Raw genomic sequence first — 121,896 nt, 5'->3', positions numbered from 1 at the left:
CACTTTTATGTAACAGTTTCTATGTTTTATTTCAAGCATAGCCTCCGACAAATGAATCTGGCAAGATGTAACTAAATACTGGGCCATCTGAATAGGGAGCCCCAAAGATCGACAACAATGATCTTTTACTGAAGTGCTTTCTGAGCTCCTCTGATAGGATTCATTGCACAGTTCATGTCCCAGAATGGTGCTGAGGCAAAGACTCAAAATTCCTGGTTTGTGTTGAGTTGGCTGATTTTCACCATAGACACTTGCTCCTTCCAGTTTCTAACACATGCCCCAGTCCCTCTGAACCATATCCCCAGCACCTTCAGGCCGTCAGTTCTGATGGTGGAGGGTACAAAAGATCGGTCAGCCCAGTTCCCAAAGAACATGGCCTCGCTCTTCCCAAGATTTACCATGGCTCCCGAGGCCAGTTCGAACTGGTCGCAGATGTGGATCAGTCTGTGCACCGACAGCGGATCCGAGCAGAAGACGGCAACATCGTCCATGTACAGGGAGGCTTTGACCTGAGTGCCTCCACTACCTGGGATCATCACTCTTCTTATGCCCGGATCCTTCCTGATGGACTCAGCACCTTTTTCTATGCAACACACAAAAAGGACAGGGGAGAGAGGGCAGCCCTGCCTGACTCCAGACTTAATAGGAAAGCTATCTGATTCCCACCCATTGATTGAGACTGCGCTACTGATGTTAGTGTAGAGCAGTTGGATCCAATTGCGAATTCCCTCCCCAAACCCCATTTTGGAGAGCACATCCACCATGTAGGTGTGCGATATTCTGTCAAAGGCCTGCTCCTGATCCAGGCTGATGAGGGAGGTGTCCACACCCCCGTCCTGCATATAGGCAATCGTATCCCTGAGCAGCGCAAGGCTGTCAGAGATCTTCCTGCCTGGAACAGTGCAGGTCTGGTCAGGGTGGATCACCAATTCCAGAGCGGACTTGACCCGATTGGCGATGACCTTGGACAGAATCTTATAGTCCACATTCAACAGTGAAATGGGTCGCCAATTTCTAATTTCCTCCCTTTCCCCCTTGTGCTTGTAGATGAGGGTGATGATGCCTTTCCTCATGGACTCTGACATGCTGCCGGCCAGGAGCATACTCTCATACACTTCTAGCAGGTCCAGGCCCATCCAGTCCCACAGAGCCGAATACAACTCCACCGGCAAGCCGTCGCTTCCAGGAGTTTTACTCTTCTCGAAGGACTCAAGGGCCTTAGTCAGTTCGTCAAGAATTAGCGGTTTGTCCAGGCTCTCCCGTGTACTGTCGACTAAGACCTCCGTGATAGAGGACAGGGAGGATTGGGAGGCCGTGCTGTCCGTGCGCTTCACGTCATACAATCCAGCATAAAAGGATTTGCTGACCCTCAAAATGTCGGACTGCGATGACTTTACTGAGCCGTCTTCTTCCTTCAGGCTGCTGATTACAGAGCTCTCTCTGTGTACCTTTTGGAAGAAGAAACGTGAGCACGTCTCCTCCTGCTCCAACACATCGCGTAGTAGATTTAATGCTACGCACATTTATGGATACAATCTATACACCCATTTTAAAGCATTTAGTCTCTTACCAAACCTGTTGTCTCTGAGAGTCCCAGACCTTTGGTCTGCTCCTGCATACCCATAGTGTTCACAAATTGCCTCACTTTGGATGGGCTGAGGAAACTGTCCTGAACCTCCCCATTGGAGATGTTCTGCTCAGGTGGCATCTGGGGATTCGTGTAGAGAACGGGATTTGAAATGTCCTCTGCTGGAGAAGCTTCTCCAATCCTCTCCCCCTTTGGGGCGTTGCTGCTCCCGGCTTCCCGGAGCTGGGGTGCACCAGACCTGCAAGGGATACTCTTCTGAAAGTGGATTTTAAAGAAAAAGCAGCTGATTGATGAGTAACCCTGGGAGCAGACTCGGAGGGAGGAGCACCGGAGCGGTGAGTATAAATCTAGCTTACCTTGGGGATTCGCGGCCTTGTCTCCAGGGAGGAGCACCGGAGCGGTGAGTATAAATCTAGCTTACCTCGGGGATTCGCGGCCTTGTCTCTAGGGAGCGGACTCGGAGGGAGGAGCACCAGAGCGGTGACCTCGGGGCATAGAGTAACTGAAGCCAAAACTGAAAAAGTGACGTCACAGGAAAGCTGTGACCTGATTGATTGGTAGGAAATCTGCACCAAATTTGAAAAAAAAACACTGCAAAGCTAATTAACAAATTAATTATCTAAGTCGAGATGGCTGGGCAGGTGATGTGTTGTAGCTGTATGATGTCGGAGCTGGCAGATCCCATTGTGAGCCGCAGTGACCACATCTGCAGCAAGTGTTGGTTGCTGGAGGAACTCCAGCTCAGAATTGAATAGCTGGAGTCCGAGCTCTGGACGCTGCGGCACATCCGGGAGGGGGAGAGTTACCTGGATGCTTTGTATCAGGAGGCAGTCACACCCGGTAGATTATGTACCTCAAGTCCGGTGAGTGGTCATGGTCAGCAGGGTATGACTGCAAGTGAGGCAGGTAGAGGGATCCTGTGTTCAGGAACAGAGGAGCCTCAGCTCTTGACCTTGTCCAACAGATACGAGGTACTTGCTCCCTGTGTGGATGAGGAAGAGGGCTGTAGGCAGGATGAGCCAGCTGACCACGGCACCGTGGCACAGGAGGCCATTCAAGAGGGGGGAGCAAAAAGACAAGTGGCAGTTGTAGGGGATTCTACAATTAGGGGAATTGATAGCTTCCTTTGTAAGCAGGATCGAGAGTCCCGCATGGTATGTTGCCTGCCTGGTGTCAGGGTGAGGGACATCTCTGACCGGCTTGAAAGGATATTGGAGAGGGAGGGGGAGGATCCAGTTGTTGTGGTCCACGTCGGGACAAATAACATAGGTAAGACTAGGAAAGAGGACCTGTTTGGGGATTATCAGGAACTAGGAACTAAATAAAAGAACAGGTCCTCAAGGGTTATAACCTCCGGATTACTACCCGAGCCACGTGCAAATTGGCATAGGGACGCAAGAATAAGGGAAGTAAACACGTGGCTAAAGGAGTGGTGCGGGAAAGAGGGGTTCCATTTCGTGGGGCACTGGCATCAGTATTGGAACAGGAGGGATCTGTACCGTTGGGATGGTCTCCACCTGAACCAATCTGGGACCAATGTTCTAGCGAAAAGGGTAAATAGGGTGGTCAACAGGACTTTAAACTAGAAAGTTGGTGGGGGTGGGGGAAGGGTAAAACCCCAAGAAGCATGACTAATGGGAAACAAAGCAGCAGGTGTGTGGGGGGTGGATTCAACTTCATGGAAAATTATGAAAAAACTGAAAAGAAAGGAGAGCCCAGGAGACGCTATTAAAGTCTCCAGAACACAAAATAGGACAGAGTGTTTGGAAAGGGCCAGGAATCTAACTTCAAGCACATCAGATAAAGGGATGACAATGAGAAAGGGGATGGGAAATACAGGACTGAAGGTGTTGTATCTGAATGCACGCAGTATACGAAATAAGGTAAATGAGCTTGTGGCGCAGATTGAAATTGGCAGGTATGATGTGGTGGGCATTACAGAGACATGGCTGCAAGGGGATCAGGACTGGGAGCTAAATATCCAAGGATATACATCCTATCGAAAAGATAGGCATGTTGGCAGAGGGGGTGGGGTTGCTTTGTTAGTAAGAAATGAAATTAAATCGATAGCAAGAAATGATGTAGGGTCAGATGATGTAGAATCTGTGTGGGTAGAGTTGAGGAACCGCAAAGGTAAAAAAACCATAATGGGAGTTATGTACAGGCCTCCGAACAGTAGTCAGGATGTGGGGCACAAGATACACCAGGAGATAGAAAAGGTGTGTAAGAAAGGCAAGGTTACAGTGTTCATGGAGGATTTCAATATGCAGGTAGACTGGGAAAATCAGGTTGGTAGTGGATCCCAAGAAAAGGAATTTGTGGAATGTCTACAAGATGGCTTTTTGGAGCAGCTTGTGGTGGAGCCCATTAGGGAACAGGCAATTCTAGATTTAATGATGTGTAATGAGGCAGATTTGATAAGGGAGCTTAAGGTGAAGGAACCATTAGGAGGAAGTGACCATAATATGATAGAATTTACCCTGCAATTTGAGAGGAAAAAGCTGGAATCAGATGTAACGGTATTACAGTTGAATAAAGGCAACTACAGAGGCATGAGGGAGGAGCTGGCCAGAATTGACAGGGAAGATGAGCCTAGCAGGAAAGACAGTAGAACAGCAATGGCAGGAGTTTCTGGGAGTAATTTGGGAGACACAGCAAAAATTCATCCCTAGGAAGAAGAAGCATACTAAAGGGAGGACGAGGCAACCATGGCTGACAAGGGAAGTCAGGGACAGCATAAAAGCTAAAGAGAAAGCATACAATGCGGCGAAGAGCAGTGATTGGGGATTGGGAAGCCTACAAAGACCAACAGAGGACAACTAAAAAAGAAATAAGGAAATAAGAAATGACGTCGGTCGTTGGTAAGATTTTAGAGTCCATTATTAAGGATGAGATTTCAGAATACTTGGAAGTGCATGGTAAAATCGGGCAAAGTCAGCATGGTTTCATCAAGGGGAGGTCATGCCTGACAAATCTGTTAGAATTCTTTGAGGAGGTAACGAGTAGGTTTGACAAAGGAGAGCCAATGGATGTTATCTACTTGGACTTCCAGAAGGCCTTTGACAAGGTGCCGCACAGGAGGCTGCTCAGTAAGATAAGAGCCCATGGTATTAGAGGCAAGGTATTAGCATGGATAGAAGATTGGCTGTCTGGCAGGAGGCAGAGAGTGGGGATAAGGGGGTCCTTCTCAGGATGGCGGCCGGTGACTAGTGGAGTTCCGCAGGGGTCAGAATTGGGACCACAACTTTTCATTTTATACATTAATGATCTAGATGAAGGAACTGAGGGCATCCTGGCTAAGTTTGCAGATGTTACAAAGATAGGTGGAGGGACAGGTACTATTGAGGAGGCGGGGAGGCTGCAGAAGGATTTGGACAGGTTAGGAGAATGGGCAAAGAAGTGGCAGATGGAATATAACGTGGGGAAGTGTGAGGTCATGCACTTTGGTAGGAAGAATAGAGGCATGGACTATTTTCTAAATGGGGAGAGAATTCAGAAATCTGGAGTGCAAAGGGACTTGGGAGTCCTAGTCCAGGATTCTCTTAGGGTTAACTTGTTGAGTCGGTAGTTAGGAAGGCAAATGCAATGTTGGCATTTATTTCGAGAGGACTAGAATATAAAAGCAGGGATGTGCTGCTGAGGCTTTATAAGGCTCTGGTCAGACCACATTTAGAATATTGTGAGCAATTTTGGGCCCCGTATCTCAGGAAGGATGTGCTGACCCTGGAGAGGGTCCAGAGGAGGTTCACGAGAATGATCCCAGGAATGAAAGGCTTAACATATGAGGAACGTTTGAGGACTCTGGGTCTATACTCGATGGAGTTTAGAAGGATGAGGGGGGATCTGATTGAAACTTACAGAATACTGAAAGGCCTGGATAGAGTGGACGTGGGGAAGATGTTTCCATTAGTAGGAGAGACTAGGACCCGAGGGCACAGCCTCAGAGTAAAGGAAAGACCTTTTAGAACAGAGATGAGGTGAAACTTCTTTAGCCAGAGAGTGGTGAATCTATGGAATTCATTGCCACAGAAGGCATTGGAGGCCCCAGGTCATTCAATGTATTTAAGACCGAGATAGATAGGTTCTTGATTGGTAAGGGGATCAAAGGTTATGGGGAGAAGGCGGGAGAATGGGGTTGAGAAACTTATCAGCCATGATTGAATGGCGGAGCAGACTCGATGGGCCGATTGGCCTAATTTCTGCTCCTATGTCTTATTTAGATACACATTAGGCCAAATAGGTGAAGGCCATTGGTGCCTGTGGAAACATAGCCTTGCAAGAGAAAGATAAAGGTCAAAAAAACAGATAATGTTCTTGTGAATAAATATATCAGGATGAGACATTTTATTGAAGCAAATGGCCAGAAGTGTGTCACTTAAAGCTTTGTTATGGAATACCTACTGCCTAATTGCTCCGAAATGTCGTAATTTGTATATTTTGAAACTTTTTAAAAATTCAAGTTTTTTCATTTCTTCTGCCTACAGGTGTGACATTCCTTCAGTCATCACCCTCATGGTGCTCTAGGACTGGACTCTCAACCACTGACCCCTGCTCCTGTCACTACTTCACTGGCTATCTGCAAAATATGTGCCATCTACAAAATGTACTCCGACTCCTTTGACAGCATCTTCCAAACCCATGGGACAGAATTTTTCATATGGCGGGCGGGCTGAGCGGGAGTGATTGCGGAGCCGATCGCTACTTGCGATCGGCTCCATGCCGCCATTTTACACAGGCGGGCCAATAATACGCGTCAGGTAGCGCTTAGCACTACCTGTGCGGGCGGGGGAAGGGAGAGTCGGGGCCAGCGGTCTTTCGTGCATGCGCGCAAAAGAGCACAGCATGCCTCAGGGAAATTGAATGGATATTAAAATAATTAAATAAATGATTTAAAAATTTATTTAAACATGTCCCCTCATGTGACTGTGTCACATGAGCTGGGACATGTTTTTATATTTAATGAAGCTTTATTTATTTATTGAATAAAAGCTTCAGGAAACCTCATCCTGCTCGTGGATGAGGTTTCCCAAAAAACACGAAGGCCACTTGGGCTTTTCACCGGCCCGCCAACCTTAAGGTTGGACGGGCAGCATTCACAAGTGCTTCAATTAATTTCTTAATGGCCTTAATAGGCCATTTACATTTTGGCGGGCGCACAGCCAACTCTGGCGCGCGCCCCGGCTGAACAAAATATCGCAATGGCACGTGGTGACTTCGGGTCTCACGCCCGATGTCATCGCGCGTCATTTTACGCATCGGCGTGTCGGGCCCCGCCCCCGCACGCCGACTGAAAAATTCTGTCCATGACCTCTACCACCTAGAAGAATAAGAACCACAGATACATGGGAACACCACCACCTGCAAGTTCCCCTCCAAGCCGCTCACCATCCTGACTTGGAACTATATTGCTGCTCCTTCACTGCTGCTGGGTCAAAATCCTGGAACTCCTTCCCTAACAGCACTGTGGGTGTACCTACACCACACGGACTGCAGCAGCTCAAGAAGGTGGCTCACCACCACCTACTCAAAGGGCAATTAGGGTTGCGCAACAAATGTTGGCATTGCCAGCAACACTCACACCTCAGGAACGAAAAATAAAACCTGTGTAACACAGAGCAAGTCTTCTTAATTGGATACAGCTGCCTTTTCCTGCTGTAAGCCCTTCATTACAGCCTTATTTATCAAAATATTATTACAAGAGATTCCAACCGGCCTTCACTTCTATAATCATGTCTTCTTTTTTTCTCTTATAGGAAAAGATGGCTCAGAACTCAAGCCACAGGTGGTGACTCTCCCAACACAAGACCTTTCGGGAGGAGAAAGCACTGTAGCTCTTAAGGGAGCTTTGCTGCAGAATCTTTTGGGGAATGGAGTAGGAGGGGATGTGAGTGCTGTCAGTTTATCAGGGCCATCTGCAACTTATCTGAAAAATGACACGTCAGTCATGTCTCAGTCTTGCCTCTGAGTGAGGTCCTGGGTTCAACCCCCCACTCCAGAGAGTTGAGCACAAATCCTATGCTGACACTCTGGTGCTGAGGGAGTGCTGAGGGAGTCCTGGAGTATCTGAGGTTTGTTTTTTGCATGAAAAATTAAGCTAAGGCACAGTCTGTCCTTTCAGGTGAATGTAAAGTATCCCATGGCACTATTTCAGAGACGGGTAAGGGAGTTCTCCCTGGTGCCCTGACCAATATTTATTCCTCAATCAACATCTGGTCACATTCTGGGCTGACATCCAGCAGGATAGTTGCATCTGGTGAGTTGCGGGAGCCTGTTAAATAAGCCTACTGTATCTGATAACCACCCCGTCAGCTGATATCAAAAAAATGCCTGCGGGTTTGGAAGAAATGTTCACATTGCAGCCTGTCAGTCTATGAATCCTTCTACTGTTTCGCAACCTTCCAAAAAAAATCACGGGACCAAGCAAATTGCGGATTTCACTTTTCCAGCTTTTCAATAACTACAGGCGTCCATTATTTTCCCATTTTCCATTGTGAGGACATTCACCCATTTTGTTCACCAATTCAAAACAGTGTTCGTGATTCTTGTAATTGTAAACACAGATTCTATAAATTACTAGTCAAGGATCAGTTATTTCTATCTAGCAGAAGGTTTGTAGAAATCTGTTTGCTTCAACATCTTGTTGAAATTTCCAGCTTATGCCTGTGCTTTTTTTTTACTCACTTAAAACCACATTGCCCCTTAATTTGCTGCCAAAATAATGGTGAAGCTCATAGCACTCACCAATACTTAAGTGAAAATACAAGGCAAATGCACAGTAAAATGCAGAAATCCAAAAGTTGCTGTCTGAAGCCAAATGTTCCAGCCCTCATGCCAGCATGATCTTCTGATCCCATCAATGCGAATGGAGATTCCAATGGCTCACTGGCCCCGCTGTTACTCAGAATCAGATGTTGTAGTAGAAGAATTAGTTCAGGCTGGTCTTTTGGTTCAAGCTGGTTTATTTTTCAAGACGCCTCAGTGCTACTGACTTCCAAGTAGCTTCCCCACAAAGTGCTCCAGCTGTGTATGTTTAGATGGGATAATCAGTGCCCATCACCTGTTTAACTAGCAATTGTCTTTAACAAGGTGATTGCCATGCATTGTGATTATTTATACATTGTGGCTCAGTTCATAGCACCCTCGCCTTTGAATCCGAAGGTTGTGGGTTCATGTCCCACTCCCGGAAAAAAAAACCAAGAACCGTGAATGTACTTGAAAGAATTTTTTAGAGGTGTCAGCTGTGGCTCAGTTCATAGCACCCTCGCCTTTGAATCAGAGGGTTGTGGGTTCATGTCCAACTCCCGGAAAAACCAAGAACTGTGATTGTACTCGAAAGAGTTGCAATCTGTGACTGTTGATAACTCAAAAGAGTTCGACAGATTTCCCTCTTTTCTTTTTTAATTAAAAGCTTTGAAAAAAAGTTAATGAACATTCTTTTGGAAACAAACAGAAGGAAATAATGTCACGTATTTCCAAATCTATAGATCCCATATTTTATTTATCAAGTATATATGTATAAGCAATAAAACAAAAAAATAGTTTTTTCTTTTCATTTCACCATAACATAAGACACCCCTCTTCCAATACATTTAATAATTTCTTAGAGCAGGCACTTCCTTTTGTAAAACAGTCTGATAGTTGGTGACTTGTGTCAACCCATTTTATCTTAGAGATCTCTCTTCTCTCTAACATTTCTTTTATTCTGGCTATGTCTATTCTTAGCCTTTTTTCAGTGACATTTTTCATCGAATGAACATTATCCCAAAGAGACCGGTTATCAACACAACATTCTATGGGCAAACTTCTCACATTGTCCCTTATACAATATTTCTGTCAGTATAGTGGTTAAGCAAACCCCCAGATCTAATGCTTCTACTAAGGACAGCGTTTCAGCAGCTAAGGTGCTTTTCACTACCCTTTTTATTTTTGTGGCCTCCCAAGCCAGCGGTCAACATTTATCATTCTTTCCCACCAAGGATATGATAAACCCTGCTGTGCCCAGAGTACCCATCTGGAAGATTGGCATGTGAAGCATCACCAAAAATGACCAAACTATATTCTCAGGATCACCCAAGGCTGGAAACTTGAGCACGTATCTCTCCGAATTTAATTATTTTAGTGCTTTATTTGCTCTTAGAACTTCCTGAACTGTAGCAGGTTTCATCATGGTACTCAGCTTCAACACACCATAACTAGCATTAGGCCTAGTCTGAGTGCACAACCAGTTCAACTGCCCAATCAAACTTCTCAGCAGTTAACAAAACGTCATGAACTTTTTGATGAGAAATCTCTGGCTTCCTAATTGGCAAGCAGTAATGGCCTGACCGACTAAAATGTAGATCCACATTTTTTCCAAACACAACTGCTCTATCATTCTTCATATCTAGTGTCAGCTGAGCCTTCTTCATCGCAGATTGACTTAACAATAGCGGTATCTCACTAGAAACCACATCAGAACTGATAAACAGATTGATCCCTGCTATCTTTCAAGGGAGGACCACCTATTTGGAGGATGTTAATGTATTGTCATCTCCGAATCTGAAGCAGATAGAGCTTTCATAGTCATTGACCTTCTGCTGGTCTGCCTCATCGAGAGGCTCCAGATAGCAGTCACCATCATCATTTTCAGTTTCAGATGAATCCGTCTCGTGGGTCACTTCAAAAAAGCGATTCCTTCCCTGTGGGCAGATCATCATGTAATGATACTTGGAATTACACCAAAAACACCGATTAACCATTCCCTGTGCATTTTTTGTGTTTAAACACCTATGGTCACCATCCAAGACACGCTTTTTGTCCCGACTCTCAAATTGGCTCATAGGGTTACGACCATTTCAGACCTCTTGTCATTAACCCCATCTTTGTATTGGAATCTTGGCCTAATATTTGGTTGACCTCGAAATTTGGCCACCATTGAATCCTCTATCCTTGGTTTCATAGCATAGCTGTTCACATTTGCTAAGAAAGTGGCATGGAACGACCGTTTCCCCAGAAATCTTTTCAGGGCCGCAGCCATTTGATCTAGGAGAGGTTCTTTCCCCCAGAACTGAGCCCCTGTTAGCAGTAAAAGACTATCAAACTGGGAAATACGAGAACAGTCCAGTAATTTACATGCCAATACCGATTCCGGAATTTCAAGTTCAAATCTCTGTAGTCTCCTGCACCATTTATCAAAATCCATGATATATTCTTCCATGGGCTGATCTTCTGACTTCCTAAACCTATCGAAGATCATCCAAGCTTCAGACACTTCCAATAACATCTTTTTTGTAAAACTTAACCAAAAATTGTAACAGAAGGTTCAATCCCTCTTCATGATCCAAATCATCCACTTTCCACTCTGAAAATACTTTACTCCTTATCTTACTTTTGGCTGGTAATGATGATGCCAAAGCCATACCTTGCTTTTTCCTGGGTACAGCAGTAACCCGGGTCCACATTTCAACTTCAGCCTTCCATTGCTGATAAGGTTCAGAGGCAGAAAAAATTGTTGGGTAGCCACAGCTTGCAATTTTGCACCGTCCTTCTACCATCTTGTAACTTAAATTGTCAGCAACAGCACACTTCTTTTCCCTCAGAGGACTGAGACAAAAATTTATCATATACAGCAATCAATCACCAAAGCTTAAAGTTCATCCTCTGCTACCAAGTTATTCACAATAAGAGGTTGTAGTAGAAGAATCGATCCAGGCTGGCCTTTTGGTTCAAGCTAGTTTATTTTTCAAGACAACTCCTCAGTGCTACTGACTTCCAAGTAGCTTCCCCACAAAATGCTCCAGCTGTATCCTTTTATTCTGTTTAGATTATCCGTTGGATAATAACCTGTTCACCTGTAATAACCCATCACCTGTTTAACTAGCAATTGTGTTTAACAAGGTGATTGCCATGCAGTGTGATTATTTATACATTGACACCGCCGCAGGGGAACACACTGCTGGGGGGAGGGGGGGGCTGGAAAATTCCAGCCTAAGTTGTGCCACGTCTCCATTAGATTTTCGAAAATGGCGTCTCGCTGTCTGCCTCACCTTTGAAATGCATTCGATGGTGTGAAGTTGTTGCATTTGGGTGGTCGATATTAACTAACCTCTCCACAGAAAATTAACTCTTATCATTATAAACTGAAGGATCCTTTTAACAAAGTGTTTGCTACTGTCAATCAACCTCTCTGGCACTGAAATTTGACTATTACAATTGTCCTTTGGGTTTTAATTGTTGTTGGGGATTTTAAAAGTGTCAAATTTTAATTATTTTTTTCAATTTTCCTGACTCTTTTTTCCTTCTCTTTTAATCCAGTGTATCTTATCTTCTCATTTTTATTTCTGCACCTGAATTAACATTGAATTCCCCCACTCTCGTTCACACGTCCTTGTTCAAACCTTGCACTCTGAATTTCATGATCCTTCAATCTGATTGATTAAGGAGTTGCACAATTGTGTGCCCTCCCTATTCAGTGAACTTCAGGATGCCCTGTCTCCCTCACAGAGACATTATTAGCTTGTAGTCAGCAACATTCCACGCAAAAAAATAAAAATATAAACATGCAAGTGCAAGTCTAACTAACAGCAGGCGTTGTTAGATGTCCTACTACAGCAAATTATGGGCCCATTATATGATGTTGTTGCTTGTGCAACTTCTGATGTGCTTAGGGAAGCAAAATACATTGTCAACAAATACCGGAAGATTTTGATAAATATAGACTGCATACCATATGCAAGTATTAAAGGGACCTCATCCATGTTCCCTCTAAGCTGCATGGATGCGCGGCTGCCCAGGAATCTGGATCTTACTGTTCAGTGAGTAAATAAGCCTCACATAATCAATGTTCCCTTTAAGTTGCACATATGCCCAACCACACAACAATCTTAAAGGGACTGCACAGGGCTGCAGGCAGGCCGTGTTCTGCAAAGAGAAACTAGAGGGAACATCAGTCTCCATGTTTCTTCTCTAACCTTCCAACTTTTCTCTCTCCCCCTTAAGACTCTTGCTACAGTAAGGTTTCATAGCACTGGGCACTCATCTAACACCTCACCTCAGTGGCCATGAATATGTTAAGCAGTGAGCTCAGTGAAATGCAGCCATTGCAGGCCTGACCCAGTTCTCAAAGGGGCAGTATAGGGCATGGGTTCTCACCCCACACTATAAAAATTCCACCGACCCCCTGTAACCCAATTTTAATCTCTAAAACTAAGTCATACAGTTCAACATATATATTCATTATTATTTTTGTTTGATCCTTTAATGTGAAACTTGTTGCTGCTGCTGAGCAACAGTTTGATCAAGGTGGGGATCTCTGTACTCCTAGATATGCAATCAAAGGACTCTCTGTCAGGACCTGTTGGCTGATTTTATCCAATTCATATGTGTGGAATCAATGTTTCATTGTGTGTGCTCCTCTCTGAATGGCAGAAGTCAATATTGCATTACTAAAAGCTACACGGCTCAAGGGAGAGATTCACAAGAAAATGACTCTGTTCAACAAGTGTTTTTTTTATATAAGACATTGAAGAGGTACTGACTTGGATCTACCATCAACCATCTAAGTTATGAGGTAGATTTCAGGCAAAAAAGGAAGTTGTTTCATGAAGGGAAGACTCCAGGTGAAAGAAAACTGTGATTATGTAACCAGGGAGGGGAATCAATCACAAAGTGAATATACCCTCAGCCAAACACCCTGCCATTGGCCCATATATTTCCCATGTTGTAGTTGAAGGGTGAGTGACTCTAATAAATGGTACTAAATTTAAACATCAGAACATCAAGATGGCTGACACCCTGCCATTGGCTCAGTGTAACCCTGCCACTGCGCTGAAGGCAATTGCCCTACCTTACGGCTGATGAACAAACTCTGAGACTTGAGAGAACAGCACTGGAGACATTATCTGTAGACTGAACCAGTGAGAACCATCCCTGTGCTGGGAAATGTTTCCGATATGCTAGGTAAGCTTCAGTGGGACTCTTGGACACATTTGAAGGTCTATAACCCTTGCTTCTGTCAACTATCATTTCCTTTTCTCTAGCAAGTTCCACAACAACCACATCAGCTTTTCCAATGTCACGATTGGGCTATGAAGATTGAGCCAGATTTGAAAACCTTAGAAGGATGATGCTAATGAAAGAATTTAAAAATAATGTTCCTTTAGGAATAAGGTCCCACATAAAGTACCATAAAGTTTTTAAGATAACGGCTGCTGCAATTATGATTGATGACTATGACTTGTTTCAGAAACATGAGTAGCAGCAGTAGTAGCAGTCACGCAAGGACCATCTCCAACAAAAGAGAATCTAACCATCCCTCCTTGATATTCAATGGGATTACCATCACGGAATACCCCACTATCAACATCCTGGAGATTACCATCGACAAGAAACTGAATGGGCCAGCTACATAAGTACTGTGGCTACAAGAGCAGGTCAGAGACTGGGAATTCTGAGGCACGTAACTCATCTCCTGACTCCCCAGAGCCTGTCCACAAGTCATAAGTCAAGTGTGTGATGGAATACTCTGTCTGTTATTATGGTTTTTTTCTCAGGATTCATTGGCTTCTTACTCTAGAAGGGATCTTGCTGTAGGCAATGGTCTTTTCTTCAAAAACATTTATATACATGCTAACTATTTGCAAATGTTAAATAAGACCAAGACATAACTGGAGCTACTCTGAGGTACTTCATACTCATCTCCTCTCAGTGAGTGACATCACTGTGACATAGCTCCTTATGCACATGGTCAATAGCTATCATTAGAGATTACCCTTTACTTTACATCTCCCAAGTCTTTATCCCCATTCTATTATATGCATATTATCCCATACTTCGCCCTCACAGTCTCTTACGCTGGTGGTGTCAATCTCCCACTGTGTTCTCAGCTTTCTTTGAGGACATATAGGATGTGTGCTCTCCAGAATCTTCTCCTTGGAAGGCACCAACATCCTCGGACAGTGATCTCTGCTTCTGTATTCCCTAGATTTGGGGTAGGTTCCATTCGACTGCAAAATAGCAAATGTAACTCCTTTATTCAAAAAAGGAGGGAGACAGAAAGCAGGAAACTACAGGCCAGTTAGCTTAACATCTGTCATAAGGAAAATGTTAGAAGCTATTATTAAAGACATTATAGGAGGGCACTTAGAAATATCCAAGGCAATCAGGCAGAGCGAACATGGTTTTGTGAAAGAGAAATCATGTTTAACCAATTTATTGGAGTTCTTTGAAGGAGTCACATGTGTTGTGGATAAAGGGGAACTGGTGGAGGTACTGTACTTAGATTTCCAGAAGGCATTTGATAAAGTGCCACATCAAAGGTTATTGCGGAAAATAAAAACTCATGGTGTAGAGGGTAACATATTGGCATGGAAAGAAGATTGGCTAGCTAATAGGCAACAGAAAGCAGATAAGTGGATAATTTTCTGGTTGGCAAGGTGTGATGAGTCATGTGCCACAGGGATCAGTGCTGGGACCCCAACTTTTTACAATTTATATAAATGGCTTGGATGAAGGGACTGAAGGTATGATTGCTAAATTTTCTGATGGCACAAAGATAGGTAGGAAAGTAAGTTGTGAAGAGGACATAAGAAGGCTACAAAGGGATATGGATAGGTTAAGTGAATGGGCAAAGATCTGGAAAATGGAGTATAATGTGAGCAAATGTGAATTGTCCATTTTGGCAGGAAGAATAAAAAAGCTGCATATTATCTAAATGGTGAAAGATTGCAGAGCTCTGAGGTGCAGAGGGATCTGGGTGTCCCCGTGCATGAATCACAAAAGGTTAGTATGCGGGTACAGCAGGTAATTAGGAAAGCAAATGGAATGTTATTATTATTTATGAGGGGAATTGAATGCAGAAGTAGGGAGGTTATGCTTCAGTTATATAGGGCATTGGTGAGTCCATGTGATGGAGTACCATGTATAGTACTGGTTTCCTTATTTAAGGAAGGATGTAAATACACTGGAAGCAGTTCAGAGAAAGTTTACTAGATTGATACCTGGAATGGGCGGGCTGTCTTATGAGGAAAGCTTGAACAGGCTAGGCCTGTATCCACTGGAGTTTAGAAGAGTAAGAGGTGACTTGATTGAACATATGAGATCCTGAAGGGTCTTGTCAAGGTGGATGTGGAGAGGATGTGGGAGAATCTAGAACTAGGGGGTCACTGTTTAAAAATAAAGGATTTGCTCATTTAAGACAGTGCTGGGGAGAAAATTTTTCTCTCAGAAGGTCTCCTGAAAAGGCAGTGGAAGCAGGGACTTTGAATATTTTTAAGGCAGAAGTAGATAGATTCTTGATAAACAAAGGGGTGAAAGGTTATCGGAGTAGGCGTATGTTCACATGGTGCACAGTATAGAGGCAATGACCTGAGATTTGCCTATGCTTCTCTTTTTTCCTTCCCTTATTCTTGGTACTTTGGGGAAAAGTTGGACCGCTGACTGTTCTTGTTTGAAAGAATGCAGCTTGTTCAACTCCTGTGAAGATTTGTACAGCTGCAGAGAGTCTACAGACTTTTACTGCTGCAACGAAAAAAGTGTAATATAAGTCCACGTCCATGAATGCATCAATAGGTGAAGAGAAGGACAAAGAATATTCCCAAGAAAAATTATGATTGTCCTGCTAATACTGGGAGGAATTTATTTTTCTGTCGGCAGTGGTTCAGTTTGCACACTTTCTTCGGTGTGAGTTTGCTCCTCAGCAAGCCTGAACATCTCTGGAACTTCATCAGAAGCATTGTGGCTATCATCCTCTTCCACTCTTTCCCGAAAGAGCAAATTAACGTTTAGAATGTCACCTTGTGGCCGGTCACCTTCATCGTTGGTGCACATGTTTCCCATTGCATCTAGCCTCGCAAAGAGAAATGAAAGATCTACGATGTCCTCTTGTGGTTGTAAGGATGGAGATTTGACTGTGAAGACTAATTCACAGCATTCTAAGTCGACTAGAATTTCTTGAATGGAGGCTCCTATAACAGTCTTCTCCTTCTGTCTGGTAAATACAGGTTTCTTGGAATGCAGACTACTTTAAAATGGGCTCCTTGCCACAGCCATGGCACTGAGCAACTCTGGTGGGGCATTCTTCGCATCTGTGAACCTTAATCTGCCACAGCAGGGACATTGGAAAATGGTGGTCAGGGCCTTTTCAGGGCATTTTCCTGGTTGCTGCCTTGCTGTACTTTCAATTTTACAACCCACAAATTGAATGACTTCATCAGGCTGTTCTTGAGAAATTTACCTCCCATCTCTGATGAAAGCCTTATTCTGCTTCTGCTCTTTGGTCTGTGTGGCCAGTTGTACAGTTTTGCTTACCGAGATGGTAAGAAGTCAGAGAGATTCTCATCTAAAACGCCATCGGCTATTCTATCCCCGATTAGGTGATTGTTTAGTGTTCCATACTCATTTTTTGGCTAGGCGGTCCAATTCATTGATGTATGAGTGAATCCATTTTCTTTTTTAGCTGAGCCGATTAAATTTTGTCCTATGAAAATATTTTTACAAAGACTGAAGTATGAATCAAAGGCTCCAAGAACATCCTTGTAGGAGGCTGTCTCATCGTTCACCGTCTGTCTGGCCAGCACGTCATCTGCTATGCTCTCAATAGCTTATAACAAAGTGTTAATTTTATCTTTGTCCTCTTTACTTGCAATAACTGAAGCGTTATCGTACTGGGTAAAATATCTTCACCAATTTTGCCATTGCTCAGCCTGTCTGAGGCCCTCTATATTTTGAAAGGATTCTGGTAGGGGCAAAGTAGTTTCTCACCCTGGTTCAAGGTTGTCTTTTCCCACACTGCTTGTCTATCAGTTGCTGGGCTGCCCTTGTTATTTGGTCACCTCTAGTGTGGTTGCTGGGTTGGCCTCGAAGTCCTTCACCCGCTGCTCTGTACTATTACTGGGTTTCACTTGAGGCTTTTCCCACCGTTTTCTACTGTTCTCTGTGAGTGCAGTCTCTGTGGTCACCATCTGTTATTGTGGGTTTATCTCAGGATTTATTCACTTCTTACTCCAGAAGAGATCTTGCCAGAGGCAATGGTCTTTTGTTCAAACACATTTATTTGGTTGGTCTTATTTAACCCTCGTAAATAGTTAGCAAGACATAGCTGGAGCTACTCTCTGAGATGCTTCACACTCATCTCCTCTCAGTGAGTGACATCACTGTGACCTAGTTCCTTATGCACATGCTCAGTCGATATCATTGGAGTTAACCCTTTACCCTGCACTCTCCACTTGCTGGATGAGTGCAGCTCAATGATGCTCAAGAAGCTCAACACCATTCAGGACAGAGAAGCCCATTGGATTAGCACTCCAACCATCTCCTTAAACATTCACTCTCTCCACCACCGACGCAGTGTGTACCAGCTACAAGATTTACTGCAGCAACTCACCATCACCGAGTAGTGTGTAAATAAAACTCACACTCACCATCACCAAAGAGTCAAAAGCTCAGACTTCTGAGGTTAAAGAGACACTGGAATATCAGATTTACAACAAAGAGTTAATAGTGGCTGGAAATGAATTAAAGCTGGCTAAATTAAAACTCATGCAGACTCTAAGCAAAGAGTGTAAATGTAAAAAAAAAGTGTCAAAGCAGATAACAGCTGCACTTAAAGTAGATGATGGAACAAAGTAAAGCAGTGCTTCAAAACCAGATAGCTCTGTTGTAACTAATACTGATACCGTGGAGCAAGGAGGAAGGGTTTGTATTCGTGAACATAAAGTAAAACTTCAGAATGATGAAGCTATTACACTTGCAAGGGAAGTATTGGAGGAAGTTTGTGCTGAGCTGGAAAACAAAAGACAAAATTAATTTTAAAGAATTCACGAACTGACAGAAAAAGAGTATCAGGATTCTTTGACTGACCATTGACGTAACTTTAATGAGGTTCTTAAGCAGCTAAGGAGGAAGTGTTAAACCTACATCTCCTGAAGAAAAACATTGAAAGTTTAAATCATTGGAAGAAACATAAAGATAAAGGTAATCCTGCATTTAAACAAGAGGAGGACAATTTAGCTGTATGGCTGGTTGAGACTTTCTTCATAGACTTGGACATTAAAACACCTGCAGCCATGAAAGAATGGAGATCCGGAGTTAAACCCTGACCGGCATTGTTCAAAGACTGTTTTAAATGGTTAACACCCTGATGACAACATTGTTCTTGACAAACTTAACCAGACCAAACCAGGTATAGTATATGAGTTTCTAACATGGGAAATGGGAATGCTGTAAAGCCCAGTTGAAATGAGAAAGGACATACGGACATATGAACATATGAAATAGTAGCAGAAGTTGTCCATTCAGCCCCTCGAGCCTGCTCCGCCATTCAATAAGATCATGGCTGATCTGTTTGTGTTTCAAATTCCACATTCACATCTATCTTCAACAACCTTTGATTCCCTTGCCTAACAAGAATCTATCTACCTATGCCTAAAAAATATTCAATGACCCCACCCTCACTGTCTTCTGAGGCAGAAAGTTCCAAAGCCGCATAGCTCTCTGAGTGAAAAAGAATTTCCTCATCTCTGTCCAAAAAGGGCAACCCCTAATTTTAAAACAGTGCCCCCTAGTTCTGAACTCATACTTCAAACAAGTCATCCCTCGCTTTCCTAAACTCCAATGGAAACAAGCCCAGTCTGTCTAACCTTTCCTCACAAGACAACCCACTCATTTCAGGTATCAATCTAGTAAAACTCCTCTGAACCTCCTCTAACGCATTTACATCCTTCCTTAAATAAGGAGACCAAAATTGCACACAGTTGGGGGGAGCTGGTGGCATTATGATATTGTCACTGGGCTAGTAGTCCCAAGACCCAGGGTAATCCTCTGGGGACCTAGGTTCAAATCCCACCATGGCAGATGGTGAAATTTGAATTCAATAAAAATCTGGGATTAAAAGTTCGATGATGACCACAAAACCATTGCCAATTGTTGTAAAAACCCATCTGGTTCACTAATGTCCTTTAGGGAAGGAAATATGCTGTACTTACCTGGTCTGGTCTACGTGTGACTCCAGACCCACAGTAATGTGGTTGACTCTTAAAAATGCCCTGTGTGCAATTAGGGATGGGCAATAAATGCTGGCTTAGCCAGTGATGCCCACATCCCATGAACAAATGTAAAAAAAATTATGATATGGTCTCACCAATGCCCTGTATAACTGAAACTTACATTCAGTTCCTCTTGTAATAAAGGATATCATTCCACTAGCCTCCTTAATTACCTGCATACTAGCCTTTTGTGTCACATGCACTACAACACCTGGATCCTTCTGCACTTCAGAATTCTGCAGTTGTTTTCCGCTTAAGTAATACTCTGCTTTTTTATTCTTTCTGCCAAAGTAAACAACTTCATATTTTCCCACATTATACACCATCTGCCAGATTTTTTTCCACTCACTCAACCTATCTGTATCCGTCTGCAACCCCCTTATGTACTCTTCACAACATACTTTCCTACCTATCTTTGTATTATCTTCAAATTTAGCTACCATGCCTTCGCTCCCCTCATTTAAATCATTTGGATGCCTTTGCTCCCTCACCTAAGTCATCTCAAAGGAGATTTGCTATGATGGATGATGGAAAGTGAAGCCACCAGTAGTAAAATGAACTCTCGTTCAGAATCAAATTGGATTTTTATGGACTCATCTGAACTGAACTTTAAATCCTAACTGTCACGTTAGATTGGATGTGATGGTTAAGCCTCGTCAGGCTGCCAAGATGGACTTTTTAGTGTGAAATATGGTAACAAGGGAGAGGATTGTTATGACCAGTACCCGGGTGAGGTTCCCCAATTTGTTAACTTCCTGTCACACATACAACACCCCAGCACAGTAGCATGAGCTGCACTGCTCTGCAGATAGCTTTTTAATCCATTTTTCCCTGTGTATTCCTGTGAGGGAAATTTTTCTGTAAGGGAAAAAAAAACATGTCTTGCGCCCAGAGTCTGTTTTCTTTGATCTCATTTTACACATTGAGATATAAATCAACAGGAGATGGATTTTAGATGACTGCTGAGACGTGGTAATCAGCCTTTTTTTTGTCTCTACAACCGCAGGAGATTAAAGTTCAGTCTTTTGCCTCTTCCTATCTCCCGTTTAAGTGTCTCTGCTTGAAGAAGGCCATGATAACTTTTCAGCTGCAACATTCCATGTTCTCTCAAGACGGGTCTGTCAGTATAATCCACAGAGGAATTTTTCCAGAAAGTGGTCACTTTACATTATCAGCCAAGTGTCCTTGCTTGTATTTCTTCAAAAATGCTCACACCTTCCTTAAAATGTTCAATATGCCCGTAAGTAATTCGTGGCTGTAATTGGCTTTTATGACAGGATATTGCTTGTACTGTATGTAGTAAGTTATATTTTGGTAGTGTTGTAGAAAATTATCACAATAATTTTCATCTTTTATGGGGAAGGTGTTATGAATGCAAACTTTTTAAAGATGATTATGTTTCAGGACTGTCTCTTTCATTCAAGATAAAATGGGTTGGTGAAGAGAGACATGTGATCTGTTCTGAATTCTCCCAACAACAAACCTTGGTAACTTGTAACATGGGCCCAGGGTACTCTACACTACAGAAAAGGTAACCCTTATTACTGTCTTTAAAGAACACAGTCCACATTCACTTTCAGACTGAGACTCACCGAAAGTAAGGTCCAAAATGATCATACCTGAAACTAAGACAAGAACAGGTGAGCTAACCGTGGACAGATTTTCTGTCTCAGAGATTTTTTTAGACAGGGAGTGAGAAAGGTCTCTTAGAAAGACAGAAGGCTGCAGCTAGTGTGGTCAGTAGAGAGGAGTGTGCTGACTGTCTGTGAACTACCAGGCAGAATGGGGGACGGAAAACAACCTGTGGTCAAAGAGGCAAAGGGATTTACCCTTACGAGGCTGGGAGGAGAAATTGCTGGGTGGACTTTAATGTTGGTAGTCAGTTTGGAAATTCACTGGAAACTGAGGAAAGCACCTTTCAATTGTCTTTTGATGTTACTACTTGGTGAAACGGGAAGATGTGAACCCATTGGAAGCTGGGAATGATTTTGTACCATGTCCATTAAAGAGTGTAGTCCTGTAGAGAGTGTGCTGGAAAGTATATATGTGTGGTGGGTGGGGGGTGGTTATTGGTAGTTAAGGCAGTAAGGGTTATCATTTCTGTAGTTTACATTACGAGGCGTTGACTAAGTAGTGTTTAGTAGATGTTGCCTTTAATTTGTTTTTCCCAGTAAAAGTCTTAAAACTAGAAATCTTGCGTGATTTCTTTAAGCTGGTCACTTATAGTTGGCATTGGCCCAGTGGTAGCACCATGCTTTTGAGACAGAAATTTATATGTTCACATTCCTATTCCAGTGAGGTGAGAATATGAACAAGCTAACATTTCAATACAGCATTGAGGGACTGCTGTACTGTTGGAGGTGCCATCTTTCGGATGAGGTTTTAAACAAAGGCCTTGACAGTTCTTTCAGGCGTGGTAATCGATCCCATGGTGCCTACAAAAGAGCAGGGAGATTCTCCCCAGCGTCCTGACCAATTTCTGTGAAAAAAGATCAACGAAATGGATTATCTGGTCAATCCTCTCATTAGTTTGTTCCACATTGCAGTGTGCTAATTGGCTGCCGCATTTGCTGTTGCAACAATGGCTGTACTTCCAAAGTACTTCAGGGGCTGCAGGATAGTTTGGGATGTCTTGAGGTTGTCCAAGCTCTCATTTGTGGTCTTCAGTTTTGGTGAAATATTTGAAGACCATGAGTCTCCTGATGCAAACTGCGCAAGTGTTCAAAGGGTTAATAACAGGGAATGTGTTGCATGGTTTCCCTGTTCCATTTAAAACCCCATGTTCACAGCTTGGCTAGAGGGAGTTTAGGAGTGAGATTGAGATTAAAATGAGTGTGAAAGTTACCAGCGCCTCTCTCAAGAGTAGGAACAAAGGATAAATCTGACTCTAAGTAGACGAGACTTGCAGCAGAAAGGAAGCGGACTCAGGAGTGTGTGTGTGTGTGTGTGCGCGCGCGCGGGGGTGAGGGGCGGGGAGTTCCGGGCACTGCGGGCGCACACTGCACACCAGCCCCGGAACCAGAGTGAGGGGGGGGGAGCGCCTTCACTCCGCCGGCCGCTGATTGGTGTGACACCGGCGGAGTCAAGTCGGGGCTGCACCGCTGATGGAGGCGGTGGGAGAGAGCGGGGAGTCGGCCGACTCGGAGGAGCGGGAGGTCGGCGGCTTAGGCCCGGGGGAGGAGCGGTCGCTGCATCATCCCAAGGTAAAGGGAGGGGGGGAGGCTCAGAGACCCCGGGGGGTGGGGGGGGGGGGCCATGGTAGGGCAAATTGTCGCAGCCATTGTTCCCCCATGAATCACCCTTATCCTTTCAAACTCCCCTGGCACCAAATAATTTCCAGAATTAACATTTAATGTTTTCATCTTCAGATGTCTTCATGTCTCATCCATCCCCAGGTCTCTGTGTTCACCCTGAACTTCCCTATTGAATGTCTCCTGCTCCTGGTTGGACTCATACCTAGCACCAAGGAAGATGGTTGTGGTTGTTGGAGGCCAATCATCTCAGGTCCAGGACATCACTGTGCAGGAGTTCCTCAGGGCAGTGGCCTCGGTCCAACCACCTTCAGCTGCTTCATTCATGACCTTCCTTCCATCATAAAGTCAGAAGTGGGGATGTTCGCTGATGATTGCACCATGTTCAGCACCATTCGCAACTCCTCAGATACTGAAGCAGTCCATGTCCAAATGCAGCAATCCTAGACAATATCCAGGCTTGGGCTGACAAATGGCAAATATCATTGCGCCACACAAATCTCAGGCAATGATTGTCTCCAACAAGAGAGTATCTAACCATCACCCCATGACATTCAATGGCATTACCTTTGCAGAATCCTCCACTATCAATATCCTGGGGGTTACCATTGACCAGAAATTGAACTAGACTAGTCACATAAATTCTGTGGCTACAAGAGCAGATCAGAGGCTAGGAATCCTGCAGCGAGTAATTCACCTGCTGACTTCACGAACCTTGTCTACCATCTACAAGGCACAAGTCAGGAGTGTGATGGAGTACTCACCACTTGCCTGGATGAGTGCAGCTCCCGCAACACTCAAGAAGCTTGACACCATCCAGGACAAAGCAGCCCGCTTGATTGGCACCCCATCCATAAACATTCACTCCCTCCACCACCAACGCATAATAGCAGCAGTGTGTACCATCTACAAGATGCACTGCAGGAACTCACCAAGGCTCCTTTGGCAGTACCTTCCAAACCCGTGACCACTACCACTTAAAAGTACAAGGGCAGCAGATGCATGGGAGCACTGGCACCTGGAAGTTCCCCTCCAAGTCACTCACCATCCTAACTTGGAAAAATATACTGCATCAAAATCCTGGAATTCCTTCCCTAACAGCACTGTGGGTGTACGTACACCACATGGACTGCAGCGGTTCAAGAAGGCAGCTCACCACCACCTAATTGTTAGGGATGGGTAGTAAATGCTACCAGCGATGCCCACATTCGATGAATGAATCTAAAAAATCAGCCACTGAACTCCAGTTTACCAGAATGCAGCATGTGTTGCCCCATAAATCTCATCTTGTGCAGCTGAGTTGACATATGCTTTATAAATTAATGGGTAGTTTATTTATCGTGGAAGAGAAGTCATCATGGAACAGTGTATGCATTCCTCATGATACTTAGCATCATACAACACCGAACGAGGAAATTTGCCTCCTCATATATTTCCTTGCTGTTTCGAAGCGCCATTCAATTTTAAAAATTCTTTCATGTGATGAGTGTCACTGGCTGGGTCAGCATTTATTGCCCATCCCTAATTGACCTTGAGAAGGTGGTGGTGAGCTGCCTTCTTGAATAACTGCAGCCCATGTGGTGTAGGTACACTCACAGTGCTGTTAGGGAGGGAGTTCCATTATTTTGACCCAGATTCAGTGAAGGAATGGCGATATAGTTCCAAGCCAGGATGGTGAGTGGCTTGGAATGGAACTTCCAGATGGTGATGTTCCCACGTGTCTTTTGCCCTTGTCCTTCTAGATGGTAGTGGTCGTGGGTTGGAAGGTGCTGTCGAAGGAGCCTTGGTGAATTCCTGCAGTGCATCTTGTAGATGGTGCACCCTATTGCCATTGTGTGTTGGTGGTGGACGGAGTGGATGTTGAAGGTGGTGGATAGGGTGCCAATCAAGCGGGCTGCCTTGTCCTGGGTGGCGTCATGCTTCTTGGGTGTTATTGAAGCTGCACTATTCCAAGCAAATGGAGAGTATTCCATCACACTCCTGACTTGTGCCTTGTAGATGGTGGACAGGGTTTGGGGAGTCAGGAGGTGAGTTACTCGCCGCAGGACTCCAAGCCTCTGATCTTCTCTTGTAGCCACAGTATTTATATGGCTGGTCCAGTTCAGTTTCTGGTCAAAGGTAACTCACAGGATGTTGATAGTGGGGAATTCAGTGATGGTAATGCCATTGGATGTCCAGAAGTTCATTGCCTGGCACTTGTGAGCCACACATGTTACTTGTCACTTATCAGCCCAAGCCCGAATGTTGCCCAGGTCTTGCTGCATATGGACATGGACTGCTTCAATGGTTGCAAATGGTGCTGAAGCATTGTGCAATCATCAGCGAACATTCCCACTTCTGACCTTATGATGGAAGGGAGGTCATTGATGAAGCAGCTTAAGATGGTTGGGCTGAGGACACTACCCTGAGGAACTCCTGCAGTGATGTCCTGGGACTGAGATGATTGACCTCCAACAATCACAACCATCTTCCTTTGTGTTAGGTATGACTCTAACCAGCGGAGAGATTTCCCTCTGACTCCCATTAATTCCAGTTTTGCTAGGGCTCCTAGATTCCACACTCTGTCAAATGCTGCCTTGATGTCAAGGGTAGTCACTTTCACATCACCTCTGGAGTTCAGCTCTTTTGTCCATGTTTGAACCAAGGCTGTAATGAGGTCAGGAGCTGAGTGGTCCTGGCAGAACCCAAACCGAGTGTCGGTGAGCAGGTTATTGCTGAGTAAGTGCTGCTTGATAGCACTATTGCTGACCCCTTCCATCACATTACTGATGATCAAGATTCGATTAATGGAGCGGTAATTGGCTGGGTTGGATTTGTCCTGCTTGTGTTGTAGCTGTCCTGGAACAGCTTGGCTAGGGGCATGGCAAGTGCTAGAGCACAAGTCTTCAGTACTCTTGCTGGTTTATTGTCTGGGACCATAGCCTTTGCAGTGTCCAGTGCCTTCAACTCTTTCTTGATATCACGTGAAGTGAATCGAAATGACCGAAGACTGGCATCTGTGATGTTGGGGCCCTCAGGAAGAGGCCGAGGTGGATCATCCACTGAGTACTTCTGGCTGTAGATTGTAGCAAATGCCTCAGCCTTATTTTTTGCACTGATGTGCTGGGCACCCCCATGATTGAGGATGGGGATGTTTGTGGGGTTTCCTCCTCCTGTTAGTTGTTTAACTGTCCACCACCATCCATGACTGGATGTGGCAGGACCATTGAGCTTGGATCTGATTCATTGGTTGTGGGATCGCATAGCTCTGTTTATCACTTGCTGCTTATGCTGTTTGGCAGAAAAGTGCTCTAGCGTCACCAGGTTGACACCTCATTTTTAGTTATGCCTGGTGCTGCTCCTGGCATGCCCTCCTGCACTTTTCATTGAACCAGGGTTGATCCCCTGGCTTGGTGGTAATGGTGGAGTGGGGGATATGCTGGGCCATGAGGTTACAAATGGAGTTTGGATACAATTCTGCTGTGGCTGAAGGCCCACAGTGCCTCATGGATGCCCAGTTTTGAGTTGCTAGTTCTGTTCAAAATCTATCCCATTTAGCACACACAAGATGGAGGGCATCCTCAATGTGAAGACGGGACTTCGTTTCCACAAGGACTGTGCAATGTTCGCCCCTACCATTATTGTCATGGACGGATGCATCTGTGACAGGTAGATTGGTGAGGATGAGGTCAAATAGGCTTTTCCCCCTTGTTGGTTCCCTCGCCACCTGCTGCAGACCCACTCTAGTAGCTATGTCCTTTAGGACTTGGCCAGCTCTTGACGATGGACATTGAAGTCCCCTACCCAGAGTACATTCTGTGCCCTTGCCACCCTCAGTACCTCCTCCAATTGGTGTTAAACACTGATTCATCAGCTGAGGGAGGACAGTAGGTGGTAATCCGCAGCAGCTGTCTTGCTCATGTTTGACTTGATGCCACGAGACTTCGTGGGGTCCGGAGTAGATGTTGAAAACTCCCAGGGCAACTGCCACCTGACTGCATGTCACTACTATGCCAACACCTTGGGTGGATATGTCCCGTCACTGGGATAGGGCATACCCAGGGATGGTGATGATGGTATATGGGACATTGTCTGTAAGGTATAAGGCTGTTGCTTGACTAATCTGTGGGACAGCTCTCCCAATTTTGGCACAAGTCCCCAGATGTTAGTTTGGAGGACCTTGAAGGTCGACAGGGCTGGGGTTGTCGTTGTCATTTCTGGTCTTTTCTAGGTCGATGCCAGTGATCATCCGGTTTCATTCCTTTTTGCATACTTTGATGCAACTGAGTGGCTTGCTAGCCCATTTAAGAGTCAATCACATTGCTGTGGGTCTGGAGTCACATGCAGGCCAGACCAGGTAAGGATGGCAGATTTCCTTCCCTAAAGGACATCAGAACCAGATAGGTTTCCACAACAAGCAACAATGGCTTCGTCGCTATTAGCAAGACTAGCTTTTTAATTCCAGTTTTATTAACTTAATTTTAAACCCTTGTCCCCAGCGCATTAGCCTGGGCCTGTGGATTACTAGTCCGGTGACATTGCCACTATGCCACACCTTCCCCAAGTGCTGTCCCAATGCTTTGCTCTTTCCCCATAGCCCTGCAAATGTTTCATCCAAGTATTTATCCAATTCCCTTTGAAAGTTACTATTGAATCTGCTTCCACCATCCTTTCAGGCAGTGCATTTCGGGTCATGACTCACTGCTTTAAAAAAAATCTCCTCTCCCTTCTGGTTCTTTCACCAGTTACCTTTAAATCGCTGTCCTTTTTGATGCATAGCTTGGGAGGGAGCATTTCCTTTCATCTATCTTTCAACATAATTAGTTCCCTGAAAACAGTTATTCAGATGTTACCTGACATTGCAACAGACATGATAATTTATCCAGCTCCCTTCCTATGGTGGTATAGATTGACTGGCTGGATGCGGGTAGTCCCAAAAAACCCATTCAGTTATCAAAAAGAGCACTAATGTGGACCACGATCACGCTCTACACCCGTCTTCACCTCAGATATAGCTGTCAATTAATGATTCATGATCTCAGTGTAGTTTGATACTTTGACATGTGCCAGCTGATTTGAATACTAACAAAAAAATCCCATTGACCTCCTTGGTGCTTTGACTCAGCTGGCATTCATAATCAATTGTAGAAGAAATCTGTCCCAGTTTTAAAATAACTAATGCTTGAAAAGCTAACAAAGATGTGCTAAAACAGGTGCAACCCAGGGTCTGTGCACTTGATTAATATTAGCATATTAAAACCATCTTTTGTTTCAACAGATGTGGTAATGAGTGAGTTTTCTCTTGAGAACCCATGAGAGGAAACCTGTCTAGGGTTTCACGCTGCATTAGACAGACTGGCCATTTTTTGACTGAATATGGTGTTATTCATCCCTCGCTTTGTAATGAGCAGTAAGGAATTTAAATCAATAATACAGGCACAAGTGTTGAGTCTGTGTAAGTGGCTATGGTGTGGCATTGTGCGTCAGCTTGGCTGAGTTGGCAGCACACTTGTGGTTGTGTCAGATGGTGATGGGTTTGATCTAAAAATATCTAGGCTAACACTCCACTGCACTGTGGAAGGAGTGTAGTGTTGTCAGGGCTGGTGTTCTATCTAGGGACATTAAACTGAGATCCACCATCAAGTCCAGGTATATAGAATATACCTACAATATTATAGTGGATAGAAATCTAGTATAGCCAAGAAGTGCCAAAATAGTACCTGGCCTTTGGGCACCTTGTCATCAGGATAGGATGTTAGAACTACTTTTGTTGCAGAAGCACAGGCTTTGAGGGGATATGACTCAGTTGTTTAAAGTGAAAGGGGTATGAGCCTGTCCAGTTAGGTTATTTAAGAGGCATAGGAATTGTTGGATTGTGCCTTTGTATCAAATCATTGCATAAATATTTAGGTTCATTTTTAGAAGTTATTTCTTTTCACAGAGAAGTGTCACCCTCCGGGACAGTTTGCCAAAACATGCAGTGAGTATGGATTCCCTGCCGTCTTTCAGAAGGGAGCTGGATGATTTCTTGAGAAAAGTGCAAATTTCCAATTATGTTAGGTGGGATTTGAAGGATCCATGCAATACTGTGGTCTGTTAGAGATTTGCATGATTGCCTTCAGCAACTAGGGATGAATTTCCAAGTTTTTCCAAAATTAACCGTAGGTTTTTATTTTATCTTTTTGAAGGTTTTCCATTCCAGGAGATTATGTGACTCGTGGATGCATCAGTGGTGCATGTAACTCCAGTCTGGTTGGGGCATGTTTGATGTATCCGAACTTTATCTGCCCTTTTTACATGTTTATGCTTCTGCTCTCCCTTTCCTTTACCAATATTATAAAGAAAAGAGATGATGCTAGCTGGATTTGAGTGCTATAATTTTCATTCATGTTTTTGTTTTCAGTACACAGAGATGATGGCTTTAGACATTGCGGATAGTACACAAGTATATACGGCATTTCTGGTGCTCCTTGATCTCTTAGAAGGTAAGATATTGGAATATTCTTGTCACTTTTCAGGTATTTTTTCAAGGTAATTAGTATTATATTAATTCTCTGTTTTTGCACTTATTTTCTCTCTTCTCTGTTGTCTTCCTCCTATCCTGAGGACACTGAATCTCCCTGACTCACTCTTCAGGCATTGCTGGCTTCTGACAAGCCATTCTTTCCACAAGTGTAGGCAGGGCAAGTGGGCAGGGCGCGTGGCTTGGGCCCATTTGACTGTAGGGAGCATAAGAAGAAAGTTTTCAGAGCAAAGCTAACGACAGGGCAGGAAAGGAAGAGGTTGAAGGCTGGTGTTGAGGGACCAATTGTCTTTTGGCCAACAAGCTCTTTTATTGTATCCAGTCCGGGAATGTAGACGTGATATTATTAACTTTCCCAATTACTCTGAGGCGCAGGATGAAATTTCCTGTTCTGTTACTCTGAACAATGCATTTAACCCTACCTTCAGAAGAGCACCCTCAACTGCACCTATAATTTTTATTTTCCTTTCGTACATCGGCGATTGTGGATTTTCTGAGTGATATTGTTAATTACTACCAAATTGTTGCACAGTTCTATGCTGTTGACATGTCATAATTGGGAGGAGGATTGAGACAGCCTACTCTCACTTCACTGGGAATTTTGCATCTGATAGACAGAGACCTTTGTTCCACTGGTTTGGAGCACCTGGACATTATTCTGACTCATTGTGCCACCAAGTTATATTTTGGGAAACAATGCAGAGACTCAACAGATCAAAAGCAGCTTACATTTATATCGTTCCTTTAATGAAGAAATTCATCCCTTGGTGTTTCACAGTCACAAAGGAGATATTAGGAGGTGTTATTAAAAACAAAAAATGCTGGAAGAACTCAGTAGGTCTGACATCTGTGGAGAGAAAGACAGAGTTAATGCTTCGAGTTTGTATGATTCTTCAGAACTAAAGGGAAGTAAAATGTGGTGAAATATATACTGTTTAGGGGTGTGTGTTGGGGGCGGGGAGGGGGGTGGAACAGGTGACGCTGGAACAGGCCAGCGATAAGTGGAGGCAAAGGAGAGATTGCAAAAGATGTCATAAACAAAAGGTCAAAAGGGTGTTAATGGTGGTGACACTGGCTAAAGGAGGTGCTACTGGTGACATTAAGAGTAGAAAGCAGATTGTGATAATGGCCGGATCAGGGTAAGCACTCTGGAAAGAATAACATGAGCAAGTGACAGATGGCCCTTGTGGGGGTGGGTTGGGGGGGAGGGGACGGTGGTGGGAAAAAAGATCGAAAATAGGCCAAAAGCTGGGGATAAAACAATGAATAAAAATGGGAATAAATTTTAAAAATAATAAAAATAAAAAAATTAAAATGAATATTGGAAAAAGGATCAAAAAAAGGTGAGGATGGAGGAGAGAGTTCATGGCCTGAAGTTGTTGAACTCAATATTAAGTCCGGAAGGCTGTAAAGTACCTAATCAGAAGATGAGGTGCTGTTCCTCCAGTTTGCGTTGAGCTTCAATGGAATATTGCAGCAGGCCAAGGACGGACATATGGGCATGAGAGCAGGGTGGTGTGTTGAAATGGCAAGCGACAGGAAGGTCTGGGTCACGCTTGCGGACAGACCGAAGGTGTTCCACAAAGCGGTCACCCAGTCTGTGTTTGGTCTCTCCAATGTAGAGGAGACCGCACTGGGAGCAGCGAATGCAGTAGACCAAATTGAGGGAAGTGCAAGTGAAGCAGCGCTTCACTTGAAAGGAGTGTTTGGGCCCTTGGACGGTGAGGAGGGGGGGTGTAAAGTGGCAGATCTCTCCTGGAGATCTTCCCTCCACAGTTTCCAATCTCATAGTCTCCCAGCCTCGGACAACCCGCTTCTACCTTCTCCCCAAAATCCATAAACAGGACTGTCCCGATAGACCGATTGTGTCAGCCTGTTCCTGCCCCACGGAACTCATTTCTTTCTATCTTGACTCCATTCTCTCTCCCCTTGTCCAGTCTCTTCCCATCTACATCCGCGATTCCTCTGATGCCCTACATCATACCAACAATTTCCAGTTCCCTGGCCCTAACCGCCTCCTCTTCACCATGGACGTCCAATCCCTCTACACCTCCATGCCCACCAGGATGGTCTGAGGGCTCTCTGCTTCTTCCTTGAACAGAGGCCCGAACAATCCTCATCCACCACTACTCTCCTCCGTCTGGCTGAACTTCTTCTCACACTGAACAATTTCTCCTTAAACTTGTCTCACTTCCTCCAAATAAAACGTGTGACTATGGGTACCCGCATGGGCCCGAGTTATTCCTGTCTCTTTATGGGGTATGTGGAACATTCCTTGTTCCAGTCCTACTCAGGCCCCCTCCCACAACTCTTTTTTCAGTATATCGATGATTGTTTCGGTGCCGCTTCATGCTCTCATCTGGACCTGGAAAAATTTATTTATATTGTTTCCAACTTCCACCCTCCCCCATCACTTTCTCGTGGTCCATCATGGACACTTCCCTTCCCTTCCTTGACCTCTCTGTCTCAATTTCTGGTGATACTGTCCACCAATATTCATTACAAGCCCACCGACTCCCACAGCTACCTCGACTACAGCTCCTCACACCCTGCTTCCTGTAAAGACTCCATCCCATTCTCTCAGTTCCTTCGCCTCCGTCGCATCTGTTCCGATGATGCCACTTTCCAAAGTAGTGCTTCTGACATGTCTTCCTTCTTCCTTAACTGCAGTTTCCCGCCCACGGTGGTTGACAGGGCCATCAACCGTGTCCGATGCATCTCCCGTGCATCCGCCCTCACCCCATCCCCTCCCAGAACCATGATAGGGTCCCCCTTGCCCTCACATTTCACCCCACCAGCCTCTGCATTCAAAGGATCATCCTCTGCCATTTCTGCCAACTCCAGCATGATGCCACTACCAAATACATCTTCCCTTCACCCCCACTGTCGGCATTCCATAGGGACGGTTCTCTCCGGGACACCCTAGTCCACTCCTCCACCACCCCCAACACCTCAGCCCCTTCCCCTGGCACCTGCCCATGCAATCGCAGAAGGTGCAACACCTGCCCCTTTACTTACCCCCTCCTCACCATCCAAGGGCCCAAACACTCCTTTCAAGTGAAGCAGTGCTTCTCTTGCACTTCCCTCAGTTTGGTCTACTGCATTCATTGCTCCCTGGTCTGGCCATTATCACATTATGCTTTCTACTCTTAATGCCACCATTAGCACCTCCTTTAGCCAGCACCACCACCATTAACACCCATTTGACTTTCGGTGTATGACATATTTCGCAATCTCTCCTTTGACTCCACATATCGCTGGCCGCCTATCCAGCTTCACCTGTTCCACCCCCCTTAAACAGTATATATTTCACCACATTTCTACTTCCCTTTAGCTCTGAAGAAGAGTCATACAGATTTGAAACGTTAATTCTGTCTTTCTCTCCACAGGTGCTGTCAGACCTGCTGAGTTTTTCCAGCATTTTTTTGTTTCTGTATCAGATTTCCAGCATCTGCAGTATTTTGACTTTATCTTAGGAGGTGTTATGACTGGGATGGAAGGAGTGCCCCAGATTCTCTAGCCCCACTACTCCACAGGTCACAGCAACAGTGTAAATGTTTAATTCACTCACCACTTCACTACTGCTAGACCCAGAACAAAAGAGACTTTAACCAGACTTCTTTCAATAAACTCAGAATAATTAATTTATTATAAAGCAAAACTACTTTTCTTTTTAAAAGTTTAAAAGTTGCAAAACTGGTTAACATACAATTTGTAGTCCGGAAATGTGGCGATTTACTCCCTTTTAAAAATCTCAACACACGTATACACATACAAAGCAAAGGGCAAGACAAATAAGATCTCTGCAGAGGTTGGCGTAAAGGAACACTATAAAAAGGATAAAGTTCACAAAGGTCTTGACGCTGTCAATCTGACAGAGTGCTGGTCACAGCAGTTATGGAAGTCCTTTTGGATGAATCTTTGGTAAAACACCACCTTTGTTAACTCTCGCTTGTCGCAGTTTCATCAGTTTTAAATATGGAGTTATACTGAGTTGAGAATTTTCTGGCTGAAGGTGAACGTCCCACTCTGGACTGCAGGCAATATAGGGGGTGAGAGAGAGAGAGAAGCGATCTCCCTTCACAGTTTGCTCACTCTGAGTTCAATATAAAATATTCAGGGAGAACTTCTCCCAGTCTAGGCCAATCAACAGGACCCCAAGGCCTGGCTACAGTAGGAGCCCAAGGCCTGGCAGTAGCAGTTTTTAAATGTCAACTCAAGTAAACAAAATAACTCCTATCTTACAAGGTGTCTTGCTAGTCATTTAGCTGAAGTCATGTGATTTCTTGGAAAACGTAGCTTGCTCACAGACCAAAGTGAACTTGTAAACTTTCTAAACGATAATTGTCCAAATAAGGTCCAAATAATTGAATGTCCTCCCCATTCTTCAAAAAACACAGCTCCTGGAGACATGAACTCCTAACAGAGGAGTGACCAACAGCTTGTTCAGAAAGGTGGGTTTTAAGAAGGGGCTTGAAGGAAAAGAGGGAATGGCGATATGAAGGACTTTAGGGAGGGAATTCCAGAGCATGGATGGGCCTGGATGGCGACATGCACAGGCACAGATGCTAACGGGTGGAGGATCATATACAAAAATGCATAATTTTAAAATTGTGAAGGTTGTGCTGTGAAGGACATTTTTTAAAAAAAAATGTTGTAAATTTTTTGATGGTTAACAATCCATAACTGTTTGGGGAGCTGGAGAGGTTGGAAAGCCTCGACGATGATCTTTTTCTATAAATTCTTGCTAAGTCTCTGTCACTTAGACAGGATGTTTCTTCTGTTTCACAAGGCACTTTATAAGGTGTTTTCAGACCTGTGTTTGAACGCGAGATTTGACAAACTGTAGCTGCTATCTGCATTCTTTGTTTTGATGTCAGGCGATACACAAAATGCAAAGTACTGCAAACCTGAAACAGTAATAGGAAAGGCTGGAAACATTCAGCAAGTTAATCAGCAGCAGGAATAGTGGCTGTTTCTGAAGAAGAGTCCTATGACTCGAAACGTTAACTCGGTTTCTCTTTCCTCAGATGCTGTCAGACCTGCTGAGTTTTTCCAACATTTTTTGTACAACATGAGTTGTTCACAGCAAAAGAGTTAATATTCTAACTTCAAATTAATTCACATTTTAAAGTATGCATCAGCATTTTGCATGCGTTCATGGCCTGTAATTCCGTGCTCCCCAGCATCGGATTTGTGGGGTACCCCAAAGATGCGCTGGGGAATCCCTCTGGCAAGTTCCCGGGTAAGGGTTTGCACGACGATTGCCCAGAAGTGCTAACTTCCTCTGGACAATTGCGCTGTGCTGGGAACCATCGGAAAGTGCGATTTAAATTGGAACTTTGATGGTTCTGCCAGGGTTATACCAATAGTTACCCAGAAAAGACCCAGACCAAGCCCATGAACCCCCCCAACCACCAACCCCAGACCATGACCCTGACCCCAACCTCCGGACCCGCATCTGACTTCCGGACCACACCCCCCCACCCACCAGACATCCAGACCCCCACGACCTCTGGACCGCCACCCCGCCAGACACTCCCGCCGACCTCTGGACTATGCCGCCCACCCGACCTCCGGACCGCGCCCCCCCAACCGACATCCGTAAACCCCCTCCAAACCAACCTGACCTCGGGATACCACCCCCGACATGTGGACACAACCCTCCCGACCTCGGGTCACCGCCCCTCCCCTCCCCTGACGTTGGAACAACCCCCCCCCACCTCACGGGACACCCCACTCCCCCACCCGACCTCGCAGGACACCCCGATCCCCCGTCCAACCTTGGGACACACCCCTCCCCGACCTCGCGACATCCCAACCCCCAAATCCTATCTACTTGCCTTAGATATTTACCTACCCTGGCCTATCAATTTCCCTGGCCCTTTAAACTTACCTGGTTTATGGCAGCAAGTGCTGTAAAAAAGGAGGCTTGGCCTCTATATGCTTGATCTAGACTGTGCTGGGGCCTGCGAGGATTCTTTTGATGCAGGCCCCAAGCAGCTCCGGCGAACGGAAGTGGCAACGCAATTTTCAACACCAGGTAAGTGTGCATTTATTTCTTCTAATTTCTGTGGGCCAGCACTTTCCAGCACTAGTTGGAAGTTATGACCCTATATGTTCTGTGGGTGCGGTATTGATTGTTCTAGCTGACAGCTATATCTGACCTTTTGAGCTACTGGAGGATGCATCTACAATTAATATGAAATGTTTTTGGAAAAAAAAGGAAACAAGCTTTTAATCTAAGGACAAGTGAGGATAATGAAAAAAGATAAAGGGCAATGTTCATGTTGGCAATTGCTTGCACTGTAATAGTTGGTTGATAATTTACACCTTTTACAACGACAACTCGCTTTTGTGTAGTAGCAGTAAGTGTAGAAAAGAAACAGGAAACGTTCAACCGAGCCTAATCAGAAATAAATGGACGCCGAGCCAAAGGAGATATTAGGAGGGGGTGATCAAAAACAGGTGGACTTCAAGGAAATTCCTAACAGAGACCAGGGCCTTGGAGAGACAAAGCAACGTGACTGGAGCAATCCTGGCTGATTTCTCACACTACCCAGCCCCACCCTCATGTGCTCCAAATTCAAGATTAGGGATTTTAAGGCCAATTGTAACACCACTGCTAATGTCCTGCTGAGATTGGGCATAGAACTATAATGGAAATGAGGACTTGCTGGCCTGTTTAGTCTTATTCCAACCAAATCACCACTGGCAGGCAGATAAGGTTGAGCAAAGGAACAGCATTTTTCATATTTAATGCTAATGCTATAGGAATAACAGTTGTAAAATTATTTTCCAAAGGCTCACAGGAGTTGTGCAAGGTTATTGCATAGAATTCTTTATTTTATGATAACTCAGCATTTTTTGTGTGAATAGAATACATTTATACAGGGCAGCAGCATTGTTGGAGTGTGTTAGGTATCAGTACTGCAGCATTCATCTCACCGAAAGTCAGGTATGATCTCTTTGTCTTTGAATTTTTCCAGGCTGGGTTTTACATATTTCAACTGCTGGGTTGAAATGCAAAGGCTGGTCTGTATGAAAGATCCTTTCAACGGGGATTGCCTTGTATGTTTGACTTTACACTTTTAAAGCCATTTTCACTGAACCACATCAAGGCATTTAACATGTACGTGCAAAATGTGTAACGTACTTCTTAAATTCCATGTTCAAGCTTCGCTGAAATGATCTGGTTGAAAGAGACCCAGGAGCACAATATATCTAATCAACGTAGATTAACACTCCTTAAAGTCGGCAGAATGTTGAACTACCTCGCAGAGTACAAGTGAGAGGAAGTCATGGTCAGCCTGTGCAGTACTCTTGTCAGAATTCACCTTGCATACCATTTCTCCGTTCTGGGGAGACATAGAGAACTGAAACGCAGAGAACAGCTGCAAGGTTTTTTTTGCTTTCCAGGATCGTAATTGTGTGCGGTACTGAGGGAGTGCTGCACTGTCGGTGGTGCTTACTTTTGAATGAGATGATAAACCAGGGCCCGTCATCCCACTCAGGTGGAAGAAAAAGACCTCATGGCACTATTCAAAGAAAAGCAAGGGAGTTCTTCCAGTGCCCTGGCCAATATTTATCCCTCAACCAACAGATGACCTGGTTATTTATTTCATTGTTGTCTTGGGAGCATGTTTGCAAATTGGGTGCCTCGTTTCCTGCATTACTACAGTGACTACACTATAAGACTACTTGATTGATTGTGAAGTGCTTTGTGATGTCCTGATTTTGTGTCAGGCATTATATACATGCAAGTCATTTTCTTTTTAGTGGGGAAAGACTGGACTTTTCAGCCTGCAAAGGAGGCATTTGAGAGCTGTTTTTATGGAGGTATATAATACTCCTGGGACACTCTTTCAAAATAAGACGTGGGAGTAAGCCAAGGATTCGAATTTTAGGAGCTGATATCAAGAAGTTCTTCATGAGACAAGTGATAAATACTTGGAGTGGACTTCTGGGCAGAGTGATGGAAATGAAAACCCTGGAATCGTTTAAATAACATATGGATGTAGGAATGAGGGAAGTGTAGGATTGTATTGGATGAATGAAGTAAAATGGGCCAATGGCCTTCCTCTTCTGTAAGTATGTTGTGATGCAGAAGCATCCAACAAATATTTGTTGTGCTGGTGTAACCATCCATCTCTGTGCCTTTGTTGGAAATGTCTGGCATGGTTGTTTTCTGTTTGCTTCCCCATTCAAGTGAGGGAGAAATTGTACCTGTTAACCGTTAGTGTTCAGTTTACCGTCGGAAATGGGGGTGGGGTGGAAGAAGATGCAACTTTCTTCTATCTAATTGAACTGTGGTCATCCTAACATAACTACACTTTGGCATATTTGATTTGTGTTTGTCACCTGCTGCACACAGCCTCCTGGTATAGCTCAAGCAATCAGGAAAAATGAGCAAATAACTTTGAAAAGAATTGATTTTAATGCTGAATTGTTTCTGAATAATTTGCTGTTTCTTCACAACTATTAGACTGAAAAGACAGGGTTCCAGAGATCACAGTTGTGTGACATTCTTCTGTATTGTTGGAAGCAGAAAGTATTTAACACTACATTGAGTGACAAAAATGATTTTGACAGCCATATTATTAACTCTTTTGTTTGATGTAATTTTTATGACACCATAATCCTTCTGTTGTTATGCTTTAGAATCTGCTAGATCTTGAATGCTCTTTGTAGAGTGCTGAAATTGTCCATTTTTCTAACCAATGTGACCTTCATGAAAAATATTTGAGTGTAATACTGAAGCCTAATGAAAATAAGTGTGATCGTCTGGGCCCTGTAGCAAGAACCATTTTTGCCTGGTGTGACATAGCATGCTAAAATGGAAGACTTTAACACCATGTGATACTTCTCACATCCTTAGTTTCATAATGACTGTTATGAATTTGCTGTTTTTACATTTAGCATTGCTTGCTGTGTGTGAACCTACTGACGTTAGAGAAAGTGTTGTGACTGGGAGCACCAAAATGCCCCATGTGTTTCTTGTAGACTTTGTAATAGTGCAGCATCAAAATGTTCCCTTTTTAGTCCACTCATAATCAAATTGCTTAATAAATCCTGAAAGTAGCAAATCGAAAACAATGAAGATGCGTTTCTAAGTTATTGACAACAAAATGGAGAGGAAAGTGAATAAATACCATATCTGCAAGTCTGGCTGCTAATATAGCGCCTTGGTCAGACCCTATCTAGAGCACAACACATTAAAGGATATATTGCATTGGTGAGCATCCAGTGCAAATTGACAATGATTAGAGGGATAGATTATGGGGGCAGGATGCTTAAACTTGGTTTGCATGCCCCTTTAGAAAGTTGAGTTGGGCGGTGATGGTGGGTGCTGCTGTGGTGAGGAATAGTTGATGTGAACGAGGTGTTTAAAATGTTGTTAAAAAGATTTGATTGGGTAGATACAGGGAAACAATTTCCTCTGGTGGGGCAGAGGGAGTGGGGTAGAAAATAGAATGAGGGGACATGATCTTAAAATTAGAGCCAGTCAGTTTAGGAGGGAAATTAGGCAGCACTTTATCACCCAAAGGGCACTGGAAATTTGGAATTCTCTTTTCCCCAGTATGACATGGATACTGGATTAGTTGAAGCTTGCAGGACTGAACTCAATAGGTTTTTCATTGAGCATCATGGGATATGAAGCTAAGAAGGGCAAATGGAACTGATGTACAATCAGCCATGATTTAATTCAATTGGGGAACAGGTTCACAGAATCGTTACAGTGCAGAAGGAGGACATTTGGCCCATCGTGTCTGCACCAGCTTTCAGAATGAGCAATTCACCTTGTGCCATTCTCTTGTCTTCTCCCCCAACCCTGCATATTCATCCATTTCAGATGACAGTCTAATTCTCTTTTGAATGCTTCAATTGAACCTGCTTCCACCACACTCTCAAGCAGTGCATTCCAGACTTTAACCACTTGCTGCGTTTTTTAGCGTATTTTTAATGCCCTATGTAATTGCAGCAAGACTTCTCACTCTTATACTCCAAACCCCTTGCAATGAAGGCTAACATAGTATTTGCCTTCCTTCTTATTTTGCTGTATATACACGCTAACATTATGTGATTTGTGTGCAAAGATGCCCGAATCCCCCTGAATCCCAACAATTACCAGCCTCTCGCCTTTTTAAAATTCCATTTTTCCTACCATAGTGGATAATTTCACACTTCCACATGTCAATTGCTTAACCTGTCTATAATCCCTTTGCAGTCCCTTCACATTCTCTTCACAGCTTACTTTCCCACCTAGCTTTGTATCAACAGCAAACTTGGATATATTACACGGTCTCCTTTTCTAAGTCATGGATATAAAGTGTAAATAGCTCATGGCCAGCACTGATCCTTGCACACTCCATTGGTGACACCCTGAAAATGTCCCATTTGTCCCTACCTACTGTTTTCTGTCTGCTAATCAGTAGTCAGTCTATGTTAATATATTACGTATTAAACTCTAATCTTGTGTAAGACTGCATTAAGCTGCTTTTGGAACGCGATTTTCAAAATCTGAATTTTGTAACCATCTAACTCTTAATATTTGGCTTGAATTCACTCCTGATCAATATTCTTTTCCTTTTGATGCAACCTTTGTTGAGAACAAAACTGCCCATAGTTTGCGCTAAACTGATGTTCTCATTTGGAGATGCAGTGGCAGTTGATGTTTGAAATGGAAATGATGTAAGTAACAAAATAAACTTGAGGTTTTTCCATGTTTAGACCCAAGGCACCACAGTAAAAGGAAAGTAGGTGGAGATATATCTTGCAGCTGCCTTTGATGCTGGCATCACAAACCAAATGTAGAAAATTATTGTTCTCCCTGTCTTTGTTTTTAAGCTAACTTGTTTCTTGTGTTTTTGAAGCCAGGAACTGGAAAGATGTGACATACAAGGGATCTGAAGAGCTTCAGCTGGTCTATCTACAGGGTTGTCCAGGGGAGCAGGAGGAAATGGAAGTGGTAGTGCCGATGCCAGTTCATATGACATTGAGTCACGAAAGGTGAGGAGCTGCTCTGAAACCAGGGCTATTAGTGAATTTCCCTGCAAATTTGCTGGAGTGATAGGGTGGGCGGAACCATTCGAGGTAACTTTGCATTTGTGTATGGTAACTTGTTTGCTTTATATGTATTGTACAGATCCCTGAGCCAGGTAACTTATTTATAAAGTGACAGAAACAAAATGCTGGAAACACTTCACAAGTCTAGCAGCAGCTGTGTAGAGAGAAACTGAATTAACGTTTCAGATCAATGACCTTTCATCAGAACTGAAAAGAGCTGCATTCTGATGAAAGGATCTTCTCCATTTTTTGCTTTATGTTACAACTAAAACTCTAACTCTGATGCTATGAGACATTTTATCTTTGCAGTTCCACAACATTTCCTGAATTTCCTTCTTGGCCTGTTAGGACACCAGATTGCTATCTGATCATCCCTGCACCTTGCAGTATGACCTATATCCATACAAACTCTAGACATCTATTTCAGCTTATTCCTCTTTCTTGTTTCTTTCTATCTTTTTGTCCTACCTCGAGGACGTGGAATGATGGCAAAATGGAAGGCTTAGAAAACCTTACTAATGGGAGTAATTTTCACATTGGGAGGTGGGTGGAAAACTGACTGTCCTTTGTACACCATGCTTGATATTCCTACCTATTGAAGATTGCCAATCCACAAGTCATAGTTTTCTGTCTGCCACTAAACTCTCTCGCTTTCTGTGAGTAAAACAGTACAATGCTTCTCACCTCTGTAGAGTGTTTTCATTGCACCTTCAGGCTGAAGGACTGCACATGAAAGTCACGGGACAATTAAGGCCTAGCCCACCGGTTGGTAAACTGATGGGATTGACTGCAAGGTTGATTTTACAGTAAAAGGAGAATAATATTGTGGGGGTGGGGGGGTTAAATTGACATTCCAACCTATCCCGTGGATTTCCTGCCAGCTGGGTTTAGTTAAATTTTTTATTAGCGTGTTCAATTCAGATGATGGAATACTGCTGTTATGTCCCCTCTACCCAGGTTGCACTCTGTAATTAGCTATTTGGAACTGCTGAATGTAACACATGTGGTTTACTATTGGGAATGAGCAGCACTGCTGAATCTGAGGACCTTTCTAAGGCAGACCCAAAATGTGTTACACTAAAATAAAATAATAATTTTGGACATTTAGGAAACATAAATTTCTTGTGACAAAAATATATTGGAAGATATTTCATGCAATTTCTTTTACTGGATGTTCACATTCTGTGTCTGAGCTGACAATTCTCTATCTCGGTGAACTGTGTCTTCTCTCAGCCCTATAGCATTAATCCCTAATTTCGTATGCAGAACTACAGACTTTGTTCATTCATATTGGGAAAGGGCACCTGAATTTTCAGGTCGTGGTGGGGAGACAAACTGGTTATTTTAAGCTAGAGTCTGTCATCATTTTGCCTCGTTGGCCTACAGAAAATTCTTGATGTATTCATAGGACATCTTAGTGCCCTTGAGAACTTGTGCAACACTAGGAAATAGCATTGGTGTTGAAAAGAAATGCAAACTAGCAGTTTTCCCTGGAGAAAACTAAGTTCTGAAAGGTTTAGTCTTGATTGCTGAGGCTTTATGTTTGTGAATTTAATTGATTATAAAATTTCCTCTGAGAATTCCACTTTCTGTAATTCAAGGCTATGGGCCAAGTGCTAGTAAATGGGATTAGGTAGGTAGGTCAGGTGTTTCTCACGTGTCGGTGCAGACTTGATGGGCTGAAGGGCCTCTTCTGCACTGTGATTCTGTGAATTTAAGTACGAGTCCTAAAACATTCAAAAGGTTCATAGTGGCTGAAAAAAATACCTGGTGACAAAATATAGGTTTCAAAAATTCTAATTCCAAATACTTTACTTCATGAATATTTTGCAATTTCAACACTAACTTCCAAACTGTGCAATCCAATTAACTGTTACACATTGTATAATCACTTTGGTTTTAGTCTAGACAGTGAGGGTCTCAGATACGCTTTGTAACGGTGTTGCCACAGTATGCTTACTGATCTCCCAGGTAGCCCTTCAAAATGAGCAAGTAGGGAATCTTTTTATCATATGTAAATTTGATGGCTGCTTTTAGGTTAACTGGAATATTTTGTTCAGGTTAGGAGAGTACATGAAGTAACATTGTGGAGGTTTGATTTGTATTTTGGTTAAAATAAAAATAAAAAGAGAATATTTTTAAAAAGCTATTTTTCCCCATATATATATATATATATATATATAAAAATCATTGGGGCAGGTTCTATTTGAAATCTATATTAAATATTATAAGCAAATATCATTATTTATCACTTTATTGTCATCATCCTTCACAGTACTCCGTAGTTCATGGGGACAAGAATGGGCTTTTGTATAAATGCTCAATTTTTGAGGAGAAAATCAATGTGGTTTTTCTGTTGAACTGTCTGACTTTTAGCTTGTGTGTTGGATTGCTGATAAAACCTCATTCAAAAGTGTAACATTTTCCCTAAGCCACTTACTGCATTCTGAGCAGTTCTTCACAGGGAGCAGGTACTTTTTGGGTTTCCATTGCTGCCATGCTTCCTTTCGCTAGTTTGGCAGGGGGAACAATCTGTGTTGCAGAACTCATCATAGCCCTAGTCAATCAAATCCAGTAAATCAGCAAGAATTTGGCATAACACCTCTTTCATTTTCAATCTCTCTTTCTGTCTCCCTCGATTTTCCTTTTCTTTACTACTCTCTCCCTATTTCTGTCTCTCTCTCTCTGAGATTGGGCACTCTGTGCAGCGCAGTGCTCTGTCCAGTCTGGTTGAGCGCTAAGAATCCTTGTCAAGCAAGGTCGACTGGGGATAGGATGTGAAGTCTGGTCCTCTTATGATCACATGCTTGGTGTCGCCACGAGAACTGGTTTCATCCTGTATCTGGTGTAAATTTGCGGGCTACTAATTAATACAGGGTTTGAGCAATCCACAGTTCTGTGTGGTTTAGTGTATCATTTGCAAAACAGTGGAATGTCGAACTCTGCAGTGTACCAGTTTGTATGGAGTAATGACAAAGGGAGAGAGGCAAGAGGAGAGTGTTTGGCATTGAAACTGGATTAATTCAGGCTAACCATTGAATGCACAGATCGTTTGCTTAAGAAAATGCTGGGAAACTTAATGCCTTCTGTAGTGTATTTGTATATGCATTTGCCTTGACAAAGAGTATGCTCTGTCATCATTATTTACTTTCAAAACAGTCAGACTATTGAGGCACAAATGACTTCTTTGAGAGGAATCCTATTTCTGTCATTCGAGAAGTCTGTACATGCAATGAAATCTCTCCCAGATCTCAGTAAATGGAGATTTCTTCTTCCTCAAAGAACTAACAGGTTACTAATTTAAACCGGATATGTGCCTACATTTAGATGCTGGATGTACAATCTCCACTTTGAAAAATATTTGTTTGGAGCAGCCAATCTGATTTAGTGACATCAGTCTTTTATTTGATTAAACCAGTTTTTGCAGTAATTGACCAATGGGGCTGTCAAATAGGTGCATTCTTGAAAGAATCGGTAACCTGTTTCTAGTGTCTGGCAATGCAAGGCTGGCACCAGAAAGCTATCTTTATTTAGGATGGTTTTTCTAATAAAATAAATGTAGCATTCCTCAGTTTGATGGTATGCAAGCCAACATTGTGCTTCTTCTGAACTCCTTTCCCTTACGAACTGTCCTGTAGGGATTTTATTGGCCCTAATGACTCGACTAGCGAGACTGCTATACATAAAGTATAATATGTTGATATCCTCTGGGATTCCACACAGGGAGTCAAGCAGGTTAGAAGGTGGTGGGTCAGTGGGGAGGCAGGAGAAGTGGAATGGGACAGAGCAGGAGGAGATGTAGCAACAGAGGGTGATGAAGGAGTGGTACTGAACCAGATTCCATTTCTTCAAGGAAATGGAAGACGTTGAGGAGGGGGCAGTATTGAAAGGGTGACAGTGAGCTTGGGCCAGTTTTCCTGTCGGAGAAGGGAAGCTGCTCTCTGTGAGAATTGAGCATTATGTGGGGAGGAGCAATTTTACTTCTCATGGTGGGGAAATAACAGAGTAATATTTTGGCTCAAGATGTGGGATGACGCTGAGTTGCTTGCAGATGAGGGACTAGAAGAAGCAATATTTGTTTTTCAGTGGGTTGGAGGGTATGGAGTTTTCCCCTCATTGGGTGGAGGGCAAATACTGTTCATGGTGTGTGGGGGCACGGTTAGGGGCAGGCATAGTGGCAAATTTCAGTTCAGTTTGAGCACTTTATTCGGGGACTTTATTCTTAGGGGAAAGGAGAAGGCTAAATTTATTCAGGGAAGAGAAAAACATATGGCGGAATCGTCCATGGCTGCTGGCGTCGGGCGTGTTTGGTGGCACGAGTGGACAATATAGCGAGAAGGCCAAAAATCGGTTTCACGACGTTGTGAAACCGGTTTACGATCGTCCGCTCGCCCGCCAATGGCGGGCTGCGCTTCCCGCCATCGGATGTCAGGAATCTCATTGTAATGCATCTGTATATCGTTATAAGCCCAGTCCGCTGTAGTTGTTCTGCTCCCCCCCCCCACCCCCACTGATCGTCCGTCCATGTCAGCATGATTGCACGCTGACGTGTTTCACAACAGCATATGAAGGACGTGCACTTGGCAGGCTGCACGTTGAGAGGAACTTGGAGGTGAGTACACAGTAACGTTGCGGAGCGCTTGCCTGTTGAATGTCAAAGTTGACGGGGGTGGGGAGAGGTGGGCGCAAGGGCTGCTCTGTGGTTGAAGCGTGTTGGGAGGGGTGGTACAAGGGCTGCCCTGCTGTTGAGGCAACTTGGGGAGGGGGTGGCAAGGGCTGCCCTGCGGTTGAAGGTAGCGCACAAGCATGTGTGGGGTGGGGGGTTTGGAGGCATGGTGAGGGAAATGGCCACGCATTATTAAGAAAACCTTGTATGACCATTCCTCTGCCGCTGAGACAGTTCAGGCACAACCACATTGATATGATTGGAGCCCAGCCCCTCTTCTCTGCCCATTCAAGCAATGCAGAGGCAACAAAGTGCCACCAAGAGCTCCAGAGCTTTTCACCCCTCAGACACAGATAGCAAAGTAATGAGCATTTTAGTGAACTGCAGACAGTTGGATGACTGGGCATGTTGTACAATCTCCTTGCTAAGGCTGGCTGTGGAGCAGTCACTGCTGGAGGTGCTCACAGCCCCTTGCAATGTCGTCATCCCATTAGGACCAGTCTCCCCCATGGTTCAAGCTAACAATGCAGCCTTGCAGCGCAGGTTAGGAGAATGCCTGAGCTAAGAACACAGCATGCAGTCCAATGGACAAAGCTGCCGCCAATCAGTCAGGTGGAGTGAGGCAGAGGGAAGTGGGGTTCGGGCAGCCATGCAGCGCATTAGTCTCTGGCTGTCCAAGTGGTGGCCAGCACTCTCCAGGAAGAGCTAAGTGGCCTTCAGACTGAACCAAGACTGGTTCTTCGCACACCCATGCCAACCTACGCGTCTCTCTCTTCCATCGTGCAGGAGGAGTACATCAGGATCATGAGGCCTGCTGACGTAGCTGTATGCCTCATGGTGTACAGAGAGTGAAGACAACTGAGAAGAGAGCGACTGAGGCTCCTGGCTGGGTAGAAGGAGGAGCAGCATCCTCCGGAAGAAGGGGCAGCTGGGGCTCCTGCACATGTTGCTGAAGAGCCACAGCGAGCCGTCACTGGCCGGCCCCTAGCTAGGCCCAGGGACTGTAGACACCGTCTTTCATTTCTGCAGATGACCGCGAACCAATGTCGCTGAAGACTGCGCATGTCTGGGGAACTGGTCGGTCATATCTGCCAGCTACTGCAGGATTTGGTGCCACAGGGATATGGAGGGCATCCACTGCCAGTGGCCATGAAAGTGACTGCAGTGTTCAATTTCTATACCAGCGGCTGCTTTCAGGGCTCCACAGGTGATCTCTGTGGGATATCGCAAGCCTCCACCCACAAATGCATCCATGAGGTCACAGATGGCATCTTCGCGAGGGCACACAACTTTGTCCAAGTCCCCGGGGAAATGTACAGCCTGGATGCAAGGGCATTTGGATTTGCCCAGATCTCGAGTTTCCCACAGTTGCAGGGTGTGATTGACTGCACTCACATGGTGCTCAGATCTCCGTTGCAATACGCGGTCAACTATGTCAACCGCAAGGGACTCCATTCGCTGAATGTGCAGCTGGTGTGCGACCACCACAAATGCATCCTGCAGGTCTGTGCTTGGTTTCCAAGGAGTGTGCACAACTCCTACATTCTCAGTCGGTCATGGACCACTGAAGTCTTCCAGCTGCAGGTATGACTGCTCGGGGATAAAGCCTACCCTAGAGGACATGGCTGATGACACCCGTGCGGAAGCCTCACACTGCAGCAGAGTGAAATTATAATGAGACTCATGCTGCAACTCTCAACGTGCTGGAGCAGAGCATCGGAATGCTGAAAATGAGGTTCCAATGCCTGAACCGGTCCAGTGGAGCCCTGCCATATGGCTCACAGAGGGTGTCATGCATCGTCGTTGTCTGCTGCATCCTTTACAACCTGGCACTCCAATGGCGAGAGGAGCTGGCAGAGGAGAAGTTAAAGGTCTCCTTGGATGAGGAGGACGCCGATGGGGATATGAGTGAGGAGGTCCTCGAAGACGACGATGACTGGGATGAGGTCCTTGCACTGGCCAGATGAGACATGTGCACTCGGGAGGCCCTCATAGCTGCTAGATTTGTGGGGGATGGCGACAACATGCAGTGAGGTGACACTGTAGATCCTCATATTACATCTATGAACGTTTGACTCCATTCTGGCTTATGACAACACACATACCCTCTGTGATAATACTCCTGTCATGGAGATGCAGTGGAGGTCCTAATAGTTGCTTGATTGCAGGAGGATGATGACGACATAGATCTTCACATTACCTCTGTGAATGTCTGATTCCTGTCTGGTCGAGGGCAGATTGCATGCGCTATGTGATCAGGGTCATATCATAGAGATGCAGCCATGAAACTTTATAAGTACTTGATCCTTTGTCCGCCTTTAGCACCTGACCCCTTCAGGTGCACAGCATCACTGGTCACAGATGCTGAAGAGATGGGGGCCAGCCCCACTTTAAAGGTGCTGAGAGCACATAGAGAGAATGACAGAACTCTGTGACGCCTGCCCACAACATTCTGGCAGCAATGACAAGCACCGTCAAGGTGCAGGCATCAGTAATGTATCCGGGGAGTGTGAGGCCGGACCATCGCTTTTGTCTTAAGGCTGCACAAAGCACAGGGAAGAGGCCCTTGACTGAGACACCTGCCTTTATCTTGTGCAGAAAAGTTTCACACCTGAGTGACCTGGAGCTGTTGAGGTCACCAGGAAGAGGGTATTCGATGGGCCGGACACTCCCAGAGTCACCTGGATGTATGGTCCCTGGTGAGTGGGTGGAGGGGGCGGGGTGGGGGTGGGGGTACACTTGCTGATCCTCCTCCCAATGGGTACCCGAGGGCCCCAGGCTGACTCCTTGAGGAGAAGGAGTAGCTGGAATGAGATCGAGCTGCCCTGCACCCCTCTCGCGTACACATTGTTGGTGTCCAACTATGGCATCAGCGATGGAGTTGATCCCGCGCAGCAGTGCAGGAATGACTCCCCGGACCATGATCTCCATGGAGGCTGCCATCGTACCAGTGTTGACCAGGTGGGTTAGCATGCCAGCGCTATCACCTCAGCCTGAAGGCTGACAGATTCCTCCATTGTGCCTTGCAATCTGAGGAGTGAAGCAGACATCGCTCCCTGATGTTCCCGAGCTTGCCTTTGCAGTTCCAGCAACTGTGACATGACCAAGCCCAGAGACTTGTCATTTGACTTGGACTCAGCAAATGTCTGGCCTCTAGCAGTCCTCTGAGTGCTGGACACCTAGGAAGTCCCTGCCGCCGTCTGCTGTGGATCAGACAGTGCGATGTGCTCACCAGATTGTGATCCCGAGGCTCCTGTAAAGCTAGGTCCCACCGAGGTGTGTGTCTCTGCACTGGTGGAGGGTGTGGGTAAGCGCTGTAATGGGACTTCAAGGAGGATGCCTCCCAATTCCTCTTCAGAGGTTTCTTCGGGGCATCATTGGAGGCCCTGGGTTGTGGACTCAGTCGGATGTTTCCCAGATGTGCCTGTGGAAGCAGAGGGAGATAATTAGTGCATGGCAGTGGCCTGTGAAACAGGACACATCACTCACAGCATGGTTGTCTGATGGATGTTGCACTGCTGGATCCTCACTTGGTAGAGCACCGCTGACCTCACCATCAGCACAGGAATGGTGCAGATCCTCGCTGGCCAGCTGGATGGCTCTGTTTTCAAAGTCCGTGAGGACCTTGATTTCAGGCATTCCTCCACCGGTCTGCGACCTCTCCCTCTTGTTGTGTGCCTGCTTGTCCTGCATGAATAGAGATAGAGAGAATGTAAGCAGGACGCCTGCCAGGCCAGATGATAAGTATACCTGGCATGTGTGGGTGGTGAGTGGTCCCATGGACGGGATGAGGACAATGAAGCTGCGTGTGAGAGAGTGAATGGTGATGTCCCTTGAACTGGCAGTGAGTGAGGGCCTTGTGGATGTGTGATGAGTTTGTGAGTGTGTGAGTTGAGAGTGATGAGAAGAGTGACTTACCCTCGTGGAATGGAGGAGATCATTCATCCTCTTGCGGCATTGGGTGGCTGTCCTCTTTTTCAGGGCGTTGGTGCTGACCACCGCTGCCACCTCCTCCCAAACCGGATTAGTGAGGTTGCTGTCCATCCTGTGGCCAGAGAGGGGGTAGAGGACATCACGGCGAGCCTCCACTGTATCCAAAACTTGCTCAAGGGATGCGCCATTGAACCTGGGGGCTGCAGTCTTTTTGCCTTTCGGGGCAATGCCGTCTTTGCAGCAGTCGTGGGCTGGAAACACTGAGAGGTGTACAAGTGGCTGCACTTTAAATATGATGCCTGATGTGCTGAAGCAGCGAGGTGGCGGCCTGGTGGACGAATTGGAGCCTGCCCACCATGGAAATGGCGTGTTTCCCAGGATTGCATAATTAATACGGCAGGTTTGGGATGATATGGTGTGAGAAGCAGCACTTAGTGCACATCTGGGACGATTCCGCCCATAGTTTACCCTCTGTGGAACAGCTGAAAGGATATTGTCTTTGAGGGGGTGGGGAGGAGGTTGAGCCTCATTATTGTGTGTTTGGATGAGGAGGACAAGAATGTCTTTGACCTCTGGAGATATGGTAATGGACCTGGTTCGTCCGCAATGGAGGTTGCAGGGTCTCGTTGTTCTAAATGGCCAGAGTGCTTCGACTACTCTGGAAGGAAGAGGACTGAGTTTGTCCTCAGTGAATAAGGGAATGTTGAAATGTCTCATTAAGTGGGATGAAGGATGAATTACTTTCAGGATTTCTTTACCGGGAAGTTTAGGGCTGGGGCAGGGTATGGTGGCTGCCTGGTATTGTATTTGGTTTAACGGAGAGTTGGATTTTGTTTATTGGTTAGGGAGCTTTGGACTTCTCTTCATTGGGGATAGGGCTTCTGTTTGTGTACTTATTTCATTTCAGGGGAGAATTCCATTATTCCATTCAGTTGGTGGAATTCAAACAGACCCCATTTTCACTGTTTCAAGGTCTTGACCCGCAGTGTGTGGAGTCACAAATTTATGGAGGCGGCATAAACACTCATGAAGGGTAGAGAAGATCTGTTTAAGTGTTATAATCTGAAGTTATTGAAATCCCCAGCCCTTTAAAAACAAAAAAAAACCCAGGCTACAAGATCCCTAGTTGAATCTACATATCTACTTAATTCACAACCTGACATTATAGATTGAAGTAAATTACGTGGACATGCTGCACCAGAGGCAAACTGGAATGCTGTCCAGAAAGCACCCTTAGATGACAAGATCCCTAACTGATTTGATTCTTTGTTCCCAACCCTAGGATGTTGAGGTTAATTATATCACTCCAACCGCTGCCCCAAGTAAGACTAATTGGGAATGGAACCCAGGGCCCTTTTATGCCAAAAATGCAATACAAATACAAGTCAGGGTTGTTGTGCTTTGCACAGTTTAATTCCACACACTATGCCTTTGCTCACTAGGCCATTGGGGAGCTTTTTTTTTAGTGTAGAAATGGGCTAATCAACCCAACTGGTCTACGCTGGTGTTTATGCCCCACACAAGCTTCCTCTTATCTTTCTTTATCTATCCCATATCCTTCTGTTCCTTCTCACTCATGTACTTATTTAGTTTTCACTTAAATACGTCTAGTAGCAACAAGCATTGCATGTGTCAGTAGGTTCCACATTCTCAGCATTCTGAGGAAGACATACAAATTTTCCTTTCTTTTATTTTCATCATTTGTTGTCATTGACTTCATTGGAGTAGTTATTGAGCTGAACGCAAGGGATCTCAATTAATGCACATGGCTGGATTTTTGTGGAGCCAGGTTGACTCCAGAGGCCTTTAAAAATGGAGGGCAGGACCCAGATGTGGAAGTTCTGTCCTCATTTCCAGCAGATCCCATTTTTGCCTGCAGCGGGGAAGGAGGCAGGGCATGAATCACATAATCCAAACTCAGCAGGATCATTTGAAATTAGTGCTGAGTTCAAACATGTCCCATTTTTGCTGTTCCACGGATCTTAAACCTCAGTATGGGGAATCACAAATTTGCGGAGGAGGCATAAATGCTCATGAACGGCGAATATAGTCATAGTAGGTGTCATGATCTGAAGTTACCTTAATCCCCAGCCCTTGAAAAATGAAAAAACGCAGGCTACATCTGTCAGTTATAGAAAAAAACACCCACTGCTGGAATACATTGATTGATCTGGTGTAGCTTAGAGGGAAAAGAAATTACCATTCCTGCAGTTTTGATAGACTTCATTGTTGACATTTCCCACATGCCCCTTTCCTGAGTTGTTGCTGGTAAATGGAAGATGGCAGATTGATTTTCAGTACAGCATGGCAGTATCACTGGGTCTCCCAGCTAGGGGTGGGGGTTATGTCACATGATTCCCACCGCTGCCCTTTGGCTTTGACAAAGGGTATATATTCCTTTGTCTGGGTTCCTGAGATTGTTAATGTTCCAACATTAAGAATTTGAAAGGTAGGATTCAGGGCTCTTTGTCTTTGCAGACTAGAAGACTCCGGTGGCCAGGCCTGGCTTATGAAATGTAGATGGCCTTTGTATGATTCCCTTTGAATTTGGCCTCTGCAGCCCACAGGGATCGTTAGCATCTCTTCAGAAATAATAAGGCACAAATTTCTCCCACACTGCCAGATTTTAGCTCCTATTGTTCAAAAATCATAGCCAGACATGGCTTCAGTCCAGTTTTAAAAATTTATATATATATTATATATACATAAAACATATTTCATAAAAATATAGCGTGAAGTCTTAGCATTGTTACATTACTTATTATCTGGCTTAGTAACTCTCCCAGTTTGTTCCTATGAAGTTATTGCCAATTTACATTTAAGCAAGGTTTTTTTTTGTAATTTTGAGAGGTACTGATAGTCAGGGTGCTTGTTTAGAATGTGAATAGGTTTGTTCCATCATGTGACCCTATTTACCTGGAATTAGACATGGGCGGTGTATTTGTGTGGATTTAGGAACGTTTTAGTCTACACAAAGTTATGTAATCTGCCTCTTTAACATAGGGTTTTAGTCATCTGCCTTTAAGTTGCAGGAACTGTTTGGCTTGATGGCCATTTTTACCTTTGAGGGAATGGGAACATTCTGAGCTGGGTATGTTTTTAACATTCTGTTATTTTAGTGTCTTCCTGGGGTCTGTGGTGAATTGAACTGCTGAATGCAGGCCCTTGTGACGTTGCCACTGCTGGGCTAATCATTGGCACCATAGCCGCAACTCTTCAGCAGTAATATGTAGTAAAGTTTTTAAGTCAAATTCTATGTACCCTGTGTATTGTAAGCTTGAATGATATTTTGCAGACTTTATAGCTCTTATGATCTCATACCTTCATCCCTCAGGTTTCATTTTTGTGCAAGTATTTTCAAGAAAAATATAGAACTATCTACTGTCTACAGATGGGGTTGGAGGGAGGGTAAACACTTCAATTGAGAAAGTGCACCCACTTGTATATCTGATTTTGGAAGATCTGGTTCAGAAAGTATAATAGTTTTATGCTGCTCAGTCTCTTTCCATCACAGTCCTAACAATAACCACTCATGAGTTGAAATGGTAGAACATTCCTACAGTTTGAGAAAAACTTAGCAAGTGTAGGTTTTTTTTAAACAATTTACTTAAATGCTCTGAACAATAATTGCTCTACCATTGGTGGCCTAAGTCCCGAGCTCTGGAATTCCCTTCCTGCACGTCTCCACTTCTCTACCTTGCAAGCACGTTCAAGACACTTCTTAAAACTTTGACCAAGCTTTTGGTCATTTGATCTAAGATGCCCTTGTGTGGCTCGATGTCATAATGATCCCATGAAGCGCATTGGGATGTTCCAACACTTTAAAGGTGCTATATAATTTAAAAAAAAATTCTTTCACAGCAGATGGATGTCGTTGGCTAGGCCAGCATGTTTATTACCCATCCCTAATTGCCCTTGAGGAGGTGGTGGTGATCTGTGTTCTTGAACCATTACAGTTCATGTGGTGTAGGTACACCCACAGTGCTGTTAGGAAGGGAGATCCAGGATTTTGACTCAGCGACAATGAAGGAACGGCAATATAGTTCCAAGTCAGGACGGTGTGTGGCTTGGAAGGAAACTTGCAGGTGGTGTTGTTCCCATGCATCAGTTCCCTTGTCCTTCTAAGGTGGTGGAGGTCATGGGCTTTGAAGGTGCTATTGATGGAGTCTTGGTGAGCTGCTGAAGTGCAGCTTGTAGATGCTGTCACTGGGCAACATTTGCATGAAGTGGATGTTGGAGGTGATGAATGGGCTGCCAGTCAGGCAGGCTGCTTTGTCCTGGATGGTGTTGAGCTTCTTGAGTTTTGATGGACCTGATCCAGGCAAGTGGAGAGTACTCCATCACACTCCTGACTTGTGCCTTGTAGATGGTGGACAAACTTTGGGAAGTCAGGAGCTGAGTTACTTAGTGCAGAATTCCCAGCCTCTGATCTTGTAGCCAGAGCATTTATATGGGTGGTCCAGCTCAGTTTCTAGTCAATGGCAATCCCGAGGATGTTGATAGTGGGGGACTCAGTGATGGTCATTCCATTGAATGTCATGGGAAATGGTTAGATTCTCTCTTGTTGGAGATGGCCATTGTCCGGCACTTGTGCAGCGTGAATGTTACTTGTCACTTATCAGCCCAAGCCTGAATGTTGTCCAGGTCTTGCTGCATGTGGACACAGACTGCTTCAGTATCTGACAAGTCGCGAATGGTACTGAACATTGTACAATCATCAGCAAACATCTCCACTTCTGACTTTACGATGGTGGAAGTTCATTGATGAAGCAGCTGAAGGTGGTTGGGCCTAGGACATTACCCTAAGGAACTCCTGTAGTGATGTCCTGGGACAGAGATGATTGACCTCCAACAATCACAGCCATCTTCCTTTGTGCTAGGTATGACTCCAACCAGTGGAGAGTTTCCCCCCCGATTCCCATTGACTCCAGTTTTGCTAGGGCTCCTTGATGCCACACTCTGTCAAATGCGGCCTTGATGTCAAGGGCAGTCACTCTCACCTCATCCCTGGAGTTCAGCTCTTTTGTCCACTTTTGGACTAGGGCTGCATTGAGGTCAGGAGCTGAGTGACCCTGGCGGAACCCAAACAGAGCGTCAATGAGCAAGTTGTTTCTGAATAAGTGATGCTCGATAGCAATATCAATGACACCTTCCATCAGTTTGCTAATGAACGAAAGTAGACTGATGGGGCGGTAATTGGCCGGGTTGGATTTGTCTTGCCATTTGTGAACAAGACATAGCTGGGCAGTTTTTCACATTGCTGGGTGGTGCCAGAGTTGTAGCTGTACTGGAACAGCTTGGCTAAGGGTGCAGCTAGTTCAGGAGCACAAGTCTTCAGTACTATTGCTGGAATGTTATCAGGACCCATAGCTTTTGCAGTATCCAGTGCCTTCCAGTCATTTCTTGATATCACGTGGAGTGAATCGAATTGGCTGAAGACTGGTATCTGTGATGCTCGGGACCTCCGGAGGAGGCCGAGATGGATCATCCACTCTGCGCTTCTGACTGAAGATTGTAGCAACTGCTTCAGCTTTATCATTTGCACTGGTGTGTTGGGCACCTCCATCATTGAGGAGAAGGATATTTGTGGAGCATCCTTCTCCTGTTAGTTGTTTAATTGTCGTCCACCATTCGTGACTGGATGTGGCAGGACTATAGAGCTTGTATCTGATCTCTTGGTTGTGGGATTGTTTAGCTCTGTCTTTCGCATACTGCTTTCTCTGTTTGGTATGCAATAGTCCTGTATTGTCACTTCACCAGGTTGACACCTTATTTTTAGGTATGCCTGGTGCTGTTCCTGGCATGCCCTCCTGCACTCTTCATTGAACTGGGGTTGATCCCCTGGCTTGATGGTAGTGGTACAGTGGGGGATATGCTGTGCCATGAGGTTACAGACTGTGGTTGTAAACAATTCTGCTGCTGATGGCCCACAGTGCCTCATGGATGCCCAGATTTGAGTTGCTAGATCTGTTTGAAATCTATCCCATTTAGCACAAAGATATTGCCACACAACACGATGGAGGGTATCCTCAATGTGAAGATGGGACTTTGTCTCCACAAGGGTGTGTGGTGGCTATTCCTACCAATACTGTCATGGACAGATGCATCTGCGATACGCAGATTGGTGAGGATGAGGTCAAGTAGGTTTTTCCCTCTTGTTGGTTCCCTCACCACGTGCTGCAGACCCAGTCTAGCAGCTATGTCCTTTAGGACTCGGCCAGCTTGGTCAGTACTGATGCTGCCGAGCTACTCTTGGCGATGGACTTTGAAGTCTCCCACCCAGGGTATATTCTGTGCCCTTGCCACCCTCAGTGCTTCCTCCAAGTGATGTTCAACATGGAGGAGTACTGATTCATCAACTGAGGGGGTGCAGTATGTGGTAATCAGCAGTAGGTTTCCTTGCCCATGTTTGACCTGATGCCATCAGACTTCATGGGGTCTAGAGTTGATGTTGAGAACCACCAGGGCAACTCTTTCCCAACTGTATACCACTGTGCCACCACCTCTGCTGGGTCTGTCCTGCCGGTGGGACAGGACATTCCCAGGGATGGTGATGGTGGTGTCTGGGACATGACCTGTAAGATATGATTCTGTGAGTCCGACTTTGTCAGGCTGTTGCTTGACTAGTCTGTGGGACAGCTCTCCAGATGTTAGTAAGGAGGACTTTGTAGGCTCGGCAGGGTTTGCCGTTGTTGTTTCCGGTGCTTCGGTCGATGCCAGGTGATCGATCTGCAGACTTTTTAGCGGCTTGATACAACTGAGTAGATTGCTAGGCCATTTCAGAGGGCATTTAAGAGTTAACCACATTGCTGTGGGTCTGGAGTCACATGTAGGCCAGACCAGGTAAGGACAGCAGATTTCCTTCCCTGAAGGACATTAGATGGGTTTTTAAGACCATTGACAATGGTTTCATGGTCACTTTTACAAGACTAGCTTTTTAATTCCAGAATTATTAACTGAATTTAAATTCCATGCCGTGGTGGGATTCGAGTCTGTGTCCCCAGAGCATTAACCTGAGCCTCTCGATTACTAATCTGGTGACATTACTACTATGCCATCACCTCCCCTCATATAAGTTATTGTGTAATTATTTAATTTCTTTTCTTGGTAATGACTTAGAGATGCATTGAGTTAACTATGTTACAAAGCCACATTAGAAGTCCTTGTGCACTGTCGTAATGGTGACTACTATTTGTATTAATGTGCATTTACTGTTTACATATTTTTGGCACTTCTTTTTAAGTAATGGTGTTCTAGTTACTAAACAGCACTATATTTTTCTGTCCCAAGGAAGTACAAATCAGCTTTATTTGCTCCATTTGAACAATCAATGGATCACTTTCGTTCAGAATGGATGTTGGGCTTGTACAATAACTTACCCACATCTGTTTCTATGGGTTTGATTTGTTAGCGCAGTGTGGCATTGCTATTAATGTGCAATGGTTTGAGCTGCGGTGTTTCCTGAATTGTTGGAATACGGTCAGTACAATTTAAGTTTGGACATATTCAGTCACCCCTGCCGATACCTGCACTTCCCGGCCTTTATAATGAGCGAAAAGGAGACCGAGGACAATGCAGCCACGGAGAGGGAAGTGGGTGGGGAGATCCGCGTTTAGCTTATAAATTTTAACAACCCTAATACAGAATTGGAGGGCCGGTTATTTCATTAGACGGCTAGCGGGGGTTCAGTGTAAAGGGGTTCAATCCCCATTCCAGCTGAGGTAGACTTGGGGTCTGGCACCTCACCCTGCCCCGTAGTATAATCGTGGGGCATAAGCTGTGTTTCGGCAACTCTCAAATAATGGAGGATGCGACCGGAAGAAGAATACAGAATTATTCACCTTGTTCGCTGAATTTCTCAAAACACCTAGAAAAATAACCAATTGCTTTGGTTATTTCGAATCTTTAAAATGAATAAGCTGATTATTTTTTTACCACTTTGGAATTTCAAAAGAAAATTCTCAATTATAGTTCCGTTTTCTGAAGTCATTAATGCAGGCTTTCCAGGTAAGTGTTTTTACTTTTACATAATACTTGGGTAACACTGGCCAAGTATTGGTGCACAATATTGAGAGGGATATTAAATTGAACAATTCACGCTTCGGCTGCACTCAATATTTGACATAGTGAATACAGGACTATAAGCACTTGGAGCACAAGAGTTGATTGTTGCAATGTATTCTCTCGGGGAATAGCTGGCATTCAGTTTTCCTCGTCAGATACTGGGTATGTATTGTTGGAGTGTGACCCATGATGTTTTTATATTCAGCAAGCTCCTTCTCAGGATTGCACTGAACCGGTGGCTGAACAAGGCTGAAAAGGTGCTTCAGGCACTGTACAGAAGGAGGAGCAGCAGCAGCAAAGTTCAGCTGTTAGCTTTTCGTTTGTGTTAAAAATATTTCGCAAATACTGTATAAACATTGCACAGCAGTTGATCTGTGCTGAAACAGTTTGATTTTGCACTCCATCCATTATTTAATTTTGCAGTTAAATAAGACATTCTGTGGTATTTGAAAAATGCAGCAAACCTCAAATGACTGAAGCTGACCAGTTAATTGCTGTCCAATTAAACTTGTGTACATATTCTTTCCCTCCGCCCCCCCCACCAACTACCACATGTGGATAGGACTGTAATGATGGGCCAATGTTAGAAATAAGTCCCTGTGAACAAGTTCTTGTGAGCCCTGTGAAACAAACCTGAGGAGAAGCTTCATCCTTCTTTGAAGTAGGACTTGGTTTGCAGAAACAAAGGTGATTAAAAAAACCTGTACATATGTAAGTGCATTGATTATGATACATGACTGTGGAATGAAATTTTGACATTTTACTGCCACTGCATCCTTTTTTCTCCTCTAATTTTACTCAAATGTTAACCAGAAGAACTGAATTCTAAAAGGCAGTAAAATTGCTGGGCTATTGATATGAGCTAGAAGTTGATAATTGGGATAGGGAAGAGCTGGAGCAGGCCACAAAGGATCAAGTTCGCTGAATGAAAAACTAAATGAAATGATGATTGGTTGGTGAAGAGATTAACACTTACTTAAAAGCCAGCAAGATGTTTTTTCCATCTTGCATTTGATTAGTTCAGAAATAAAATATCTGATATTACTCATTGGAAAAATCTCTTTTGTTGGTATGTTGGCATTTCAGCAGCAAAGCAAATGTAGGACATTTGGAAGTGTCAGCACACAGCACATGTGCAAATGGAACAGAAACTACCTGTGTACAGCTACAATGGGTTGAATGGCCTCTTTCTGTGCTGTATCATTCTATGTGTCGTAATTGGTTGCATGTTCACATCCCTATGATATTGGTCTTCCTTTAAAAAAATACACTGTGCTAATCGACAACTGAGATTATATTTGGTTTGATTTATGCTACTCTGCTTTCAAATGCATACTGAATAAATTGCACTTTAGAGACAGTGTTTTCATTCCCATATAAGACTGCATTACATCTCTAATGCGTTTTATACTGCAGTCTATGCTGAATTAAATCAACACTATAACGATACCATGATGACCTGTTCATCCTGCTACTTAATCTAGCAATTACATCTGAGTGATACAGAAGAAAATACAGAATAAAGTTGGTAAAGTGGAAATGTGCAATAGAACTTCTTGTGACCATTCGATGCTAAAGCGCTCTAGCCTATGCTGAACACACTGCATCGCTTGCTCCTGGACCTTCTGTGGACTGAAGTCCTTAGCAGCTGATAGAGCAACTAGCCTACTCTATAGGTGATTGTATTCTATTCGGATATCATAAATAATACATCAATGCCACAAAAGCTGCAGTCACTTAAGTCATTAGGGTTTACGTCAGGGACACAAGCTGTTGTAGTTTCACCTGCACATTCTCTATTGGTCCAGAAGCTCCTTATAGAATGTCAGTCATAAAGTGATGCTTCATGCATCACTCCTATCTGCACATTTTCTTTATCAATATTGTCACCTGGCCTTCTTTCATGGTACACAGAGGTTTAAACACAGTCGCTGAACCATTATTTCTAAATGGTATGTCAGTTCATGGAAAGGGTCAGGAGTTCATCATAGTGACAAATTCCTTTGTATTTTTCTACAGCTTCTATAACTGTAAGGGCTATTTTTGTGAGAATGTGTGCACTTATTTTACTATCTTCCTTTTTTCATTCCCCCTCCCCAAGTATGCTTAAAAATGTCATTTAGTGTTGCTGCACTCCACAACGTTCGATTTTTCTACCTGTTTTAATAGGGGGAAAATTATAGTTAAATTAGCAAAGAAGTTGACAATCTTTCCCTGGAATGGAATACCCACCCTCTTTGTTAAAACCCTGACCAATTTTCCAGTGGATGGGGGACTATTGTTTAAGAAAAAACACCTGATCTTCTCCTTGGTAGCTGTGTATCAGATCAATTGATTCAAAATAGTGTTTTGTGAAAAAATTGCTCGAAATAAACCTTGTGACGACCTTTGTCCTGGAAGCAATACAGTAAGGAAAATTTGTAATTTCTTTAAAATGTCTGTGAAATCTGTAGTTTGAAAATGTTTGAAAAGGACTTTTAAGAGTTTGCACAAATTTGTAAAGGGATCAGTTGCAATTTTCTTGGCTAATAAATAATGGTCCACGTGACCTGGCAATCCCTGACGTAGAAGCAGTATCAACAGGAAGAATGTTAAGACCAGAAGCCACATGGCTCGCAGACACAAAGGAAAACTACGAGCAGAGGAGCTGTTGGGTTAGTAGGCAATCAGTACATGGACACAGACACAAAGAGAAAGCAGACAGAGACAGAACGAGGAACACACAGAATTCTTGTGGGGAGAAGAACCAAATCACTCTTATATATTTTCATATTTCCTGTTTGGCATGAAAGGTCACAGAAGGTGTTAGAGGCAATATGTGAGCTGGCTAAAAAGGCCTAAGTTCTGGAAAGCTATGTGAATATTCGGAGATGCTAAAGAGTTAGGTGCTTTCCCAGCTAAGCCATGAACCGGGGTATTATTGGTTGAAAAGGAGCTCTGGAAAGCTACAACATCAGGACTGTCATGACCTGAGGGAGAGAGCATTCGTAGGAGCGTGCGTTGCTGCTGATAATTGTACCCCTGAAACTCGAAGGTGAAAGCTGTGTCAGATAGGACTCCTGACCTACCCTGAATGAATAAAGAACAGCCTATTGTGGAACTGTGTAGCTATGTAGTGCCACATTTGTGCAGGGAGTGATGCGGATGCTTGTGGCTGTGTAAGACGTATCTTTGTTGTTTCAAGTATTTAAAGTGAAACTTATCTTTTGAGGTATCATTTGCCTGTTGGTGCATGAGAAATTTGTGTTGATTCTGATTTGTGTCAAATTAAAAGCTACAAAAAGTGAAGTCTTGTTGGTAATTTCTTCTTTGGGGGGGGTCAATCAATAAATTTGGTTATTTTGGCTTACGGTTTCCCCATGGGGATCTTTAGATCTCTGAAGATCCAATTACTATTCCATTAAGTAATCTGAACTTTGCGTACACAATTGGAATATAAACGGTTTGCTCTCCTAATGTGCCTGCTCTCCCATGCAGAGGGAAATTGGACACTTGGTGTGCATTTATAATGCACATTTAATTTGTTGGAATCTGTGTCTTTGGATGTTTGCCACTGCTGATTCATCATCAGTGCTTGGGAAAAGTTATAATGTTAATTCTAGCTCCCTACTATAAATACAATGTATAGTATTGAGTGCTTGTTGGTTGCACTAGCCTTTGTATTTAAGCCAATATTTCATTTGGGTGAAAACTTGCAGTGCATTTTAACTGTTGTATCTGAGAGCTGGCTCTGGTTACAACAAAACTCATTGATTTTGAATATTTCTGCTGTAAAATCATTATCTTTAACATAACTTGAAGTGCTTGTAATGATTATCAATTTGAACCATCTTGATCAGTTAATTTTTTGGGGGGTAAGAGCTATATAAGCTTGGGTATTGAATAGTTCTGAGTAATGGCTTAATCACAAGCAGCAGCTCACTCTTCCCCAGACAGCAGTTGAGGCAGGGCCATTGAATATTTTTAAGGCTGTGTTAGATAGATTCCTGATTGACAAGGGAGTCAAAGGGCTTAGAGGGTAGATAGGAAAGTTGAGTTGAGCCACAATTGAATCAGCCATGATCTTATCAAATGGCGGACAGGCTGAAAGGTCTATCCCTGCTGCTAATTCGTATGTTCGTATTTATGTCCGTTCTCCCCAGCCTAGTTTGTTTATGGCTCATTAGACTAGAAGGTTTTTTTTTCCCATGCAAAATTCCGTGGAGGATGCTGTTGTAAATATCATGAAGCTTCATACATGTCCACTGCTTCACAACTGTGCTCCCTTCCTGGCCAAGGAGTTGCCATGGCCAAAATGTAACATGAAATTACAAAGTATGTGCTGCACAAAAACAGATCATTCAGCTCATAAAATCCATGATGGTATTTATGCTGTTCCAGATGAGCCTCCTACTCTTTTACTTCAAACCCCATCAACATATCCTTACATTTCTTTCTCCCTCAAGTGCTTATCTAGCATCCCCTTAAATGCATCTATGTTATTCGCCTCAAAGACGTCTGGTGATTGTGAAACAAACAACATAAATGCCAGTCTCTCTCTTATCTCTAACTATTCCTTGTGGTAGAGAGTTCTTCTGGCTCAAGGTGACAATAAAATAATGAAACTTTAAAGGCATTTCAGCATATGGTGCTGTTCTGTATTTCCTGTGCTTCTCTTGTATCTCAGCATGGTGTATGTTGTTAGAGGGATCTTGTTGATGGGGGTGGGATATAATAATATTTTATTTAAAATTAGACTAGATTTTGATGTTTGGAATTTCCAGCAGCGTTAGGTAAAGATCAATTGATTTAACAAAACAAACTGGGAGGCCAGGTTCACCCTGTTGAATTCCAGTGAACAAAATACTGTGGTATTGAGCAAAGAGATCAAGCGTTAAAAATGAGTAGGGAAACAGAAGCTAATGAAGGTGAACAAAACTTAAATAAGAGCCAAATGGAAATTCCATTGGAGGAAGAAGCAGAACTTCAAGATGTGCATTCCTGGAAGCCAAGTAGCAGTGAATTAAACACTAAAACAAAAAGAAAATATTCAATTAAAAGTAAATCCAAATAAGTTCAGTCTGGATGTATTATGTGGAGTAAGCCGCCTTTGCTCTATTAGAATTAATGCCACTCTAGCATGCCTCATTATGCACCTTCCTTACCTCCATACTGTGTATTGAGGATGAATTTTGGTTGTGGTGGGGAATGACCATCAATGGAACCACTGCACAATATATTTATATCAATGATTTGAGTGCAGCTGTTCTTCCCTCTCCAGGCTTGAGGGGCTGAATGGCCTACTCCTGATGCTAATTCATTTGTTCATATGTTTGCCCATTCATAGTTAAAAACTAAAACCCAGGACAAGATTTTTATTACTGAGCTAAAGAAATGTTACACCTTGTGCCTTTTGAATCACTCTTACTGCTAAACAGAGCCATAATTTCCTCCCTTAAAATGTATGATTTCTGAAAATGCAATTTAATTAAGAGCAATGGAGATAAAATAACAGCTAACCGTAATGGACCTACAATTAGTGCTTTGTAAGGAGCTAATAAGCTGCTTATAATTGATATAAATATCAAAGTCTGTTAATACAGTGTCAACTTTGGGAGAGTCTAGCTTAATGACATTTGAGAGAAGCACATTCTACCAACCAAGTTATGAAAATGTGAGGAAGTTCTGCTAAGGAGATGAGAGAACAGGTTTCTGGTTGGGGAGTATAGGCCCCAAATATGCAAAGAAAGCAACAAACATTGTGCCATATTGCCCTCTCACCATCTTGGACTCTCAGGGGATCAACAACCACTACTCCTCTTTTGAGGTTTCCTTCAAAATGTCCATTCACTTTTGAACAAGGCTCTTGACATTTTAGCTCTGGCTGAAACTGGCTTGTGGGCCTCTACACCTCTCTGCTCCTTTAAGGCACTCCTTAAAACCTACTACTTTGATCAAGCTTTTGGTCAGCTATTCTAATATCTCCTTTAATGCCTTAGTGTCACATTGTGTTTGATAATTCTCTTGTAAAGGGCCTTGAGGACTGTTTGCTATATTAAAAGTGATATATAAATGCAAGTTGTTAATGAACCCTTACCGCCTGCCTTTGCTTTCACTGCCTGCTCTGCTCAAATTGTCATGATGACGACATGGACCTTATATGCAAGTCGCATGTTGATCTCTTCCCTCTTGCTCATCTGGCAGCTTGTCTTTCTTCAGATACCTCACCTTGTTCTAACCCCTCACACTTCCTTTAAAATCCTTGTTGTCCAAGTTTCTCCTGAGATTTCCTCTCTCAGCTTCTGCACTAGTTTCATTCTTTAACTCAGACTGCCTTGCCCTGCTCTCACTATTGTTATGACCCCATAGCGTCCGTTAATGTTTAAAAAGAAATTTGAGCTTCCAGTTAACAGCTGAAAAAGATGACACGACAAGGTTTCACATTTTTACTCTAACAAATGGCTGAAAACAATTAACTAAACACTTTTTGTAGACGACTTATACTTTAAACTACAGAAAGAAATGTTCGTCTTTTACACTTATCACACATTGCACTCTCCGTAGAATTACCGTCCTGTGTCAAACAGTCCATAGTCACTTCCAGCTTCCTACAGTTCGCGCTTTCCCACTTCATTGAGTAGTAACTTTGAGTGACTGTCTCTAGGCGCCACTTCCTGGCTTGAGTGACATTCTGTTAGAAGGGCGCCTGTGGTCCTGTCATCTGCATGCGTCAGAACATTGACTTATTATAAGATGAGCACATTTTGGTGTTGCATTCTTAAATTAAACATCTTTTTTCCCTCCAACTTTATGTTTGCACTATGCTTTCATTCCAAAACATGTCCCACTCATCCGTCTAAACATGATTTATTCCAACAATTTTTGAATCCGCAGTGAATTGAAAGCAATCACTTTGAAATCACCTTTGTCAAATATTTGCAGTTGGAAGCATAAAGACATAGTGTAACAGAAGAAGATTCTTCTAATATTTAATTAACTGGTTTATGATCAGGCGATGGCCTGTTTGACTGCACAGTGAACAAGCCATTTTCAGGTACTGGTTTTAATTTCAGGCTATTTCACAGTACATATTCGCAATTGGACACTGTGCTTCACAGAACACAGTGAGGCTTTACATTCCTTTAAGTGTCCTGTTTCCAGTTAGAGCCACTGCATCCTGCATTCTTAATTGATATTTAAATCTGTTCTCTGATACAGGATCCAATCAATTTAGGAAAACATTTTAAAGTCGTTCATTCTTTAACTCTTATGAAGCTTCTCTGTGATTCACTTCCGCATATGAGTTTTTTTTTCCTATTTGAAGCTCCTAAATGATGTGCTGTTTTCTCACTCTTTGTAGTTGTGATCTTTGTTTTTTTACCCCCCAATTCCCTGAGGTTCTTTGTAAAATGCTCTCCCCAATTCCCAGAACTTCCTGGCTATATGAAGACTCAATACATTGTGTTGCATGCATCAGGTGTCATGGAGTACTGATTATGGAACCAAGTACCTCTGATTATTGTGAGCCTCGGAGCCTCTGATTTTTATTTTACAGGATCAGGTTTGTTCCGGTCACAGGTTCAAGTTGAAATAAATATTCTTCCGCGCCTTTTTAACAAAATGTAGGCAATGTACACTTTTCCCTGAGTTTGACCTACATCAGATGGTTTTGATTTTAAACGTCTCTATTGGTGTTCTCTTAAGTGAGACTGATTTTACTGTGGTAGGACATCTAATAGTATCTGCCACTAGTTAGACTGGCCCTTGCATATTTAAGTTTTTGGTGGGGCATGTTGCTAAAAGTGCAAGCTATTAATCTTGCAGTGTGGGTACTTGGGACCTGATTGAAGAGGGAAAGCAACTGCATATCTCCTTAACATATCACATTGAAGGATTGTGAAATTAACAGTGCAAGGACTGAACAGGAAGAAGAGTAGGGGAATTCAATGTCAAATTAGGTACAGGAAGTGAATTAGAGAGGGAAAGAAAGATTGGATGAAGAGAGAAAAGAGAAAGGAAAAGTAAAAATAAAATCGTAATTGTTATTGGAGTTTTGAAAATATCAAATAATACCTAAAGGAGTAAGACTGCTAATGAACACTCATCACATTGTTAAAAAGGTATTTAGATTGGAATGGACGGGCCATACAAATACTGCAACTTCATTGCATTCAATGCATGTCAGTGATAAACCAGACAGTGAGATGTGATTTTTATGAAGCTAATGGAGTGGTGCAACTCAAATATTGGATATTTAACCTCCCATCTGCTCCCCTTGCTTCAAGCTGTGAGCACCATTAGCCACAATGTTACTTTGACAGCAACATCTGGGCCAATATTTCACCTGGTGCCCACTGAATTGCATTAAATTGGCTGAGGAACACAGTAAAAACTTTGAAACTTTATGATTTAACTGCCAGTGTTTACTGTCATTTTATACAAATATTTAATGCTCTGTGCCCAGGCAGCTTGAAGTTTTAAAATTCAACTCTGAAATTGGAAGCAAAGGCACTCCTTGCACTGGTATTAAATCATTACAGTACTGTCCCTTGTTGACGATATTCAGAGGAAAGAAAAAGCTTACTCTGGCCTCAGACCAGCCGACCTACCTCCTTTCGCTTTGTGCCAATGTTAATATCTAGGTCATAGCCATAGTGGAGGGAATTAGGCTATTCAGGTAGCAGCAGAATTGTATTCCACCTCAATCTGTAGCATCACGGTCTGGCATATCCCTCATTCGAACCATTACCATCAAGATAGAGTACCAAGCCTTGTCCAATGCAGAGTGTTCAGAGCATGCCTTGAGCAGTACCAAGCATACTTAAAAATGAGATGCTAACTTGGTGAAACTACAACACAGGACTGCATGCATAATTTGACTGACGGTGGCATCTGTGATGTTGGGGACCTCAGGAAGAAACCAAGATGGATCATCCACTCAGCACTTCTGGCTAAAGATGGTTGCAAATGCTTCAGCCTTGTCTTTTGCCTGGTGAAACTACAACACAGGACTACATGCATGCTAAATAGTGGCAGCAGCATGCTTTAGATTGAGCTAAGCCACCCCACAATCAATGGATTAGATCAAAGGTCTGCAGTCTTACCACATCCAGTAGTGAATGGTGATGGACAATTAAATAAGCAATGGGAGGAGCTGGCTCAATAATGGTGGAGCCAAGCATGTTAGTGCAAAAGACAAGGTTGAAGCTTCTATAACCACTCAGCCTGAAATGTCAAGTGAATCCTTCATATCATAAGGCATAAATTGACTGGCTGTGGCATCTGTGATGTTGGGGACCTCAGGAAGAGGCCGAGATGGATCATCCACTTAGCACTTCTGGCTAAAGATGGTTGCAAATGCTTCAGCCTTGTCTTTTACCCACGCCCATCATTGAGCGTTGTAAAGCCTCCTCCTCCAGTTAGTTGTTTAATTGTCCACCACCATTCGCAATGGGATGTAACAGGATGCAGAGTTTTGATCTAATCTGTTGGCTGTGGGATTGCATAGCTCTGTCTCTCGCATGCTGCTTCAGCTGTTTAACATGCACGTAACCCTGTGTTGTTGCCACACCAGGTTGCCATCTCATGTTTAGGTCTGCTGCTCCTTGCATGTTCTCCTGCACTTTTTATTGAATTAAGGTTGATCCCCTGGCTTGATGATGATGGCAGAGTGAGGGATATGCTGGGCAATGATGTTACAGATTGTGGTTGAATACAATCCTGCTGCTGATTGCCCACAGAGCCACATGGATGCCCAGTTTTGAGCTGTTAGATCTGTTCTGAATCTATCCCATTTAGCACGGTGGTAGTGCCACAGAATGTGATGGAGGGTATCTTCACTGTGAAGATGGGTCTTCGTTTCCACAAGGAATGTGCAATGGTGATTCCCCTGAATACTGTCATAGACAGATGCATCTGTGACAAGTAAATTGGTGAGGGGAAGGTCGTGGAGGTATTTCCCTCATGTTGGTTTCTTCACCACCTGCCGCAGGCCCAGTTTGGCTGGTATTTCTTCAAGACTTAGTAAGTAATGGTGCTACTAAGCCAGTGTTGGTGATGAGCATTCAAGTAACCCACCCAGAGTACATTTTGTGCCCTTACTACCCTCAATGCTTTTTCCAAATTGCATTCAATATGGAGGAATGCATGTAGTAAACTGATAACGATCAGGACAAAGAAATATGAGGTGAGCAAAAGCTTGACTGGTTTTGAGGAACATCTTAAATGAGGAGAGAGAGGTGGAGAGACCTAGGAGAGAATTCCAGACCTTAGGGCCCAGGCAGTTGAAGACACAGCTTACAATGGTTGAGCGATTTAAAAGTGGGAATATGCAAGACGCCTGAATTGGAGGAGCACAAGTGTCCTGGAACAGTTGTATGGCTGGAAGTGGTGCTAAGATTGGGAGGGTTGAGACCGTGGAGTGTTTTGAAAACAAGCATTAGAGATGTAAAATTGTGATGTTCTTAGGTCGGGAACCAATATCCCTGATGGAGCTCAGCAATAATGGGTGAGCTGGACATGGTGCGAGCTAGGATACAGGCAACAGAGTTTTGGATGAGTTCCAGTTTATGAGGGTGGAAGATGAAAGACCAGCCAAGAAATCTAGTGGTAACAACTGCATGAATGAGGGATTCAGCAACAGATGAGATAGGGCAAGTAATGTTACGGAGTTGGAATGCACAGTTATATGGTTGGAAGCTCATCTCAGGGTCATATTGGATGCCATGGTTGCAAATGGCCCAGTTTAGCCTCAGACAGTGTCCAGGCTGATGGATGGAGCTTGCGTCTAGGGAACGGAGTTTGTGGTGGGGACTATCAATTGATTTTAAACAATTCACTCTGGTATGATGGGTGTGTGCTTGCAATGATGGTTACTAAGAATTTAATTTTTCCTTGGCATATTTTGGAGTGGGTTAGGGGGCAGAAGCTGGTTGGAATATGTTGTTTGGTGGGTGGGGGTGGGGGGAGCAGGGGGGTGAATGAGACAGACAACACTTGGTCTGTGAGATCTCCTGGACTGCTTTTGAAGGGGCTTGAAGACGAACTTCCCTGAGTATTTTTCCTTGCTTTTTAGAATTTTTTCTGCTTTGTTTTGCCTCTCCCAGGAGATTCATGGCAGTGGAGGTGGGAGAGAGAGTGGGAGCAAGTATCTTGTCATGATGCTCTGGGGGCTTTTGGGCCAGCTGGTCTTTCCCTGACTATTAATTTTGTATATTCAAGAGAGCAATGTCATGGGTGTGACGTTGGGAGGCATTTTGAAAAATCTGCATGATTTGAATCCACCCTGACATTGAGGAGTTTTCATTTTTGGTCTAGTTTCGAAGTCAAGGGATTTATCGAAATGAAGAATCTCAAGTGATTTCTTGTGCAGTATCCTACCTCCATTTGCCATTATGAACATCCCAGTTCAGATATGGAATGTCACACTGGTTCGCATTTAGTTTATTTACTTCTGAAATCTGGGTTCTAATCACACTAAGGCTAGTGGAAGTCTCCTCTTTCCAGTGACTATAAAGCTTAGAAAGAGATGGATTTTGTTTTATAGTGACTATGGATCCATAGGTCAAAACCGTCTATAACGTAGCACCAAAGCAAGACACTATAGATGCTGGAAATCTGAAATAAACAATAAATGCTGGAAACAATCAGGTCAAACAGTATCTGTGGAGAATCAATGCTTCAGGTCAATCGTCTTCCATTGTTGCTGGAAGATGAAAGATGAACATCTGCCAGGCAAAGGGGGCAGGGAAGGACAAAAAGGGAAGGTTTGTAATAGAGTGGAGGACAGGGGGGGATGTAATAATGTACCACATTTGGTGCTGAGTTGGAAATTTCACTCAGGCCATGGGAATGCAGCAGTTGTTATCCTGAAGTTGGAAAAATATACTGCTGAAGGAGATTAAGAGAAGGCTTTACTCTACTTTAACCTACATTATACCTGATCTGGGAATGCTTGACAAAACTGGTATTCCATTGTCCAACATTAAGCCCTCAACTTGACCATCACATATACCACTTTTATATATTATATGTATATTATATGTAAAATATAATGCCCAGGGACTTAAGCCGCATCCTCTTTTTGAAGGGTGTACTTCATTTGGATTTTCAAAAGGCCTTTGATAAAACATCGACCTGTAGACTCATGAGTAAGGTTAGAGTGATGAGGGATGATCTGAGTGAGGCCTTTAACATTACAAAAGAGATTGATAGGACAGAGATCAAGAAAATGTTACCATTTGTGCAGAGAATAAATCCAAGGGCCATAATTATAATTCAGTAGGGACTTAAGGAAAAACTTCTTTACCCAGAGAGTGGTCAGGATATGGAACTTGATACCTCAAGGCGTAATTGTGGTGGATGGCATTGCTGCGTTTAAGCACATGAAGGATGAAGAGGGGTGGAAGGATGGTTGTATGGAGCATAGAAATCAGTGTAGACCAGTTAGGCCGAATGGCCTGTTTCTGTGCTGTGAATATCACATAATTGTAAAAAATTTCAAAGCTTTGTGCCAGCCTAATTTTGGGCCAATGCCAATTGTAGCAGAAGGACATTTACATGTCAAAAGAAGTTGATGTTTGATATCAAACCGGATGATACATTTCATAACTGAGCAGACATTTGGTTCTTGTGAAATGCATATTAGCGGCAGGCAATCTGCTCTACAGTAAACCCAGCATACTGGGACGTGCCTGTTACTCTGGTGCTGATCTTTGAATAAGTTGAATATCAATTATTGTAACTGTAGAGTCTTTAAACCAGGCTTGTCAAACCTTTGGTGGGGGTGGGGGGGGGGGCATATTTCAATTTTTTTCTCAAGGGGCTGATGAGCAAATTTTGGGAAGATAAGGTTTGGCACAACATTAAACATGAATTAAACATTAAAAAAACAATGTCAAAGCAATAAATAATTTTTAAAAAATTAATAAAAATGACCGTTAAAAAGTGCCAAGCAGTAGAGCTAACCAATAAAACCTATTTTGCCTTTTTGCCTAAGAAGCAGAGCTAGGGAGAGGGACAGACTAGGCTCAAGTCCTGGTCACCATGGAAGGGGTGGGGAGTTGGGTTTAACTAACGCTGACTTTCATTCGCCCCTGGTGGCACACACAGACTGAGCTGTGGAATCGAGGCACTGGCCTCGGTGGAATTCATACGAAAATAGGGTGGGGGGGTGGGGGGGGGGGGGGGGGGGGGGGGGTCGGAAGTGGGTTGCCTTTCAGCCTGGGTTTTCCTCCTCACCTGGCCTGCTTTGTGGATAGGTCTTTGGGGAAGGGGAGGGTGTGTGTGTGTGTCAGGCTCACTCCCAGTCTCAGTTTTTGTTCACACCCACACACTCACCCGAACACGCTCTCATTCTCCCCCACCCGGGCCTGGGAGATTGGATATACCACCCAGGAGGTATTCGGGACACTGAGGAGACAAGCTTCATCAGTCGGCCCTGCCTGGGACTGCAGCTTCCCCGATTGGGGCGGGCATAGTTGTTGTTGCGGCTCTGCTGTTCCTCTTGACCTCCTCCCCGGCCCCCCTCCCCGCCATCTTGACCGCTATGCGCCTTCCCAGCGGCCGGGAGGTGTCAGCTGTGGCTCAGTTCATAGCATCCTCGCCTTTGAATCAGAGGGTTGTGGGTTCATGTCCCACTCCCGGAAACCAAGAACTGTGATTGTACTCGAAAGAGTTGCAATCTGTGACTGTTGATAACTCGAAAGAGTTTCCCGGCGGCCGGCGCTTGCGCAGGAGGGCCGGAGAGAGCGCGTGCTATGGAAACAAGGGAAAGCCAGTTATCCTCCCGCTGCTGTTCACTGCTCCTCCAATCAGAGACTGGCTCACTGGAGAGAAACAGCCTGTGATTGGAGGAGCCGAATCTTTCCTCGAACTTACCTGTTGGTTTGAACACTGACTCCACAGGCCGGATACTTGGGAGGCTTGGGAGAGCGGGTTGTGGCCTGTGGGCCATGCGTTACACAAGCAGGTTTTAAACTAACACAAAACTCGAAGGCAACAAACCTGTTGAGGGTTGTAGGAAGAGGAATACTCTGCAAATTGAGAAGAAAACTCATCTTTATCCAGTTCTAAAAACTGACTTGTATTGTTTTTGGAAGGCAATGTTAACTAATCTGGAAAGAAAACTGAACAATGAATCAAACCAGGATTATTAAAACAATGATCAAAGTGGTAGGTTTTGAACAGGGTCTTGTAGAAGGAGGTGACGAGGTCCAGAGAGGGAACTTCAGAGCATGTGTCTAAGACTTTGTTTTGTTTTCCAAGCTGTCATGTTTTAAGATGTTTGTCTATTTTACCAAGGCGGCATTTTGGTTTGGTTTATGTTGTGTTGTCATGAAGTAAACTTCGGTTTGCAAAGGGATTAACTTGAAAAAAGCACAACTAGCAGGAACGTATAGGAAAAATTTGTTGGGATACAAGAAGAATCAGTTCTCTGTATTCTCACGTATCAAATCAGTTTGAACCAATGGGGGTTGTCCGACACAATATTTGCAGCTTTAATGACTGAATGCTTTTAATCCATGGGGTTAGCAGCCAAGCTAAACAGTGGCTGCCATAGCTCCCACACCAAAGAGACTGTTTTTCATTTAAGGTGTGAAATTTGATTGACAGTTCAGCCAGCCAATCACAATGCAGGGAGCTGAGGGGCGAACCAGTTAATTATTTTACTTTGTCTTTCTCCCCCTCTTTCATTTTCTTTCTCTCTTTCTCTCTCTCTCTCTCTCTCTCCAGGAGAGATGACCTTGGTTAGTTTTTGAATCTGGAGTGGTCAGAATGAGAGCTGGATGTCTCATGTTCTAAAGTTAGTTCTGGTCAATTTAGATTGCTTCCTTGTGATATGAGTTAGACTCATATTAAAGAGCAAGGTTTATATCTTAGCAAAAACTGTAACGTGTTCATTCATGTACTTCATGTGAAGTAAACCAATAAATGGGTTTATTTTTAAGCTGGTATCATCTCACTGGTGTGTTTACCCGTCTCCTTTCTGAACAAAGAGAGAAGGCACTTGATGGTGCAGGCAAATCAGAGAGTCAAGTCACGAGAGGCATATTGTTCATTATGGAATTTCAATTTCTCACATCTGCCATTCTTATATCATATCTCTTGCGAATGCTTTTGCAAACATCTGTCATCAGTAAATTCTGTCAAACAGTCAGAGGAGTTGGTGCCAGTGGGCTCATTTCTATAGCTTTCCCTAATGCCTGATGCCTTTAATGCAGTGTCTATACCCATTCAGTAAAAGTGTTGCACAGTCAGACCTTAGTAAGCGATGTAAATTGGGTTGCCTTTTCTGAAACCAATGAAAGATTCTTCAGCCTGTGTAGATCTTTCTCTTCATTTAAACTGAATTATCAATGTCAAATCTAGACAATCATGCAATTGAGGAATGAACACCGAATTCCTCATAAAATCTGAGCTTGGATAATTTGAAGCTTCCTGTGTTCTGAGTGTTTCTCTCACTGAGCTGTGCTAGGGGTTCACCATCATTTATTTGTGTCCAAGAAAGGGCCTCGGGTTTTTGATAGCTCAAAAAGAAATGTCCTAACATCATGAAAGCATCTTAATGGACCGACCTGACCACTCTAGTGCTTTTTGTATGATATTTAAACAGAATTGTGTGATTTTAGTTCCTCATATAATCTAGGCAACCAGGAAAAACCCAATGCACCTTAACATATTTTGATTTTGTTTTTAGGATTAGAAGAATAATGGAGTGTACCTGTGACCAAAGTGAAAAGGAGCTCACCCTGGCCGTTGTTGACTCAGACTCTACTGTGGTGTATTATCAGCTTACCAATGGGTTTGTTGTACCAGACCCACCAGACATTGTTGAAGAGGAGGACAGCAAACAATGCAGAAAGAGGCGGAGGAAGTTTCTGCGATGACCCCTCTTCATTTTGTCAGCTCGTTCTGGGGAAGGTTATTTTACCTAAAGAGAGAAATGTGTTAAATCTCTGCAAAAAAAGAACTCAATTACATTGTCTCAGGTGATATATCCTGTATTTACAGGTGTCTCATGGTCTTGCCTGTTGCTTTCACAATGGAGGCGTTGACTTATAATGGCTGTTTCAGTGTTAACCTTAGTTAAATTATACTTGAGCAATTTATATTTATTTTCCTTTTTTCACTGTTAGGGTTACCTGTTTCCTTTCCTCTGTCAAGAGAAATTGCATGCAGATCTCCTAGAGCAATGTTAGAAGCACTTCCTGTATTTTGATTCCACTGTTGACCTCCAGTCTCACAGGTTGACATTCAGTGAGGCTGCATGTTATAGCATGAACCAGCAGCATTAGAAAAACCAAATCTGCTGAAAAGAAAATATAGGCAATTCTGCTGACGGACTGGAGTCTTACTGTTATAACCTGATGTCCTCTGGATATCTTTGAGTTACTGTCTTGTCATACACTGTCAACCATCCACTAAGCCTTATGAATAGCAAAGATAAACAATGTTGAGGTAGTTTCAATCTGTACCGCTATAATCTATCACAACATTAAAAGCGTGTCTTAAATAGATTGATTCAAGCACAAGCGGTGATTGACTTCCATTAAACCTAACTGGAATTTTGAGCACTGAGATGAAACACTAATCTATGAACCATGCAAAGAAAATAGCGTTGCACCTATTTGTGATTGGGTTGGTTGATGTCGAAAGAAGCTATCCTGCCAGTCATTCTTGTCTGGGCAAGACGTGTGAAACAAGGAGAGTAAAGGATAGAAAATAAAATATCAATTTAAAAACACATTGTAAAATTCAGTATATAAGTCACAATGGCATGGATTTTTAACGCCTTCTAAAATATGGGGTCTTGATGTACTTTTTAAATGGACTAGGTGTGATTTTAATACCAGGGCAATATTTTACAATGGGTTTTGTGGCCTGTAACTAGTAAATTTGTAATTTCCCGGAGATGTGTTGTAAGAATTTGTACAAGTATATTTCCTACATTTGTACAGCTGTAATGCAAGAGTCTCATTGTTGCTGACAGAATGAGATTGTCATATGCCGCAGTATTTTGCAATTCTATGCTTTTGATTTAAATAACCTCAAGTTAGTGGAAAGATGTAAATGTTCTCCAAATTTCTTGGCCAGTTGTGAATCTGGGCATTTAGAGGCGAGGATTTCAACTGGGATTTTCAATGTCTTCTCAAAAAAAAAATCCAGCAATTTAGTGGTGCCCGCTAACCTGTGTGCAGCAGTGATGATCACATTTCTACAAACAAAAGCTTCAAAAACTAAACAAAAATCTGTACTGGAATGTTGCCTGTTAGTCAATAAAACCACCCATAAGTTGACAAAAGCAAACTTGCTGCTGCAATTATTGACCCATAGAGGTTCTGTTTAGGGGCAGGAAGTGAATTAGCATGTTAATCCAGAGAGTCCTTACCTTTTAGTTTTAAACTTCTAAATGCGAGCAGGCAACAATCTTGTCAATCTAATTCACCTGGGCTAAGTATACTTGTTGTCATATCAATGAAAAGTACAATATACTGCAATAAATATAAATCATGATTCCAGGGTGAATAAAGTTAAATCTTTCTAAAGCAACTGATTTAATGGTTATCAAACAGCATTCTATAAAGACATAGAGCTGACATGTAGTTGGCTTTACAAGATTTTGGCGATCGGTTTCAATAAAATACAATCACGTTCCTGTCATAACTTATTTGAGCTTGACACTCAGAAACCGATCCTACGTACTTTTCGTCGCTGTGTACACCTAGCCTGCAACTTGTCTCTGTACATGTAGCTCACGTTACACTTTGCTATTTAAGGGTATCCCATACTATGTTTGGCTACTGTGTACATGTAGCCCCCATGACACTTGGCCACTGTACTTTGCTGTAGACACATTGCCCACACTATACTTTGTGGCGGTGTTCATGTTGCCAACATGACCCTTTGCTGTGTACACATAATCCACACTTTCCCATGTGGATTAGATTAACATTTAAAATATAGCTCACATCTTAAAACGCTGTCCATGTTATTCCCTAAATATTAAATACATTTATTTTACAACCTCAGCACCACCTAATTCGTTTTACAGCTACTGAAGGACTTTTGTCATATGGTGACTGTTGTAATGGAGGAAACGTGGCAGCTAATTTTCACACAACACGATCCCACACAGTAAGATGATCTGGTTTTAGTGATGTTGATTGAGGAATAAATATTGGCCAGGATACAAGGAAGAACTCCCCTGCTCTTCTTTGAAAAACTGCCATTGAATCTTTAATGCCCACCAGAGAGGACAAATGGAGCCTCAGTTTAATATCTCATTCAAAAGATGGCACTTCAGACAGTGCAGCACTTCCTCAGTACTGCACAAGAGTGTCAGCCTAGATTATATGTTCTCTACAATGGATCTTGAATCTATAGGCTTTGACGCAAAAACAAGGCGTGCTACCTGTTGTCTAGTAGGTTCTGCAAGGGCCACTCAGCTCTTGACCTCATTACAGCCTTGATACAAACATGGACAAGAGCTGCATTCCAGAGGTGAGGTGAGAGGTGACTGCACTTAACATTAAGGCAACATTTGACCGAGTGTGACATCAAGGAACCCTTGCAAAGTTGAAGACAATGGAAATAAGGGGTAAAACTCTCCATTTGTTGAACATATATGTGGCATAAAGAAAGATGGTTGTGGTTGTTTGATATCAATCATTTCAGCTGCAGGACATCCTGGCAGGAGTTCCTCAGGATAGTACCTTAGGCCCAACCATCTTCTCCTTCAATGATCATCCTACCCCCCCTCCCCCCCCCCCCCCCCCCTTCAACAATCATAAGGTCAGAAATGGAGATATCCGCTGATGATCCCACAATGTTCAGTACCATCACAAATTCTCAGATATTGAAGCAGTCTGTACCTGCAAGGCCTGGAGATCAACGAGGCTTGGGCTGATAAGTGTCAAGCAAACATGCATGCCATACAAATGCCAGGCAATGACCATGTCCAACAAGAGAGAATCTATTTCCCCAAGAAGTTCAAGGGATTACTATCACTGAATTCCCCACCACAAACATCTTGGGGGTTACTATTGACCAGCAATTTAACTGGAGCAGCCAGATAAATATTGTAACTAGCAGGTCAGAGGTTGGAAATTCTGTGGCGAGTAATCCCTTCCTGACTCCTCAAAGCTTGTCCACCATCTATAAGGTACAAGTCAAGAGTATGATGGAATACTCTCCGCTTGCCTGAACAAGCGCAGCTCTAACAGCACTCAGGAAGATCGACACCACCTAGGACAAGAAAGCCTGCTTGATGGACACCCCATCTATTACCTTAAACATTTGCTCCCTCCACCACCAATGCACAATGACGTAGTTTGTACATACCATCTACATGATGCACTGCAGCAAGTTACTAAGGTTCCTTCAACAGCACCTTCCATTTTCTCAATCTCCATCATGGAGAAGGACAAGGCCAGCAGATGCATGGGAACAGCACCACTTGCATGTTTCCCTCCAAGCTGCAAACCATCCTGACTTGGAACTATGTCACTGTTCTTTCACTGTTGCTGGGTCAAAATCCTGGAACTCCCTAACAGCACTGTGGGTGTACCTACAACACATGAACTGCAGCGGTTCAAAAAGGCAGCTCACCACCTGCTCCAGGACAATTAGGGATGGACAACAAATGCCGGTTTTTCTAGTAATGCTCATATCCCATGAACGAATGAAAAGAACATCTATGCTATTAAGTAATTACCACATCATTGGAAATAAATAGGCTGTAGATTTAAGGCTCAGGGAATGATTGTGATCTGATAACTTGACTGCTTGTGCTGACTTATTTGAAAAATGTATCCATTTCATCCCATTCCCCTACCCTTTCTCTGTGCCTTTCTTTTCTGTTTGAAACATCTATTTTTCTTTTGAATTGTTATTATAGATTCTCTGTCCGTCAGTAGTTCCTGTAGGGCATGTCATGCCTTAACAACTTTGCACAAAATAACACATAACTTTCCTTGTTCTAATAGTCATTTGGTAATACAGAACTTGAGTATTGCTGAAAAAGACATTTTGTTGAAGCTTTTTGTCTTGCACTCATCACAACAATTGCAAGAATACCAATGTATTCAACAATACAAGCAACAGCTTTATACTGTATGCGAAGAGAGTGCAAGTGGACTCGGAGTCATTGGTATTCTTCTTATTCGTTTGGTGAATTCTTTAGCCCTTATTTTAGCCATCAAAGCCCCTCATAATTTGCATATCCATATTCAATCTCTGCTTGACCGTCCTGGTTGTAGCAAAAAGAGCTGCAGTTTTCCAGTCTGTCCTCATCACTAGGCCTCTTAGTTTCATCATAATCAGCCTTTTCTGTATCATCTCAATGGCCAACCTAGCTTTCCTAAAGTAGCCCGACCAGAACCGGACATAAAAGTATACCGTGTTCTAACTAATGATGTGTATAACTTCAGCCTGGTAACTATAGATAAGTATCGCTACCCCTGCTATTGTACCCTATGCTCTATTTATGAAATGTAAGATAGTAAATGTTTTTTTTTAAGCTTTATCTATCATTTATTCTTGCTCCCAAAATTGATCACCTCACATTGTCTCCACATTAAATTTGATTTCGATCTACCAATCATTGTGCATCCTTCTTTATTGTTTATCTTTCAGCCTTAGTCACCCTCCCCAGTATTGTTTTGTCTGCAGATTTTGATATTAAGCCCCAACATTATTATCATGTCTAGATCACATATATTGAGAGCAATGATCCTAACACCGTTTATATTCCTCCAGGCTGAAAAATATCCTTTAGCCTCTACTCTTTTTACACTATAGCCAACCTTCTGTCTGTGCTGCCAAACCTTTTTAATATCATGTGCCTTACATTTATCAACAAATCTCCTCTGCAGTATTGAATGCCTTTAGAAAATTGATATACACCAACACCAATTGCATACATATTATTTTCTGAACCCAAGTTAAATTTCGTAGACATGAACTGCCTTTTACAAATTTGTACAGGTTGTCCTTAATTAACCCACACCATTCTAAGCAAAGATTAATTTTCTTTTTCCATGGCTCCTGGAAGCTTGTCCATTACCAATCATAGGCATAATAGTCTATCGTTAACCTGGTTTATCTCCTTCTTCCTTGAACAGAGATGCTCTGTTGGTAATTCTCCAGTCCTCTGGGGAAATCAAGGATATTAAAAATCAAGCACTGCCCCTCCTTCTCTACCTCTTTCAGATACTGTCAGTTAGGGCCCAACATTTGAGTCCTTGACTAGCACATACCTAGGGTCTAATGGGCAGGAAGGGAAAATAAACATGAAAAACAGTTTAAGCACTCCAACCATGAAAGTGGGCTCCAAATTCCTAACTTCAAGCACTATTTCTGGATGGCTCAACTCCAGGGAATTATGTCCCGGAGTCCAGCCAATGCAAATATGTATAGGAATGGAGAGCAGAACTTCCAAAACAATTCTCCTGTACTGCCTGCCCTTCATAAACCTCCAAAGGAGGCTGGCCCGGGCGGAACAATGTTTCAGCCGGAAGAAGCAGCTTCTGCTTATCTGAAAATGCAAGCAGGCCGATCGGCTCTGTCCTAAGTCTAGTGCAATGGAGAACTCCGAAATAGTCACTGTAGGTGGATTCTGAATGCAATATGAGGAAGACATCACCAGGTTGCACAAATTTTGATCTGAGCTGCATTTCCATCTGCGACTGTACCTCCATTACCCAACAAACCTCTGCAAGTGCATCTCTACCCATTGCTCCTGGCCTCCAGTTCAGCACAGAAAAGAGAGGCCTTTTGGCCCATTATGTCTATGCTAGGTCTCCAAGGATGACAGAGCTACTCCCACTATCCACCCTTCTCCCATAGTCATCAACTCATAGAGTCATTAATGTTAATTGTATATGTTAAAGTTAAGGATATAGAGGTAGAGGGCATTCATTAGATGATTACTCAAGCACACCTAAAGAGACATATATTAACACTGGTAGTGGGTTGTAGAGTTTGTAATGTTGTGAATCAATCCAAACTGATTAAAGATTGTCTTCTGGTCTTCTCCTTCACCAACAGGCTGTCAGAAGATCAATAATTACCAGCACAAAAGGAGGCCATTCATCCCATTGAGTCCATGTCAGCTTTCTGTGGAGCAATCCGGTCAATCCTACTCTCCCACTTGATCCCCATAGCCCTGCATGTTTATTTTCTTCAAGTACCAAGTTCTTTTTCAAACGATTAATTGTTTCTGCTTCCACCAGCCTTATGGGCAGTGAGTTCCAGGTCATTACCACTCGCTGCATAAAAATATTCCTCCTCACATACCCCAGCATCTTGCCCAAAACCTTAAACCTGTGTCCCGTAGTCCTTGTACTATCAACTAATGGCAACTATTTTTCTTTGTCTATCTTATCCAAACTTTTCATAATCTTGTACACGTCTATCAAATCTGTATTCAACCTCCTTTGCTCCAGTGAGAACAACCCTAGCTTTACCAACCTAACCTTGTAGCTCAAATCCCCCATCCCTGGAACTATTCTGGTAAATCTCTTCTGCATCCTCTCAAGGGTATATTCTTCCTAAACTGTGGTGACCAGAACTGGACGCAATCCTCTAGTTGGAGCCTAACCAGAGTTTTATGAAGATTCAACATAACCTCCCTGCTTTTGTGCTCAATGCTTCTATTTATGAAGCCCAAGATCTTACATGCTTTGCTAACCACTCTTTCTATATGCATTGCCACCATCAAAGATCAATGTGCACATTGCTTTGGGTGTGTCTGTTCCTGCACACTCTTTAGAACTGTGCCATTAAGTCTATATTGCCTCTCCCTAACTTTTCGGTCAAAATGCATCACCACATCCTTCCCTATATTAAATTCCATCTGCCACATGTCTGCCCATTCTACTAGCCTATCTATTGTCATGTTGCAGATGATTTGTATCATCCTCACTGTTCACCACTCCTCCCAGTTTGGTATTATTGGCAAATTTTGAAATTCCACACCGTGTTCCAAGATCCAAGTCATTTATGTGTAGCAAAAAAGCAGTGGTCCTGGCATTGAACCTTGGGGACCACTACCGTCTACCATCCTCCAGTTTGAAAAATAAGAATCCACTGCGACTCAGTTTTTCATCCTTAAGCCAATTTTTTATCCAATCGGACACTGACCTTCCTATTCCATGAGCCTCAATTTCGTTAACCAGCCTTTTGTGTGGTACATTGTTGAACACGTTCTTAAAATCCATATAGATAACATCCATTGTGTTCTCTTCACCAGCCTTCTCTGTTACTTCATCAAAAAATTCGATTAGATTAATCAAGCATTATCCGCTTTTTACAAATCCATACTGGCTCCCTGTAATTAACTCCAACCTCTCAAAATGTCTGTTCACTTTTTCCCCGATTATTGTTTCTAAAACATTATCCACTATTGGTGTTAACCTAACTGGTATGTAGTTTCTAGGACTGTGCTAACATCCTTTCATGAATGCCACTCTCAAATCCTTTGGCACCTCTTAGCAAGATTGGAAGACTATGGCAAGCCTTTCTCCTATCTTCACTCCCACTTCCGTTAGCAAGTTGGGATGCAAGCCATCTGGAGCAGGTGATTTATCTACCCTGAGCATAGCCAGCTTTTCCAGTACTTCCTCCATCTCAATTTTCACTCTACCCATTGCTTCAACCATCTCCACTTTTATTGGTATCTTATCAGATTCCTCTTCCTCAGTAAATACCAATATAAAGAATTCATTGCGTATTCTGGCCTGTCCTGTGCCTCTAAGCATATATCGACTCTTTGTCCCCTAATAGGACCCCTCTACCTCTTACTACCCACTTACTATTTACATGCTAGTAGAAGATCTTTGGGTTTTTTTAATGATGACTGCCATTCTATTCTCGTAATTCTCTCTTGGCTAGTCTTACTTTCCTCTTCACCTCCCCTCTCACCCCTTTGTACTTGACCTGGCTCTTACTTGAAGAATTCACTTGACATGCATTTTTTTGTTCAACATAATTTCAATCTCCATCATCATTCAAGGAGCCCTGTTTTTGATTCCCCTATCTTTCGCCCTTGTTGAAATGTGTCTAACTTGTACCTGAAGTAGCTCTTCATTAAAGATCACCCAATGTTCCATTACGGTTTATCATGTCAGTCTTTGGTTCTATTTTACCCTGGTCGATGGCTTCTCATCGATTTGAAATTAGCCCTCTTCCGATCCAAACATTATGTTGTTTTTCCCCATTACTAATCTAAACCTTGTGATATGATGATCACTCTTACCCAGGTGTTTCCCAACCCCCACCCCACCAGACACTTGGTCCACTTGATCCACCTCATTTCCCAGTGCCAGATCTAATAATGTCTCCTTGAAGGTGGACTGAGAACATACTGATCAAGGAAGTTCTGCTGCACACATTTCAGAAATTCCTCCCTCTCCTTACACTTTTCTATAACATTATACCAATTGATATTTGAGTCCTCCAATATCACCACTCTATAGTTCTTGCACACCTCTGTGATTTTCCTGCAGATTTGCTCCTCTATCTGCAATTTCTCTTCAGGTAATTATCCCACTCCCTTTTGAAAATTATGATTGAGTTTGCCTCCACCACACTCTGAGGCAGCGCATTCCAGGTCCTAACACTTGTTGCATGAAAGAAAAAAGAAGACAAAATGTCCTATTAATCACTTTCTCAACTTGTCCTGCCATGTTTGCACATATACCTCCAGATCCCCATGCTTCTCCACACCCTTTAGAATTGTATCCTTTATTTTATATTGTCTTTTCTCACTACTCCTACCAAAATGGATGGCTTCACACTCCATAAGAAAATCTGAAGGAAGCTTGGGAACAAATCTTCAGCCATAAGGTCGCAGAGGGTGGGGGATGGTGAGGGGATTGGAGGCAATTATGCAAGCAGACTATCACCACCTGCAGCAGGAGGCAAAAGAGTCAGTTTGAGACAATACTTTGGATGCACTGGACTGGGTGACTGCTTCATAAATTCACCTCTCGCTGTGAGAATGATTGCTGGAGGAGCTATGCTCAGGAAAGCACACAGCCACCCTTATTCTGGTCAACCCCACAGCTTACGCTGCCGCAGAAAGTATGACTGATCTCAATTCCTGCAGCCCCAGGCATGTGCCTTATCGAACCTTCCCAATGGTGAGAGGACCCCTCATAAGCAGTTGAGCTATCACTGCTAGCCACACAAAGATGTCTCCTTCCTTCCTTTCCCTGACCCCAGGAGTACACTGCAACCCTACCCAGAACACAAATATGTGATATACTTGTGGCAGCTGGGTTATATACAGGTACTTGGGAGCCCTTTCCTGGAAATCCCCACTCAATCCAGACATCCTCACCTCTACAGCTAGAGGCCTCAAAGGAACATAGCAACAGGAGTAGGCTATTCAGCCTCTCGAACCTGTTCTGTCACTTAGGAAGCTTATGGTTTAGAGCATTAATTCCATATGCCTAACTATGTTGCACAACCCTTAATACCCTTACCCAGCAAAAATTGATAAATCCCAAAGAATGGGTTAGCTGGGAATGGGATCACAACCTATCAAGGATTCTCCTGTGTTCAACTGGGCCAGTTGAGGGCAATGATATAGTTCTGTGCAGACAGATCCCTGGAACTCTTTCTAACTCAGCTGTACTGAGCAAAGTAAAAAAAAAAAATCACTCTGACCCCAAAATGTATGGTTCCCGGCTTACTCTCAACTTACCCTTAACTGGACCAACTACCTCAGTGCCACTGTATTCTGCTGAAGTACTGGTTCAGTAAAAAGTTGAGGTTCTACCTGTCCCTGGTGTTGTGAAGGATGAGTCTGGCCACGCTGCCGCGGAACGCTCCAAGTAGTTGGACCGTACTGTACCACCTGTCCCTCGTGGAAAAATTTATGCAGAGAAACACCTTTGACCACAAATCCATCAGGCAGTGGTCGGCACGTAACGTCTTAGAGGTCCTGAGGGAAAAGGAGAGGGTGGATCCTGTGGGATGGTTCCCCGAGCAGACTGTCAAAGTCATTTGGCAGAATGCCTCATCGTCAGAACTTTCCAACAAGCGCCAAGACGTAGTTTGGCTGGTGATGAGAAAGGCCCTCCCTGTCAGATCCTTCCTACATGCCAGGAGTCTCACCCCCTCGGCACATTGCCCTCGAGGTGGCTGTGGTGGGGACGAGACCGTTGTTCACCTCCTTGTGGATTGTGCCTTTGCAAAGGAGGTCTGGAGAGAGATGCAGTGGTTTCTGTCGAGGTTCATCCCGAGCAATTCTGTGACACAGGACTCTGTGCTCTACTGGCTGTTCCCAGGGACACACACCGAGACAAACATCAACTGCAGCTGGAGGATCATCAACTCGGTGAAAGCCGCTCTTTGGTCTGCCCGAAACTTGTTGGTCTTCCAGCGCAAAGAGTTGTCCCCCACCGAGTGTTGCAGACTGGCACATTCCAAGGTCCAGGACTACGTGCTGAGGGATGCACTAAAGCTTGGGGCAGCCGCCGCAAAGGCGCAATGGGGAAGGGTCGCTGTCTAAGACTTTTCTGCCACAGTGCACCGAGGGACTGGGAACTGTTGAGAGCCCCTCGGGCTGTACAGCTCAAAATGAATGTATGCAGTGAATACTAATTGTATTATAATTGTATTGAAGCACCTCAGAGTGCAATATGATGTATGTTGATAACTCCAATACCATTGTCTGATTGTCTCCATTGACCATATTGAAATTATTGTAATATTCATTGATTGTATTGATGCACCTTGTGATCTATGTGTAAAAGTTGTACTGATTGTACTTTTGTGATGGTGACTTTGAAATGTTTTGGAATGTTCTTCCAGATATTTTATGAATAAAGTATATTTTTTTAAAAAACTGGTTCAGTAAAAAGTAAAACCGGCTTCACAAGACGTAAGAACCTTTGTATAAATAAAAAGAAGCTGTGACTGCCTCTAAATGGAACAAAGATATCTGGGTAATTTATCAAGAGGGAGAAGCTGGAGGAAAATGCAATGCAGAAGTACTCCCTTTGGCCTTTCCTTTAAGAAGTGTTATTGCTGCATTCACTTTGAACTGTAGATGGTGCTGTTGCTGCACAATTTAGAATTTAATGACAATATATCGAAGCTGAGGAAGGGAAGAAACTTTGTGGTCAGTTTGGCCCAAGGTACGTGCTCTGTTTCAGTTTCAAAACTGAAACAAAACAAAAACACTGTTCAGGTCATGAACTAAGAAAACAGGAATTATATCACAATAGACGTAACTTTAACTCTGAACCGTATTGACTCTATGCAATACAGGCTCTGCGGTTAACTTGCGGTTGCTTCTTTATTTTAACATTGGATTTGACCTGAGTACCTTCACACATCATGGCTGAGCTCTTACATTGATAAAGCTGCGATACAATTTGCCACGTAGTGATAGAATATGGGCCAGATCCTTGCTTCCTGGCTCAGCGGTCATTTAATCCAAACGTAGAGAGGCGACTAGATAGGTCAAGAGGTAAATGTGTAGAAGGCCCAGTCTGGCTTGTTTCCCCATTCCCCTGCCTTTCCCGGTGACTGTTACCGTAACCTGGGCAGAGACCTGAGCACAGGCCGCTTTGATGGAGGGAAACCAAGGACTGGGGGAAATGATAAAGATATAAAAATCCAAGTCTGCCCCATTGCAAGTCTCTCTTCCCTCCACTCCATCAGTAACAAAGCCTTCAGCCACTCTGCCCACACTCTGGCATTGTGTTCCTCAATCTCTTTGCCTCACTACCATCTTCTCCAACTTAAAACCTACCTTTTTGATCGGGCTTGAGGTCATGTCCCCTATCCTCTCTGCACCCCCGCCCCCCACCCACCCCCAGCCCCGTTCGAGCCCAATGTTGCCAAGTTCCGTTACATGAGAAATGCTGCACAATTGCAAGTTGTTGTCAAACCATTTAGAATGATTAAACATATACATTGAAAATACCTGTTTTGTAATTCCCCAAGACTGCCCTCTGCATTTGCATCTTCCCTGATTCGGAGGGTAGGATAATCCACAGGATAATCCTTCTCTTGGCCGAGAGGTGGATGCCACAGTGTAAACAAGAGGCTCAGTAGTGGTAACTCCATGACCATCCTTGCTTTAAATAGGAAATCTCTATATTATGATACCCAACCTTGCATTGGAAGGTCATTATGTTGCATGAGTTAAAAACAACAAACTCTTCTTGAAATAACATCTGAAATAAATGTGTTTAAATGTATTTTTCTTCCCCTAATCAGCAAATAGGGCAGGTGAATGTGCCATTCTATAACTAACCACTTGGGAGAGTAGCTGGGTGACTCATCTTCCACTGATCCTTCCTCATGTAAGGAAACACCTGGTCTTTGCAATGACTCTTTCTTCAACAGAGATCGGAAATTCACAGTATGGGAAAATAACATAAACACCCATCCTTCTACACACCATCCTCATGTGCTGCCACTAAGCAGCATTTTTAAATATAGTGTGTAGCATTTGCAGAATGCACCATTCATGCTGCATATTGTAAGCTCAGATCACAGAAATATAAAATAAAAGCAAAAAACTGCGGATGTTGGAAATCCAAAACAAAAACAAAAATACCTGGAAAAACTCAGCAGGTCTGACAGCATCTGTCACTGGCCCTCTATCCAGCTCTACCTGTCCCACCACCCCCTCTCCTTAAACTAGCTTATATTTCACCTCTTTTCTATTTTTCCTTAGTTCTGTTGAAGAGTCATACGGACTCGAAACGTTAACTGTGTTCCTCTCCGCAGATGCTGTCAGACCTGCTGAGTTTTTCCAGGTATTTTTGTTTTTGTCACAGAAATATAAATTGACTTTCTGAAACCAGAATTAAGGGAATAAAAAAGTGCATTGTTATAGGGACTAAACTGTGTTCCCAATAAAATAAAAACCATCTCCCAGCTCTGCTCTTCCCATGTTACAGCCTCCATTGTCAATCATTGATGTCTACTATAGCGGGGAAGCCTCTGGCCTAGCCATCCAATTTGTTTATCTGGGTGGACCACACAGAGCACCGTCATAATTTATTGTAAAGTACTGAGCTAAAGCACCCTCTGTTCCAGGATCATCCTGGGGAACAAGGATAACCTGGCACTCACTTTTTCTGTGACCCAGAAGGACTTGCATTTATGTGGCACCTTTCACAGCCCCAAAACATTTTCCAGCCAACAAAATACTGTTGAGGTGTAGTCATGGCTGTAACATTGGAACATTTGTGAACAGCAAGATCCCACAAAAAAGCAGTGAGATGGTGAGCAGACAATCTGTTTTATTGATATTGGTTGAAGGGTAAACGTTGGCTCGGACACTGGGGAGAAATCCCATGGTCTTCATTGAATAATGCTGTGGGACCTTTAGTTCACTTGAGAGAATAGCAGAACTTTGGTTTAATATCTCATCTGAAAGATGGCACCTCTGACAATGCAGCATTCCCTCAGTACTGCACTGGGAGTGTCAGACTGGATTATGTGCTCAAGCCTTTGGGACTTGATCCCAGAACAGGCTTGAGGAGATGAAAGGCCAATGCTGCTCTTATGTTCCTATGACTGACAGGTGAAAGTGCCGCTACCGAGCTACAGCAGTGGGCATGAGTTGCTTCAATATCTCTTCTTTGCTGCCCCTTATTGTCACCAAGAAATAATGTCATGGCAGCGCACAGTATGGTGGTCCTAAGCCAGGAGCAAATGCCTTTTTGATTCACTGCCCTGAAAATATTTACTTAATTCTTTTTATACAGGAGACGGTGTCTGTTCATCACTGAAAATTGTTAATGTAAATTAAATTCTGCTAATTAATTCTGGTGAGGCACTCATTATTTTGTAGAGTTTTCCCTCTGCATCCCCATGTTCCTCTACTGTCAAGATGAAAATAAAGATCAAAAGGATGATTGTTAGGAGGCCAGGCTGATCCAGCACCGTGTGGCTATCTACGCCTGAAATTGTAATGACCCAGACCCAGACTGCATATGAACCTGTCATGATGCAGTTAGTAAGATGGCTGCACCTCCCCCCCACGCCCAGAACCAATCTCTTGAGATGTGTCAGTTGCTGGTCCCTGACCGTTGCCCATCTCGACCAGTGGCAATGAGACACAAAGACTTTATGCTTCGGTGTCACTGGATCTCCCAGGGCTGGATATGGTGAGGTGAACTAAATTAGCCGCACAGAGCTGATCACCGTTATTCTACTTTGTGACAGATATTGCAAAGGATTGAACATGTGTCAACTCTTACTGTGCACCTTCAGGTTCAGGATATCTTGGACAATTTTGGTGTCATACTTATGAGCACGCACCAAACAGAAAGGCCTTTCCCTCTCTTCATATGCAGCTGGGTTGTAATGGCAATTTCATTCTGTCTCATGTTCGTGGTCCTGGAGGTTGCCGAGTTGTTTTTGTGTTCAGTGAACAAATCCGCCTCTTGCTCACTCAACAAACTCACAAGTTTGTTGCTCGTTAAAACGAAACAGAAAATGCTGGAAATGCTCGGCAAGATTAGCAGCATCTGTGGAGAGAGAAACAAGAGTTAACATTTCAGCTTGATCAGAATTTCTGATGGCGAGATCATTAAACCTCTTCCTGCACTGGGTTGTCATGTGGCAGGTGGTGAGAATGGCACTGGTTATTGCGGCAACTGCCTTACACTATGCCCACACCCTTTTTTGTTTGATCTCCTTTGTTTGCTTCCAACTAACTGGTCCCTCCATGTTCTTATACCAACGAGTAGCACGCATGTCGACACATCTGTCAATCAGGGTGGTGGGGGTGGTGGGGGGTTGTTGGGAAGGGTGGTCTGTGTTGGAGTGGGATGCTTTAGGCATTGGTACTGGTGCCTCGGACATTGTGCTATCTTCCTGTTGAATTGCTGCCGTATCTTCCAAAAATGGTGACCTTCCCCCATAAGCTGTTGCAGTTGGAGAATGTGAAGTTGTTCACTTTGGCAGGAAGAATAAAAAAGCGGAGTATTAATTGGCGAATGACTGCAGAATTCCAAGGTGCAGAGGAGTCTAGGTGTTCTAGTACATGAGTCACAAAAAGTTAGTATTCACATACAGCAAGTAATTAAGAAGGTTAATGGAATGCTATCCTTTATTATGAGAGGAATTGAACATAAAAGTAAGGACATTACGCTTCAGTTACACAGGGCATTGGTGAGACCGCACCTCGAATACTGTGTGCAGTTTTGGTTTCCTTATTTAAGGAAAGATGTAAATGCGTTGGAGGCGGCTCAGAGGAGGTTTACTAAATTGATACCTGGAATAAGCTTGTTGTCTTATGAGGAAAGGTTAGACAAACTGGACTTGTTTCCATTGGAGTTTAGAAGAGTGAGGGGTGACTTGATTGAAATATATGAGATCCTGAACGATCTTGACAAGGTGGATGTGAGTCCAGAACTAGGGGGCACTGTTTTAAAATTAGGGGTCGCCCTTTTAGGACAGAGATGGGGAGAAATTTTTTCTCTGAGAGGGCTGTGCGACTTTGGAACCCTCTGCCTCGGAAGACGGTGGAGGTGGGGGTCACTGAATATTTTTAAGGCAGAGGTAGAGAGATTCTTATATAAAGGTAAGATACTGCGGATGCTGGAAATCTGAAACAAAAACAAAAAATGCTGGAAAAACTCAGCAGGTGTGACAGCATCTGTGGAGAGTGAGGCAGAGATAATGTTTTGAGTCCGTGTGACTCTTCTTCAGATCTGCGAAAATCCTGTTGGAGAGAAGGGCAGTACTTCTTCAAGGTAGGCATTCCTGGAAGACAAGTGGCAGTGAATTAAACAGTAAAATAAAGGCAAAATACTGCGGATGCTGGAAATCTGAAACGAAAACAAAAAGTGCTGGGAAAACTTAGCAGGTCTGACAAAGTCTGTGGAGAGAGAGACAGAGATAACGTTTCGAATCCATATGACTCTTCTTCAGACCTGATGGATTCTTGTTGGGCAAGGGAATCAAAGGTTATCGGGGTTAGATGGGGATGTGGAATTCGAAACACAAGCAGATCAGCCATGATCTTATTGAATGGCAGTGCAGGCTGGAGGGGCCGAATGGCCTACTTCTGTTCCAATTACAAATGCTCACATGTTTGCATGTGAGTAAAATGCTGCAACTGCGCAAGGTTTCACTCCCTACTCATGGTAAAGAAAGCAAGGTCAGATACACATAGTGCCAGCAACCTGCCTGAATACTTACTGGGTGGGCCAGACCAATGGCCAGGAGTCCCGCCCCACCTAAACTCTGAAGGGAATCCTGACAATGAGGAAACCCAGGCTCTCATCTGTCCTTTTCTGAAATAATCTGTGAGGAACGTTGCAATGGTGTGCCTTTTTACATTAAAGGGGTTATATAAATGGGAGTTGTTATATTTTCAATGCAATAAAATCAGGCACTTTCATTATGGGCTGGATCTTACGTGTCTGGGCAGCGGGCGAGACTTCTGTTCAGGAAGTCGGTAGCTCGCCAGTCCCCGCTCCACCGTTGAGAGACAGCACATACTATGCGACTTGGCCGATTAACAGCCACTGGCGGGTTGCCAGCCATCATTGTTAGAGGGTGGTGCGCTGCGCGCCCAATGGACCAATGAATCTGGGCACAGAGGTGCTAGGCCGTGACCTGGAAGGAGATCACAGCCACTTATTAGGAGATTGTGGTGGTGTAATGGTATTAGCGCTAGTAATCCAGAGACCCAGCATAATGCTCTGGGACACGGGTTTGAATATGAGCATGGCAGATGGTGGAATTTGACTTCAATCAATAAAAATCTGGAATTAGCAGCCTAATGATGACCGTGAAGCCATTGTCGATTGTCGTAAAAACCCATCAGGTTCACTAATGCCCTTTAGGGAGGGAAATCTGCCGCCGTCACCCGGTCTGGCCTACATATGACTCCAGACCTACAGCAATGTTGACTCTTAAATGGCCTAGCAAGTCACTCAGTTGTATTAAACCACTGGAAAGTCAATAAGGCCCTAACAGCGCTGTGGGTGTACCCACATCTCATGGACTGCAGTGTTTCAAGCAGGCAGCTCACCACCACCTTCTCAAGGTCAATTAGGGATGGGCAATAAATGCTGGCCCAGCCAGCGCCACCCACATCCTGCGAATGAAAACAAATTTAAAGGGGCCCCTGGCATGGGACTGTGCCTGGTGAACCAGGGATCACCGTTTGCAGAGTAAGAAATTCCTGTTGCAAAAAGTGAGTAATTTTGTTTTTATTATTTAATGACTTTTAACTGATGGGAAGCTTTCAGGACCTGGCAGGCAGGAACAAATAGTTTAGGAATGCAGCTGATCCATCACCCTGATTAATGTGAACTGTGTATAGAGATTTGCATTAGGCCGCTAACTTTCTGTGTCTCTCCACAGATGGCCGAGAGAAGGGAGCCAGGTGATGGGGAAGGCAAAAGGTCCAGGGCGGCCCCAAAGTTTGACAGTGACTCACTGTGAGCCCTCTTTCAGGCTGTAAGTGACACTTGGGATGCCCTCACACGCCTGCTTACGGAAAGAGGAGACAGATCTCCCAGCCTGACCAAAGCAGCCTGTTTGAAGGCCGCAGAGGAGGTAAGCAGCTTTGGGGTCGTCCAAAAAACCTGGATTCACGCCACAAATACCTGAATGACCTGCAATGGTGAGTGAGGCACTGCTATGTACATGTGCATGCATGTGAAGGCTCCATTAGTGGAATGGCCTGTGTGCTCCCCAAAGCTGTGAGGTGGCATGATGCACAAATGCCACACTGGATGGCAGTGGGGACCTATGAAGGGGTTTTGGGGGGTGGGGAGGTGGGTCGGCAGGAGCTCAGGGAAGTGTAAAAGGCTCATTGGTTCGTGTGCACAAATTATTGTGTGAATTGTGCAGTCTTTAGAATTCTCATTGTCCATATGTGAGAAGGGATGATTGGACAGGATATTCACAGTCATTGAAATGTCGCACTTTAATTGCAGAAGAAGGGGGCCAGGAAGAGAAGAGAAGCAAGAGTGGAGGTGGTGTGCCAAGTTTGGTTATCCTAATGCCCATAGAGGAGGTGGTTCTGGAGCTAGCAGCGAATGAGTGGATCCAGTCCATTGGTAGAGGTGAGGTAGGAAGGTGGTGAGTTTGCAAGGGGATGCTATTTACAATTGAAAACAAAAGACGTGTTAAGAGGGCCAGGGAGGGGAGGTTGTGACTTTGAAGGCTCTCATGTATCAGGAGTGAAAGAATGACTACATATTGGAAGTTATAAAATGCAAATAATGAGTACCACCTCAAAATGCTTGCATTGCTTCCAATGAGGAAGTTTGACTCTGTGTACCCACCTCGAGGGTAGAATGTGGCCTTAACCATCCCTTTTTGTCTTCTGCACATTGACGGCTGCTGCAGAGGATGCCTCAGTGGGTGCAGCAACATGTTCATGTCCTGCACTCAGCACCAGCGCAGATATTAGCACCTTGGTGTGAACTCATCTGCGAAGCAAACTGGTGAAGGCACACCACAGTCACAAGACCAGCTGTCAGAGACTGAAATGGAGCAGGGCTCTGGCAGTCAGAGGAATGCTGAAGGGCACCCAAGGTGCTGAGCCCCAGTGGGAAGGCAGCCTCTGGGGTCATCCGTAAGGCAGCAGATGCTGGACATCCAACGTGAGGCGTGTGGCGGAGTTACCAAAGGACTCTAGAAGAGTCCATCCAGGTCATGAGCATTGCGCTTACCCACTCTGTGAACGCGTGGCTTCCTCCATAGACAGACTGGCGACTGCCTTAGAGGGCCAACCCCAGCAGATCACTGATCATGGGTTTGCGTTCTGACCTACACTTCATTACCTGGTCTCTAAGCTCAGGGGCTTAGGGCCAGGGCAATAGGGGGATGAGGTGGCTGGAGTCACATCCAGCTCCTGGTCCCTCTTAGGAAAGCAGGGAGGGCCAAATGGACCTCATGGCGGAGAGTAAGTAGCAGCTGATGCCATCTGGGGGCACCTCTCAGGGCACTTCTGATGGGGACTTCCCATCCACTGCCCCTTGGCCATTGGCACAGCTACCAGTGAGTGCCACGTTGACAGATGGTCCTCCTGCCACTGTGCAGGAGAGTCCCACCACACTGGAGCCCTCATGGCCTCAGGCGACCAGAGGACAATCGCCAATGGGCGAAATCACCCCAGATTTGCACTAGGTGCGGTAGACGGGTAAAACGATGTTTTACCCGCTGGTCACAATGGCAGCTTCTCACACCGTATCACCTCAAACCCACTGCATTAATTATGTATTCCTGGGAACCATGCCATTTCCATGGCGGACGGGCTCTCATTCGCCCGCCACACCATCACCTTGCCGCTTCATCACGTGGTGTATTTAAGGTGCAGATGCATGCACACCTCTCAGTGCTTCCAGCCCAGGACCGCTGCATGGAAGACATAGCCCTGAAAGGCAAGAAGACTGCAGCCCCCAGGTTCAATGACGTGTCCCTCGAGCACCTTTTGGACACAGTGGAGGCTCGTCATGATGTCCTATATCCCTGCCCTGGCTGCAGGATGGGCAGCAACATCACTAATCCGGCTTGGGAGGTGGTGGCAGCGGTGGTCAGCGCCAACGCCCTGAAAAAGAGGACAGTCGCCCAGTGCCAAAAAAGGATGAATGGTCTCCTCTGCTCTGCCAGGGTGAATCACCCTTCTCATCACTCTCAACTCACATAATCACAAACCCATCACACATCCGCAGGGCCCTCACTCATTGCCAGTTCAAGGGACATCACCATTCACTCTTTCACACACACCTTCATTGTCCTCATCCCGTCCATGGGACGAATCACCACCCACACAAGCCAGACATACTTATCATCTGGCCTGGCAGGCATCCTGCTTATACTCTCTCCATCTCTATGCATGCAGGACAAGCTGGCACACAACAAGAGGGAGAGGTCGCAGACCGGTGGAGGAATGCCTGAAATCAAGGTCCTCACGGACTTTGAAAACAGAACCATCCAGCTGGCAGGCGAGGATCGTCCCTGTGCATCCAAATGAGTGACATAGTTTGGATGTTTGAATGTGTCCTGATGATGTGTCCAAGTATTTTCTGGTGAAGGAGGGTGAAGAAGGAAACACTGAGTTGCACATACCTGCATGATACACTGCTGGTAGTCGCATTGATTGAGTGGTAACCCTTTCAGTTAATAAAGGCCCTTGGCTGCCCTGCTGGTGCCTTGATGGTGAGATGGGTGCAATCAATAATTGCTCCCTTGGAAAAGCCGCCATGGTCACAAAGCCCCTGCTCTTTCCAGCTGACTATTGTTGTCTGTAGCAAAGGCAATGAATTGTTCGACTTGGCGAAACATGGCATCTGTAAAATCCTTCAAACGGTGGAGTGATGCAGGTTGGGTTATGCCACTCAGTTCTCCGCAGGCATCCAGAAATGACTCTGATGTGAGGAAGTTTAGCGCCACTGAGACTTTCAGTGACGCAGGCATCGGGTAGCTGCTCACACAGTTGAATGCTATCTCTGGAGCAAGCATGTCACGGAGAGGTGACAGTGGCTCGTGAAAGGCAAAGTCTCCACAGGCATTGTCTCTCTGACATTTGGACCCTCTACAAACACCACACACACGACTGGCAGGGTATGGCCTCCACCTACATCCCTGAGCCTGCTGCAGCCTCCCCTCAGCAGCCCCTTGCTCCTCACTGGGTTGTCCTCCATCCTCCGCTTCATGTGGTCCCTGCCCCTCTTCAGCTGGCCTTGTCCCTTGCCTTCTGCTCCTCCTCCCTCCTCCTCCCCTCCTCATCTTTGGAAGAGGTATCTCCAAGAGAATATACTGCCCTTATTGGATTCAGCACCAATGCTGCACTGGTGTTAGCCCACAGTGTCAATAATCTTGCAGACGCTGTAATGAGTAATACCCCTGATAACTGTCAAAGGCTCTTCCACATTGAAGATATGCCAGTGAAATGCTTGTCAGCAGCTTGTCCTGCAGAATTCAGGCATCGACCCACCTCCAGCCTTTATATCCACTCTTTCTAGTAGCATTCAAGAGAAAACAAGGTCCTCACCTGGTGTGTTTCACGTGTAGGCAACATATTATGGCTTTGGGGACATATTATTGCAGTTGTTTGGACTGCTAATAAGCTTTAACAGGCATTAAATAAAAAATCAAAAATGGCAGGTGGGCTGCCAATTTCAGAGCCCACCCACCCACCATATTATTACTGACCAGCGTGATGTTGGGGTCGTGACCCGATGTCATCATGCCAGATATTATGCTCCCACCGGACTTTGGCGGCCCTGATTTTGGAGTGTAAAACTCAGCCCTATGCTTCTCAACCTGTGGCTCTCGTATTTGCGCTCAGCTTCAATCCTTGGACCATGAACAAGTGTCATGAATCAGAAGTTACCCATAGTTACCCAGCAGCTACCCTTCCAATGCAGTCCATAAAACATTCCTGGCGCCTGGGAGTGCCTGAGACTGTAAGAGTCGACGTGCTAGTGCTCATATGCCATCTTGTTATAAAATGATGATGATTATGTCACATGAGCACTCGTAAGTGTTAGAGTCTAAGCAGAAGGCACAAGTACAGATCTGGCTTTTGATAGTCCCCTGATGCTGTTCCTTTGACAGGGTGAACTTTACAATTATCTCTGTTTGGCATCTAGTTGGAACAAGTTACTGCAGCGCAGTGCTCCATCATAATGGAGAGGGTGGAAATACTGATGGCACCATTCCCAACATGCACTGGGGTTCAGCTGCTAATGAACGAATACTGACATAGACTGGAATGAACTCTGCAGCCAAAGACAGTCCGACCTGGGACTGCAGTCTGTTCAGTTGTGGCTAGAATAGTCTGGTTTTGCAGCATGCTGTCTGGAAAATTTTAACATGTAAGCCAGGCATCAAAATACTTTTTTTTTCAAAACGGAAGGCAGCTATTCTGCTTCACTGCCTTGTGATGTGGAGGATTTCATTATTCAGGCTTTCTATGAATTGTTATCATCAGTTAAGCAAACATCAAAGCCTGTTTGTGATGTAACAGGTTTGATCATGAAAGTCAGTGGTAGAGATCTAATAAAAACTTAAAAAGAAACCAAGTCTCTATAGCTTTGAAATTACACACTGCAATTTTAGCACACGGACGCTTGTGGTATTTGTCCCTTTAAATGCCATTCTACCCATTTATTTTAAACAAATCAGTCATTCAAATCGTGGACAAAGAATTGTCATCCAAACGTGTGCTAGTGCTCTTGTGCTAATATCCCACTGAGCAATTTAAAGGACACAAGATGCAGTAGTGATAGATATAGAATAATCTACACATGACAGTTTAGACACTGCTACAAGATAATTATACAATGGTTTCATACTGGACACAGAAGCATCAGGGCAGTGAGGGGAAAGGGCTAATTTCAACAATAGTGGAAAGGATGTCAATATGATGATTAACGTCCCTCTACCCTTCTCCCCCTAGGACAAGTATTAGATGATGTTGAAAACTGCCAAGGGCCTGGGCTCTGGGATTTCCTTTATGAAGCTCTCTGCCTCTCTCCTTTTTGGGAGCTCAGAACCTATTTCTTTGACCGTGCTTTTGACCACCTGTCTTGTTAAACCCACATGTGACTCAGTGTCAAATTTTGTCTGACAACATTTGTGTGAAGCATCTTGGGACATTTTACCATGTTAAGGGCATTATATAGATGCAAGTTTGTTGTATCATTAGATATACTGGATAAAAGCAATCACCTAGCCTTTAACATCATTTGTCACAGGACCACAACAAAAGCTTTTCCTGCTCTGAATGAGCCCAGAAATAATTTCGAAGCAAGCTGGAACATCTGCTCTTTGATGAATCACTGTGAAATTGCATTGAATAATTTACATGCTCATTGGTTTGGACACTTATCTCAGGCCTAACGGCAGAAAATTAAAGTTTTTTTTTGCTTTGGGGATTATCAGTCATTTCCAACAAAATTAAAAGAACCATAGAATTTTACAGTACCATTCGGCCCATTGTGCTCCTGCCTTCTCTTTGAGAGTTATCCAATGAATTCCACTCTCCATGCTCTTTCCCTATAGCCCTGCAAATCTTTTCTTTTTACAAATATTTATGCAGTTCTGTTTTGAAAGTTACTATTGAACCTGCTTCCACCACCCCTTCAGATAGTGCGTTCCAGACCGCAACAACTTGCTGTGAAGAAAGTTCTCCTTATGTCATCATCTGGTTCTTTTGCCAATTATCTTAAAGCTGTATTATTTCCAGAGCACACTCAATGGATAAACATACAAACATACAGATTAAGGAGCAGGAGTAGGCCACTTGACTCTTCGAGTCTGCTCCGTCATTCAATAAGATCATGGCTGATCTGATTGTAATCTCCCACCTACACCCAACAACCTTTCACCCCCTTGTTTATCAAGAATCTATCTACCTCTGCCTTAAAAAAAATATTCAAAGACCCTGCTTCCACTGCCTTTTGAGTAAGGGAGTTCCAAAGACTCAGTACCCTCTGAGAAAAAAAAATATTTCTAATTTCTGCTTTAAATGGGCTACCCTTTATTTTTAAACCGTGACCCCTAGTTCTAGATTCTCCCACAAGAGGGAACATCCTCTCCACATCCACACTATCAAGGCACCTCAGGATATTATATGTTTCAATCAATTCACCTCTTACTCTTCTAAACTCCAGCGGATACAAGCCTAACCTACCCAATCTTTCCTCATATGACAGCCCGCCCATTCCTGGTATTAGTTTAATAAACCTTCTGTGAACTCTTTCTAATGCATTTACATTCTTCCTTAAATAAGGAGACCAATACTGTACAGAGTACTCCAGATGTGGTCTCACCAGTGTCCTGTGCAACTGAAGCATAACCTCCCTACTTTTATATTCAATTCCCCTCACAATAAACAATAACATTCTATTAGCTTTCCTAATTACTTGCTGTATCTGCATATTAGCCTTTGTGATTCATGCACTAGGACACCCAGATCCCTCTGAATCTCAGAGCTTCGCAATCTCTCACCATTTAAATAATATGCTTCTTTTTTATTCTTCCTGCCAAAATGGACAATTTCACATTTTACCACATTATACTCCAACTGCTAGATCTTTGCTCATTCACTTAACCTATCTATGTCACTTTGTAGCCTCCTTGTGTCCTCTTCACAACTTACTTTCCTACCTACCTTGTGTCATCAGCAAATTTAGCAACAATTCCTTTGGTCCCTACAACCAAGTCATTTATATAAATCGTAGAAAGTTGAAGCCGCAGCACCGATCCCTGTGACATCCCACCAACCTGAAAAGATCCATTTATGGCTACCCTCCGTTTCCTGTTAGCTAACCAATCTTCTATCCATGCGAATATGTTACCCCCAACACCATGAGCTTTCATTTTCCGCAATAACCTTTGATGTGGTACCTTATCAAATGTCTTCTGGAAACCTAAGTACACTACATCCACCGGTTCCCCTTTATCCACAGCACTTCTTCAAAGAACTCCAATAAATTCATTAAACATGATTTCCCTTTCACAAAACCATGTTGACTCTGTCTAATTGCCTTGAATTTTTCTAAGTGCCCTGCTATAAAATCTTTAATAATAGTTTCTAACATTTTCCCTATGACAGATGTTAAGCAAACTGGCCTTCCTCCTTCTGTCTCCACCCCCCTCTTTGAATAAAAGAGTTACATTAGCTATTTTCCAATCTAATGGCACCTTCCCCGAATCTAGGGAATTTTGGAAAATTAAAACCAACACATCAATTATTTCACTAGCCACTTCTTTTAAGACTCTAGGATGAAGTCCATCAGGTCCTGGGGATTTGTCAGCCCGCAGCTCCAACAGTTTACTAAGTACCGCTTCCCTGGTGATTGTAATCTTCCACAGTTCCTCCCTCCCTTCCAATTCCTGACAGCTATTTCTGGGATGTTACTTGTATCCTCTATAGTGAAGACCGATGCAAAATACCTTTTCGGTTTGTCTGCCATCTCCTTATTTTCCATTAAAAATTCCTCAGGCTCACTCTCTATTGGACCAATGTTCACTTTTTTTCTGATTTAAGTATCTATAGAAACTCTTACTATCCATCTTTATATTTCTAGCTAGCTTTCCCTCATACTCTAATTTTTGCCTTCTTATGAATCTTTTTGTCATTCTTTGATCTTCTTTATATTCGGTCCAATCTTCTGACCTGCCGCCTGTCCTTGTGCAATTGTATGCTTTTTCTTTAATTTCACTACTGTATTTAACTTTTTTACTTAATCACGGATGGTGGGTCCTCCCATTGGAATTTTTCCTTCTCGTTGGAATGTATCTGCTCTGTGCATTCTGAAATATTCCTTTAAATGTCTGCCACTGCATCTCTATTGACCTACCCCTTAACCTTCGCTGTAGCTAGCTCTGCTTTCATTCCCACATAATTTCCCTTATTTAAGTTTAGAATACTAGTCTTGGACCCATTCATCTCCCTCTCAAACTGAATGTAAAATTCAATCATATTAGATCACTGCTACCCAGGGCTGCCTTCATTATGAGGCTATCAATTAATCCTATCTTGTTGCACAGGTCTAGCATAGCCTGCTCTCTGGTTGGCTGCAGAACATGCTGTTCTAAGAAACTATCCCCAAAACATTCTATGAAATCCTTATCTTTGCCCATCTGATTTTTCCAGTCTATATATATTTAAAAATCTTCCATGATTATCACTGCACTTTCCTGACAAGCTCCCATTTTTGTTTCCTTTATACTCTGTCCTACCATGCAGTCACAATTAGGGGGCATGTACACTATTCCCACAAGTGACTTCTTGCCTTTATCACTTCTCTCCTCCACCCAAACCACTTCTACATCCTGGTTTCCAGAACTCAGGCCATCCCTCTCTAATGTGCTACTACCATTATTAATTAGCAAAGCCACCCCTCCAACATTTCCTAGCTTCCTGTCCTTCCTAAAAGACATGTACCCTTCAATAGTCAGGTCCCAATCTCTGTCATCCTGCAGCTATGTCTGTGTAATGGCTATCAGATCATACTTATTTATTTCTATTTGTGCTATCAGTTCATCTGTTTTATTTCGAATGCTACATGCAATCAGATACAGAGCCTTTAGTTTTGTCTTTTTATTATTTTTGTAAACTCTAGCTTTGACTACTGTTTTACTCTTAGATTTTTACTCTCTATCCTTTCCTGTCACATTCTGTTTATCATTTCCCTTTTCTGTATTGCCTTGTCTCCACCCTTTGGTCCCTTGACCCCACTATTTAGATTAAAACCTTCTCTACTTCCCTAGTTATGTGGCTCGCTAGAACACCAGTCTCAGCACTGTTCAGGTGCAGACTGTCCCAATGCCTAGCTCCTCATACTCTCTATATGCAGAATCTCCTTCCTCATCCTCCTTTTCTGCACTCCCCAAGACTGCAGTTTTCATCCCATTCATTTTATTGGTCAAATAAGTCTTAGGCAGGTGAGTGAAGAGGTGGAATTTCTGGCTGAGGGGCCCACTTATACTGTCACTAATCTACTTCAATTATGTTTCCTCAATCAAAAAATGTTAGAAAACAGGTTCAACTCAGGCCATAACCTACTTGTAGATAGAAACAAGTGTAATTTGTAAAATTTGTCCTTCAATAAACTCTACTGAGCTATTATTTTCTCTGTCAATTTCCTTTCCCTTTTCCTTTGCCTAAGGTAGTCTCTTCACTGTATTATTTCACAAGAATCCTTAACAATGTACCTGACCAAAGCAGCCAGTCTTCCTGTGCGAGCCCAGGCAGAGTGTGCTGACATGATAATTGACTCTGGAGAGCATCGTAGCCCAAGCCAATCCTCTCCTCACCCAATGTCCACATTTGCACTCTTTCCATCAGGAGGTCACTGGATAGCAATCAGAAGGTGAAAACCCAGGACCATTTACTCCTTCATAACCCAACAGTGCTGAAGCTAGTTGTAGCATCCCTACCACCATTCCAGCTAGCATCAACTAACAGTACACAAACCCTCCCGTAATCTGGATGGCTCAGCTACCCCAGCTTTAACTCTGCTACACCAATTCACCCTGACCTTCTGGGCTATTTGTCAAGGTGGAGATAAATGAGGCCTCTTTGGGATCATGTTCATGCCAAGCTGACGATGGCTTGGTGATAGAGGATTGAAACTGAGTTGATCCTCTGAGTCAGATATGATAATTCGATGCCTGAATAGGTACTCCCAGGAGTGCTGTTGATGATTGACCAGTTAGCCTGATGGGACCTAGAAGGCTGAATGTGTCCATTGAGCCTCTCAACTTAGCTAACCTTACAGTTGGCTGGACAAACAGTGAGGAACTTACCAAAGCTCTGTGTTAGTTTAACTTGTTCAACTCCAAATATTATGTACATTTGGGACCCCAAGTTCAGACCCTTGCCAACCTGCAATTAAGCTCCATTGCCTTAGGTTAGTGGTGTGCATCCCCATAAAGATAGAATGTGCATACCCTATCGGGCACACATAAACCCTACTTATATGGGTTTCTCAGGAGTATGGATCAGAGACTATTAAGATTGGTGAGAAACCTGGTTTAATTAAAAAGAAGCTTCAAAGTAATCACTGGAAGTAATGTTTTTTCTCCAATTGAACCTTGGTAAAAATAGTTTTAGCATTGCACTTTGCGCCCTCAGAGGCCTTTTTTAATTCTTTGAGATATTCAAACAATGTTACTTCTTTTTCCAATTTAGGGAAAGAAATGGAGTTTGAAGAGGATTAACAAGCTATTTGGAGGCAGCCATCACCCACCTACTGATACCCATGTACCCATATTTACAGAGTGAAGCACTTGCACCTCAGCCTGATCAATAATCAATGGATTAGAAGGCCACAATTCTCACAGGATAGTAGCAAGCAAACTAGATGGATCATGACCTTTCTTTGTCTACCAATTCCTATGATCCTGTGACAAACAATGCGTGTTACAGGAACAGAGAAGTTGAAATTGATGAGTTATCTAAAGTTGGTCTCCCCCATTCTCCCCTGCAATCTCCCACTCCTTCTGGTGCCTTCCTGTCCAAGAGTTCGATCCTCATCAAGAGCATGGAGATTAAGGATCCCAAAATGGGTGCTTTCTAGCACTGATTATGGATAACTTTCTCCTGTAAGAAGGATATCGATGGTGGGAAGGCCCTTTACTTGCTAGGATAGGAATTGTGGCCCAGTTATCAGGTAACATTCCTTAATAGGGGAATAACAAATCATGTGAGTCTACAAATCCTGCGAGGCTTTCACTGCTCCCGTACATGATGCGCTGTGAGTGAACAAAGAACAAAGAAAAGTACAGCACAGGAATAGGCCCTTCGGCCCTCCAAGCCTGCGCCGATCATATTGCCCGTTAGCTAAAACATTTTGCACTTCCGGGGTCCGTATCCCTCTATTCCCATCCTATTCATATATTTGTCAAGCTGTCTCTTAAACACCACTATCGTACCTGCTTCCACCACCTCCTCTGGCAGCGAATTCCAGACACTCACTACCCTCTGCGTAAAAAAACTTGCCCCGCACATCTCCTCTATAGTTTTCTCCTCTCACCTTAAATCTATGTCCCCTAGTAATTGACTCTTACACCCTGGGAAAAAGCTTCTGAGTTTCTACTCTGTCCATGCCACTCATAATTTTGTAAACTTCTATCAAGTCGCCCCTCAATCTCCGTTGCTCTAGTGAGAACAATCCGAGTTTCTCCAACCTCTCCTCATAGCTAATAACCTCCAGACCAGGCAGCATCCTGGTAAACCTCCTCTGCACCCTCTCCAACGCCTCCATATCCTTCTGGTAATGTGGCAACCAGAATTGCACGCAATATTCCAAGCGTGGCCAAGTGTGAAGAAACACATGCAGTGGAACGAAGGTGTTTGAATGGCCTTGTTTATTTCTAGTCAGTAGTAGCTGATGTCCAACAGAGGGAGGGTAAACTGTGAAAATACAAATCAACCTTATTAGCATGGATTGGCACAATGTGTGACTGCCTTCTTTTGGCTGATGAGACTATTGAACTTCCTCCCACACTGAATGGCCATGTGGGGTGCTAATGAGGTAGTATTGAATGCCAAGGACACTGTACAATTCCTTTTGCTGCCTTTCTTTGCTCAGGCTTGACTTCCAGACTTGGTACCCATAAAACCCCCATAGACAAGTGTGAGAACTTGAGGTCTCATTCTTCCAGGTGCTTGCTTGCTATCTTCCTGTTGACACCATGCCACTTTAAAAACACTGCAACATTACAGGATCTCCCTCCTCCCAGAAGTGAGTCTCCAATAGAGAGCCTAAAGAGCACTGGGAGTCTGCCATGAACATGCTGATTAATCCAAGGAAGGAAAATACGGTCAGGTCAATGTGCAATCATGCTGGCAGGCAGAAGCTCATTCCCAATTCATTTCCTGTGGAACATTACTACAGTGGAAAATCATAGCTTTGTCTGTTAGACCTTTGTGAAATTTCTATTTCTCAATCTTTGTAGTCTCTCTGTGTGAGATTGTCAACTTGGGTCAAGTTTGTATCTAATTTTGATGCTGTTTTTAGTGTGCATTCTTCACGTATTGCAACCTGGATAACTGACAAAAACAGACCAGCAACTTCAAAAAAACTGGCATTGCTCCAGAAAAAGCTGGCAAAGCAACAGCTCTGACTAAGGGCCTTAAAGCATATTAAAGGACCTAAGAGCAGAGTTTGCCGTAGTAGCTGGATTTAAAAGGAATGACTTAAGAGGAATGTGAAGACATCTATTGATTCCCGGTGAGAGTCTGAAGGTTTGTTTTTGAAACAATCTCGCCTCCACCTCAAACTCATTGGGTGCCGCGATGGTGTCAATGTTCACTGTGTTTTATATCCTTGATTTGCTGCTTTACTTGGTGTATATATTAATGCTGAATGTTTCGAATGTAAGTAAAACTCTTCAACGCTCCCTGCTTCCCATTTTATTCCCCAACCCCGGTCTTTTCAAAGCCGCAGCGATAAGAAGAGTAAAGCAAAACCAGATAGTGCATTTAAACAATGATAAAACCTTTATCTCGAAAAATTCTCTGCAACTGACCTTGAAGAAAATAAACCTTCACTGAAGAAAATAACTGCGCATGGGCCTCTGAGACAAATGAAACTTTTTAAGAGTTCCATTTGTTTGCTGTTTGGCATTTCTTTAAAACAACCAACCTTTCTGATCAAACCTTTGATCAGTTGCCCGAACAACTCTTTAAGCGGCTCATTGTCTCATTTTGTTTGATTGCGCTCCTGTGAAGTGCCTGGGGATGTTTTCCTACATTAAAGGTGCTAGATAAATGCAAGTTGCTGTTGCATGGACAGACACTAAATGTAACTACAATGCTCAGAAACCAGCCATTCATTGTTCATTATTTTGCCTCAAGTTTATGCATTGGCTGCAAAGAGAAAGGGAACATCTAAATGATGGCACAGACTATCTGCCAATGATGGGCTTACCCCCAGCTCACCTTCCAAACTGGTATGATTGGTTCTAACTCTTCAGTCCTGCTTTCTAAGTGATCTGATTGCATTACACGGGGTTCCCTAGGATGTAAGGCACAGCAACAGGCCATTCAGCCCAACCAGCCCTTGCCAGTGTTTATGTTCTACTTGAGCCTCCTCCCATCTTTTCTCATCTAAATCTATCATCATAGCTCTCTATTCCTTTCTCCTTGACATGCTTGTCGAGTTTCCACTTAAATGGATCTAAACTATGGCATTTGCTTCAGCCACTGCCGGTGATAGCATGTTTTACATTCTCACCACTCTTTGGGTAAAGACGTTTCTCCTGAATTCCCTGTTGAATTTCTTGGTGACTATATGATGTTGATGGCTGATACCGACAATCTTCAATCCCCTGAATAAAAAAGTTAGAGGGAGGTGAAACTTGACTTGGACGGGGTCACAAAGCAGGTGAACGTCTCTATGCTGTCTACAACTTGCTCTGGGCAGAATCGTCCCAGGTTTGCACTAAGTGCAGTAGTGGGCGGGTAATTTTACCTGCCAGCCGCAATGGTGACTTGTTACGCTGTATTGTCCCGAACCCACGGTATTAGTTATGCATTCCTGGGAAACACGCTGTTTCCATGGCGGGCGGGTTCTCATTCACCTGCCACATCATCACCTCGCCGCTTCAGCACACCGAGCGCCATATGTAAAGTCCAGCTGCGTGCTCCTAGCCCATGACTGCTGCATGGAACACATGGCCCTGAAAGGCAAGAAGACTGCAGCCCCCAGGTTCAGTGACACGTCCCTCGAGTGCCCTTTGAACGCCGTGGAGGCTCGCCATGATGTCCTCTACCCCCGCTCTGGCCGCAGCAGGGCCAGCAACATCACTAACCCAGCATGGCAGGCAGTGGCAGTGATGGTCAGCATCAATGCCCTGCAAAAGAGGACAGCCACCCAGCGCCGAAAGAGGACGAATGATCTCCGTTCCGCCAGGGTAAGTCACTCTTCTTTATCACTCTCAACTCACACACACGCAAACCCATCTCACATCCACAGGGGTCTCACACCTCAAGGGCAACACCATTAACTCTCACACACACACTCTCACATCTCCATCAGGCTCATATCCTCTGGAGCTCACATCCTCATCCCGTCCATGGCTCCGCTCACCACACAAACATTCCACGCAGTGCCATGTGTCCTGTTCACACTCTCTCCATCTGTTTCCATGCAGAAGAAGCTGGCTCACAATAGCAGGGAGAGGCCCCAGACCGGGGGTGGACTGGACCACATTAGGCCCCTCACTCACTTTGAGGAGTGTGCCATCGCACTGACTGGTGAGGATGTGGACTGTGCCTGTGGCGATGGTGAGGTCAGCGGTGAACACCCACCTGAGGATCCTGCACCACATCATCCCTCTCTCAACGCAAACGTGAGTGCTCTCTCTCCTGATTTTGACTCTGCTGCCATGCACTAACAGGGAGCTCTGACAAATGACCAACATCCTCAGCCAGCCAGTCACTCAGCTCCATCCAGGTCCTCACTTCCAGCCAAGAGGACACCTCCTCTATTGAAGAGCTGGAAACAAGCAGCCTGGGAGACCCATCACAGCGCTTACCCACACCCTCCACCAACGCAGAGACACGGACCTCGGGTGGACCTCGATCTAGAGCAGGTTCAGGTTCACAGTCTGGTGGTCATCACATGGACACACATCTGCAGCAGGAGGAGGGAGGTTCAGCTGAGCTCCCTGGCACACGGAGCACTGCTGGGGAAGAGGCATCTGTGAGGTCCGAGTCAGATGATGAATCTCTGGGTTTGGCCTTCCAACTCATCTTGGAGAGTCAGCAGAAGGCGGGGGAAGATCACACAGAGCTGTTGGAAGCTGACAACAGAGTGACTCATGAATTGGAGGATTCCATCTGCCTGCTCTCTGACGAAGTGGTGCCACATGTGTGTGTATGGAGGTCTCATGGGGAGGATGGTGGATGCCATGGAGACCCTGGTCCAGCAGAATGCAGAGATTCCCACAGACCTGCACTCCATCGCGGGAGCAATGAGTGAGTTCCTGCAATGGCAACGCAAGAGGGAAGGGGGGCACCTCGATGTCCCTCCAGGTACTCCTTCCCCTCAAGGAGTCAGGGTGGGGCCCCAGGGCATCTGAAGACAGGAGGAGCGGCAGCTGGACACCCCTGGGTTATCCACTCAGGAATCTCAGAGGCTGTCCTCTCCCTCCGAGTCCCCTTTGCCTGTGAGCCCCCTCAACCTCGTCCCCTGTCACCGCAGAGAGAGCAGCCGGCCCATGAGTGATTCTGGAGGGGGCGTGTGTGTGTGGCAGGGCCTTTTGGAGCCTCGTGCAAGCACTCTCACATGTACGTGGATCCTGCCCTTATCACACTCATCACAATGACCTGAGCACTTTCACTGCTCCCTGCTGGGGTTCTCTTTCCGGTGTCCATCTGAGCTGACCTGCATCTCCACCCACCCACTGATCTCACCCCCATGCAGCACCTGATCTTGTCCACTACGACTCTTGTTTCACTTTCGATTTGGACAGCATGGCGCTGATCCGGTTTTACTTTCGCTCCCCCAACATTTACCCTCCCCAGTCACCCATTTCTTTTTCCCCATTACTGTTGACCACCCGGCATCACATTCCACCTCCCCTCCATGATCTACCTGCCACAACCCTTTTTCTTTGCAGGTGTCCGGGTGAACGTGCACGTTCCCTTCCTTCCCGAATAAACCACCCCCATCCATATTAATCTCCCCGACCTCCTGCTTCCTACCCCCTGGGCCCATGTCCGCCTCTGAGTCCCCACCAACAACTCTCGTCGTCTCTTCTACCACCACCATCGAACCCTCACCCTCCCAGTCCACTCACTCTGCCCTCGGTCATTCTCACCATTCCCTCATTCAATGCCCACCCTCGGTTCTCTCCCCAGGAGGCAGTCTTGGACCCATCAGACCTCTCCATTGCACGTTTACCTGGACATCCCATCCCCTGGACCCCTTCCCCCCTCTGAACCCCTTTCCCCCTTGGAACGCCTTCCCCACTTAGAACCTCTTCCACCCTCAGGACCCCTTCACCCCTGGAACCGTTTCCCCCTTCTGGGCCCCTTCCCACCTGGACCTCCCTACCCCCCTCCAGACCCCTTCCCCCCTTCTGGAATCCCTTCCACCTGGAACCTCTTCCCCTTCCCCCCTTAGTCTTCCCACACCCCCTCCACCCCTGTACTCCCCCCACTTAGTCCCTCCCCCTTCCTGACTCCTTGAGATACCCTTACCTCTTCCGCCACCCTTAATCCTTCCTCACTCCCGACTCCTCGCTCCAGCCTTACTTCTTCCTCCAGCCTTACTCCTTCCCCCTTCCTGACTCCCTCAGACAACCTCACTTCTTCCTCTAGCTTTACTTCACCCCCCTTCATGGCTCCTTCCTTCATCCTTACTCCCTCCCCTCTCTGCATTCCTTCCCACCCCCCCTCCCACCTGCACTCCATCCCCTCTCTGAACTCCTTTCTCCCCTGGACTCCCTCCCCCTCTCCGCACTCCTTACCCCCACTGGACTCCCTCCCCTCTCCGCACTCCTTCCTCCCCTGGACTCCCTTCCCCTCTCCGCACACCTTCCTCCCCACTGGACTCCCTCCCCTCTCCGCACACCTTCCTCCCCACTGGACTCCTTCCCCTCTCTGCACTCCTTCCTCCCCCTGGACTCCTTCCCCTCTCTGCACTCCTTCCTCCCCCTAGACTCCCTCTCCTCTCTGCACTCCTTCCTCCCACTGGACTCCCTCCCTTCTCTGCACTTCTTCCTCCTCCTGGACTCCCTCCCCTCTCCGCACTCCTTCCTCTCCCTGGACTCCCTCCCCTCTCCACACTCCTTCGTCTCCCTGGACTCCTTCCCCTCTCTGGATTCCTTCCCCCTCCAAAATCCTTCCACCACCCCCCCGCCCCACTTACACCTACCTCCCCAGTTGCCACCTTCTCCCCTGTTACCTCCTCCTCCCCCTGTACTCCCTCCCCCTTGCAGCCTCACCACCCGACACCTTCATTCTCCCTCTCCCAACCTCATCCCTGACACCTTCATTTCCCCCTCTCAACCTCACCCCCCGACACCACTTCCTCTCCCAGTCAATCCTAGACCTTCCTCTCCCACCCCCTCGACCATCATCCGTTGTGAGCACCAACGGTGACTTTCCAACTTCCAACTTCCGTGAGCTGCTTCGCGGCAGAGCCATGTCCATGAGAATCCACCCAGCATGACCATGGACGTCCTCCAGTGTGCTGTTGGTGTCGGGCTCCAGCATCTTCTGCTCCTCCGGTGTCCGCGATGTGAGCAAGGCCCTGGCGGGTAAGTCCCGACTCCTGCATGTCACAGTTGTCAAGATGTGTTCTGCACTGGTGTGTTTTCCCGCCACCATGGGCAGACGATCCAATGGGAGGTGGATGAGTCCAGCGGGCTGGCCTTATATGCTAATGTATTATAATGAGGTTCCTGACATCCAAAGGCTGGGAATGCGGCCCACCATCGACGGGCTGAGCGGGCAATCGCCAACTGGCTTCATGACGTCTTGAAGCCGATTTTTGGTCTTCTTGCCATATTGTCCGCTCACGCACCGAACACGCCGGACGCCAATGGCCACGGGTGATTCCGTCCTCTGTCTCATGTTCTGTTTTTTTTGTTGCAGGCTGCTGGCAGAGTCCAATTTCAACACTTTGATTTCTCTTGTGAAATGTTGATAAGTTCAATAACTGTCAGATAAAACTGGTAAGTGCGGCTCATGTCTGCTAGGAACTGGCTTAAAGCTTCCAAGTTGACCTCGATTAGAACCTCTACAACTGTCAGAGCAAGGGGGAATATCAATATATTACCCCAACTGTATATCAACCCTTTCGCATTCAGTTCCTGTGGCATGTTATTAAAAGGCTGGAAGGCATACAAAATTGCTATTGTTATTAGGATACAGTCTCACACATTGAATTTTAACAAAGCAGGTGATAAAACACTTTTAATAGCCTTAAAAATTACATTTAGATCCACTTATTCACTCTGTGCTTCGTAACTAGTTAGTACTGTTTGATACTTCTGAAAATAAGCTGTTGCAGTTTCAATTTTCTGAGAAGCTGACACAAAACCCTATTTTTAAGCATTAACTTGAGAAAGAATTGGAAATAATCATCTCATTAAGCTCACATTTTGCCTTTTCTCCCCCAAGAAAATGTAAACAATTTGTAATTAGGAATGGTTCCTTACAGCTCAAATTGCAACTGCTCACCTGCTGATTGGCACATTCTCCAAGGCAAAGGGAGAAAACATCAAACGTCATCCTTTACTAAGGGATTTGTGAGCTACATTTTGTGGTTTGGTGAAAATACAGACCTTCATGTTTACCAGTAGACAGTGAGAAAGATACGTGACAAGTTATGATAAAAATACATTGAGCAAGTGTTATAATCAAAAAAGCCTTTGGTTGTGTAAACTTGAATCGATTTTGATTGTTTAGGGAGTCTTGCATTCATTTCTGTCTCTCTCATGGAGGTGATAATTATAGCCTGTATCAAATCTTGTCTGCCATCATCACTGAAGATCACCCAGTTACTTCAAGCCAAACGTCTTTCAGCACCATTGTGATCTCATGTGCCTGTATTTATCAAAAACCATGTGCTTCACTGCAAGCGTTACCTATTCCTCATACAGAGCTCTCCACAATGAGGAGTTGCTGCCTATACCCTCCTTCGTTCCTGTCATTCCACACTTTACTTGCCCGAGAGCCTCCTTGCTCAGTTATTCCTTAAATTAATTCTTCTCTAGCTCGTCACATTTCATTGTGCTATTCTTATCACTGATCAGTTGTAGTTCCCTTTTACTTTGCTTGTTCATCATCAGAAAGGCCTATTTGTAGAATATAAACAGAGATTAGTGATTCTGGTTTAAATTCTTCATTCTTGTCTGCTGTAGATGATTCTATACTCCTTTAATTTATTTCTATATTTATACCTTTTATTTGCAGGTGTGTAGTGTCAAGGATTTTTGTCTTTTTGTTATTTATGTTGGCTTGAAACAGCTCTAATTTCACTTCTTACCTTCCTACAGTGTAAGCCTTTTTCTCTTGTGATCCTGTATTCATCTGTTCCCTTGTTCTTACGTTTTAAAATTTTTTTCTGAGGGATTTGCATCCATCCAGATTTGCATTTCTATAATGTCCTTTATGTCCTCAGGTTGTTTTGAGGCACTTCATAACCAATGAAGGAGAGTAGATCAAAGGAACTTAAGAACAGGTGTAGGCCACTCAGCTCCTCGAGCCTATTCCACCATTCAATTAGATCAGGACTGATTTGTATCTCAACTCCATCTACTCGCCTGCTTCCTTAATACCATTGCCAAGTAACCCTTCAAAGTCAAATTGGACGAGAACCTTGAATGTAAACACATTGGTGGTTACAATTGCTAGGACAGAAGAAAGGCAGAGTAGAAGGGCCTCTGGACCTCAAATTCTGCCCTGGATCAAGAGTGAAAAGAGGATGGATCATCCACGGAAAAGTGAAAATTTGGCAGGACTTTTTTTTTCTTCCGTAATCAATTTCCAATGGGGTGGGGGCATTGGTAATTCTGCCCTTCAGGATCTTAAAAGACTCCAGCAGAACTCTCTTGCCAGATAAAGCTGGAATGATTCCCTTTTGACGCTCCCTGTGAAGCCTCAAACTCCACCCATTTTAAGGTGATCGATCTAGACATGTTTGGCTCATTTTGGAGCATCCCTGGATGAACTAGTGACCTGTCTCTGCCATATCCCACAGGACAGGATTTGGCTCCATTGCACTTTCACTGTTGGACCCCCTCTTGTATAGGTCAGGCTTAGCAGTGTTAGGTACAGACTACATCTTACTTTGCTAATTGATGTGCCCCATTCCCAATTTCATAAGACCATTACTGCTGTAGTGTACAATTTTGTTTTCTCACAGCCTCCATTGTGTGACCTTCCTAAATGTGACTGACAATTTTTTACTCAATTTGTGTGAGATTAGTGCTGGTTTTCGGCAATGGGCACAAGACCAACTGATTGGAGTGCTCAGAAGGTAGTCGGGGGGTAATTCCGTTGTTGGAAGGTAGTCGGGGTGGTGGAAGGTTAGTCAGGGGTAGGCAGGGTAGTCTGGAGGGGCGGGTGTTCAGTGGGGCGTTGGTACCATAGTTACCCAGGAGTTAGAAGTGGTTTTAATCTTTCTAACTTTCCCTGGGTAATTGTTCTGCTAAGAGAGTTGGAACAATCCAGAGTCTCTGATTTAAATCAGAGTTTCAGATGGTTCCCAGTGCAAGGTAATTGCCCATCAGAAGTTTTAACTTCCTTAGCAATTCCTGTGTGGTCCTTGCATAGGGACTCTTGGGGGTGGGGTGGGGGGGGTGGGGTAGGGAGGGGGTGGTCCTCCAGCACATCTTCTGGGGTACCTCTGGAGTATGACCTCCCCCCGCCCCCCCCACCACCACCTGGAGAACAGAAGATCTGGGCTATTGTTCCCACAGGCACAAAAAGAACAAGAACATATTAAAATTGTGATTGGTTTTTACAACATGGCGCCGTGTGAAACAACTATGCTTGGGTCTATTTTCTATATCAACAGTACATTTCTTGAACACTTTGTTGTTTATTATTTTCAAAGATAGCTAACAATTCATGATCTCAGTTAATTGGCATTGAATCAATGTTCTGAAACCAAATTATTGTATGGCTGCTCTTGATAAGACATTCTGTAGAAATAAGATTACTTAATAGATTAATCGATTACTTTCTATAGAAATTAGCAAAGCAATAGCTATATTATTTTTGTTAATGTGAGCTGATTAGTAGTACTAAACTCTCCTTATAAAGTTGGGAGCTAATTTATGTGATCACAGGTTAGTGTTTTTTGTTTTATCAACCTAATATCAACCCAATTATATTGGAAGGAATTTCTACTTTTTCATCAAACCATGGTGTTGCTGACATCCAGTGACCAAATACAAGATATTTGAAAACTCCTCATGCATTTGCCATATAAATTCAACTTGGCAGTGACTGTGTTGTTGAGATAAGCTCCATGTGACACTATTTTGAGAAAGGCATTAGTCTGTTTATTTTACTTTCCGTGCAATATATTTTTGAGTCGCAAAGAATGCCTGGGAAATATTTATTTAAGAATTTTTGTTTACATTCTTAGTCCAAAGAGACAATCTGATATTTGGCACTAATGATGGATTGAAGTACAATTGTGCGTGGTTTAGTGTTGTGCTGCTGGACTTATGGCGTGATCGCTGATTCATTGTTACAAGTCCATCGGTCTTGGCCAAGGGCAGTTTAGGCATATTTCTGAGATGTTTGCAGCATATACGATACATGGCCAAAGAGTTCTTCATGGTTCAAGACAGCAGGAGACTTTCCTCTGATATTCCAGATCAAACTATCGGATTGATTTTTGGCAGATCGGAGGGATCTGGATGGACAGGAGGCTTGGCTGGCACCAACCTATCACCAAATATCTTAGAAGAGGAGGCAACCTTAGCCTCAAGGGAGGAAAACCTGTTTGCTAAAGCTCCTCACTTGAAGACCGGGGGCCAGATTTTCATTTCCCAATGGAAGCGCAAGTCAGGTCATGAAACACTGAACTTTGTTTTTTTTTTCATTGGAAAAACAATTTTATTCTGCCTTCCTGACACCATGCCACTTTCGTGTGGCCTTTCCCTAGGTCATGAAGGCCTTAGGCACAAAACAGACATGCGCCTCTTCCAAGGCCTGGATCTCCTTCTTGAGGATCACAGGAAAATTATTTTCATGTGCCGGTATGGGTTTTGGAAATGTTACAAAACACACACCTCCTTGGAGAGTTTGTGGCCATTGGGGGAAACCTGCTGAGGAATTGGTAACATTTTGAAAGGTGAGTTTAAAATGTTTTCACACCTTCACATGTCACTATTCGGTGCTGTAGTCTAATGTTGATGTGTCTTTAAAGCAATGATTTGTCATAGGGTTGTGACCTGCAAAGGTAAGTTGACCATTACATTGACCACAATTGTGTAAGTGTTGACATGCATTACAGTACTTTTTCCATTGAAGAAAGTGCCATAATGCAATAAAAATGTAGAAAAATAGTTTGGTTAACACTCCTTGTTATATTTGGCACTGGGATTTAAATGTATGTATTGCTCTGACTGTGAAAAACCTACTCCCTGCTTTTGAAAGGTGAAAGAAAATTGAAGCACCTGTTGCCTTCCATTGATTGACAGACAAACTGCTTTGTAATGTAGAAGACACCATCAGTTCTTTCAATTTCAGCCTTTGGAGTTGGGAAGCTAATGTTTTGATAGTTGTGGCCATTATGAATGCTCAGCTGAGTTCCAAAATCTGTATTGTCATTCTTAGAGCTGTTCAGGGGAATGACTGATGGTTTTAAGAGGTTGTAATAAATACTCTGCCTTTGATGTGATTTCAGAGAACATGGCTGTTTGTTTACACAACTTACTGGCCACTTAAGTGATTAACTTTTTTTCAATGGAGAATGCATTATCAATGACATTTGAATGAGAGTTTTATCAGATTGTCACAGGTTTAACTTTTTTCAACTACATTTAAAATAATTCCCATGGCTTTGCATGGCTCCTGACAGCTGTACATTGTGGATGCTGGGTGAATGGTTATGGAGGATACATGGGGGCATGGAAGTGGCATGGAGGTGGCTTGGGGATTTGAGAGGACATGGGGTGGCACGGGGATCTAAAGGGGCATTGGGTAGCACGGGGTTGAAGGGTGAGGTTTAGGGAGCTTGAGCTCAACTAATTTGAGACCTGGGCTGCTGTCTCTGAGAACTGAGGTGGGCCTTCTATCCAGCTCATCTCTGCACCCACATTCCTCTGGCACTCCATCATGGCTCACAAAATGCACTGCAAGCCTGAATCCTGTGTAAAAAGGCAAAAATCCCAGGCAAAGGGACGCGTGGGTTAGGTGTGCATTTTGTTTGGTGGAAAAGTACGCAGGTTATGTTTTCCCAAGCCCACATGAAAATCCAGGCCAGGATGAAGCAGTTGAAGCTGGTAAACCTGATATGCGAAACTTGACTCAGACTTTTAGAGCTTCATGCTCATTGACACGATTAGAGTTACCAAACCTCCAGGGATAAAAAGTTAATGTCCCCGGCATGGCTGTGAGCAAACTAGGAGAAAAATCATCGGGATATAAAAAATGCGTGTTTTAAAATTTTTCCCGTGAACAATTTTGTTTGCTAGTTATCAAAGTTTTGGAGAAGGGGAAGGAAGGCTGTTTGACTGAGGTGGTCGTTTGGAGGTGGGACGTCAAGTGGTCCAGGATGCCATCCAACGAGAGTGGGCAACTCAAGGCACAAGGCAAACTCCCAGCAAGCCAAGCATCCAACGTAATAGGGAAATAGAGAGCTGCAGCGAGTCTTGATCTGAAGGTCAGATAGGAGAACACATGCTCTAATGGCTGAGGCTTCATCCCTGTCATAGTTGGCTCACAAAAAAAGCATGCGGAGACTGTTGGTACTCCAACATTTGGATGTGGCGACTGCCCTGGTTGTGTGGTCAGGTAAGATTCCAGAGACACGTTGAGCTCACGCTGAATTTAACTGCTCACCATGCCACAAATTAGCGAGCGTAGATTTCTCAGCCGTTTATTTGGAAGGCTTTTGTTTTATAGAGGTTGGTCCCTCTGCCTGTCAGGCACCCAACTGATGTAAAAAGCCATCAGTGATAGGGACTGTGAGGAATTAATTTATTTTCCCAGTGAGATAGGAGAGAAATCCAAGAGTAAGATGGTTTCAGCTGCTTCTAATGCACCGTGTAGCAGCCGGTTATGGAATTATATTGTTTAGGAGACAGGTTTGTCAATGATATATGGGGAGAGAAAAATTACATATATCATTATCATTTATCATATCCCCTAGACATCCCAAATTACTTTGCAGGCAATAGGTTAATTTTGAATTGCAGTAACTATTGTAAGGAAAAACACAGCAAGCAATGTATATAAAGAAGATCATACAAACAGCAAAGCAGACAAATGAACAATTAATCAGGTTTTCATGGTTGAGGAAGGAACTTTGGTATCCCCAAGGGTGAATTCTTGGCCCCGTCATTTCTTTTCATCTACTTGCCTGTAAGGGGAGATTGACGTATGGCATATGGGAATCATGGGATACTTGATGTAAAACTGAAAACTGCTTAACCTTGTATAAGGCCTGTGAGGCAGAGAGTCATGGGAGAAGATCTAATTAAGGGGAAATACCATCATGGGAGGTGACAGAGTCATACAAGAAGACAGGGTTAAGAAAAAATGAGATTAGGGGAAGAGACAGAGTCAGGTGAAAAGATCTAATTAAAGACGAGGCAACTGGTCAAGTGAACTTCTTGTAACTGTATAAATTGACTGCTTAAACGTTGTACCGTAGAACCCCTACTCATGAGAGTGGGTCTTCTCCTTGCATGCTCGTGATAAAGATCGCTTGTTTAAACACGACTTCTGAATCTCGAGGCGTTTTTTGGTACCGGGGCAAGCCTTCACCCTTTCATCCCCCATGGCAGCATCATCAGAAAATACACATATGCTGCTGACACCCAGCTCTACCTCAGCACCACCTCTTTCTTGAAATTGTCAGACTGCTTCTCTGACATCCTGGGCAGAAATTTCCTCCACCTATTAGGAAGATCGAAGCCATTGGCTTCAGTTCCAGCTACCTTTCCCTAGCCACTGGCACCATCCCTCTCCCTGGCAACTGTCTGAGGCTCAACCAGACTGTTCTCAGCCTTGGTGCTGTATTTGACAGCGAGATGAGCTTCTGATCATATATCTGGGCTATCTCTAGCACCATCTATTTTCACCTACAACATTACCTGACTCTGCCCCTGTTTCAGTTCATTTGCTGCTGAAACCCTCTTTCATGCTTTTGCTACCTCTGGACATGACTATCCTGACATACGACTGGCTGGCTTCCCATTTTCTACCCTCCATAAACTTAAGATCCTCCAAAACTCTGCCGCCTGTGTCATTACTCACAGACACATGCTGGCCTACATTAGCTCTCGGTGAAGCAACATCTGAATGTTAAATTTTTCAACCTTGTTTTCAAACCCCTCCCTGGCCTCGCCAACCCTCACACCCCCTACCTCTGTAATCTCCTCCAGTACCACAACCCCCTCCGAGACATCTGTGACCCTGCTATTCTGGCCTCTTGCGCGTCCTTAATTTTAACTACTCCACCGTTGATGACCATGCCTTCAGCTACTGAGGCCCTAAATGCTGGAATTTCCTCCCTAAACTCTTTGCCGCTCTTTCCTCCTTTAAGGCACTCCTTAAAGCCTTCATCTTTGACCAAGCTTTTGATAATTTACCCTAATGTGGTTCAGTGGGGAGCATTCTTGCCTCTGCGTCAGAAGATTTTAGGTTCAAGTCCCACTCCAGAACTTGAGCACAAAAATCAAGATTGACATTCCAGTCAATACTGAGGCAGGGCTCCACTGTCAGCGTTGCTGCCATTCAAATGAGTTGTTAAACATGACTTTTCAGGTTGATGTAAAGATCCCATGGCCCTATTTTGAAGAAAAGCAGTGAGGTCATCCCTGGTGCCCTGGCCAATATTATCCCTCAATCAATATCACAAAAAATACAGATTTTCTCTCATTTTCATATCATTGTTTGTGAGAGTTTGCTGTGTGCAATTTGGCTGCCAAGGTTTCTACATTACAACAGTGACTACACTTCAAAAGTACTTCATTGACTCTAAAGTACTTTGAGATATCCGGTGGTCGTGAAAGTCGATATATAAATGTAAGTCTTCCTTTCTTTCTAATATTTTCTTTATGTGGCTCCATATCAATTTTATTTGATTGCATTTCTGTGGAGCATTTTGGGGCATTTTACCATTGTCATGACCACAGTTGATGTTATTGCTAATTCAGCCAGACCCCAGAGTGAAGTCTGCCTTGCTGATCATAAATCTTTTATTTTATTGTGAAAATGAAGAGGAAGAGCTTGTGACTTCAGAAGCTTAGGACTCCAGTAACACCGTTAGAATTTTAAAAATTAAAAGATTTATTCAAAAGGAAAAAAAAAATTAAGCACAGGGGATAAAAATTACACACCAATACTTTTCAGATTGCAAATTGTTCTTCTGATAAACTAGCATACACACTCATGGCTGTACCTGTTAGAACACTCTGTAACATTTTGGTCCAAGTATCTTTTGGCCAATTCAACTTCATAGCTTTCAAATGAGGTGAAATATCTTTCAACTCCAGCCTCTGTAAATTTTGGCACTAAACGAAGATTCCTAGTTGAATCAAAATCCTCAAGGAAATCAAAATCATCCTCTGAACCACTCTCTCTTCTTTTTTCCTTTATTCTAAGTTTTTCCCTGGTCTGAGTGCGCTGTCTGAGCTCTTCCTTCCTTTGACATTCAATCCCAAGCTTTCGTATTTCCATTTCTTGCAATCTTTGTTTTTCTTTCTCTTGCTCCCCCTTTTCCTATTCAAGCTTTTTATTCCTACTTCTTTCAACCTATCTTTTTCGTTCTCCTTTCTTCTTAATTCAAGCCCTTTCATTTCTCTGTCTTTTCCTAATTTGAGTTTTTTCATTTCTCTTTTTCTTCCAATCCAATTTTTTTCATCCTTCTTTCTCTTTCCTTTTCCTCCAATTCAAGTTTTATTCAGCTCAGTTTCTTTTTCAAGTTCAAGCTTCTTCATTTTGCTGTCTCTTTCTACATCAAGCTGCTTTATTTGCAACTGAAGCCTTACCACCTCTAGCTGTGATGCACTAGTTTCAGATGTCTCCTCTTATAACTTAAAATAAGAACTTTAATCATATCAGCCTTATGAAATTCTGCTTTTATTTCTACCCCCACTTTATCGGTGAACTCTCTCTGCTGAGCCTCAGTCAAAGATTTCAAATAATCTCCATTACATCGTCCACTCCCAGAAAATTCTTAGCAACTGCTGAAGCCATTTTGCAGTCCAGCCAACTTTAATATCCTTCAACACAAAACTCCTGAGTTCAGTATCCTCCTCATACTCATATCCTTTAGATTCACAAATTCCAAACCAATCAAGGAATTTTGATCCTACAAGAGCCCAAAATTTGTTACGGCCACAGCTAATGTTATTGCAGAGGAAGCCAGACCCCAGAGTGATGTCTGTCCATCTGATCCTAAACCTTTTCTTTATTGTGAAAACGAGGAGGAAGAGCTACTGACCTCAGAACTCCAATAATCTCTTTAGAATTTAAAAAAATTATAAGATTTATTGAAAAGGAAAAAAAAACTTAAGCACACAAGATAAAAGTTACAGTTAAAACAGTCTCAAAGAACAACCCCCTAAAAAGCATGCTTAGTCAAAAGAACGCAATTAAACTACCTTTCTGACAGTGATTGCTTTTAGATTTTTAACAATAAAAACCCAGTAAATATTACTCAAGTAGAGGAACTGTTGTCATTTTAATAATGGTACACCTCATGACTTCTCAGACACTTCCACTCTCATGTGGAATTCCACAAGGAGATTCAGAAACAAACTATTTCCTATAACAAAAGCTGGCTGCTACCAGTTCAAAACTTTCGCAGCTTCTCAACAGCTCACACACAAAAGAACTGGTCTCCCCACAGTAACTCTCAACAGTTAAACATCCCTTTCCTGAAATATCTTTTTCCCTTTTCATCTCAGGTTCCTTTGTCTTCAAACACCTCTTTGAAACTCAACTTCCCCAAATATAAAATCTTTCATATTTTCTATTTTGCCTCTGCTTTTGGATCAATAAAATTTAATATACCTTCCCCTGTTTACTCATGGAGCCCCTATAAGATGAACCCCCTTTTGAAATTCAACAGCTGAAAAATCAATTTCCCAACTTATCTCAAAATGCAAATTTCAGATCCAACCTATTTACTTGGAACACAAGCCCCTCTCATTACAAATACACAAACCTAACACCATTAACCTTTCATCTCTTAGATCGCACAGACAACCTGTCTCTAGTAACCTTCCCCCTGTTCAATTAACCTTGGACATACACACATAGACCCACAGCTTTCTACACAGAAAACGTAATCACAAAAATATAAAAATATACATCTCTCATCATACCACGTTAAAGGCACTATATAAATGCAAACAGTTGTTGTCAACACAAGGTAATCTGCTTTTCACTGATTACTACCATTCATTTCTGCTCAAGGAGGAAAATAGGGCCTCAGCTGAAAGAAAATCAGAGAGTGTAGCACACTCCCTTAGTGCTGCACTGAAGAATCAGCTTGGGTGATGTGCTCAGGTTCATGTCAGGATGCCAACCCATAACTACCTAACTCAGAACAGCGCTACCAACTGATCTAAGCTGCCACTGACAAAGACTCAAAAATAATGAGACACGAAATGAATAATTTTACTTCACCTTCCTTAACTCAAATAAATGAGCTTGACTTTGGGGATTTAATAGTGACTCCTTGGACCTAATTAAATCAAACATATATGAACCATTATTCTTCCTGAGCCACCCATGGGAAGCTATAAAAGGATACGGCAATATTGTTTGTCGCTTTCCTTGATATGCAAATTGACTCCTATCTGGAAATGAAAAGAAGCCGCGTTGAAAATTACTAAATTAAAACATTTCTGGGCAATTAAGACAATTACTGACCCAGTCCCAGAAATAGTTACAGAGCGCTTAAATGTGAGGAAAATGTCCAGAAATATTAAAGAATGTGAAACCCAGAGAATATTTTAGGTCCAAAGCTTGCAGAATATAAGATGCTTTCCAAAACAAGTGGACAATGAAGAATCTGATGTTATTTTTTATTGTTTATGTCATTGTTGCTTTGATTTTTCATAAATTGAACTGGAGAAATCCCCCCCAAAATTGACAGCAATGCTCAGAATTACAGGAAATAATTTCATTTGTTTCTCCAGCTACAACAAATGAATAAAGCACAGACTGAGGATTTAAACCTGAGACTTAATCTATTTTACTCATGAGGATTACACTTACTCATGCAATAGAGTTGCCAACTCACCAGGATTGCCCTGGAGCCTCCTAGAATTGAACGTTAATCCCCAAGATTCTACTGCGAGCAAGTTGGGAGAAAAATTATAGGGACATTTAAAAAAATACATGTTTAAAATTTGCTTTGAATACTTTAATCCATTGCTTGCATAAAATATTGGAAATGGGATAAAAGGAAGTTTGATCTGGGTGGTGAGGGGGAAGCTGCAGATGAGAGAGATCTTGTGATGAAGCCTCCAGCCTACATCAAATCAGAGTTGACAACCCTATCCACAAAACGATTCACGGAAACCAAAGCAATCTGTTGCAAATGGATGATTTTGGTTATCTCACTCCCAATATAGAAGGAACAATGTCTTTGACACTCGATCAGATTAGTTTGCAGAATTAAATTGCTAATTGACTATACCAATATAAACACCAGCAGTATGGAGTGAGCTAATTGTTGATAGCTGCTCAAACCTTATCTTACAAACCCCTTAAGCTGGAAAATTGTAAACTGAGTGAAGCTTTGACGTATAAAACTGGATGATCTTACTCTATGAGCTTGATTTCTGTCGACTTCATGAGTGCTAAATTAACACTCAGAGGCTATTACACTGAATAAGAGACCTAATGGATTGTACTTGTTTATACTGTTTGCACCTGCTGGATTTCTGTAGCTTTGTTTTGATGGCACCACAACTATATTATGGAGGAGGACATGTAAACCAGGTTAACAGCTCAAGTAGAATGGCAGACAATGGGAGATACCAGTAATGACCAGCATCAGCATCATTGCAATATGCTACTTTTTGTAATCAGGTTTTATGCCAAATTTGACGTGCTTATGAAAGCCTTAGCCTCAATGCTCACCTTCTCCATATATAATGGGCATATGGAGATTCTGCTAGCTTGGTCTTCTCAGATTGATCTCATAAAGCCAGGTTATTGTTACAAATGTTGATACTATAAGTATTTCTTTCTTTGAAACCTTGTTGACGTTGAGTTTCTGTTGCTGTCAAGGAACCAGCTAGTTACCTTTTCTAGCAAGATTTTCCCTCCAATGTTCCTACTTGTTGGTGTCGTTGAAGTTGCATCAAATAAAATGTTGAAGATGCTCCCACAATTTAAGTAGGGAAGGCAAGTTCCTAAGGAGATACCAGGTGCATTTACGATGATACTTGAGGCAGTATGTCTGCACCCATCAGTACCCCAGGACCAGTGTCTACATCCTACCTGTGCGTGTCAGAGGAGCCAGTCTTGGCACCCTCCCTTCATTAGAGAGGCTGTCACTGAACTATATCATCTGTTCTAGACTGATTCACACATCAGTTTTACCACAGTGGTGGCTCTTCCTAGTTGTGAATGTTCACAAGGATTAAATTTGTATGCTACTAGCAACTGCAAGCAAGATATGCAAGATTATCCTCTGTGCAGTCCATAAATGCACCAAACAAGTGACAGATGGAATATTTTTTCACGAGACATCAACTTCAAATAGTTCCCTGTGGAACAAAAGCAACTGCTGGGCACAATCCCAGCTTTGATCAGGTGTCAGGGCTGCCAAGTGTCCAGGCCTAGGATTTGGCAGCCATGTGTGCATCAAGGCACTCTCGCAGCTACCCGACAGGCTACACAAATAGAAAGAACTCCCATTCATTTAATTTTCAGGCGGTAGCTGACTTCAGAAAAAACATAAGGCAAGTCACTTGTCCAGAATTTGCTGGGAAAATAACAGTGAGTTCATGGTGTTTGCTGTTGTTAAAATGTTAAAAAAAAACAATCCAGAAATTTTTGGGGAGGAAGCAATACTGTGAAGTGCAAATCACCATAAATTGCTGGATGATTTGCACCACTCTGCTATTAATCTTGCGCTAATGGGATTTCATCGTCCATCTCCCATGGGCTTCAAGACATTGTTGCATTTATGACGTTAAGGTCAATTAAGCTAGCCACTGAAAGTTAGTGCTGGCACTTAAAGGCATAAAGATCCCTTTAAAGGTGAGATGGTCCTGCAATGTTATATAAAGTTGGAGGCCAAGAAAGGGAGCAACTGAAACTGTGAAGTTTCACTCCTGCAGGTGGTAAATTGTTCCTCAAGATTTTAAATTTTCAAGTCCTACTTTTTAAATTGTTTTCCTACTTTCCCTTTCAATATTTTGCTTCTTTCTTAATCCAATATTTTCCCTCTTTTTATTTCTCATTCTTTATCTAATTTGACTCAAATTCACCCAGTTTCCTTCTCTCTTGTTCTCCTTTTTCTTTCTCTATCTATAAATCCCATCGGTTGAGGGGATAGATTGTGGTTCTGTCATTCACCAAAGGCCCAGGTGCTCCATTGACCTTGCTGTTATCAGTGCGCATTTTAACCAATTTGTGGCGCCAAAAATGTTCATGTTGAAGAGTGAGGAATAGAATCCAACTCATGGGACAC

The 121,896-nt window shown here is 43.8% G+C and overlaps 1 protein-coding gene and 1 long non-coding RNA gene across 2 annotated transcripts; one reads left to right on the top strand and one right to left on the bottom strand.

Annotated features, from left to right (window-relative positions):
• The first annotated feature begins 22,646 nt into the window (after positions 1-22,646).
• On the top strand, positions 22,647-73,587 carry tsen15 (TSEN15 tRNA splicing endonuclease subunit). Its single transcript, XM_078561562.1, has 4 exons — positions 22,647-22,811; positions 29,242-29,323; positions 40,236-40,371; positions 72,768-73,587. The coding sequence occupies exons 1-4, from the start codon at positions 22,713-22,715 to the stop codon at positions 72,955-72,957; spliced, it is 507 nt and encodes a 168-aa protein (XP_078417688.1). The 5' UTR covers positions 22,647-22,712; the 3' UTR covers positions 72,958-73,587.
• LOC144692566 (uncharacterized) lies at positions 73,468-74,615 on the bottom strand. Its single transcript, XR_013579349.1, has 2 exons — positions 73,695-74,615; positions 73,468-73,662 (listed from the first exon to the last, which is right to left on the bottom strand). It is a non-coding gene; the product is annotated as an uncharacterized LOC144692566 (long non-coding RNA).
• Positions 74,616-121,896: the final 47,281 nt, after the last annotated feature.

The sequence above is a fragment of the Cetorhinus maximus genome, chromosome 17 (assembly GCF_964194155.1).
Source record: "Cetorhinus maximus chromosome 17, sCetMax3.hap1.1, whole genome shotgun sequence".
Lineage (NCBI taxonomy): Eukaryota > Metazoa > Chordata > Chondrichthyes > Lamniformes > Cetorhinidae > Cetorhinus > Cetorhinus maximus.
This window is presented reverse-complemented; position numbering and strand designations above follow the sequence as displayed.

Coding starts and splice junctions, on each gene's coding strand:
- tsen15 (XM_078561562.1), top strand. CDS start 22,713: ATGGAGGCGGTGGGAGAGAGCGGGGAGTCGGCCGACTCGGAGGAGCGG. Junction 29,324..40,235: donor GCTCCTTGATCTCTTAGAAG/GTAAGATATTGG, acceptor GTGTTTTTGAAG/CCAGGAACTGGAAAGATGTG. Junction 40,372..72,767: donor ATGACATTGAGTCACGAAAG/GTGAGGAGCTGC, acceptor TTTTGTTTTTAG/GATTAGAAGAATAATGGAGT.